General features: G+C 45.8%; 2 protein-coding genes across 3 annotated transcripts; one reads left to right on the top strand and one right to left on the bottom strand.

Moving 5' to 3' along the window:
• The first annotated feature begins 10,238 nt into the window (after nucleotides 1-10,238).
• HABP2 (hyaluronan binding protein 2) lies at nucleotides 10,239-46,618 on the top strand. 2 transcript variants are annotated; one of them, XM_082633706.1, is made up of 13 exons: nucleotides 10,239-10,380; nucleotides 22,219-22,255; nucleotides 32,565-32,675; nucleotides 34,100-34,207; nucleotides 35,449-35,565; nucleotides 36,316-36,435; nucleotides 36,932-37,103; nucleotides 38,386-38,483; nucleotides 39,893-40,148; nucleotides 40,762-40,904; nucleotides 41,617-41,751; nucleotides 43,127-43,269; nucleotides 45,911-46,618. In XM_082633706.1, exons 1-13 carry the CDS (start codon nucleotides 10,312-10,314, stop codon nucleotides 46,073-46,075), a joined length of 1,674 nt encoding a protein of 557 aa, XP_082489832.1. In that variant the 5' UTR covers nucleotides 10,239-10,311; the 3' UTR covers nucleotides 46,076-46,618. The 2 variants fall into 2 exon arrangements, with proteins under 2 accessions (XP_082489832.1, XP_082489831.1); XM_082633705.1 differs by having other exon boundaries at nucleotides 43,124-43,269; nucleotides 45,911-46,615.
• Nucleotides 46,619-46,658: 40 nt separating this feature from the next.
• Nucleotides 46,659-118,260, bottom strand: NRAP (nebulin related anchoring protein; the record flags this gene model as incomplete). Its single annotated transcript, XM_082633698.1, is given in 43 exon segments — nucleotides 46,659-46,763; nucleotides 47,310-47,441; nucleotides 48,428-48,493; nucleotides 48,497-48,739; nucleotides 50,281-50,388; nucleotides 53,740-53,844; nucleotides 55,124-55,222; nucleotides 56,038-56,142; nucleotides 62,096-62,407; nucleotides 63,253-63,360; nucleotides 63,704-63,808; nucleotides 65,951-66,049; nucleotides 67,290-67,394; nucleotides 69,103-69,300; nucleotides 70,982-71,095; nucleotides 71,618-71,725; nucleotides 73,043-73,147; nucleotides 74,825-74,923; nucleotides 77,243-77,347; nucleotides 78,697-79,008; nucleotides 80,616-80,723; nucleotides 81,871-81,975; nucleotides 83,067-83,165; nucleotides 85,585-85,689; nucleotides 86,188-86,385; nucleotides 88,006-88,107; nucleotides 88,349-88,456; nucleotides 89,758-89,862; nucleotides 91,337-91,435; nucleotides 95,523-95,627; nucleotides 96,664-96,771; nucleotides 99,093-99,197; nucleotides 101,862-101,978; nucleotides 102,929-103,033; nucleotides 106,133-106,237; nucleotides 106,526-106,633; nucleotides 107,411-107,515; nucleotides 108,231-108,335; nucleotides 109,653-109,757; nucleotides 112,431-112,535; nucleotides 117,121-117,208; nucleotides 117,778-117,872; nucleotides 118,189-118,260. Coding segments are annotated over 43 exon segments (5,190 nt in total).
• Nucleotides 118,261-124,973: the final 6,713 nt, after the last annotated feature.

The following is a 124,973-nucleotide window of genomic DNA, read 5'->3' on the forward strand; positions in this document are numbered from 1 at the left end:
GGTGGGAAAAGACTTTTCTGGCAGGGGAACCACAACTGTAAATAAATGAAGGCATCGGGCAGGCCTGTGGCTGGAGCTTAAAGTGGGTGTTGAGGATGGACGTCAGGGGAGTGGGATGATAGCTGGGAACAGAGCTGGTGGGGAGAGGAGAAAGCAAGTCACCAGAAGCCAGCTTAGGAGGGCCTCCTGAGTCACGCTAATTGGGCTGGACTTTGTCCTGTAGCCAATGAGGCACTGCTGATGAGTTCTAAGTGGGTGAGTGACACAACCGGGTTGGCATTTTATAAGATGGCTCTCTGGCACGGTGAAAGGTGGGTTTGAGGGCTGGGCTGAGAAACCGGATCCTACTGTAAAGGTGCAGGCAGGGATGTCGAGGGCGTGAGTGCAAGTGTGGAGGTGAGGGCGGAGCCGAGAGAACAGATGTGAAGGATGTTTTGCGGCGCGCACACTCAGACCAACCAACCCACGTGCATCCTTTGTAGGGACCCTGCCTGGGGGATGAACTAAGCTTGTGAGCTGGAAGAAGCACACTCCACAGACCCTGGCCGGTTGGAGGAAAAAATAAACTCTGGAGAAAGGGGACTACTCAAGACCCCCTGATAAGCACTGACCACACAGATGGCTGCAGAAATGGCTGCGGGGTGCACGGCATGGTGACAGCACAGAAATCAACATTTAACAGTTCAGGGAAGAGGGATACCAGCCCGGGCAAGAAAAGGATCAAGCCTTGCCTTGGGGAGGTTATCGTGCTTATGGAACATTCCAGCCCTTCATCACCACTAGGCAAAACTGGAAGAATGAAGGACACTTTTGCAGTTGAGAAAACTGAGGCTCAGAGAAGTTGCCGATTTGCCCAGGGTTGCCATGCTGGTATGAGAAGCACCTAGAACTCAACCCTGGTCTCTGGAGACCAAGTTTAGCTTCTGGCCACACTGTCCTGATTTCCTTTTGTCAAATTCTGTGACTCAAGTCATCTCTTCCACGTGGTCTAACACTTGACCGGTCTTTAGTTATGTCCTAAGGTAGTAATGGCTTAACATTTGAGGTCTAGGCTACATGGCAGAAGATGCTCTAAACACTCTAGATACTGTTTGACCTAAAGCCATGTGTCCATACAACAGCTGCCAGGCTCTTTGGGAAATAGCAGGGTCTCTGCTAATTAGAGGAGGGGGAGCTCCATGGCGTCCCCTCTCAACCTGCTACCTGGCAGCGTTACAGTAGTAGTCCTGCCACAAGGACCAAGAGGCTTAAAGTCACCCATGTGTGGGTAGGTCCCCACTCTCTGCCTTTTCAGGCACCCTGACACCACTTTGCAGAAAAGGGTCAGTTTGCAATCATAGCTGGATGGCAGGGTGTGCTGGTCTTCTGCTTGGACCAGGAGTCGGAGACAAGACTGAAAGGAGGTCTAGACCTGGAATTCTTCTCTGAAGGTATTGGGCGCCCAGCTTCACCAGATTCTGTTCACGCCAGGGCCGCGGTGCCCGCTCCGTCATTTCAGTCAACCATCTATCGTGAATATCGCTCATTTTATCCACAAAACTTTAATATTTAACATCCTTTATGCTAATTAACTGAGCCTTTGGTGAGGCTTTACATAGTAATATGTGAAGCCCCACCATAGACACTCTGGAGGGTGGGTCATTTAATGAATGGCCTTAGAGCACTCACCATGTTCTGGCATGATTCCAAGCACTTTGAACTTGACACGTCATAACCCATTTAATTATCTTAAGAACCCCATGAGGTACATATTAACATTGTCCTCATGTCCGAGATGAGGAAACTGAGTCACAGAGAAAAGTTAAGGAATGTTTCCCCAGATGGGGTGTGAGGACCTTGAAAGTGAGCCTATGGGGGTCTGTCCTCCAACCTCCATCCACAGAGCTACGCCCAGTGCTGGGCACACAAGAAATATATGTTGGTGATAGATAGGGGTCACCCATATGGCAACTGGCTTTACTGAGCGGCCTGAGGTTGGAGTGGGTGACTAAGTATGTGTTAGCTGAGAGCTATCCTGTAATGACTAATGGAACCCATTTTGAACCTATCATTCTTCTAGTATGCTTTCCTCCAATCTCCATGGCTCAGAATTGGCCTCTGCAAGGACCTGTTTTCCTAGATGTCTGCAGATTGGCCTATTTGGTCTTTTCTCAACAGAGACACAAGTCTCTTAGGCATCTTAGGCTGCCATAGCACCCAGCACTCAATGGAGTCTCCTAAAATGAATGAAAGAATGCATGATTCAGGAAGACAAATCACATAGTTGTATGTGTGTGTGTTGTTGTTTCCAATTCTGTCTAACTCTTTTTATAAAAACTTGCTTCATTGACGATCATGCCAATTTGGAGAAAGATGTACAGTTTCCATAATAAATTACAAATAAACCAAGAAATGGAATGGAAAAAGGGAGAAAGATAAACGAACACAAATCCAGTGCATGCTGTGTGCTAGGCACTTTCACATATATATTCTCATTTAACACAAAAAACATATTTCAGACAAGCTCAGAGAGGTTAAGCAACTTGCCCGAGCTCACACAGCAAGTAAACAGCTTTGCCACTGGCTCTTTCTGATTCCAACCCTGGCTCTTGCCACTGCACCACAGAGGCAGTGAGAAAATGTGCTTAGGAAAGATGTCAATGTCAGGCAGTGTCTAGAAAATGTACATTTTAGAGAAATGCTCAGAGGTCTGCCTTCCCCAAAAGAGAAAAGGCTTTTGAAAATTTCACTGCACCCTCTATTCAGAATACCCACAAGTCTAGACAGAAAGGGACACCTAAATCTCAAGATCCCTCCTCTCTTTCACGTTTTCTATTATATCGAAGGGAGGGGAAACTTTCCAACATGTAAAACGTATGTAGAATTTTATTCAAAAATGTTTAACAAATCAAACACACACTTAGAACAAGAAGCATCACACAACCCAGGTGATAGCTCTTTGTGAGGCTGGAGATCCAAGGGGGATCTTGTGTTTCTGTAGAACTGATGGGATGGGAGAGATTGGGGGCGGAAAATACACCCTCTGCCATAGACAACCACTGAACAGAGGAAATTCAAAATGAAAGAGGGAAGATTGAAGCTGCACTGAAGGACCAAAGAAAGGAAAGAAGCACAAATTGTCACATCAATTATTGTGTGAAGATCCTGAGGTGTTTAATTCATACTGGGCTGCGTTGTGTTTGGAGGTTACACAGTTGTTTTGCATCAGTGGTTCTTATATTTTTCCAAACTTCATAGATCACAGGAGCCAGAACTACCAATGACCGAAGACCAGGGATCACTTTGGCAAGAGGGAGACAGCTCTGAATTTGGAGTCCATGGGGAGCCCTTTTGCCGAAAGAGAGGCTTCTGGCATCTGATCAAACATGGCTGCCCAATGTCCCTTCATCCATCCATTTATCCAACCAACCAACCATCCGTTCATCCATTCAGCCAACAAATAAATACTGACACTCCATGCCAGGCCCTGGGCTAGGGGATAAGTTAGGGCAGTAAACGCGACAGACGAGGTCTCTGGTCTTACAGAGAATACTGCATAGCTGAGAAGAACCCACAATGAGACCAGATCTAACGGGATCTCAATAAGAATTTGGGATTTCATTCTAAGTGCAAAAGGAAGATATCAGAGAGTTTTAGGTTGGGGCATGACATAATATGATTAGGCTTTTCAACAATAATGCTATCATACGGTGGAGAATGGATTTAAGAGCAGGCAGGAATGGGCTTCCCTGGTGGCGTAGTGGTTGAGAGTCTGCCTGCCGATGCAGGGGACACAGGTTCGTGCCCCGGTCTGGGAAGATCCCACATGCTGCAGAGCGGCTGGGCCCATGAGCCATGGCCGCTGAGCCTGCGCGTCCGGAGCCTGTGCTCTGCAGCGGGAGAGGCCACGGCAGTGAGAGGCCCGCGTACCGCAAAAAAAAAAAAAAGAGCAGGCAGGGGTGAAAACAGGCAGAGCAGTGAAGGAGTTATTGCAAGAGATTAGGCAGGATATCATGTGGGCCTGGACTAGGGTGGAAGGTACTAGAAGGATTTGAGATGCATTCTGGAGGTGGAAACATGCTGATAATTTGGGTTTGGGGAAGGAGAGGAAGAGTCAAATGATGATTTCCAGGTTTCCAACTTGAAAAGCCATGTGTATACTGGTGCCATTTTCTAAGATGGAGAGGATTGGAAGAGGCTGTTGACTCTTCCCATCCTCCAAATGGCATTTCTTGAGCATCTACTATGTGCTAGAGACTCAACACCTGCTTCTGAGAAAAAGAAGCAAATCTATGTCATAGGTTCATCCAGACTCCTGGCTCAGCCTGAGAGACAGAGACCCTTCATAGGTGATGCTGAGGTACCACGTGGAATTCAGGATCACCAGTGTGTCCGCGAGGTTCCCCCTCCTGTTTACTCAACTCCAACTTGTGCTCATCAGATCATAAGGTGTTTAAAAAATGAAAATTGACCTGGAATTGGTCATTGGAAAAAAATCCTTATTTTTCTTATAAAATTGACTTAAATATAATGAAAATCATGCCAAACGATCAGGGTTTTCAATTTCCTCTGGCCAGCAGGGAGCTTAGCTATAAATTTGTAGCTTGGCTTGCTTAACAACTATGTAGAGTTTATGATTCCCATAATAGCATTCTGGTTTTCTCCTTGATATTGATTACCTCAACTAAACATCTGTCACTGTCTGCGCCATGGACCTGGAGCAGTCTGGCCACGTTTGTGGCTGCAGCCATCTCTGATTAGACCAAGTACTGACAAGGGATGTTCATTCAAAACTTGGCTATGCCATTCAGGTTTCCTGAATTGGATATTTGAACTAAGGGATGCGGGGTAAATTCCCAGTTAATAGCTGGAGTGGATGTTCTAGAGTGTGCCACCATATCCCCTCTTCACAAATGAAGCCCTCTTTTTCTCAGCGGCCAGGTGTTGGCTGTTAGGGGCTCTCAGCTGCGTTCCTCTCTGAGCATTCCTCTTAACCAGGGCTGCCTTGCCCAAACTCACACATCTTTCACAGGCAGAGTCCCTAACCAGTGACAAGATGGTCCCAGTACAAAGTCCCAGCCCCCCTTGGCTCATGGCAGGACAACACTGAAGGCCATCCCAGCTCCAGAACATTCCGTGAAATGGGCGTCTATTGTGACTGCCTTCCTTCCCTCCCTCCCTGATGGGTGTTGGTCCTGAGAGTACTACCCCACAAACTTCCCGCCCACAAATCTCAGCATCTCTGTTTCCCAGGAAACCCAGCCTAAAACCAGTGGCTGCGGTTGCTGGAGGACATGATCTCTGTAAACACTGGGCACATTGCCACCCCTAAGAATAAGGGATAGTAAGGAAGACGAGAACATGGAAATTGGTCAGGCAATGGGCAATCTTTGCTTTTAGACAAGTTGTTTCCTTCAATAAGTTCTTAGGTGGCTTGGGGTAAAGGGCAAAACCACCACCCCAAGACTCTCGAGTCCATGCAGTGGAGTAGGAAGAGCTTCAAACCTGGCTCTGTCTCAAGCTCTGTGACCTTGGGCAATGCACTTAACCTCTCTGAGCCTCTGAGTTTCTTTATCTGTTAAATGAGCCAAATCACCTTTCAGGGTAGTTGCAAAGACTGTATGAGCTCAGAATTGTAAAAGCACCTGGAACACAGAAGCTGCTCCATAAATGCTGGTTTCTTTTCACAAACATGGGGTGAGGGGCACCCTAGTATCTTCCAGGTCAGGGAATGGGGCGTGTGGTACAATGGATCTGAGCATACTGAACCATGCTGGTGTGTGTGTGTGAGGTAGACTGGGGAAAGGTTACTGCCCCACGCCAAGTTAACAAGGCATCTCCCCTTCCCCCCAAAAGAGGGTGCCCCTGGAAGTGAATGGATCAGGCAGAGGTCTCTGGGAACAACGGGAAGGAGCAGTGACATGTCCCTACATGATGTCATCTCTGATTAGGGATGGCTTGAACAATTTAGCCAAAGACCAGCCACATGACTCTGAGTGAGGATCGTCATGGGAAGGTAAGTCCATGAGACTGGCACCTAGTCTGTCGTCTGTATTCCCAACAGCACCGTCTGGCACATAGTAGGTGCTCAATAAATCCTTGTAGAAAGAATGACAAATGATCTTTAGTCCCACCACCACACAAAGAAGTTCTGATGATTCTGGGGTTTGGAGGGCATAGTTTCTGGATAAACTCTGAGGGCAGCAACACCATCAGCCCAGGGCCTCCTCCTGTGTTCCCCAATGTGTCTCCGTTGTTTTCCAGGGCCCCTCAAGTTGCGAGACGCTCTGGCTACATCTGCAGCTCTCTCTCCTTGAGAAGTGATCCACAAACTATGGCCCTCTTTCTGCAAATATGGTTTTATTGGAACATAGCCATGGCCACTGACATAAGTACTCTCATCCCTCGGTGTCTGGGGAGTATTGGTTCTAGGACCCTCCGCAGATACCACAATCCATGGATGCTCAAGTATCTTGTATAAAATGGTGTAGTATTTGTATAAAACCTACACCACATCCTCCTGTATACTCTAAATCATCTCTAGATTACTTATAATATCTAATACAAAGTAAATGCTATATAAATAGTTGGAAATACAATGTAAATGCTATGTAAATAGTTGCCAGCATGCAGCAGATTCAAGTTTTGCTTTTTGGAACTTTCTAGAACTTTTCAAAAAATATTTTTGATCCGTGGTTGGTTGAATCTGCGGATGCAGAAGCGTGGATATGGAGTGCCCAATGTATTAGCTGTGGCTGCTTTTGTGTTAAAATGGCAGGATTGAGGACTCAAAACATACACTGGAGGGCCAGAAAAAAACTAAACTTTTTATTACCTGGCACTTTCAGAAGTTTGTTGACCCCTGTTCTAGAGAGAACAAGTGAGACAAGGGTCCCCCCAAGAAGGCAGTCATTCCTGTTCCTGGATTGGAGATTAGACTCACCGAACACAGGTCCTTTCATCTGTGAGGATCTGGGAGCTCAGGAAATACCATCCCTGATACCAAAGCCAGCGTGTTTTGCAGAGTCTGCTCCACACCAGCAGCTGTACTTAGCCCCTTACCTTTATGCTCTCACATGCACCTTGAGGTAACGCCATGAAGTGGGAACCACAGCATCCCTATTTTGCAGATGAGGAAACCAAGACTCAGAGAGAGTAAACGATTGGCCAGCTATCCACAGCGGGCATGTGGTGGAGCCGGGGCTCACCCCAGGTCAGTTTTGAGTCTGGGCTGCTATTCCTAGGCCCTCCCCTCTGCTACCTTCCCGTACTGAAGGCCTAGCAGGAAGAAGACTGTTGTTATTGGGTTGGCCAAAAAGTTCATTCGAGTTTTTCTGTAACATGTTATAAGCAATAAACATGAAGCAGGCTGGTCCAGGCCCAACAGATGTCATGTAACCCAGTACATCAAAGGCTGGGTCTCCAGCCAGGAAATTGTGAGAGTCTTCCCTTAGGGTGGAAGAATCAGCCTCCTCTAGAACCAGAGTCCCAAGGCCTCCTGAGGAAGGACAGAGTCTCTCTCCTGCAGCATGTAACCCTACACATGAGAAAAGGTCCCCCAGAGCTCAAGAGAATAGATTGACTTGATCACATCTGAAACCCCCGCTGGGGTAAGGGCTGAAGTCTCTGTGTTTGGATTTAAAAAACAGAGATCCCAGGTAGGTTTGCTCTAACTCCCCAGATAAAACCATATCCCATGATAAACTAGTCTTTTGTCCTTCCAAATTAAAAGGATTAAGCATCTTTCAGAGAATTCTCTCTTTTCGGGCTACGTGCAGACGTTTATTCAATTGCACATTGTCATGATAATAAAACTTTAGGGACATAAGACAATATGTGGGAGACCTGTGGCTACTACACAAAGAGCACAATTGTTCACTTTTTGTTAGAGATAAAGGGAAGATTACACGCCAGGGAAATGAATCCGGATTCTAAAGGAGAACAACAAACTCACTGGGTCACTTCCTGTTCACGCAGGAAGAAAAGCTTCTGGTTTGTTTTCTGGGAATCTCTCCACAAAGTCAGACAGTCACTAGTTCACACAAGGCTTTGGAAGCTAAAAGAGATGCCTAAGTCACATGGCTGATTCAGTGATTTGACTTGCCTGGAATTTCCATTTCCACTTTTTACAGCCTGAGCCGATGCTCAGGCTCCAGCTGTGAACCTAGAAAAGAGCAACATCTTCGTGCATGCTGTCTTTGTGACCCTTGCTCTAGGACCAGGTAACCAGCAATGGTGTCAACGCCCCACCAAGGACCCACTTAGCCACTATCCCCACCTTCGCCATCTCCTAGTCTACGGAAGCCTCCCACTCACAAGGATTTCTCTTCCATCACGTTGCTTCATTCTTTTTCAGACTTATCACTAACTAAAATTAACTTCTTTCCTCTTTCATGGTCCGCCTAACTCCCCCTCGACCAGAATGCATGTTCCTTAGGAGCAAAGTTCACGTCCACCTCCTCTATCCTGGTGTTGCCAATGCCAGGCTCACAGCAGATTATCCGTGGATGATCAATTAATATTCATGTAGTGTTCCTGAATAAATTGAAGGGAGTTTACAAGTGCACAAAGACTTTAGCTTTCCATACCCAGTTTTCCTTTTCACATTGAGTTGGCTATGCTACCTAAGGCGCCCAGGTTACAAAGTATCCAACTATCACTGTAAGACAGTGGTTATTCCTTTGCTCATTCATTCATGATGTATTTATTGAACACCTATCATGAGTCAGCCATGTGCCAGGCATCCCTGCCAGGAATTCAATGGGGAGCAAAACAGAGTGCCCACCTCATGAGCTTTTGGTCCATTGGGGGCAGTGGGGAAACAAGTATTAATGGAAGAGCTATACAGGTATGCAATTACGACCCTGATAAGCGCCATGAAGGGAAAACTCATGCAGGGCTTCTGAGGAAGTAATGTTTGGGTTGAAATCCAAAAGATGGATTAACTAGGTGGCTACCTAAATGAACTTGCTAAAGAGTGATCAGGGTTAGAGTTAGGAACAGAGTTGGGGGTGGAATAAGGATAAGGGGAAGAATAGAGGAAGGTTAGAGAAGATCTTTTCCAGAAAAGTGTGCATGTATTATAGGGATCAGACGGATGTTGACCAGGAGTGAGTTGATGGCTGCCTAAATGAGGGTGGAGACAAAAAAGAAATGGAGAACAAAGGACAAATTGGGGGTAATTTAGGAGGTAAAGTGACAGGACTTGGTTTGTCCTTCAAGGGTTGTCTATCTGGTGGCTGGGGCACTGACTTTGGCCTTCTCCTGGGCTGGTACCTTTGGGGCCCTCCATGACCAGCAACCTGGCCCCCAAAGGTGGAAGCAGCCACTGAGGGGTCCAAGTACACATGCCAGGTAGGGATGGCAAATGGGTGAACAGGAGGCCCAGGTGAGCACCTGCCTCAGTCGGCAGCAGGGTTTTAGAACCTGGATTTAGGACTCAAGCGAGAGGATTCCTGGAGCCCTTGCGTAGATTCTTGTGGGCAGTGAGGTGTTTATAGGAGCTCACAGTGATGCCTATTAAAGAGATCAGTTGTATCCACGTGCACCCACGCTTCACAGGTAACTGTTGCTCTACATATTGCTACCTGTAACCAGTGCAGCTATAAAAGGAACGTAGGAAACAATTGGCCCCAAATATGAGCATCATGGGTTTTTTTCCCCCTCTTGATCAAAGAAAGACTCCAATGAAAGGAAAAAAAAAAAAACTAATTAAAAAGTTAAAACCTTATGTAATGAAATTTAAAAGAAAACTTTTGAAGCCAACAAGCAACCATGGGCAATGCTTCAAAGGGCCCAGAATCAATGTTTGTCAATAGCAGTTTTGCATCCTTTAATTTATTTTTCATGAATATAAAGCGTGATGTTATTAGGAGCCCATCCATGCCTTAATTCTGTTTGAGATTTGGTGAATCCGAACTCTATTAACATTCTGTTCAAATCAGCAATGTCAGAGGCCCGTGGCAGGAGTTTCACCCTATTAGGGCTCTCACCCTGTGGCTGGGATGCTAGTGAACCATCGGGCCTTCTGCGCTGAACACTCAGCAGCTACCCCCTCACCCCCAGCCCCAGGAGCCAGGGGCACTTTGCTGCTTTCTCTCCAGAAAACAAACCACCCCCATGGCTCAGCCCAGCCCCAAAGTTACCATTTGTTTAATCAAGATAGTTGGTTTGCAAAACATTAAACATTAAACAGTATTTGATGCCTAGTTAATAATTTGCATCCTCTTCATTTGTTCCTGAATCCTTGGAGACTGACACTTTCCCCCCTAAAGGCATAGACAACAAAAGAAATTGTTTTTAGAGCAAAACAAGAGTTCTTAAACTACAAAGATGTTTGCCAGAATGTCTGATCTCCATGTTCTGTTGTTAATGTTTCTGGCGGGAAAGACAGCCTTCGGGGTAAGTGTTCTTTTCAAATATCTGTAGTTGAGAGGCTCTGAGGTTATTAGGAGGACCAAACCAGCTGGGCCAGGAGTGAGGAGAAACTTTAGTTGTGAAAGGCTGGTGTTGTCAGGTCGAAAATGTCCTGATTTCAAGCGCTGATGCAGGCCTGTCATGTTGGTTGCTGTTAAGGGGCCAGTTCCATGAAGCCATGCAATTGACTTGAGCCCTCTTGGAGCAGCGTCTCCATGAATACCTTCCAACTAAGGAGATCAGAGCAAGAAAATCTGCTAAGGCAGTGGGTTGTGATCTGACATGGATCTCAGAGATCCCTCTGGGAAGCTGCTGAAAGCTACAAACTCTCTCTCCGTACATGCCAACGCACATACCACGTTCTCCCGCTATTTCAGGTGACACTAGGGTAAGAACCCCTGTGCTTTGGCTCTAGAGGAGAAGCCTGCGGGCAACAGGCTTACTTAGATGGATTAGATGTGGAGAGAAGCTTTGTGGGCAGCATTTTTTCTCCCATCACCCTGTAACCATGGCTGTAGTGCATGGGGCAGAAAGGAGCAGTTGCCCCAGGGAGGTCATGGTGAGAATGGAAGGAAAGGGACCTCAGGGGTTCTCACATGGGGGACTCAAGACATCCGGGAGCAGGTGAATTGTGGAGGTGTCGGCTCCTGCTGTGTGCCGCTGTGGTCCAAGAGTGTTAGCTGGGTCTCTGTGGACACGTGAGAGAGGGCCTTCACCAGACATCGCGCCTCTTGGATGGGTTGGAGGCATGAGTGTGGGCTTGGGAGCCAGGGTTTGAATCTCAGCTTTGCCGCCTTCTAGCTGCAGAACAAGTAACAAGTAACATCATCTCTGTGAGCCTCAGCTTCCTCTACTGCAAACCTAGCGATAATCTCCCCCAGATTTGGGGAGGGTCGAGACCGATTGAGTGGGGCAATGCATGTGGCTTTCAATAAATGTTAGCTCTTTTCCCTTGAGATTTCCAAAGTGAATACGAGTTCTCTATAAAAATCAGAGAATGCGCCCCTTTGTTGGAGTGGAGGGGGTTTGAATAGAGAACAAGAGAGGGGGGAGAACTGAAATAACAGTCATAACCTATTTATCTCATTAAATACCTTTGCATCTTATTTCCCATTTCACTCCATAGAGATTTTCCTGCAGGCAGCAGATTAAATTCCAGGTTTTCTGATTAGCACGCTTTAAAAACAACAGCTTCTCCTCCCCTTTTGGTAAACTGTACTCAGACATGTACCTTAGTTCCATGTTAAGCTGCCAATGACTCACCTCTGGAAGGGTTTTCTTTCCCAGTGATGACGTGTGTGCGTGTGCATGTGTGTGTGTGTGTGTGTGTGGTGTGGCTACAATGACCGGTTGTTATCAAACCCCCTACATCACTGATTGTTGTTGGATGTCTGGGGCCAAGATCCTGCAGAAATACCACAAGTCTAGAGAAAAGCGATGGAAACTATCAGAGGTTTGCAAGGGGCCCGGAGAAAGTACCAGTCAGAAAGACTTAGATCCTAAAGTTTGCAGGCAAGGAAGACAGTGGATGCAGTCTGTTTGAAATTCACCAAAAGGTAATGCTCGCCCCAAATCCCTTTTTTGCAAGCCCCAGTGAATGTTTAGGGTTAGCAATGAAAATATAAGTCAATATGGATAAAAGAGAAAATACGAGAGATAGCCTTTAGGCAATGAGATTAGTCAATTCCAAAGAGGGGATTCAGGGCTTTGGAATGTTTTCTTACTCCAGATGTGTGCCAGACAGGTGGTCGGGAGGGCAGCTTGTGACCCATAGACCAGTACACAGACATCCAGGGGAAAGTGGCCAACTCACTCAGATGTCTAGAGAGTTTGAGGCATCACCAGGAAGGAAGGGGCCCCATAGCCCGATGGACAGGGTGGCCTCTCCTGCCCCATGTAGCTAAAAATAATAACCAACTGCTACCATTTGATGAAAAATCCTGTGTGCCAGGCTCTGTGCTTTTGAGGCGTTGGTCTTTGGGTCCTCCAGAAGGACCCTAAGAAATAGGTACTGTTATTGATCTCAGTTTACAGATCAGGAGCTGGGTAAAGTGTCCTCAAGTCACAAAGCTGGGAGGTGGCAGAGCTGAGTCCTAGACTATGGCTGGTGTCCATCTGTCTGGATAAGGTCTCTTGCCTGGGGCCCTGGCTGAGGATGAGATTTCTTTGGTCCATATAGCTTCAGGGCATGGTCTTTCCTGTAGGGATTGGAGGCTCTTAGACCAGGGGCCTCTTTGCTGGGTGGAGGGTAACAGACTCCATGTGCCTCTGAAACTTTAAAGCAAAGGGTCTCTGCTTGCTGCCCATTGGAAAGATGCCTGGAGACCCTCCCACGAGTTCAGATCATGCAACAAAAATTATGAAGACTTCTCTGTAGGCTCGTCTTTAACTTAGGTTTTTATTCAGATATCCACGATCCAAAAAAGGTGCAGTCAAATATAGTTGCCATGGATTCCAGGGAATCCTTTTTAGTGCCTTCCTGGTCTGGTCTAGATTTGTTTTTCCTTACCTGTCAGTTTTGAATACCTGTCCCCAGCACAGTCTTGTATTGTTATTCCCATTTTTTGAAAGAGAAACAAGCCCAAAGATGTTGAACTAACTTCCCAGCCAGGACAGAGACCCAGCTCTGTCCAATTGCTCACCCATCACAGGAGGCCCGCTCAACGGTATTGTGCCCCGTCCCCAGGGCTTAGACATCTCTTCTTGCTGTGGTTCTTGGGGTGATCTGAGGTGCCACTGGCCTCAGCCATAATGTAATTTGACCTCTTCTAGGGTCATAAGCCAGAGGACAAACTTGTCGGGCCTGCCCTGCTTATCTCAGCCCATCCACAACAGTGGGCCTTACAATTAAAATGCATGTTTGCTCCCATTTCTAAGCTTTTTAAACCCTAGAGTTGTTTAGAGTTTAGAGTCCAAGAACTCTAGAACTCCAGAATCCTCCTAGGTAGAGAGTCACAAAAATGTCTGCATAGACCAGAGGTTGCAAATTGGCAGCTTGGGGTACATTCTGCTCACAGCCCGAGTTTTATTTGGTGGGTAGAAGTTCAGCCTGAAGAGTATTTTCGTTTCCTTTCAATTGCTTGGTGACATCTGAGAATCAGAACATTTCACATAACAATACAGATCCCCAGCTTTTCTTGAAAATCAGGCATTCTAGTAACACAGGCTCCCATTTTTGCATGGCACCAAGGGGAGAAGGAACTACTGCTTCTGATATTAGAAGCTGAAACCTCCCAGATCCCACAGGCCACAGCACTCTCTCTTTTTGACACCCTCTCTGCTTGATAGGTATACATTATCTACCTCATCCTACCCTGGAAAGAGAGAGGCAAAAAGAGAAAGAAATGGAGAGAGAGGCTGCTTGTCTGGTTATTGTTTAGAAACACTGTGGATGCTGAGGTATTAGAGCCAATTTTGGATGGTCAGGTAACAGGGCTCAGTGTCTGATTAATTCAAGCATCCAAATCTCTCTGGCCCCCAGGACCAAACAAGGCTTTGGATGGGATAACACGAACCACCTTTTTCAAAGCATCGATGCTTTGGAGTGTCAGAGTCTCTTTCAGGCCTAGGAGACATCACTTCCTCTTGCTGTAACCCATTCAGAGTCTTATGGAAAAGAGAGGGACTGAGTTGCACTGCATGTTCTTATAGATTTTTAAGAAACCTGATCCTAAGCACAAGTCCATCTCATTAGCTTTGGCAGTGTACACTGGTATTTAGGGAAATCAGGTCGCAGGAAATCACGTGTGTATGTAGGCACAGATATATTTATATTTTCAATTCATTAGAGTTTCCTAAATGCAAAAGCAATTCTTTTGTCACAGAGAAACAGCATGGCAGAATATTCGGCAGCCGGGATTTTAAATAAAACATGCTTTTTCTTCATAATTAATATAACAAGGTTTCCTGGCTTAGGACTTGGCAAAGATCCCAGGAAAAATGAGGGGAGGGGGTTGGTGTGACGTGCTTGTGACCTGATGAACAAATTCGAGGAAGAGTTTGTGCTGATTGAGCTCCCCTCAATTACTTAATAATTTGAAAAAAAAATTCAAACGCATTGACAACAGTGGCTAATTATCCTAATCATAATCATAGCAGCAAGTATTTATTAAGTTTATCAAGTCTTTACCATATGTCAGGTATTGTGTGCTTTATGTTTATTATCTCATGTAAAGCTTCCCAGCAGCCCTATGAGTTAAGGACCACTGTTATCCTCATTTTACAGATAAGAAACTAAGCTTTACAGAAATTAAGTCATCTGTGCAAATGGCCCCCCTGTGAGGTTACAGAGCTGGGATTCAAACCCAGGTCTGCCTGATGCCAGTTCCATGCTCATAACCACTGTGTTAGAGGTTGCCATGCCAGGCACTACCCCGTAACGACTGGGACTTTCAATGTGGAATGGAAGGTGTCCAGGGGGACAGGGGCCTCAGACGCCAGCTTCAGGCAGGAGGAAAAGCCACTCCCACTGGAGGCTCCTTCAACAATCCCGGAAGCGTTTCTTTCCAACACCAGAAGGATCAAGTCTTGCTAGGCAGCTAACCCATTAGCTCAGCGCTTTTAAAACTTTAGTCATGAACGAATCCATCTTCAGAACTTTTGCCAAAGCCCAGACTAGTTTCTTAATACTTTTGTTGAACAGACTCACTTTTTGTCTACCTAGATAGATATATTTTTAAAGGAAACCATCACTACTATAAATGGGAAAATCAAAGAAAATGAAACAATGCCACTGAATTCTAACTGGCTGCAGCTGTCACGCTAAAACGCAGAGCTGACGCCTGCTTTCTCCTTGTTAGGAGCAAGAGATAGAGGGGAGGGACTTACCAGTGCCACCCCAGTCTGCCTTTGTGATGTGATTGGAAGAGATGACAGTAAAACTGAGAAGGGAATGACTCTCTCACACTGTGTTTTTGATGCGATGTCTCTCCCTGGCCAGGCACCACCCAAATCAGCTTGGGTACCAGCAGCGGTTCATGTCCCACAACAGAGAAAGCACAGAAGTAAAGACAGCTTCAGGGGTGGAGTTGGTTCCCATCAATGGGGAAGTTACTTTCCTGAGAACCCCCGGGCTTTTCCTGAGACCCGACTGGCCAAGGAGGTGAATATGGGGCTTTTGCCCATGTGGTGGGCCTCAGACTCCACCCCCACCGGCCCTTCTGTTTCCTTTTTTGTACACCTGCCTTTTCAAAGGGTTCTGAAGTGCATGATCACACCCAGAAATGAGTGTTTGTTTTTATCCAGTCTCCTTATCCTGGATGGTCTCACCACCAATCCTTTAGCTCCCTCGCCACAAGTCCTGGGATGAGCCATTTGTATCAAAATTTCTCACTAAGTGCTTAGCTGAAGAGTAACCCACTGCAAATGCTGTGCTCTACCTGAGCGGACAAATCCCCCTGAATCAAACATCAGGTCGCGTAAGGGAATTCTTTCTTTTATCGCTGGGGGAACAAGGCACAAAGAGATTGAACAATTTGCACGGGAGCAAAGATAGACTCACTTATCTCCTTGTCCAGGAGCTTCAGGCCTAAGAGAGGTAAAACCGAAGTGTGGCCAATGGCAGAGTGAGCTGGGGGCTGATTGAAAATGCATGTTCTGGGCCCACTCCAGGCCCATGGAAGCACAACCTTGCAAGTGGGGCCCAGGGATCTGAATTCTTATCAAAAGCTCCCCAGATAAAAATGGAAATTCCCAGGGTCTACACACGGGACCCTCCTCTCTGCCCTGCCCCAGCCCTGCTTGCTGCACGAAGCTGCAGTCCAGTCTCCAGTTAACTGGGCAGAGGTCTGTACAGGTGGCTCTGAGGCAGCCTCACAGTGAGGCGACCCAGCCTTGAATTCCTCCCTGGCCCCATCCACTCGCGTCCTTACAGGAGCCATGTCACCCTGTTGGGCCTGAGCTTCCTCCTTTGCACATAAAGGGTCTAGGCCAGCTCCTCTTCACAGCGCCTCCTGGCCCATCGCTGTGGTCCTGTGAACAGCTTCATGCAGGCCCTCAAGAAGGAAACCACCCACAGGGACCTGGTGCCTTCTCCCTTGGCCTCCGAATTTCCCCATTAGAGCCGTCCCTCCTCACCCTGAGCTTCAGATTAAAGCAAAGCCACAGTGAAGCTGCTGATCCTGGGACAGCGTTGCACAGCTTGTGTGCTAAAGCAAGGATGAGATTCCTTGTGACTACAAAGGGCTGAGTGGCACCACCTCATACCTGTTAGGATGCCTAGAACCTTCTAAAAATGGAAAATAACAAGTATTGGTGAGGATGTGGAAAAATCAGAACCCTCATTTATTGCTGGTGGGAATGTAAAATGGTGTAGCCACTGTGGAAAACAGCATGGTGGTTTCTTAAAAAGTTAAACACAGTATTACCATATGACCCAGCAATTCTGCTTCTGGTACTGGCCCAAAAGAATGGAAACCAGGGAATCAAACAGATATCTGTACATCAATGTTCATAGCAGTCTTATTCATATAGCCAAAAGATAGAAACAACCCAAGTATCCAACAGATGAATGGATAAACAAATTGTGATATATGATGGAATACTATTTAGCCATAAAAAGGAACACATTTTTGAGATATGCTACAACATGGACAAACCTTGAAAACATTAGTCATAGTGAAATAAAGCCAGTCACAGAAGGACACATAATGTATGACCCCACTTATATGAGGTAGCTAGAACAGGCAAATTCATAGAGACAAAGTGGAATAGAGCTTACTACGGGCTTGGAAGAAGAAGGAAGAGAGTCATTGTTTAAGAGGTACAGAGTTTATGTTGGGGATGATGAAAAAGTTTTGGCTATAGACAGTGGTAATGGTTACATAACATTGTGAATGTAATTAATGCCACTGAATGATATACTTAGAAATGGTTAAAATGAAAAATATCATGTAGTATATATTTTACAATTAAAAAAAAATGACTGAGGCTTTGCACAGTTGTTCATCTCATGACACAGCTTTTTGCAGGAGGGGCCAGAGTGGGAGGATGTCATGAGGCAGCAGGTGGGATGGTGCCTGGGATACTGGCAACCCCTGTCCTCTGTCACCTCCGCCTCTCACCCTAACCTTGAGCTCTGTGTCCAGCAGTGGGGACTGGCCCTGCTGTGCTGTGCACTCCTGTCCCTGGCTTGCCTTCCAGCCCAGCAGCCTCACCCTCACCTGGCCACAGTGCAGAGTTCTCTCCTCCCCAGCTACCTTTAGGAGCAATGCAAATCTCTTCCTGGGGTGCAGTGACATCTGGTCTACCACCCGGTCATGGTAGAATAACTGCAGAGAAAGAGATGGCTGGAATTTGAGTCCCAATCTCTTACTTACCAGGTGAAAGATTTTTCTGCTATTGGTTCATTCTAAGTCAAGCTTCTAGCCCCAAAGGTCAGGTCTAGCCCCTCCCAGTCCTCTGAGAATATTTCCTATCAGTTCATTCCTGGAACCCATCAAGGCAGACTTTTAGCCTCTGCCTTTTTGTTTTGTTTTCAGGAAGGTCTAAAATTGTGAAAGGTAGAGGAAGAACCTGAGTTGAAATCATGACTAGAATAAAGATAGGACAGAAGAGATTAGACCTCAACTCCCTCCACCCTCAAGGAGATTACACTGTAAATCAGTAAGACTCCAGAAACAGGATCCTTCTCTCTGCCCCTCCCTGCCTTCCCCACCAACCACCTTGAGCCTAGAAGACACCAGATCATGAGACATGCTCCCTGTTGACTGGGCTGGAGGGTGGGATATAAACATTGCTAATAATTTGCTTCTAACTGGGGAAGGCCAAAGTCCTGAGCCACGGGTCCATTGTGAAAGCCCGATTGTAGATGGACTAGCAATTGGATCTAGAGAGGTCTCTGAATCTATTGCAAAGCAGCTACCTTTCCATGTGCAAGAAGCAGCTATTCCCAGCCCTCTAAGAGGAGCTGAGGCAGTTGTGACCACTCATCCCTGGTGAGACTGGGAATAAATATGGTGGAAGAAGCAGGCAGGGGCTTGCGTGCCTTTTGATCTGGGTGAAGATGTTTGCTGAGATGTGTTTGTCACAGTGGACTGGCTGAGGCTGCAGATGACTTTGGTCCCTTCCCCAGATGCCCATGGGACCTAGTGGCCCCTCTCTGTGTCTGCCCAGGCCTGGGCAACTCTGGACAAGATTTTCCCAAAGGTTTCCAAGAATAAGGACCCAATCTCTTCACCGGGCTCAGTGCCTTGCTTCTCTTAGGGTTAAGTAGCTCTCCCACTTCCTTCTCCATCTTTTCAACACCATGTTTGCAGGCTGTGGGTCCCTCATCCCTCACAGCAATGGCTCTGGTGTTAGACTGGCTCTTTTCTGGCCTGGCTCTATCATTTACTAGCTGAGTTATTTTGGGCAACTTAATCTCTGCAAACGTGTTTTCTCACTCTAAAATGGGCATAATTATAGTACTTCAATTATCAAGGATTCTGTGCAATAAAAGAGACAAAATGCACATAAATCATTTAGCACAGTCCTTGGCAACTGTCAGGTCTTAATAAATGTGAGCTGAGATCATAGCTGTCCCTTCCTGCGCCTCTTCCTACTTCTTTTGCATCGATGACCTTCCTCTTTAGATTTGCAAGTCCCAGGCATAGGAGTTCTTATTTCCCTATCTCTTTTGAAAACTGGAATGGAATGATGGGATGAAAGGAGGCGAATATTCTGTCTATCCATTCCCCTCAGCCCCCCGCCATCGTCCAGGTTAGTTTCAGGATCCAGGTATACGGCATAAATCACTGGCTATTGTCCTAGCCTTTCCGGTTTGGTCCCCCAGTATCCAGCCTGGTGTTTGGGCTGCCGGTGTCCACATTTCACCACAGCCTCTTTCTGAGGATGGATCCAGTGATCCACAAAATGAGTGGGTCTGCTTCGGACCCCTGGGACACCCTGACATGCAGCCCAGTCTGCACAGCTGGGCGGCAGCTGCTTCAGACCCCCTGAGAGCCTGTGGGATCTGAAGGTGCCCCCAGGCCAGGAAGGTCCTGCTTTCTTTTTGTTCGCTTTCCGTCTGAGCCCCAGCTCCAGCTCCAACTCCTGGGAAGGGCACGTCTGCCACCTGCTGGCTGTGGGCAGCGCAGCACCTGACTCTCCCTCAAGCTCCAGTTTTCCAGCTAAGATTTGGGGCTCTCGCCCTGGCTCAGGTCCTGAAGGGCTGGATGAAGACAGGTAGAGAGTGATGGGCCCTGACCTCCACACAAGCTTTATGGAGGGAGGATGAGGCAGGCAAAGGACCAGGACCAAGGCTGCGCTGACTGGCTGTGACGAGGGTGAGACTGAAGGAGATGTAACATTTGTTCTCAGGGTCCCCTCATGCCTCTTCTCTGTCACCTGCCTGCCACTCATGCCCAGAGATGTCAACGTCCGCTGCTCCCTGTTCAAGCACCCCAGGCCCAGAAACACCCTGAGACCTGAACCTGCCTTTCTTCTGCCAACCCCGCCTGCCACTACCAACCCCCACCAAACAAAATCCCCACCCCTTGTCTATTTCCTGCAGAAACAGGGCAGGGCAATAGTGATGCATTTAAGTAGGCACTGTCCAGACAACAGATGGCTTCTCTCCCTTTCTTTGCATGACTTTCTCCCCCACAACTTTTGATTTTTAATTTGTCAAACCTCCAGAAAAGTGGAAAGAATATTTCACTGATTATCATTCACCCAGAGAGATGCAACACAGAGCCTTTGCCGTAGTTGCTTTCTGCCATGATCTCTTATGCATTGGGGAAAAACCCAAACGAACTTTTTGGCCAACCCGATATATACATTTGTTTTGTTTGTTTGGTTGGTTGGTTGGTTGGTTTGCTGAATCATTTGCACCTAAATTGCAGACATCTCCCTCCCTACTTGAGCATCTTCTAAGAATAAGGACATTTTCCTACAAAACCACACTACCATTATCAATCTCAAGAAATTCAACACTAACGAAATAATACTGACATAACTCTATATTCAGATCTCCTAATTGTCCCAATAATATCTTTTAGGGCTTTTTTTTTTTTTTTTAAATCTAGGATCCAATCAAGGACCCACACTGCATTTAGTTGTCAGGCCTCTCTAGCCTCATTTAATAAAGAACAGCCTTCCCACCTTTTTTGCCTTTTATGACACTGACAATCTTGCAGAGTCGAGGCTAGTTATTTTGTACAAAGCCCACAGTTTGGGCCTGACATGTTCCTCATGAGTAGATTTAGGATAAGCATTGTTGTCCAGAATGCTACAAGTCGATGTTGTGCCCTATTGTGTGTACATCACGTCGGGATGCATTCTTTCTTTTTACTATTTTACCCAAAAATGACTGAGGGGGCTACAGTAAAACAGAAAATGAAAACTTCTGCTGAGGGTAGAGGAAGCAAATATACCGAACTGCCTAGACACGTGGGTACGAGGAAGATACATCACACTGACGGCCACTTCCTGGTCACCGAGACCCACCCAAAGGGAACCCTGTCAGGAGGTAGAACTCTTGTTTTCCAAGTCAGAGGTCAGCAAACTTGGTCTGTAAAGTACCCGATAGGAGATATTTGGGACTATACTCTCTGTGGCAACAAACGCCCCGCAGTTGCAGCACAAAGGCAGACACGGGCAGTGTGTAAGCAGGTGGGCGTGGCCATGTTCCAATCAAACTTTATTGGCAAAAACACAACAGCCGGGTTTAGCTCAAGGACGTTTGTTTGCTGACATCTGATGTAAGTGAAAGAAAATATTCCAGCTATTAAATAAGTAAAACTTTCTTTTTCTGGTAAGTACCGCATTGTAAAAAAACAAAAAACACTACCATCACCACCAAAAAACACTATTCCTATCATTATTTATTTTTTCAGCAAAAGTTTTTGAGGCATGCCGTGTGCCAAGCACCATGCTCAATGTTGGATAAATACATCAGTGATGAAACAGACAAGAGCCTCGACTTTCTTGTGAGGGCAGAGTTTGATGTGAGAGAGAGATAACATGCAAATAAACATACAAAATTACAAGCTGTAATGGGGACCATGGAGGAAATGAACGGGTGCAGAGATAAAACAATGGGGGCATGTCATACTGATAGGGGAGTCAGGGAAGATGACGTTTAAGCTGAGACCCAGTGATGGTCATTGGAGGGGTGGGGTGGAGAGCTTTCTAGGCAGAGGGAACAGCAATTGCAAATGCCCTGAGGTGGAAAGAGCTTGGCTAGTGCCATTTTGTACCTAGTAAAGAGCAGCAGGAGGGAGGGGTAGGGGAGGAGGTTTACAGGTCCTAGTTGGTGTTTGTATTTTATTCCAAGAACAATGGGAAGTAATTGGAGAGTTTAAGCATCTGTCCATCTCCAGCCTTAAGGAACTGTCACCTGAGACAATCACTAGACTTGGGCATGAATCCGAATCCTATCATGGCTGTGTGACCTCTGAGCCTCAATTTTCCCATCTGTAAACAGGCTAATAAAGCCTCTTCATAGGGCTGTTAGAAGAGTTAAATGCAGCAATGTGTAGTCGGGCAGAGGAGATGCACAGTACATGCTGATCACTGTATCTGACAAGACGGTCAGTACCTGGGCGGCCAGGTTCCAGCCTGGGAATAGGTAAGTGCAAGCACTACACATCCACCCTGGGGAGAAAGAGTGACGTTTTGGATGCTCAGCCAGCACAGGAAGAGTGGGGAACATCGTCAAATAGGCCCCACCCCCATCTCTCCAATCCACGACACCACCCCTCCAGCCGTCAGAAAGCACCCCGTGCTCCTGTGCCCTAGCTATGACTCCGAGAAGGCTCCTTTCAGCTCGCAGGAGCTCAGGAAAGCACCCAGCCTGCTTGGAAGACTCAACCTTGCTCTGCTCTGTGTCATTTTGTTTTTCAGTTCTCCCTCCTGTCTTTACTCACCGACATGGACCCAGGTGAGTGTGCGGACCCCCCTGGGACTGCCAACCCCACAGGCTGGTTCTGGGATGGAGAAAAGGGGGCCTGTACATGCGAGTGTGGATGTGACCTCAGGGTTCCAATGGTTCAGAAATGTCACGGACCGCTTTGAGGATCTTCCCAGAGAAATGCATTCCTGGGTATTTGGGTGTCCACACACACACAACACAGTGCTTTACACAATTTTGAGGTGCCTGTGGACATCCCTGATGTCCAGTCTCATGACCCCAAGGGAAGAATTGCTGAAGCCTTTAAACCCCTTCATTTTATACAGAAGGATACTGAGGCCCAGAGAGGGGAAGCATCCTGCCCGAGGTCACACAGCCCATTTGTGTCTGAAACGAGACCAAAAGGCCAAGGCAAAGTGAGGGTGTCTTGAACAATGGCTCCAGGAAGGCCAGCTCTGTGCTACCCCACTCTCTCCACCCCCTTCGGTGGGGAGCCAGCCCCTCTGTGCTGAGAGGGTGGTGCCGTGCAGGCAGCCCCCGGCTGGCCCACCGCTGCTGATGGCCTCTCACCAGCACCCCCACTGGGTTGCTCCTCCATCCGGTGTGTCTCCTCAATGTTCCTTCACACAGGCTCTTCTCTCACAGACACACCTGCCACCTCTCACCTGTCCCACTTCCTCTGCCTGGTGCCCTCAGCCGGGCCTGAGCTGAGCAGAGCTGCTCCTTCCTGTCCCATCGTCCATCTCTCGGTCTCTGTCTCTGGGTCTGAGTCTCCCTTTGCTGCTCTGAGGCCCAAGGGAGAAAACTCCACTGATTATTTCACTGGGGCAGAGGACACATCCCCTGGTAACGACCTGTGTTGGTCACCCACAGAGGACAAGAGCCAGGCACATGGAGATCGCAGTCACGTCTAAACATTGGATCAAGGGTCTCTTCGGAGCAAAGAAGGTGATAACTGGGTCAAATTCAGCTTGACAGTCAATATTCTCTGGCAGCAAAGCCCTGGATGGGCAGACAGATTTGTGCCGGCTCAAGGCAAGCGATGCTTGGACCTTGTCCTGCCCTGCATGCTCAGGGAATGTTTGTGGAATTGGATAGAAATGTACATGAGCGTGGTGTGGGGACTGGGAAAGGATCTGTGTCTTTCCCCAAAGCAAAGGAGAGTGTTGAATTCAACAACATACAATTCAATTGCTTGGAAGAATCATATTTCAGGGGGCTCCCCCAGCTGGCCAGACCAGCAGCGTACATGGAATCCAGGGAGGGTTCAAGGCCAAGAGATGGGAAGAGCTGCCCCCTCCCCAGCCTTCAGCGCGAACTTCTCAGGCACCACTGAAGGAGCTGCTTTGGTCTGGGTGCCCACGAGACAGAGGTTCGGAAATGTGGGCTTGCACAGAGGAAGAAACAGGACATCTAGCACTCAAGGGACCTCACCCTCTTCAAGTGTTTGAAAAGCAGCCCCACCCCTAGTCCACGAGGTGGGCTTTGTGGGAGTTAACAGGAGTATTTACCTCAAGAAACTTTACTGCCACCTGCCAGAAAGTTGCAAAAGACATCTACAATGACTATGAGTTTATGACACCCTGGATTGTGCAGTGAACAACACAAACAAATGTATGCAGTGGCCCTACTGAACAGACATCACAGAAAAGGGAGTGGATACATTCTTTGTGTCCATAAGGCCTTCAGCTTTAATCAAATAGATTGGAAACTATAGGGTCAGATTTGATCTGCAAACAGGAAGAACTTCCTCACCATCATAGTTGTCAAAAAGTCTGAATGGGCTTTTGGGCTCTTGGAGGGTAGTGAGTTCTCCATCACTGGTGGTATTCGAGCACAGGCTGAAAAGCCACTTAGTAAGGAGTGGAAAGTGTGGGATTTAACATGCTGAGATTCTGGGCTTTATAAGAACTCTGCCAAGGGCTTCTGATAGTTTGGTTAAGTAGATGAAGGGACCCTGGAACAGGCCACCTGCATGGTCCCGAGTCCATCTCGAGGTGTTCTGTCAGCCTCTGGCTGTGGAACAGGGTGAGATGTAGTGGCTGGGTCTTTCTGCAAAGAGCAGGTTAGGTTCTAAAAACACCCCTGTTCGTGACTGATTTAATTTCACCTGAGGGTTGTACTTTGATGGAATTTGTCAGATTCCCCGCCGGCTTTGACAACAGTGTGGCCAGGGAAACGCTGTGCTCATGTCCACGGGCAAGCTGCTACTGTAGTTGGTCTTGCTGGAGACAGTACATGGTGAGGGCCTGGCTGGAGCAGATGGGCCTGGGCCACACTCCCCAACGGGTGGCAGAGGAGGTGACCATCAAACAACACAGACTCTGCCCATCTCCCCAAAGCAGGTGACATGACAGCCCACAGGCCTGCAGAAATGCCTCTTCAAAGCCAGCTAGATTCTGCCCAGCAACACAGGCTGAGCCCATCCATCAGCTGTCCTGATGCCTGCCAGCAAGGGTCTCTTCTGGGCTTGCCCTGTCAGCCAGAATGGAAGCATCAAATGCAGGCTGACAGGGTTGGGGTTTGGGGGAGGCCCTCGGAGGAGCTGTCTGTGCCACAGTGATGGATGGTGCCAACAGGGACGGCATTCCAGGGATTTTTATTCTGTTCCACACATCTGGCAAGCTCTTTACCCCAAGCAGCTTCAAAACCCCATCCCAGGAACTCTTGAGTTTTTCTGAGAGACCCCATGTATGGACCACGATAATCCTGGTTGAGGGACCTGGAGGATGTGACAAAAGAGATTTCCCGATGGTGTTACTTCCTGGAAGCCAAAACCCATGGAGTGTCCGGAAACACAAACCCACAAGAGGCTCCAGGGCTCATAAAATAGCAAACCAGACTTGGACTTAGGTAGACCTGGGTTCTGATACCATCTCCTTCTGCCTTAGTTTTTCCTTTTCTGTAAAATGGGAATAATAATACCTATGCTATAGAGGTTTTTTAAAGTTAAATAAGGTGGTGTGCGACCACGTTTATTTTGTATAGCCACCAATATATAGAAAATACTCAGTACATAATAACCTATTATTCGGAATATTTGAGTTAACTCAGGATGTTCTTTACCATTCTTCCTGATAAATTCTAAAAACAGACTCTTATAATTAGACAAATCCACAAGGGTTTCTTTTTATACCTGATATGAAATGCTTCTGACAGCTTCCCCGTTCTTCCCTCAAAGCTTTCTCCTTCTCTATAGCCTAGAGAAAATCTCAAATAATCTGTATTGGAACCTGGAAAACTTTTTAAAAATCTACCAATGGAACCAAATTTCATGTCAGGCTGCATGCAGTCCCTGTCTCCCAAGGAAAGCCCTTGGACAAATTTCTATACTCCTATTGAGCTCATCAGGCATTTTTCTTCACCAAATATCTATGACCCAAATCAAATAGTTTTTTTCCTGAATTCCCTGTTTACTCTGCACAAGGCAGACACCATCTTCACTGACAGAGCTATGTGCCCACTGTGTACCAGCCAATCAGAAGGAAGGGAGGCTTGGCCATAGAGGGAAAGCTTGATCTGTCCAACACATATTAACAGCATATAGGGCTCTGTGCTGGGCACTGTGGTGTAGAAAGAGGAATGGACATGGCCCTTTTTCTTAAGAAACCAACTGTCTAGTTGAAGGAAAGAGATCAGATAGACCAAGTTAAATACAAAACTCAAGAGACGTGTCCTCTGAGATCCAGCCGTGAAACCTAAAATTCTGCAACCACCTGGGCCACTGAGGAATTCTAGTATCTAAAATTCGTATCCCACCAGCAACTCAATATTAAGCCATGTGTGTTCATTTGTTATTACTACATGATATGGTTGACTCTTGAACAATTCAAGGGTTGGGGGTCCTGACCTCCCCATGTAGTCAAAAATCCATTTTGACTCCCCCCAAGCTTACCTACTAAGAGTCTACTCTTGGCTGGAAGCCTTACTGATAACATAAACAGTTGACTAACACAATTTTGTATGTTATATGTATTATATGCTGTATTCTTACAAGTAAGCCAGAGAAAAGAAAATGTTAGTAAGAAAACCATAAGGAAGAGAAAATACATTTACAGTGCATGTGCGTATGTATCTACTGAAAAAAAAAATCCATATATAAGCGGACCCATGTGTGCAGTTCAAACTGTGTTGGTTGGCAATTTAGACTGGGTTCAGCTGGGCAGTTCTTCTAGCCTAGACAGGGTCAGCTGATCTTGACTAGGCTTCCTCATGTGTCTGTAGTCAGCTGGGAGATTAGCTGGGTTTTCTTACATGTTTGAGACCTTGGCTGGGGCCTAGGGCTGCCTCACATGTTACATTATCCTACTTAGAAGAGCCCAAACTTGTTCACACGGCAGTCACAGGGGTCCATGAGAGAGAGAAAGAGAAGCTTGGAGCTGGCACACAATGCTTCCACTAGAAGCTATTGGCAAAGCAAGTCCCAAGGCCAGCCCAGACGCTAGGGATGGAGAAACTGACTCCATCTTTTTCTTTTCTTTCTTCTTTTTTTTTTTTTTTTTTTTTTTCAGTATGCGGGCCTCTCACTGTTGTGGACTCTACCGTTGCGGAGCACAGGCTCTGGATGTGCAGGCTCAGCGTTCATGGTTCACAGGCCTAACCGCTCCGCGGCATGTGGGATCTTCCTGGGCTAGGGCACGAACGTGTGTGTCCCCTGCATCGGCAGGCGGACTCTCAACCACTGCGCCACCAGGGAAGCCCTCTTTTTTTGAATTTTATTTTATTTATTTTTTATACAGCAGGTTCTTATTAGCTATCTATTGTATACACATCAGTGTATACATGTCAGTCCCAATCTCCCAGTTCATCCCACCACCACCACTACCACCGCTTTCCCCCCTTGGTGTCCATATGCTTGTTCTCTACGTCTGTGTCTCAACTTCTGCCCTGTAAACCAGTTCATCTGTACCCTTTTTCTACGTTCCATACGTATGCGTTAATATACGATATTTGTTTTTCTCTTTCTGACTTACTTCAATCTGTATGACAGTCTCTAGATCCATCCACGTCTCTACAAATGACCCAATATCGTTCCTTTTTATGGCTGAGTAACATTCCATTGTATATATATACCACCTCTTCTTTATCGATTCGTCTGTCGATGGGCATTTATGCTGCTTCCATGACCTGGCTATTGTAAATAGTGCTGCAATGAACACTGGGGTGCACGTTTCTCTTTGAATTATGGTTCTCTCTGGGTATGTGCCCAGTAGTGGGATTGATGGGTCATATGGTAATTCTATTTGTAGTTTTTTAAGGAACCTCCATACCGTTCTCCATAGTGGCTGTATCAATTTACTTTCCCACCAACAGTGCAAGAGGGTTCCCTTTTCTCCACACCCTCTCCAGCATTTACTGTTTGTAGATTTTTGATGATGGCCATTCTGACTGGTGTGAGGTTATACCTCATTGTAGTTTTGATTTGCGTTTCTCTAATGATTAGTGCTGTTGATCATTCTTTAATGTGTTTGTTGGCAATCTGTATACCTTCTTTGGAGAAATGTCTATTTAGGTCTTCTGCCCATTTTTGGATTGGGTTGTTTGTTTTTATAATATTGAGCTTCATGTGCTGTTTATATATTTTGGAGATTAAACCTTTGTCCGTTGATTCGTTTGCAAATATTTTCTCCCATTCTGAGGGTTGTCTTTTCATCTTGTTTGTAGTTTCCTTTGCTTTGCAAAAGCTTTTACGTTTCATTAGGTCCCATTTGTTTATCTTTGTTTTTATTTCCATTACTCCAGGAGGTGGATCAAGAAAGATCTTGCTGTGATTTATGTCAAAGAGTGTTCTTCCTATGTTTTCCTGTAAGAGTTTTATAGTGTCCGGTCTTACATTTAGGTCTCTAATCCATTTTGAGTTTATTTTTATGTATGGTGTTAGGGAGTGTTCTAATTTCATTCTTTTACATGTAGCTGTCCAGTTTTCCCAGCACCACTTATTGAAGAGACTGTCTTTTCTCCATTGTATATCCTTGCCTCCTTTGTCATAGATTAGTTGACCATAGGTGCGTGGGTTTATCTCTGGGCTTTCTATCCTGTTCTGTTGATCTATATTTCTGTTTTTGTGCCAGTACCATATTGTCTTGATTACTGTAGCTTTTTAGTATAGTCTGAAGTCACGGAGTCTGACTCCTCCAGCTCCATTTTTTTCCCTCAAGATTGCTTTGGCTATTTGGGGTCTTTTGTGTTTCCATACAAATTGTGAAATTTTTTGTTCTAGTTTTGTGAAAAATGCCAGTGGTAGTTTGATAGGGATTGCATTGAATCTGTAGATTGCTTTGAGTAGTATAGTCATTTTCACAATATTTATTCTTCCAATTCAAGAACATGGTATATCTCTCCATCTGTTTGTATCATCTTTAATTTCATTCATCAGTGTCTTATAGTTTTCTGCATACAGGTCTTTTGTCTCCCTAGGTAGGTTTATTCCTAGGTATTTTATTCTTTTTGTTGCAGTGGTAAATGGGAGTGTTTCCTTAATTTCTCTTTCAGATTTTTCATCATTAGTGTATAGGAATGCAAGAGATTTCTGTGCATTAATTTTGTATCCTGCAACTTTACCAAATTCATTGATTAGCTCTAGTAGTTTTCTGGTAGCATCTTTAGGATTCTCTATGTATAGTATCATGTCATCTGCACACAGTGACAGTTTTACTTCTTCTTTTCCAATTTGTATTCCTTTTATTTCTTTTTCTTCTCTGATTGCCATGGCTAGAACTTCCAAAACTATGTTGAATAATAGTGGTGAGAGTGGACATCCTTGTCTTGTTCCTGATCTTAGACGAAATGCTTTCAGTTTTTCCCCATTGAGAACGATGTTGGCTGTGGGTTTGTCGTATATGGCCTTTATTGTGTTGATGTAGGTTCCCTCTATGCCCATTTTCTGGAGAGTTTTTATCATAAATGGGTGTTGAATTTTGTCAAAAGCTTTTTCTGCATCTATTGAGATGATCATATGGTTTTTATTCTTCAATTTGTTAATATGGTGTATCACATTGATTGATTTGCATATATTGAAGAATCCTTGCATCCCTGGGATAAATCCCACTTGATCATGGTGTATGAGCCTTTTAATGTGTTGTTGGATTCTGTTTGCTAGTATTTTTTTGAGGATTTTTGCATCTATATTCATCAGTGATATTGGTCTATAATTTTTTTTTTGTAATATCTTTGTCTGATTTTGGTATCAGGCTGATGGTGACCTCATAGAATGAGTTTGAGAGTGTTCCTTCCTCTGCAATTTTTGGGAAGAGTTTGAGAAGGGCGGGTGTTAGCTCTTCTGTAAATGTTTGATAGAATTCACCTGTGAAGCCATCTGGTCCTGGACTTTTGTTTTTTGGAAGATTTTAAATCACAGTTTCAATTTCATTACTTGCGATTGGTTGGTCTGTTTGTATTTTCTATTTCTTCCTGGTTCAGTCTTGGAAGGTTATACTTTTCTAAGAATTTGTCCATTTCTTCCAGGTTGTCCATTTTATTGGCATAGAGTTGCTTGTAGTAGTCTCTTAGCATGCTTTGTATTTCTGCCGTGTCTGTTGTAACTTCTCCTTTTTCATTTCTAATTTTATTGATTTGTGACTCCATCTTTTGGTGAGAGGAGCTGCAAAGGCACATTGTAATAAGCATGGCCACAGGGAGAGGTGAAGAACCAGGTCCCTTTTATTTCATCAGATTGGCTCATACCACACCAGAGTGCCAATGTGGAACTTGAGGCTATCAGCTAGACTTGGCCACGTCCAGCTCCCCTGCCTCCTCACTACCCTTTCATCTCCTTCCTTGGCTGGCTTTCTTCCCCCATCCACCCCGGATTCGAGGCTCCTTTGACTGGAGGCCACATTCTACTCTTTTTTGTATAATTCTCTTTTGTTCCCAAAGCCTTCTTGCACCTGGCATAATACTTGTCCCACTGTAGGTGCACAATACATGTTTCTTACATAGGAAATGGGATGAAGTACCAATAGAATAGAAAAGACAAAATAAGGTTTAAGATTGGAGGTAGAGAAACCCTCCCAGGTGACTCTTCTAAAAAGCATTTTCAAAACATATTGCAACCCACCCCAAATGTCAAGGATCTTGGTGCCTTCCCTTGTACAGTCTTCCAGCTGGATGGCTTCTGGAAATCTGGGGCCACTGAGCCTCTGCTGCTTCTATCCTACCTCAACCAAGGGCCCTGGACCCTGGAGAATAGCAGGGACTTAATGCCTCACTTAGCAGGAATGTAACTCAAAGTCTATGTGTTTTATTCCCTCCTTAGCTTCACTGAGAGGTGAACAGACCTTGTAAATAGGGCTGGATTCAAATCAAAACCCTCCAACAGATATTTCATCCATCCTCTGTCACCTGGAAAAACCATACCATTCCATCTTTATGAAAAACCTTCCCTCATTTCCAAATATCTGCAAAAGAAATGATTCTCAATGGTCTAACCAAGATTATCCAGTCTGACCCTCGACTTGTGGGAGTGATGGGAGAAATTACAGGAGTGATTCGAAGGCGCTTATCTATAAACACCTGTTGGAAAAACAAAAATCAATTCTCCAAAGAAAAAAGAAAGAAAGAAATGGGGCGATCATCTCATTACCAAACTCATTGTCTCTTCCAAATGTCAGTTTGAAATCTTTCATGTCAAACTCAGAAAAACATTTTTTCCCCTTACTTTCTCACCCTTTCTCTGCTTTATCATGCTAGATGGAAAGAAACTTTATTTGCTCCAGGAAGACAATGGCCTTATCTTCAACCTAGATCCTCATGCCTGGAAAGGTGGCCTCCTCTGAGAGCATTTTCATAGTGGGGAAAAGCAGCTCGGGAGAAATAATGAGGAAGCAAAGGGAGTCTTGACTTGACACTGTGATAAATGAGGTGAAACTTTGGCAAGGAACCAGAGTTGGCGTATTCAAAAAGGAAATAAAAAGATAGTTCCATTTTAATGGGAAATATAAAACAGCCATTGTGCAAACGTCGATTTTTCAAAAGCCAAAGAGATAAAGACTATAAGGGAATGACTGAGAGACGAATAAGATAATGTGGTTGATAATCTGGGCTTCGGTAAAGTGCCATCCTCCGGGCCATCGCTGGCTCCGTGGGAGTGCTTTTTCAAGTCGCTATCTGCATTTGCTTCTGCCTCATTATCATATGCATCTCTGGACAGCTTCCTTACAGCTTCAACTTGCTGACTTGCCATACTCCTGCCAGCTGGAGAGAGCAAAGTCCACCCAACTTTCTTCAAATCCCAAACTCCTCTCCATCAGCCACAGAGCTATCAGCATCTTCCAAGGCCCCAGACAACAAAGAGCTTGAGTCCAGGCTTATACACACCTGCTCTTCCTAGTGGACTGGTCTAGTGTAAGGTGTACAACCATGGGTAATGCCATGTACTGCCCTTTCTTTCAGTAGGCAAGATCCGTGAACCTTCTCAAGGCTGTCCGTGGACAATTCCTAATTAGCAGGCTGGATATGCAATGGGAAGGATAGGACCCCTTTCCCAAGGGTAACTGTGAATTATCTGAGGCAGTATGAGAGGCCTGCTGAAGCAGCTGAGAGAGTGCAATTTAAGGGATATATGAAGATAAACTGCCTTAGTTCATATGCTGTCATTTATTAGCTATGTGACCTTGGACAAGTTACTTAACCTCTTTTAGCCTCAGGTTTCTAAGCTTAAAGTAGAGATAATAATACATCTAGATTTTTATGAGAATGGAATGGGGTGGTTCATGTAAAATGCTTAGTCCAGAGCCTGGGACATAGTAAAGACTCAGTAAATATTAACAGTTACGATGATTTTATATAAATAACTCGGGAGGAGTTTGATGCTGAAGCTGAAAGAAAAGTGACACGTTTCTTTGACTTTATTCAGCTAAGTTGACTGATAAAGTCCCACTGAGAAATTTCATTCACAGAACCACCCAACAAGGCACTCAAGTGCCACTGGATCTGACCCTGGGCAGATCTCATACAGGACCTTGGAGACCTCCTGCGCCCCAGTCATCTTCCTGCTATTTACAGGTGAGACAACTGAGGCACGGAGGATACAAATGGCTTGTCCAAGGTCACGGTTAGTGAAAAGCCAGAACTTGTCGTCTTCTCCCCATTTCCAATCACGTGCTCTTGACCTTGCCAAATGCCAGTGCTGGCTCACTGGGTCATACCAGCCCCCTCAAATGAAAACTCACAATGCCTGACCCCTTCTATCTGCCCCGTCAGTGTCAGGAGCTGGAAAGACACATGAACCCTCCTTCAGGACCTAGAAATCTTTGGGAAAGGGGGTTTTCAGTGAAATAAAATGGTGACGTCTTTAGGTCTGATGATTAGGGTTTCTTCTGTCTTGTTCCCACATCTGTAGATTGGACTCTCTACCACTATGAGTACAGCGAAGAGTATTATGACCAGGAAGGGAATGCCAGCAGTGCTCTTGACCATCCCGAGAACCCTGACTGGTACTACGCAGAGGACGGTAGGTACCAAAGCTGTTTGGGGGCCCTCCTGGGAGGAGAGCAGCACACCTGGAGGGGAGTTTATGTGTGACCACATGCAAGGGCGCTCTCTTCTCTTCCTCTCTGACCAGCTTCATAAAATAGGTATTAAAAATTATTTAGACTGGCTTTTTTTTCAGTTAGAATTACATACTCTGAATACTGGGGAGGTTCTTAGGGACCATGTCTCCCACTTTCAAATGACAGGTGAAGCAAATGAGGCCAAGAGAGGAGCTGACTTAGCCAAGGTCACTCAGCAAGTTAGTGCATCATCACCCAGCTCTCCCGACACTGTGGGTTAGAGTCACGTTCAAAATCATCCCCAGAGCTTTCATGACAGGTAGTCCTAATTATGAAGAAGAGTCTGGCTTAGCATTAGGCATCAAACTGTAGCATTCACAAATTTGGCATTGTGCTGTGCTGTTTTTTTTTTTTTTCTCTTTTCACTCTTCAGAAGATTTGCACAGTTGTGTGTGTGTGTGCACGCACGCTCACACATGTGTGCTTCGGCTACTTTTTTTTTGTTTTTGTGGCTCCTTGAGACAGAAAGGAAAATGAGAAGCTGGGCCTAAGCAAAGCCATGTGACTAAATCAGTAGAAGTAATGGAAAGCACTTAGCCGCTGGAATAAAAGCTGTGTAACTGCGAAGTGGCCTGGAAGGCAGGGCCAAGATACGGGGCATCAGGGGAACATCAGAAGGGACCATCAAAACAAGAGCCAGGCCCAGGGATCCTAGTTCCTGAACCAAAGAACAATGTGTGTGAACAGAAGGATAAAGAATTCCCCAAGGGAAGATCCATTCAGACAACCATGAAAAGCCAAAGGCACAGATGAAATATGACAAAATCTAACTGAACAAGTAGTTGAAGAAAGATGAAGGCCACTGGGTCATTTCCTCCTCGCCGTCAATTCTTCTGTCCCCCTCTTGCCTTTGGTCTTCTTTCCTGATGTTCAGAAAGCTTGTGTTTCATTAGGGGTGGGATTTCGTTCCCCACTCCTGACCTCCACCCCTGGGCACTGGGAGTAGGGGAGGTCTTCAGGCTTGTGAAATGCCTTCGGCATCAGAGACAGACCCTGTGGCACTCCCAGCGAGCCTGGGAGGAGAGAGACACTGATGACGGGAAAGGGGAGTTACTCAACGAGAAAGGCCCCATCCAAAGCCAGGCTGAGGGAGACAGTCACTATTCCTTCTTGCCTCTCCTCTTACTAACCTGAATCCCTCCCTCTGGTCTTGTGATGGCAGTTTTCCTGGCTCTTTAAGGTCAGTGCATGTTTCTCCCTTTCCCCAATCACTGGCTAGGCAGTTCCTCTCTCATTTGGGGCAGGAGATGGAAATTCAATGAGCAGACAGGGGGCTTCTTGCCTGCTGTTCATTGCAACCCTGACTTCCGCCCACGTGTTTTAGATCCATGCCTGTCCAACCCCTGTGCACATGGTGGGGACTGCCTCATCAGCGGGGCCACATTCACCTGCAGCTGTCCAGCCCCTTTCTCTGGAAACAGGTGTCAGAATGGTGAGTGGACCTTCACTGGATCCAATCTTCCCTCCATGTTGAACAAGAGGCAGTTTCTCCTCCAATTCTAGCGGGTAAAGAAGTGTTCGGTAATCCCGTGAAAAGGCTGACAATCACACTGACAATCTATTATGTTGTGCATAATAGATTCCTCAGCATGGTCACAGGCAGCATCTCACTGAGTCCTCACCCTTACATGTTAGATAGGACTAGTATGTCCATTCCACAGATGAGAACATTGAGGGTAAGAGGAGATAATAGCTGGGTTCTGACCAAGATGTGTTCTAAACTCAGGACTTGTTGTTGTTGTTGTTTAGAGTGTTTAGACCAACTTCAACAGAGAAATGTTGTTCTCATATACAAGAGCAGGAAGGCTCTCAGGGCACTTAAGGCTCAACCTTGTTAGAGAAAGGGAGCCCAGAGTGTACAGGGGACTTGCTCTTGGTCACATAGCTAATTAAGAGAAGAGCAGAAATTAGAGACCTGGTGCCTGACTCCCAGCCCCATGCTCTCTCTTCCTGCCATCCTCACTCGTGGAGACTCTGATAAAAGGTGTGTCCAGTTTTAGTGACCTCTTGTGGGCATAACATGAGGCTATGTGATAAGGTATTGGGAATAGAATTCTTACGGGCTAATTGCACCCCTAGAGAGAACCTGGATTCTGTCGCATCTAGCAACCATCTAAGCGGGGTGGGGGAGGAAGTGAGGGTTTTATGGTTGACTTGTTTTCTCTGTGCCCTCTTCAGTTATTCCTACCATTTTCAATCCTACAAAGTCTTTCAGTAAATTTTTCAGGATGGTTTGGGATATCAGGCACAAACATAGTTACTGGGTTTATCCCCTCAACTTCTTGGAAGAATGACAAAATTGTAAATGAAATATAAAATCAGCTATACAATGGAGAAACTCAAATTGCAGCTCTACTTTTTTGAAGGTGTAAAAATTATCAGGGTATTTATAAAAATAGCATAATAAAGACTATGAGCCCTAGAAACTCATAAGGAACTGGGAAGCAATCATCCGTGATCCAAGGATAAGAGAGAAGCCTTGTCTAGGTGGGTAGCATGATGTTTCAGAACCATGGACAGGGGGCACATGCTCTATCAGTCACCAACACCACCTCTCCCCACGCCCCCACACTCCCCTCCCAAACATTGCACTGTACAGGTACCTCTCAAAGTAAAATGTGCCCCAAATAATGTCCTGTACTTTGTCCCTACTTCTCTATTGATCTCCTACAGTGAAAAACAAATGCAAGAACAACTCATGTGGCCGAGGAGACTGTCTCATTACTCAGACTTCTCCTTACTACCGCTGTGCCTGTAAACACCCTTACAAGGGTGCACACTGCTCCACAGGTAAGTGCCGGAGGCCTCTTCTATGCTAAGCTCTCTCTACAGTGGCTTGTGCCTGGGATGTCAATATCCTCCTGTGTGGAAGTCCAGATACATCCAATGTTTTGGTGGCACCCAAGATGGCCCTTTTAACTAGGACTTTCTAAGATTCATTATCCCTGGACAGTCCAGTGAGAATTGACTTGTCTGTGTCTCTTCCCAACAAAAAAAAATCATCTTGAAACTCATTTCATCTAGGAAGTAAGCCCTGGTCTTTTCCTAGAATGGGCCATGTATATTTATTCACTGCTATGAGTCAGGCATTGTCCCAGGAGATTTACATTCTCTCTCACATTGTCCCCCGAACACTACAAGAAACAGTTTTACAGATGAAGAAATTGAAGTTCAGAGAGGTTAGCTAACCTGCTTATGGTCACTCAGCTGTCAAGAGGCAGAGCTAAGTTTCGACCTCGCGGAGACTGGCCCCCAAAGTCCTGCTCAGTCTATGCATCTTGTGTTTCCTTACTGAGCGACCCATCTACTTATATACTCTTTTTTGCTGGCCTCCATCATATTGCTTCATCCATGTTTGCTTATGTTCTTAAGGTTTGTGTGTATGTTTTCTTGCATGTCAGTGGGTCTCTCTTTCCCCTTTGGTGACCCATTTTTGTGAAAGGATGGACACCAGAAAAGTGCCACCAATATCTCATCAGCTCAGATGTAGCTGCAACTCCTTCTAAAGAGCCTTGCTGGACCCACTTCCTGTGTTCACAGCGGTTCCTGCATGCAGGCCAAATCCCTGCCAAAATGGTGGCACATGCTCCCGGCATAGGCGGAGATCCAAGTTCACCTGTACCTGTCCTGAACAGTTCAAGGGGAAGCTCTGTGAAATAGGTATGGGTCTATACCACCACGTCATCAGAAACTCAGGGACACATGTGAGGCCTCTGGAATCCTTTGTCTGTTTGCATTTTGTTGCCAGAACAGGGTTCAAGTCAATTCCCAAGCTCTGCTATTGCTTCAGCCTTCCAACCTAAGGGCGTAGGGTATGTCTGGCTCCATGTAGAGGAAGTAATAAACTGGGATATAGTGCAGGCACGTCAAACACTCCTGGGTATCCTTGGGCCTCAACCTATCTACCACTGGTTCTTGTTTGAGCCAAAATTAAAGAACTCAGCTCTCACCCCCACCCCCATGATATTCCATGTTTTTAAGCTGGGTTGAATGTGGAGCATTCAAACCACCTTATTTCTGGGAACTCGTAGTGAAACCTCAGGATGACCAGTATTCAGGCCCAATCCTCTCACCACCTGATATACCTGCCAAGTCCTTTCCAGGCACGGCACACCAGTTGGTCTCAGTTCTCACATTCCCAACTGCTCTCTCTAAGGTTCTGATGACTGCTATGTTGGTGATGGCTACTCTTACCGAGGGAAAGTGAGTAAGACAGTCAACCAGCACTCATGCCTTTACTGGAACTCCCACCTCCTCTTGAAGGAGAATTACAACATGTTTATGGAGGATGCTGAGGCCCATGGGATTGGGGAGCACAACTTCTGCAGGTAAAACTTACCATCCTCCCTATGCTCCATCTTGGCCACTTGTCAATGTAAGGATTTGTTTGTCCCTTCCCCCGGCTCCTAGTTTTCCTGGGCCAGCTTCGAAATTTTGGAACGGAACACTGAAACTCATCAGCTTTCTTTCTAAGAAGATTTTCCAACTCAGGATATGTTAGGTTATGCTGCTGTAATGAACAACCCCCAAATCCCAGTGGCTTGAATACATAAATGTTAGTTTCTCATTAATGCTTTGTGTGTCATGTAGGTTGGGTGTGGAGGTAGGGGGTATTCTTAGCTTCACTTAGTTACTCCAATACACAGAAAGGGCAAGGAGAGACTGGAACATGAAGCATGAGAGTTTTATTACCTCAGCCTAGAAGCGACACATCATCTTAGCACGCATATTTCATTGGCCAGAAACAGTCATATAGTCCCATGTAACTTCAAGGGATAAATGGAACTTCAAAGGGATAAATGGAAAATGGAATGTTTGGTTAGCATGATGGTCTCTGACACACGGATGTGCAGGTTTTCCCAACTAAGAATAATGCCATTTCTATCCCTGGTGATGACTAGTTACCTTCTTCCCCGTCTTCTTGACCATCCTGTTGGCTTCCTCCCACAGCTCATTGTCTAACCAAGGCCAAGGACATGCATGGTCTGCATATAGAAACAGATTTTTTTGTATGGCTTTAAACTGGTTCCATTAAGCAAGAGGATTTCCCTAGCACAAGACACAAGTTTCCTTCTACTTTCACTTACCATGAGCTGTTCCCTCCATGGGACTATCTTCAGGGTGACCCCCAGCAGCCGCTCTCAGAGAATTCCCATGCACAGAATTTGAAGGTTCGGGCAGAGGAGCCCTACTCTCACCATGTTTCTGTAGTTATTTCACTTTCCTGACAAAGAAGGATCTTCAACAGGGCTCTCATTTATTTTCCTACAAACAATGTAATATGTCCCGTGGATCTGGCACAAAGCTCGTGAACTACTTCCTGGTTATTGAGATTCTCCTCTGGAAGTTAAGATTTGGCCCCCAAACTATAACCACCCTTATATGTCAAGGTTTGCTAACCTGTTGGAGGAATGGAATGGAATGTGGTCCCAGGGGGATGCAAGAGCTTGGTGCTGTCTTACTCAAAGGACTTTTAATGAGGTCCAGCGAGTTCACCAAGCCTTGACTCTGGCTTAGTTTGATTTTTTTTGTTTTTTTTTGTTTGTTTGTTTCAGTTTTTATTTTTATTTTTTTGTTTTTTTATTCTTACCCTTTGTTTTTTTATTTTAGAAACCCAGATGGAGACAAAAAGCCCTGGTGTTTCTTTAAAGTAAACAACGCAAAGGTGAAATGGGAGTACTGTGATGTCCCTGCCTGCTCAGCCCTAGGTAAGTCTGTGGCTGTCTGGAGGGCTGGGTAGTGGGGAGGTTGCAGAGCCATCGACAGATGTTCCTGGAACTCCCTCTCTGTCCTACCCCTGTCCTTCCACAACACCTGCTTTACCATGTGCCATCCCAGTGGCAACCCAACTGCCCAATCCTCCGCTCCCCTCTCGGGAGGCCGAGCAGACTTGGATACCTTTGTAAACTCAGGCTTCCTGACTCCCAATCAGTGCACTCAGTAAATATTGATCGATTGCTTGCTGGATGCCAGGCGCTATGCCAGGCCTTCAGTGTACAGTGGTGATCAAACAGTGGCTGGGTCTCCACAGCCTCTCAGGATACAGCATGGACTGAATTCCAGCCTCACAGTCTTCCTGCCTCGCTGCCTTAGCCCACCTCTCTACCCACGTCTGAAGCAATGCACCCTCCCTCTGCTCAATGGAATTACTTCCCTGGACAGTTTCATTTCTGTGCCTTTGCTCTTATGGTCACCTCTGTCTGTAAGACTCTGTCCCATACCCGCTCTTGTTCATATCCAATCATTCTTTGAGAATCAACCCAAGTAACCACTCCTCCAGGAAGTCCTCCAAGATGTACGAAGTGAAGTATTCTCTCTCCCTTCTTACAAACTGCATGGAATAGATTGGGCACCATCCATGCAACACTTGTTGCTCTCTCCTTTGCATGACAGTTATGTGTGCAAATGTCTTCTCTCCCCCACTCTACTTCATCTGAATATCTTCCCCCAGGCACCAAAAAAGCCTCCAAAATATATGTGTGCATTAACAAATAGTTAAATACATACCCAGAGATGGATTTATATATTTAGACACACATTTTTTATTGAAGTATATTTGCTGTACAATATTATGTAAGTTATAGGTGTACACTACAGTGATTCACAATTTTTAAAGGTTGTACTACATTTATAGTTATAAAATATTGGCTATATTCCCCCATTGTACAATAAATCCTTGTAGCTTATTTTATACCTAATAGTTCATACCTCTTAGTCCCTACCCGTCTTGCCCCTCCCTCCGTCTGTCTCCCCACTGCTAACCACTAATTTGTTCTCTATATCTGTGTCTGCTTCTTTTTTTTGTCATATTCACTAATCTGTTGTATTTTTTAGATTCCACGTATAAGTGATAAACATTTTTATGTGTCTGTATACATGTCAAAATAAGAAGGAAAAAGCAACATCTTCATCATTAATTCTATAGACTCGCTTTGTATTAATCAATGTATTCAACAAATGCTAACTGCACACGTGCCTATCCTATATGCACCAGTATAGTCTCTTCGCTCTGGACACTAGTTAAGCTACTGGATGCAGAGCCATGCCTCTGACAAGGTCCTTCTGAGGGTCTGGAGGGAGGGTGAGAAGTGTGATTTATTTTTCTTGTGCTTCACAGATGTTGCCAACCCAGAGGGAAGCGTCACAGAGCCCCTGACCAAACTTCCCGAGTTTGACTCCTGCGGGAAGACTGAGATAGCAGAGAGGAAGGTCAAGAGGATCTACGGCGGCTTTAAGAGCACAGCGGGCAAGCACCCATGGCAGGCGTCCCTGCAGACCTCGCTGCGACTGACCATCTCCATGCCCCAGGGCCATTTCTGTGGGGGGACACTGATCCGCCCCTGCTGGGTGCTGACTGCCGCCCACTGCACCGAGTAGGTGCCTGCTGGGAGCAGAGGTTAGGGTGGCTGCAGTCTCCAGGGCTGTTCTTCTCTCCCCATCTGAGCAGCATCTTGGCAACTCTGGCAGGACCTGGGGGTCGGATCTTGCTCCAAGGGCAAAAGGATGTTTCCTTACAACCAGATAGAAGAGAGCTCCCACGTGTAGAATGCTCACCATGTGCATTACGTGTGTTTTGACATGCAAGCCTCAAAACTAGCTACTTAAAGACAAGCAGGAGGGCCTCCCTGGTGGCGCAGTGGTTGAGAGTCCGCCTGCCGGGTTCGTGCCCCAGTCCAGGAAGATCCCACATGCCGCAGAGTGGCTGGGCCCGTGAGCCATGGCCGCTGAGCCTGCGCGTCCAGAGCCTGGGCTCCGCAACGGGAGAGGCCACAACAGTGAGAGGCCCGTGTACCGCAAAAAAAAAAAAAAAAAAGACAAGCAGGAGAGTTCTTTAGCAAGACCATGATTACAGAGGAGGTTGCTGAGGGGCGAGAAGGTCAGGTCATCTGTCAAAGGTCACACAGCTGACCAGGAACAGAGCCAGGGTGTGGCTCCAGTCTCTCAAATTCCAGGGCTAGCTCCTGATCATCTTACTTTCCCTTGTAGCTTAAAAGCCAAATATCTAAAAGTGGTGCTAGGGGACCAGGACCTGAAGAAGACAGAATTCCACGAGCAGAGCTTTGGGGTGGAGAAGATATTCAAGTACAGCCACTATGAGGAAAGAGACGACATTCCCTACAACGACATTGGCAAGTCTCTTCTATCGGGGCTCTCCCATGGGTCTTGTCCTGGGTGGATTTCTCTACTGATGGGAAGCTGAGGTTTGGTTCTAGAAGGTGCTCTTGCCTTCTTGGTCCCTCATAGACCCTGTAAGGTAGAGCATTTATTCCAGAGTTTTTTAGTTCTTAAAGGTCTGTGTTAGTGTTGCAGATAAATGTGCACAAGTTCTTAAATTGAGGGGAAGAGATGCTAAGAACATTGCATTGGGGAGAGAGCTCAGCCTTGAATTAACAGCTGGCTCACCTCTCTAAGCTTCAATTCCCTCTTCTGTAAAATGGGGACACTGACGTACAGTCTCCACTTCCTATGTGCTAAGTGACGTGATGTTCATGTATCCCCATGCACACCTGGCACCTGGTAGGCAATGAGGTACTTAATCTGCCTGCTGCTTAGTTCTGTCCCCTATTTCTCCATTCACAGACCTCTCACTCTTTCTGCTTCCTCAATATAATTTTTCCCCCTTAAAGCCTGTTTTTAAAAAAAGGATTAGAAGTAATTTAAAACTCAGCCGGAAGTGTTATTACTCCTCTGAATTGAAAGTTAAAAGAATGAAATGACCAAGGGAGAGTTCTTTTAGGTATTGGGAATGGGGCTTTGCTAGGTCCACCTTCTAATCAAGTTGAAGCTGATGCTTCTTTGACAGAGAGGATATCACTGCTCATTTCCCCTTTCTCTACCTAGCTTTGCTCAAGCTAAAGCCAGTGGATGGTCACTGTGCTCTGGAATCCAAATATGTGAAAACTGTATGTTTGCCTGATGGTCCCTTTCCCCCTGGGACTGAGTGTCACATCTCCGGCTGGGGTGTTACAGAAACAGGTGAGTCTGGCCATGCATTCTCCTGAGGCCCAGGTGAGTTACATCCACCAGACAAGAAAGGGTTACACTCAACTGCCCTCCTGAACTGGATATCAGTGTTATATTCAAAATGTATAAACAAAAGAAAGAGATTGCCCCATCTCTCAAGCTCCAGTTAAATCTCATCACCTTCAAGGAGTCTTCTCTGATCTCCATATCTGTCCTTGGCCCCAACCCTTAGATCTTTGACTTTCACCAAGCACTGATCCTGTATCCATGGAGAACTTTTTTCCTTTCCTAGGTACATTGGAAAGAGGATAAATTAGAAAGAAGATGGATTTTGGAGTCAGACAGACTTGTATTAGGTTCTTGGTTTTGTCACTTGACTTGGACAGCTGAGTTTCAGTTTCCCAATAACATCCTAGGTTTGGAATCATGATAACAGATGATAGAATTCTCCAGAGATATTCATTAAGTCAGCCCCTGGAGGGCAGGGGTCAGGTTTCATTCACCTTTGACTCTACTACAGTGCTTTGGTCAAGGCTCTCTACATAGTAGCATTCTATAAATTTTTGTTAAATCAAGCTATTGATTTATCTCTAGGATTTGGTCTGATCTTAAAAAGTAACCGAAGGGCTACTTTCCTTATAGTACTGACAAGATTACACCCTTTCACATATGAAATTCAGAAGTGTATATCAAGTCTCTCTCAAATACTCAAAATAGATTTCTCTTCCCCTAAATCTTGTTCTTAATAATGGAAAGCAAGAATCACTTTAAATAGGCCCATATTCATGAAGAAAGTGAAATGTAATATACAAATTTGTCAGAAGGCTTCTGGGAAAGAAGATTTCTGATAGGTAATTAGATTTAGGGTTAACCAGGAAACCTTTTTGTAGCTCACTTCATTGGAGTCCCTCTAAACCTTTCAGCATCATCGTGCTGACGAGAGCAGATTGAGCAGAACAGAGGTTCTTTAGGCAAGGAAATGTCTGCTCTGGGAAGCAGGTACTCTAGGTGATCAACCAGGGCACTTCATGCGTCATGAAGGCTCTACCACATGCAGCCCTCTGCCAGGCATGGGAAATTAAAAATAGGTCTAAGACCTCATCCCTGCTTGCCCAACTTCACCATCTAGCTGGGGAGACAGAGGAGGGCAGAAATGATTCTGCTCCATGGGATAAGCACAGCATTGAAGGTCTGTAGAACCATCGTGAAGGCTGAAAGCAAAGAGTCCCCAGCCCTGAAAGATGAGGCTACTCTGCCCATCTCCTGTAAACACCCTTCCTGCCGAGCTCAGGTCCGGTGGCCCTCTTCTGACTGCTGCTGGCTTCTGGTGGGGCAGGTTCCAGCCTGGTCTCTACAGTGGCAACCTCCTTTCTCCACCCATCAGGAGAAGGGTCCCACCAGCTCCTGGACGCCAAAGTCAAGCTCATCAGCAACGCTGTGTGCAACTCCCGCCAGCTATACGACTACATGATCGATGACAGTATGATTTGTGCAGGAAACCTCCAGAAGCCTGGGCAAGACACCTGCCAGGTCAGAGACTCCAAATGGTACTTGAAGAAGGAGGGGCTGGCAGGACCTTACACCGGGCACAGAGGGCCCTTAGAACCCTGGGCTGGGAGGCGGGTTCAGAGACCCACCTGCCATTAAGCTAAAGGGGACATGTCTGTCCTCTGGCAAATCTGAATCCACATCAAACCAGGACGACTCAGTGTAATAACCATAGCAGTCACTTTGCCCACATTGTCCGACTTAATTCTCACAACCGTCTGGTGAAGGGGATGTCATTATCACCGTTGTACAGATGCTTAGAGAAATCATCTTGGCCTATAGCACCTGGGCGGCAAGTGGCAGCGCAGGAGTTTGCTCCACTGTGTTTAAATGGCCGCAGCACTGGGCAGCTTGTCCGCAAATCCCAATAAGCAGGGAAGAGTTCCAAAGACCAGTGCTTGGAAGGAGAGAGATGAGACGCCAGAGAATTCACAATAATATTGACTAACCATTAGGATTTAAATGTGTGTGCATGTGTGTGAAGGGGGAGGGCGATTTAACCCTCATAAACTAATTGGCTGAGTGGCTTCTCTGTGGCCAGAGCCAATTTAGAACCTGCCTGACACCTGCCCCCATATAGGACTTTGGGGGACCAGCATGGGCACATTCACATCTGAGCTCCTCCCTACAAAGGGACCCAACAATGATCTCCCAGCCTTTTGGGAGCCCCTCTTGGGATGGGAAATCACGGTCTCTCTCACCAGGGTTTGTGGCTGTACTGTGACCCCCTGCCCCTTCCCAAGGAGCCACAGATATCCACCTACTCAAAGGAGGTGTGTGGGCAGATGGGATTGATTTCCCCTAAGTCCCCAGAAGACGAATAGGAAAACAGATTGTTCGGGGCTTCCCTGGTGGTGCAGTGGTTGAGAGTCCACCTGCCAATGCAGGACACACGGGTTCGAGCCCTGGTCTGGGAAGATCCCACATGCCACGAAGCAGCTGGCCCCCTGAGCCACAATTACTGAGCCTGCGTGTCTGGAGCCTGTGCTCCGCAACAAGAGAGGCCGCGATAGTGAGAGGCCTGTGCACCGCGATGAGGAGTGGCCCCCACTTGCCACAACTAGAGAAAGCCCTCGCACAGAAACAAAGACCCAACACAGCCATAAATAAATAAATAAAAATTAAAAAAAAAAAGAGCCAGTGACACGTACGTGCACTGAGACAGCGCAAATTGGAGAAAAAAAAAAAAACCCTCAATAGGTTACCAGAGTAATTCAAGGTAAACTACAAATAAAGGATAATTGAGACAGGGCCCAATTAAAAAAAAAAAGAAAACAGGTTGTTCAATTCCCTAGATATTTCAAAGGCTTCCCTTGTAGGCTTTAAAAGCAGATGGACATGGGTTTGAAACCTGCTTCTATCCTTTACTTTGTGACCTTTATCAATCACTGAATGGCTTAGTCCGCTCGGGCCTCTACAACAAATTACCTTAGACTTGGTGGCTGGTTTAAACAACAGACATTTATTTCTCACAGTCCTGGAGGCTGGAAGTCTGAAATCAGGTGCTGGCATGGGCGGGTTCTGGTGAGGACCCTCTTCCAGGTTGCAGACTGCTAACTTCTCATTGTGTCCTCACGTGGTGGAGAGAGAAAGCTAGTTCTCTAGGGTCTCCTCTATAAGGGCACTAATACCATGCATGAAGCCTCCACCCTCATGACCTATCACTTCTCCAAAGCCCCACCTCCTAATAACATCCCAGTGAGGATTAGGCTTCAGCATTTGAATTTGGGGGCAGGGGGACATAAACATTCAACCCACTGCACCGAAATAATTCTCCAACCTCAGGTGTTTAATCTATAAAACGGAAATAGTGTATCCATAAAATCAGCAGATTGTGGCTAAGATTGAAAGAGACAATTCATTAAAAATCCTACCAGTCGTGGTGCGTAAGCAGCAGTGTGTGTGTGTGTGTGTGTGTGAGAGAGAAAGAGAGAGAGAGAGAGAGACATCCTCATTCCTCTCCTCCTCACCATCATCATCCCCTCCACCTTAACTGGGGGTTTAATATGAACCAGGCACTGTTCTATGTGCTTTACAAACATTAGTCCTCACAAGACCCTCAGGGTGGGGCAGGGGTTCTGTTGCTATCCACTGTTTACAGTGTGAGAAACCGAGGCCCCGTTGGCCAGCAGGTAAGCCTGGTTTGGAGCCCAGCAGATCTAACTCCAGGGACCATGTTAAACAGCAAGGCCGTGCTGCCTCTGAGCCCCATCCTCCTTGCCATGTGTGTGCCCCTGTGGGCCCTGGAAGGGCTCTATCCAAACAGGGCACCTCTCAGCCTCCGCCAGATCCCTGCCGGAATGAGAAGTTGAGGGCCCCTTGTAATACCTGTATCACTAAGAGTCATGGCGGGTCAGGAAGTAGGGCTGGGCCTGGCACCGGGCCCCAGCGCCGTGGCTTCTCTGACTCAGGAAGCCCTCACTGACCCAGGACGTAGGCTGGTATTTGTTTCTCTCCCTTCAGAGCACTGCGTCACGAGGCATTGGAAGAGTCTTGTTGCTACTTTCCCCAGGGCAGGCCAGCAGTCTCACCCCTCCCCCACTGGTATCCCCTCACGGAGGGTGGGGCTGTCTCTGAATGTATTCCTATTCACAAGGCTGACTCCTGAGTCTTTTTCCCGTAGGGTGACTCTGGAGGCCCTCTGACCTGTGAGAGGAACGGTACCTACTACATCTATGGGATCGTGAGCTGGGGCCTGGAGTGTGGGAAGAAGCCAGGAGTCTACACCCAAGTGACCAAATTCCTGACTTGGATCAAAGCCACCATGGAAAGGGAGGCTAGCTTTTGAGGTGTCTTCCAAAGCTCACAGCCCATCCTCCTTAACACCCAGCCAAGGCGAGGCCTCACAGGCAGCCGTGGACAGCCTCTGACGCCTCCGAGTGTCCAGGCTCTAAGCAGAGACCACTGCTGCCCAGCCTGGGGTGCCCTGGACCAGCATGGCCGCCACTTCCTCAGGCTCCCTCCTGGGAAACCCAGAAATGAGAGAATCAACCTGAAGTATAGGATGTTTGCTTCCCTTCCAACAATTGTAGCTTCTAGAAAATCAGTGTTCATCGACTGCCTTCACTTCGGACATTTGCAAATGTGAGATTTCAGACGGCTTAGCGTCAGTGGGGGTCACCTTTACATCTTTATTCCTCATCCCAGACACTCAAGGCACGCAACAGGGCCACCCACTTCTAGGTATCTGACAGAGGACCAAAATACAACATTCTCCACCCACTTTCAGAGAGTTGTTATTTTAATAAAGGAGGGTCGGAGCATGGGCTGGGGTGCTGTTTTCACAGTTGGCCCGAACTGAAGCCATGCCTCTGGCGTGCACATTTCCTCTCCAGCTTCTCTCCCAAGAATCCCAGGTGGACGCCGCCCACTCACAACGGCAGGGCCTTCCTCCTTTTGACGTGAAGAATCTCGGTGGCATCTGGGTTCACATCCCCCCTCTGATCATCTCCGGTCTCTACAGCCTCCTGCCCTGCCTGCAGAAATCAGACACACCTCCCTGAGTTAGGATGAACCTCCTGCCCTGCCCCCATAGGACAAGCTGTCTAACATGCTCGCCCTCCCCTTCCTTTTTCCCTCCTCCATCCTCCCCAAGAAGAAGGATCCTCAAGGCAAGAAAGATAAAGAAGTAAAGCCAATCTCTCATTTAGACGTGGCATCTTTCTTCCGAACAAAGTAGGGTTCAAAACCCAGACTGCTGTAGCCAGCAAGTCCCTGACCCCTTCCATGAATGCAACGAGCAAGCAGTCAGCACAGCCTGGGCTGCCGCGGCTGCGATTGATGTAGCCCCCGCATGTTTGTCTCCGACGAACTAATGGCTGTGACTTCAGAGAAAACCCTGCAGGAAGTTTAACCCGGGTGTCCTCCTCCTGGTCACCTCAGACCCATGAAATTAGGCGCCTTGCCTGAGCTGTATTTCACACGTCTTTAGAGCCAGCTGACCTTTGGCCAAAAATAAAGTTAGAAAAGAAACAATGAGTTTGCCTTTCCCCCATGGCCTTGCAAGCCAGCCCGCTACTCACGTAAGCTCCCCGGAGACCCAGGCCCCTCGCGTTGGCCAGCTCTGCAGCCCGCCGAGCCATTTCCACTTTGTAGGAGCCAGGAGGTGTCCAGCCAATACCTCTGGTCAGGTTCAAGTCTGATTTATACTTAACCTTGGGGGAAGGAGGGAGGCAAGAGGAATAGGTCAGCAGGGTTTGGGGGGAGGCTTAAAAAGCCTGCCCTGGGGCTTCCCTGGTGGCGCAGTGGTTGAGAGTCCGCCTGCCGATGCAGGGGACACGGGTTCGTGCCCCGGTCTGGGAAGATCCCACATGCCGCGGAGCGGCTGGGCCCGTGAGCCATGGCAGCTGAGCCTGCGCGTCCGGAGCCTGTGCTCCGCAACGGGAGAGGCCACAACAGTGAGAGGCCCGCGTACCGCAAAAAAAAAAAAAAAAAAAAGCCTGCCCTGGAGAATATGCTGTTAGTGAAGCCCGGTCAAGCGGTCAAGGGAGCCAATTCAGCTTAAGCCGGAGCTCCCTGGCATTGAGGACCCTATGTGCTGGGAGCTGGGCCAGCATAACGCTGTCCTCTGCATCTTTCCATTCAAGTGATGGGGCTGTAACGGGGGTGGAGGGTCAGAGACCTGGTTCAAGGCCGAGCTCCCATCTTGACTTGCTCTGTGGCCTTACGGAAGTCATTTCCCTTTTTTGGGCTTCAGTTGCCTCCCAGAGAAAGGTCACGGTCCAGGCGACTACTAAGATCCCTTGGAAAGAGTATGGACAGCAATCAAGAGCTTGTGCTCACATCAAAACAAATGAGCTCAGATCCCAGGCCTGCCACTTATTTGCCATGTGATCTTGAGTGTGTTCCTTCACCTCTCTAAGCCTCAGGTTCCCCATCTGTAAACTGGGGCAGTGATGGTATGGTCATGAGAGCTATGTGGCACGACGCTCAGAAAGCACTTGGCACAGAGCCTGGCCCACAGGAAGGACTCAATACATTGCAATTCTTGTCATTTCTTCTGGCACTATTGAGTTAGGTCTCCTGGGTTCTATCTCAGCCCAGGTCCCCCCTGAAGGTAACATGGGACGTGGGATTCTGGCCATCTCTTATGAAGAGGTCCCAGAGGCCGGGCCTCGGCCAGGGATTGAGGGCAGCCCACGTCGCTCTGCAGCCGGTGGGCCTTCTGGGCAGGTTTCAGGCCCAGCTGCTCTGGGCCGCAGGTGGGCTAGGGCAGGGGCTGCCTGTAGCACACACTGCTGGCCAGCTGCTGGCTCCCCTTGGCTTGGAGGAAGCCAGGCTGGTCTGGGCGGCTGTGGAACTGGGACCGACTCTTAGCGAAGTCCTTCCTGTACTCATTGTCACTCTGGAGTTTGCTGACGCTGAGGAAATGCTTCATCCTTGGGTCGTCATGGATGCTGCAGTACCCAGTCTGCAGGCCCCGGTCCTGCAGGAAGGCCCCTCTGTACCAGAACTGCAGGTCAGAGAGGCAGAGGGGGGTCATGGGCACCCACCTCCCTTCTAGGACCAGTCCTCAGGATCTCAGCGGGAGGTTCAACAGTGGGTTAAGGGCACAGCTTTGGATTCAGATAGACCTGGGATCTGGATCTCCCTCTGTTGCCTACTTGCTGTGTGGCCTTGGGTCAGTTACTGAGTCTCTCTGGTTTCTTGGTTTCCCCACCTGATAAAATGGGAGAATGAACCTCCACCCCATGGGACATTGAGAGGATTCAGTGGGGGCTGAGCATCATGTCTGGCACAGGCTCACGCCCACCGAGTGTTGGCTGCTGGTATCATTGCCGCTGTGATGGTTAATAATCTAACAGCAAGAAAAATGTGTCCATTCTCAGGAGCCGCTCATGCTTTGATTCTTTCCAGCTTTCAGGGATCCAGGCCAGTGCTCCTCAAACCATCTATAGTGAAGGACAGGATTCATTTTGTTTTGCTTTTTAAAATTTCCAATCTGTCAAAGTCCAATATGTGGTCCTCCTGCCTGTGATTAGTATGTAGTGGTACCAGGTACATCTGATAACACATAAAAACTGGCCTCTACTCTGCTCAGCCAGAGGAATCCACCAGTCACAGGCTTGGAGGTCATAATGTCTAATTGCTGAGAATGTTTCTGAATGCTTGCTCTTGATTTCTATACTTATCTCACTTTGGACCAGTAATAAGCCACTCATGAATTATGACGTATCTAGTTAATGATATCTTCCTATTCAATAACGGAAGCTGCTGTGTTTTGTCATGTTCTGTGCATGACACTAGGAGCCATTTTGGTTTCATCCCTACATCAATCCTAGGAGACCAGTATTAGATGTCTATTTCATAGATGGAGATATTTGAGTTCAGAGAATTTAAGCAACTTGCCCAAGACCACAGAGCCAATTCCTAAATGACTGAGCCAGGATTTGAACTCAAGTCAATCTAGGGGGGAAACCCAATCTCTTTCTATCCCATCACGGTGCACTTCAGCTAAAAAAAAATAGTCCGTCAATTGAAGGTCAACAAATCAATCATATGTTAATTGACTTCTAGGTACTGTCCACATGTGTCAACTTTTATTTTATTTATTTACTTTTTTGCGTTACGCAGGCCTCTCACTGTTGTGGCCTCTCCCGTTGCGGAGCACAGGCTCCGGACGTGCAGGCTCAGCTGCCATGGCTCACGGGCCTAGCCGCTCCGCGGCATGTGGGATCTTCCCGGACCGGGGCACGAACCCGTGTCCCCTGCATCGGCAGGCGGACTCTCAACCACTGCGCCACCAGGGAAGCCCCACATGCGTCAATTTTTAAGAGTGTCTCTCTTAAAAGAGAGAGAGTGGGAATACAGCCCTCCCCAATTCCAAATTTCTGGCTAAGATGCTAAAAATTAAGGCCAACTTTTTTCTTTCATTTGAAATGTTTGTTCAATTTTGGTTCCCGGTAGTTTGCCTTTCAACAGATCTGGGAAAACCAAAGCAAAACCTATCAGTGAGAGAGAGAGAGAGAGGAGGGAGAGAACGTGAGGTCTTACGTCACTGGCAATCTCCCTGGATGCCCGGGCGGTCTGGAACGGGATGGCGTCCAGCCTGAAGTCATAGCCACCATCCCGGGTCTGTTCCCAAGAGTTTCTGTAGACTTTCTAGTTGGGGAAACAAAGAAATGAGTGAGCGGGGAGTGAGTAGCTCCATGTCTGCAATGTTGCTGGTTCTCAGTGGGAGTGGTTCCTCAACATGTACCCTCTGTCTTGCTGGTGCCCAGAATGGCAGAGCCCGTGGTCCCACATCCATCCTGAGGACCTCCCCAGCTCTGGCCACAAAGGGCTTCGGCTCTCAGCCCCCAGCCTGAGCATCAGGCCCTGCTCTTGTGGGTCTTGGGGTCTGTGGGTCTGGCTCATTTGCTTCATGCCACTGGTACCAGGTGCCCCTGACCCCCTTCTTTCTGTCTTTGCTTTTACTTTCAGCGTTTGCAGCTTCTAGATGCCAGAACTCAAAGTTCAAGAACCCTGTTTCTTCCCACATGCCGAAGGTTCTATTCCTTGGGTCCTGGCACCCACATGTTCACAGGCTCCACTGACGTCCTGGGGGCCCCTGGGCTACCTCTGATGCCATGTCACAGCATCCCTATGAAGCATGCTGCATCCCACATGCACCCCTGGCGCCTGCACTGAGGGGAGAGCCTTCCCCTGAATTAAATTGATTGTCAGGAACCTGCCAGAGTTCCTGACCCCCGTATTTCACATCTTCCTCTTTCATTTTTTTCCCTTTTCAAGTTGTTCTCACACACCCTCGGGGAGTCTGTAATCACATCCTCTCAGTCCTCAGGTAGACCCACATCACCGATGGAGGCATCAAAATCTCCCGTGCCTTCATGTAGCTAATATTTTTTTTTCAAGATAAGGGAATGGCTCCATGAAAGGAGTCATCTGGAGATCCCAGCGGAAGGCTGTTCTTTATTCCGCCACAGAGAAGGGAGACAGCGGGCGAGGCACATCACCAACAGATGACAAAGTGACAGCCCCAGACCGTGTCCCTCTCTCACTCATTCCCAGAGCCACGGCAGGTGAGGGGGCCCTTAAGAACCTTACTTTTGTCACTTGGAAACAGAGGTCAAGGCTGAGGCTCTGTTCTACAGGGGATTCGGGGGATTAAGCCCAGGAAAAGTGGCAGAAAAAAGCAAAGTGCCCTCACGCCACCGCACAACCGGGCCTGGAGCTAGAGGGGACCACGGAAAGCTTGAGCCAAGCGCGGTGGAGCCCATCATTCTTCGGTGCTGCTGCTCTTAGCCACCTTCACCTTCATCCCCGCCTCCAGCTCCAACATCGCAAACCAGGAGCCAGACACCTATTCTGTTCAAGCAGCGAGAAGTACAGAACCAATCATCGCTGGGGTAATCACCTTACTGATAGATCACGATCAGGGCCCAAAGGATTAGATTTCCCGGGTCACCACTGAGTTCAGCGGGCTGGACCGAGAGGTATGAGGAAGGGGAGGGGCATTCAGACAATGACGGACCAACCAGCCCCTCTAGCATTACGTTTCCTGTTCCGATGGTCCCGCAAATATTAGACCAGCAAATAGAGTCAGAACCCTTATCATTCCCTGGAAAGGGGTCTGTGGCGGTGCCTTCCTAATGAGAGCCTCCATACCAGACCTGGGCTAGGAAATGACACCGATCTATCCACAGCATCAAACTCCAACGTCACCCCACTCTGGTGTTCAATGCATCCCAGCCTCTGAGGCTCTGTAACTGAGGGTCAACTCCAGGGCACGGCCCAAATTGGGGTTCTCCCCGAGGTGCTGGATCCCCGTCTCCTGGACACTTCTCCCTGTATACTATTTGCTTGATTGTCATCACTTCCTCCCCGAGTTTTTTTTTATTCTGTTGAGGTTCTTGCCTTGCCACTGGGAGCCTTTAGATTCCGCAGGCTCTTTGATTTGGAACCCTGGGTGCTGCTCTTCTTTATCACAGTGGGCACAGCTTTGCCCTCATCCTCACACATTAGAGTCATTTGATTCTTTAGTTATTTCGGCTGCCTTACACATCTCAATGGCTTTCTTTGCCCAGGAAGGTCACCTTCCCTCCACATCATCCTCACAGAGCACTTGATCCAATTGTGCGTATCCTACACGCCCCCAAAGAAGTGCTCTTTCAAAAGAGGTCCACGAGTTCTCCATACCCGCGTGCCCTGGCGGCTAATTTCAGCTCCGGAACTCTGCAGACTGGCATCCCTCGTGGGCGGAAAGATGCTTCTGCCACCAGCCTGGGGTGGCTGTCCTCCTTAAGCTGGGCCCCAAGTGGACCGGCAGTTTTATCCCAGTTTCCAGGGCAATGGGCCTCCGGTAGTTCCTCTGATGGAGGCCTTGCCTTCCCCCATCCTTGCAGCATTAATGAGATGGATGTTTTGTCCAAGCTCCGCTGAGGGGGAGGTCCTGCTTCCCCAGATGGAGGTCAGCCCACCAGAGCTGCTGTTCTAAAATTATCCCTCGCACAGCCCTCAAAAGCATCAAATGGTCATAATAACTCATATTTACAAAGCACCATCACATTCACTGTGTGGGATCCCACAGGGCTTTACAAACGCAACAAACTAATACACACGCTAACTAGAAGGCGCCTCTCGCCAACCCCTGCGAGGCAGCCATCTCTAGGGTGAACCGCAGCAGCTGTTGATCTTCACGGAGCCCCAGGACACAATGGCCCGGCCAGGGCGGGAAGAATGGCCAGACTCTGGGAGGCCCCGCGCTGCCCCAGGCCGACACACTCAGCCTGTGTTATTCTGATCTGACAGCATCTTTTGATTCTGCCGCCTCGATACCTGTTATCCCAGGATCACAGCTTTGCTGGAAGAGCGGCCGCCTATTCTATTACAACCAGGGGCCTCCAACCCCTGCCAACAAGCCTGGGTTTAGGAAACAGCATCTTGATGATGCATGCAAAGGGCACACATCCAAGGGAAACAGACGTGTTGGGGTCTACAGCCTCACACACAAAGGAGCGGATTGTGTTTGGACCAGATGGACTACAATTGCAGCATCTTTCTAAACTGCAGAAAGCAGAGAAAACGCCACTTTGTCTCCAAACGTACACTGCTCTGAACGGCTAAGGAGAGGTGTCCAAAAAACAAACAGAGCAGGTGTCTACACCCGCGGGGCCACGGCACCGCCAACACTCCTCTGGCCATAACCCAGCACCTGACCGAGGTCTTTGGAGCCATGCCCGGCATTAGGATTTGAGAGCTAGAAGGACCACAGGCATTGGCTAGCACAGCTCCAGCCCCATTTTACAGCTGGGAAACTGAGGCCCAGCAAGGAAAGTGGCTCAAAGTCACACATGTCATTTGTCCCACTCTCAATCCACGGTTCTTTCTACTCCCAGCCCCCCTTCCTAGGACCTTCTTTTTTTTTAAAAAAAAATAATAATAATATCCTGTTTGGGCACAGATCATTTTACAGAAACAGGCACACACCACATGAACCGCTGGTTCACTTACATCGCTCAGATGCAGCGCATTGAGGCGGGCTCTGGTGAAATCGGGGTGGTCGGGGACCAGGGTGTATCTGTGCCGGGATTCGGCATCCCCTGACCTGTACAGGCGCTGCGGGGAGGAAGGCTCACAGTAAATGGGAAACCGCACTTGCTGCAGCCAAGGTGAAGAGGGGCCGATTCCCATTCCTGCCCCTCCCACTCGAGTGACCCCATACCCTCACCCCAGGGCACAGAAGCCCGTGGAGAGCATCCCTCCAGAAGCCACCCAGGAAGGGAGGGGCCCATGTGGCCAGGGTCAGGCGGTGGCGGAGTTGGTTTTAAATAAACCCTGTTTAAAATATTCATCAAGATTTGCTCCCAAAGGGTCACAAACCATCACCCTGGCTGGCTGTACCTGTGTGTTTCACAAACAGTAAAAGTGGGTGGATATTTCAGAGAATCTTTGCAACCGGGCATTGCTCAAGCTTCTTACTAGTAACAAGATGCCTCCATACCTTTGCTACTTAACACTAATAGTAATAATAAAAAGACACAACAGCTAAAAAGTCTCAAATGCCTTAATATCTGTTCAGAAGCGTGAAGTTTTCACGGTCCACCCTGTGTCCCAAGAAGACACAATTTTAAAACTCAAGCTTTATCTTAGTTGCTATTTTTAGGGCAGCGATCTAAGAATTGCAAACAATTTTAGGAAGTGGTTGAGTCTCATCCAGTTTTAGAGAGGAAATATAATATTTAATATTCCAACCCTTTCCCAAATTCAATTTGGGTTTTGCAAATGTGAACTGGTCAGTACAACATTTGGACTCTGTGAGCACGGGGCAGCTTTGTCAGTGTGCGAAATCCAATCCCTGGACAATTTCAGAGAAAAAAATATATATGTAACTTCCTATTCTTCGAAATTAATACAGGAGACAGGAAATGGGGCTAAATCACATAGAGAGTAAAAGCAGAAAGAAGCTTTTGATATAGCCGGTTTTTTTTTCTAATTGGCTTATGTTAAGCTTTTAATTCCATTATCATTTATCAACAATTAAGATGTATCTGACCTAGTGTTTGGTAAGGGATCATCAATAATACTTAGAATTATTATTGTTATGATTATGAGTCAAACTAGGGACATTTATTGAGGACTTTCTATGTTCCGATAGTTGCTAAAAGCTTCACGTACTTTTATGTATTTAACCCTCATTTAATTCACTCAATCTTATGAAATGGTTTCTATCATTATCCTCCTTTCAAATAAGGGAACCGGAGTTAGAAGACATTAGAAAACTGACCCAAGATCACCCGGGAAAGGGACAAAAGGTTTGCCCTCACATCTTAAGCACTGACCACTGCACAGCACTGCCCACTCCTGGGCCTGGGATGAGTGAAGAGAAAATACTCACCTCATTGCAATGAATGTAGCTGTTCTTGGCATGAACTAGGTCTGGAGAGTCAACCACCGTGGTGAATTTGATGGTGTCTGGTTTTTTACGGTATTTGGTCTGTAAGAGAAGGACCAAGATTCTCATGAAACAATCAAACACCATGAACTTTTCTGAGTGCAGCTTCACCCCATCTACTCAGTACCAAATGTACCAATGACAGGATTGGAAAACACGTCTCTCTTCTTGGTGGGCGCCTCACCAGCATACGGAAGAGATCCAAGCTGCCTCTGTGATAAGGAACATTTTCCAGGTATTTACGTTCTTGAAAAGAGAGGCTGCAAAATGCCATAGCTCATCACAATAAAGGAATTCAATAAAGGGAAGGATCTAGCAACAAGGTGGCCCTGCTCAGACCCTATAAAAGTAGGTTCTGTTATTAAGGAACTGAAGAAAGCAGTGGCACCCTCAACGAGCTCCCAGGGCAAGAATCTCTAGGTCATCAATATGGTGGGGAGTTCAGTGAATGTAACCATCTCTGTGCAACTTTTAACAGCCTCTGAAGTCAGGCAACCCCCAGACACTGGACTCTGTGAGTAAACTCAGGAGATGGGTGGCAAACCCTCTCCCTGCTTCCCCCAAAATAATGGGCCAGCTTAGATCACAACTGTACATTAACGCCTCTCTTGAGAATCTTCTAATGCATCACCCCTCTTTCACTGCCCGACTGGAACATGCCTTTAACTCCCCAGCAAGTGAATTCACCAGGAGGGAAATCTTGTTCTGTCTTGGGATTTGGTTGCACATGGCCCCAGAGAAATATCAGGAGTCCAGTGGCCATGGGGCCCTCTTGATATCTCCAGTCCATCTGCAGTTTCCCTCATCAGGAGGAAATAAACGCCAGGTTGCGTCTGTGGTAGTCAGATTAATGGTACCTCGCTGATGAGCTCTCCGGCTTTCTTTGCACTCTCTATCTGTGGGGAACTCAGCGCCAGCCATCCTGTCCCCTTCATGCCCATCAGGTCTGATCTGTAGTGCAACTGCAGGAAGAAAATCATTGGCTTTTATCAGGAGAGGGTCGAAGACTGTGGGGCATTTGTAAAAATGCTTCATCGCAACATTTCAACATCTTCATTCAGGTGCGTTCTGCATGTCATCGAGTCAAACTGTTTGAGTTTGTGCACTCTGTCCAGAATCAAATAACGGGTCCAGTGTACGATACAGGAAGGTCCCACCCGTAAACTGGCTGGATTTGAAGCAGAAGGTACTGACCTGCAGGGATGATCCCTAAGAACGACCTGAGATATACACCCCAGCCCACACGTAAGCCCCCATCATTTTGTTTCATTCTGGCAGTGAGGCGATTGACCGCCTGCCTAAACAGAAACGTTTTTGTACACTTTCAGTTGATCAAAGGGCTTTGAGCTCTGGATCAAACCTGCTGTGACTCGGAGCAAATCACTGTACCAAAATGTGACTCAGTTTCTCTCTGTGATACCTGGAGGTCATGACAACCCCTCTGTTCTCATGAAAACACCTGAGAGTCCTGAGGGGTAAAAGCCACTCTATGTGTTAGATTTGTTTTTTTCTTGCGGTGGTGGGGGGAGGGGAAGACGATTATAGCAGGACTCTCAAAACTGGAACAAACCTGGCTACACCTGGCGAATGGTGTGCAAGCCGTTTTAATCTTTCTGTGCCTCGGTTTACCCCTTCTCCTACTTCTACTCATGATTTGCTTATATTGCACAAATGGGCTTAAGCTTTATCCACCTTCTTCCTTTTAAGGACTCAGAAGGTCAGGAGTACAGCATCAATTCTGGGGAGAAAATAGTAAGTGCTGTTTTAAGACAATGGGTCCGTCGTAGGTACTGAACATGTAACTTGCAGCCTTTAACACCTGTTTATATAAAAGGGAAACTTAAGGCATCAAATAAACTCAGTTTTGACATTTTCAAAACAAAACAAAAGACAGTGGGTCTGATCAGGAGTCTCCTAAAATGTTAAATCTAATTACCATTCTTTGATCTGCCCCCCATTACCTACGATGAGACAGTTGCTTTTCTTCCTCTCCGTATGGAAATTAGGCATCTTTAAAGGTGGAAAAAGATTCTCTAAGGAAATCTGAAATTTGGATTTAAACGAAGTTGCTAGCCTTTCTCTAATTTAGATATAAGCTCTGCTGTAACGCAAAACACCCACTCCTGAAATCAGCCTTTTCGGCCTTTTTAGTTTTCTTTCATTTCAGGAATCACAGTGCCCCTCACAGCTGGCCTCAAAGAGGGTCCGTTTCTGATCTACTGTCTGCTGGTTAAGGCCCCTGTGCAAATTCCACTCTGCTTTCCAACTGGTGCAGGGAGACATCACTCAGGTCCCAGAGCACGTTTCAAAACCCCATGTCAGTGAGATTGCTTTTTATACCGCGATCTTTCAGTCTACACCGGCAAAGCTTTTGCCTTCCACTCTGATAAAGAACAGAGAAAATTGGATAAATTTCTAAGTTAGAGAGAATCATCCTACAGGGCCTCTTCACAGCCAGGCCTTGCTCCTTTCATAAGTGAGATGAAGCGGGGGAGCACGCTTTCAACTTGCCTTTTGTGGAGCTGAACAGTGCGAGCGCAGGTGAGTCAGAAGGCAAGATGCAGGTTCCCCAAAGATCTGACTGCGCCTTAGACTCTCTTATAAATGAATTGTCTATTGATATTTCTGCTCCCAGCCCAGCTTTGACTATTCACGCAGACCCTAAAAACAACACGCCTGCCCCAGACTTCACGATAAAACAGGGAGAGAGAGGAGGGGGGTCGAGGAGAATCGGCCCAAAGACGGTTTCAAAGAAGGATTCTAAGATAATAAGAGACCTTCTCAGGATGCCCAGCTGAATTTGGCTTCCCTACATGGCAGCCTCGCTATTTGCCCTTGTATATGAAGGCCTGGAAGCCACCTTCAGAGTCACACGTGGGGTTTCCTGGCACCCCTATCCCGGAGCACAGTGTGGCTGACGCACGAGCTGCAGCTTTCGGCCCCTGAGTTCTAACCGGAATGACATAAGCAGATGCAGCCAGGAGGTGGCCAGGGGAAGGGGTATATTTGTCATATTAATAAGAATCACCATAACCACTACCTTGCTACCTTGCATAGGGTGTGGTTTGCTTTAGACTCATTATCTCATTCAGTGCTTGCGCCATTCTCAAAGGACGAGCTCTTATTCCCATCTACAGAACAATGTCGGGGTTTAAATGTCTGTTCGGATTCTCAGAAGAGTTACCAGCTGTTGTCCTGTGGGGATGCTGCGTGGGTGGTCCTTAAGAGAACACTCAGGAACCAGGGCACCTCGGTTCCTAATCTAGCCACCAGGGGGAGCCAGAGAGCACTGAACCCAGAATCGGGAGCCCAGAGCCCCACCTTGCCTCTTACCAGACGTATGGTCTTGAGCAAGTCATTTCCCTGCCAGCTTATGACCCTAAGCAAGTTACTGAAGATTACAGGTGCCTTAGTTACTGAAACTGTAAAAATGGGAGTCATGCCAGCACTTACCTAGATTCTACATGACATGGTTTGCGCAAGATATTTAAACAAATGCCTGACCCAGGATAAGCATTCCATACTTTTAAGGTATTGTTATCGTTGTTGTTATTTGTGATGGTGGTGAAACTGAAGCTAGGAGAGCTTAAGGAGTCTCCTGAGGCCGGGTAGCCATAAAGGGCGGGGCCAGGACTGTCCCCTGGACTGTCCCTGCTTGTGCTTTGCGGGACGCCCCGCAGCCCCCGCATGAGATCGCAGAGGGGAGTGTGGACTGGCAGACTGGGAAAGACTAAGAGGTGACTGAACCAGCACTGATTCGTGGTGGAGCGTGGCCGGGGCCGAGCACACGTCTTAGATACATCCCTGAGGTTAGCCTGACTTGAGCAATCACGGCCTTGAGGAGCTTCTCCCCAGGGGTGAGCACCTAGTCCCACAGCATTCTTTCTGGCCTGGGTGGAAGAGGACAGGAGAAATGGCTGAAGGCTACTGAGGGCTACTGTTCCTACCCTAGATTCTGCTGAACTGAGTGAGCTCATATTGAGCCTTTGTCTCCTTTTCGCTATAACATAACCACATGGAATTGGATTTTCAGTGATGACTCTGAGAAGACCAAAGCCTCAGAACCATCTGTGGACACTGTGCGGGTCTAATGTTCACAGCATCTTAGAGTCCAAGACCCCCCAGTCTAACAAAGCTGAAGTTTCAAAACAATGCAGGAAGCACAACACAGTCATTTTTCAATGAGGCAATAATTTCTCAGCACACAACATTCTAATACATATCCCATTTGGTAAAATGTCACCTAACATTGCCAACTAGCGTTTCTTGGGAAGGACCCTCTGTCTTAGTTTGTTCTTCCTCTTCGGCTTTTTTTTTTTTTTTTTTTAGTGTTAAAATATCCTTTCTTGGGCTTCCCTGGTGGTCAGTGGTTGAGAGTCCGCCTGCTGATGCAGGGGACACGGGTTCGTGCCCCGGTCCGGGAAGATCCAACATGCCGCGGAGCGGCTGGGCCCGTGAACCATGGCCGCTGAGCCTGCATGTCCGGAGCCTGTGCTCCACAACAGGAGAGGCCACAACAGTGAGAGGCCTGCGTACCACAAAAAAAAAAAAAAAAAAAAAAAAAGTCCTTTCTTTTCAGAAGTAACACTGATATAAATGGTAGTCTGAGGTAGGGTTTGGTTTTTGGTATTGTTCCTTACTTAGTTAAATAGTCTGACATTATATTGATGCCAACATTTTCAAAAACATTAATCTATGAATCCTGAAATCTGAGATCACCAATTAAATGAAACCTCTTTGCTGTTCCAGTGGAGACATGGAGGCCTAGAAAGCCAGGTGGCCGCGGAAGGACTGCCAGTGAGTGACGAAGCTGGGCTTCCAGCTTGGCCCCTGACCTCTCCCCGGTGGCCTCTGTAACTTCCTCAGGACCTGTCCTGTCCCAGGAGGTTTCTCTTCTCCCCAGGAATAGGCCACCGACAAGAGGGTCCCGGGCTGGGCACCAAGTCATGCTATGAGTCCTTCTTGGACCTCAGGGTGGCCTTCTAGCAAGCGGAAGGCTTTCTAAGTGGGTCCTGGGCTGTGCTTCAGTGACCACGTGCCCTGAGTGGGGACCGATAAGCTCACCCTGCTCTACACTCTGCTGGTTGGTGCCCAACACGACACTGCAGTTCCAGCAAATCTCGAGGCATAATTAGACGATCCTGACGTTCATTAAAGCACATCATCGGCGTCACAATTAATCATCCATTAGGTGTTTACAACACTCTGCCTGTGCAATATAACTAAACTAGAAGCAGCCACTTCTCTGAAGGCCACCAGAATCGGAAGGCTTGGTGGAGAACATAGTCCGAAATGCTCACACCCACTGGCGTGTTCCTACAGACAAGGCACCACGCTCAGTGCATCATACAGACCAGCCCTCAACTCTGAGAACCGGGTCCTCAACTGGGTGCAGATTTGTCCCCCGGTGCATCTGGCAATATTTGGAGACTTTTTTTTTTTTTTTTTTTTGCGGTACGCAGGCCTCTCACTGTTGTGGCCTCTCCCGTTGCAGGGCACAGGCTCCGGACGCGCAGGCTCAGCCGCCATGGCTCACCGGCCCAGCCGCTCCGCGGCATGTGGGATCCCCCCGGACCGGGGCACAAACCCACGTCCCCTGCATCGGCAGGTGGACTCTCAACCACTGCGCCACCAGGGAAGCCTTGGAGACATTTTTAATTGTCACGCTAAGGGGGTGCTGTGAGATGTAGAGGGTAGAGGCCAGGGACACTGCAGTGCACAGGACAGGCCCCCACAACAAAGCATCCAGCCCAAAATGTCAAAAGCGCCTGAGCTGGGAAACTCAGATGTGGATGATAAGGACTGATGTGACTACAGTCCCATGAGTTCTGCTCTAACATGAGAGTGACTTCCTCCGAGGGGAGCCGCGGGGCTGGGGAGACGATGCACGGACACCCGCGTGATGCAGAACCTGCCACGTGCACGCGCCCTGTAAGTGCTGACCGTGACCACATTTTCATCACAGCCCCGGCCCAGCTGAGGGAGCCGAGGCTTGGAAGGGCCTGGGACTGACTCCAGAGCCTTCCACTACGGGGGCAGTGGCTGGCGCTACCCACCTACAGGCTTGATGACCTTGCGTGGGCCAGGACCTCCTCTCTCTGGGCCTCAGCGTCCACACCTGCATAATAGGAAGTGTGACTCCCCTGCCCCGGATGGCGGGAGGGTTGGGAGTGTGGGCTCTGGAGCCAGTCCTGCCTCGGCCCCTCCCACGTGACCTCGGCTGTGAAACAGGAGCAGCAGTGGCCCCCACCTCAAAGCGCGGTAGCCGGGGTGCCAGTACTGGCAAAGCAGTCAGTGAGTGTCAGCTCTGGGGGCAATTCTTCTCCTCACCTCACCACCATGCCTACTGCACACAGTCCAGCCCTGAGCCTCTGTCTCGGACCCCATCCCCATCCCCTGTGACATCCTCTTCACCCACCCACACACTTGCTTCACTCCAGCCTCAAATATGCTGAGGCTGATGCCACTCAGGGGCTTTGTTCAAATGTCACTTTTGCAGTGAGAACTACCCTGACCCCCATTTTAAGTTGCACACACACACTCACACCCCCCTAGCCAACTTCCCTGCTCTGTTTGTCTCCATCTGGCATACTACACATCTCACTTATACTTTATCTCCCTCCCACAGAATGGAAGCTCCATGACCCCGGGAGTTTTAAGACTCTTTTCTTGACTGTTGTATTTTCAGACTCTTTTGTTGACTGCTGTATCCCCAGGGCCTTGAGGGATGCCTGCTACATAGTAGGTGCTCAGCAAATATTTGTTGATTGATTGAATAATTCCAACCTAGATGGCACAGACCAGGCAAATCGTTTGGGGGATCCGAAAGGCTAAGGAAGAAGCAGAGATTTACACGCAGGCCTGGTGGGAGGAGGAAGGTCGGGGACTGATGTGTGATCCACGGACCCCCCCTACCTCACTCTGCAGGGCGTGAGCCTTCTTGGCCCAGGCCATCTTCAGGTCCTCGGGCAGTGCCGTGAATTCGTGGCACTGCGTCCTGTAGTCACGGTCACTGGCGAGGGCCTGGGCCTTCCTGGCGTGGACCAGGGGCACCATGTCCATGGGCAGGTGGCACTGGGCTCTGTTGCCCGCCGCCTCCTTCCTGTACTGAAGCTCACTCTGCAGCCGGCCCATCCGCTGGCAGTGCTGGAGCCGGGGGTCGTCTCTCACACTCTGGGCCCCGATCAGCCTCCCTCGCTCCTTCACAAAGTCGTGCCTGTAGAGAAACTGAAAGGGGGGGACCAGGCGGTCAGGGGCGGGCATTTGGGACGCTTACATTCCATCTGTGCGTTTTCCTTGCAGACTGTAAGAAAATCACCTGTTCTTACACTAGGAGGAGATGATTATAAGAAAAACCACAGTGAGGTTGGCCTGAGAGCATGCATCCTCCCTGGGGGAGGAACAGTAGAAACACTGCTCCCTTCCTCCCATCTAATTAAAACCAGATCCTTAGAACCAAAGTGAGGGGCCCACTCCCCTTACTTGTCCTGTGCCCAAAAGGAATTTATCAAAAAGGGTAAAAGAGAAACTTGTGCTTTATCCCCTTGCACTTGGCAAAACATCAAACCCAAAAGACAGGATCCATTTATTTGAAGTCTACATTTTCTGCGATTTGTTTGTGGGAAACAGAAAGTCACCTTCATGTCCCAAAGCTATGGATGCTATCAACAGAGTGGCTGAAACACAGCTGAAAATCCTACCGCCGATGTGGGAAACTACAGAGAGCCGAATTACAATTTCTACTGTGAGTTCTCTTTCTAATTCTGGGTGGAGTTAGAAAACAGACAGTTCACACATTACGGGAAGATCGTTGCCTAGACACCGCAATTAGAAATAAATCGTAATCTTCCTCCTGCTAGAGACTTTTGCCTGCATTTAGCTTCTGATTAACAGGGACTTTCTTTCCATCTCTCCGTCAAAGAATCTCATTCATAACTAATATATTCTGCAGGTGACATCCTGTCTCACATGGTGATAGATTTGCTTTAATTCAGGAAAATCAGCTGTAGACATTGTTTTACATGAAGTTAACAGAAATTAGGCCGGATGGAAGGTCATATCATTCAACTCACATCACTGGCTATATCTCCAGAGACCCGAGCCGCCTGGAAGGGGAGGGCGTCTATTGTCAGCCTGTAGCCTTGAACACGGAGATTCCGCCAAGACTCCTTGTATTTTGCCTACGGTAGGAACACATGTAGATCTTCTTTCAAAAAAAAAATTACATGACTCAAAGAACAAATGCTACCCCCTTTTATTTGTAGTGTGGTGTTCCAGAATCAATTCCTGACACGCAAAAGCTTTCGACTTTGCAAAGAAAATCTCATTAGCACCCTCTCGGAAGTGGGCTCTGACACGTAGGTATCAACACATCTGTGTAAGGTATATTTAACATGAGTGTCTACAAGATACATTGTCTAAAGTTTCTGTGAAAGTCACCAGGGTCACTGTTAGGTCCCATCACAGACACAGACATATGTGGCCTTGGAGCACATCTCAACCTCAGCAACGGGAAAGGCTTACATCACTCAGGTTGGCTGCGTTTGTTTTCGCGCGGACAAACTCGGGCAGGCCCAGGGTCATTGTGTATTGGTGTCTCGCGTCCTCGCCTGCTGCTTTATAGAGGCGCTGGGCAGGAAAAAAAAAAAAAAAAAAAGGCAAGAAGGTAAGTGCTGTGCATTTCTGCAGGGCTGGAGTTCCCTCCTTTGCAATTGGGAAATACGTTTGTAACAGGCCATTTGCTGTGTCACGGGTATACCTTCAGCCTGGAGAAGATGTTTTTTTTCAATAGAGATAGTCCTTCATGAGTCAAATTGAGTGCTGTGAAAGGAATGGGGAAGAAACTGCAAGTTGCTTGTGATGGGGTTCAGGACACGTTACCCCAAAATATGGTACCTTGGCGTAGTGCATATTTTAAGCTGAAGGAATTTGGAAGCAGCAGGAGATGGAAGACCTCTCTCTGACCTTCTCCCCTCCTGTGGGAGCTGCCCTCCCTCTGACACAGGGAAGGAGCAAGCTCATCTCTGACCTCGGAAGGACCGAGAGGCATTTGAACAAACAGACCTCGCTAAGTGTCCCCCAGTTTCCTGCCCTTAGCTCACCCCCTTTTGTCCTACACATTTTCCCACGACTGTCCACTCGTCATCAAACCTAGAATAAAAACGCTCAGGTTTAACTGTCCCTCCCTCCCGGTCTCCATTTCCTTGTGAAGACTCCTGCACCACTTAAAGCTTATATTACATAAATGTGTATGCTTTTCTCTTGCTAATCTATCTTTTGTTACAGAGTCCCAGCCGAGAACCTAAGATGGGTAAAAGAAAAGATATTTTTTTCCCTTCCCTATACTTTGCTCAATAATAGGCCGAGGGAAGAAAAACACCTTTAAGAATACTATCGTGGGGCTTCCCTGGTGGCACAGTGGTTGAGAGTCCGCCTGCCGATGCAGGGGACACGGGTTCGTGCCCCGGTCCAGGAAGATCCCACATGCCGTGGAGCGGCTGGGCCCGTGAGCCATGGCCGCTGAGCCTGCGCGTCTGGAGCCTGTGCTCCACAACGGGAGAGGCCGCAACAGTGAGAGGCCCGCGTACCGCAAAAAAAAAAAAAAAAAAAAAAAAAAAAGAATACTATCGTGTTTCTTCCCATTGCAGACTTTTTTTTGCTGAGGACACAGTGTAAAGACAATACTAAGATCTGGGAAATTTAGGAGAAGCTCTGCCGGTTGGAAGGGAGGTTCCCAAACCCCAGTCTGCATCCTTTACTAAAATCCCGGGATCCTCCCACGGGCAGACTCACACCAGTGCTGCGCTGCATGGCCTCCACCGTTGTGAAAACATCTGCTCTCGTGATGAGAACTGGGTCTGTGGTTGCTGAGTTCTCCAGGGCCAGAGGCCACTGCAGGAGGCACTGTTACCCCTCAGCACCCCAGTCACAAAGCAGGCAAGAAAGGTTCAGTGGGAATTTTAACTTGATCATGTCACGCTACACAGCCCTCTGGATTTTCTTATTCCAAGCTTGGAACTAATATATAAATACCCAAATCTCAACTGACTTTGAAAAGTTAGAGTCAGAAGGAGAATTTTAAAAACGAAATTTCATGCTCTGCCAAGCTCACTCGATATTTCAAACGTGTCAGAGGGCCACTAAGAAGAAGTAGGGCTGGAACGATGATTTTATGGAGTGCGATTCTTTCCCCTGGGACCCACCCCTCTGCTAGAATATTAAAGTGGTTATTGGGTAAGTGGTGAGTGAGAAGATGAGGAGGCAGAGAACCAAGAAGCCTGGCAAACATCCCACTGTATCACTGTCCCCGGACAACCACAAATCCTTCCCATCACCATCATCAGAATGACAGTGGAGCAATGATTAGCCAATATCTGCCCAGCTAGAACAGACGAATGACAGACCAGCACGTCTCCAACTTTCACGTGCAAAGGAAACCCGTGAGGATCTTGTTAAATGACCGTGTGGATTCGGTGGGTCTGGGGTCGGGCCTGAGGTTTGGTATTTCTAACAAGCTCCCAGGGGATGCTGATGCTGTTGGTCTGTGGCCACATTTGGGGGGGATGAGACGGCAGACTAAACCAAATTTCTTCCTGGGCCTTTTTTCCTTCTGGAAACTGTTGAGGCTCTGTCTAATGACATTCTTTTCTTTCCATGCAAACACCCATCCTTCCCCCGACCCCCGCCAATCCCACAAATATTCACACATTTTTTTTTAACAATCTAGCAGTTTTTTAAAAAGCCCATCCCAAAGTCATCTGAAGAGTTTACCTCGTTTGTAATCTGGTTGCTGAGTTTTGCATGAGTGAGGCTGGGAGTGTCTGTCACGGCCGTGTACTTGAGTGACTGGGGATGCTGACGATATTTACTCTGAGCTCACACGGAAGAGGCAATAAGAAGACAAGGTAAGATGCAAAAGCAGCAGAAGAACGAGCTCATTAAGCACCAGCTATAAAACCTCGTTTTGCAAAGGCTGCTAGTCTGTGGCCCAGAATCCAGTCCGTCCCCTGCTCTTGTGACCTCAGAAGCCAGTGGGATGAAGAAGCAGAGAGGAGGAGAGGACGGGTGGAATCAGATACTTATCAATGGGAAAGGGAGATCTAGTCCTTTGCTACGAATGTGAACACGACTAGAGAAATTCACGTCTTGTTTGCTGGAAACCCTGGGCTCCTCAGCTTTGGGGGCGCACCAGAAACAACCGTGCAGCTTAAAATAATCCACATGCCTGCATGCCACCCCAGGGGATGGGACTCAGTAAATCGTCAGTGGGCTCTGTACTTTTTTTAAGTTCCAAAGGGGATTCTGATGCACCATGAGGTCTAGAAACCACTCGCTTTAGAGATTTCACTGGAAAAGCAAAGCACAAAATTAAATCTCAACTCCCACAGTGAGGCCAATCCCGCTTGCTCAGAGCTTCTAATCAATGCGTAAGCCATTCTGAGGCACCCAGGCTGGATGCTGACCGCCTTTTGCTTGCAGTGCCTTCCGTTATGCCTATCTACCGTGAATGGAAATCCCAGAGCCCTCCCAGGGGTGGGTAAGATTCCTCAGGAGTTCAAAGAGCTTAGAATTCCAGACTTCTGTAATTTACCAAGAAGTTATCACCAAGCTTATAGCAACCATTTCATATACAGCCCCCAGAGAAGCACAGTGTTTAGATGAGTGCTGATCCTCCCAAAAACTAAATGAGAGAGGTCTGAGTATTCCCATTTGACTGATTAAGAGGTTGAGGCTCAGAGAGGGCAGGTGACTGGCTTGAGGTCACACAGCAAATGAGTACTGGCCTGGAATTTCAGTCACTACATGTGTCTCCAAAGCCCGCCCTCTTTTCATTGTACCACAAGCCACTCTTCAAAGGGACCCTAGGAAAGTACATCTTAGGATCCAGCAAATAATTCTTATATGTTAATATAGGAACTGGCTCGAGATCTGCAAAGCTGTCTTAAACGGCATCCAGTCTGAATGGAGAAGGGAGTAAGGAGAGAGGCTGGGTGAGTTGCCACTGCTAACAGTGTAGCATCTAACTGGCTTTAGTGAAAAACAGATTGTTGTGTAACCTCTACCATGGAATATACTTGACACCCCCAACCCGTCCTGGGTCTCTGGTTACCTCACTGATGAGTTCAGAGGCTCTCTTTCTCCCTTCAATGTCTAACGTGCCTGGAATGACACAGGCAACGCCTCGCATGAAGTTCAGGTCTGACCGGTACAAATTCTACAAGGAACAACACGAGGAATCAGAAAAGCCAAGCTCGCAGAATGAGGAAGGACCCACGACAGACAGCATCATAATTAGAACTCAAGGCCAAAGCAGTCTCTCCAGATACATCACACTCAGTAAACACACACACGCTTCTTACTTAAATGCTCATTAGGGAAACAAAAATGTAGGTCAGAAGAAAATAATTCTGCTGTCACTTGTCTCCGTAGCTGTTAGAGGGATGCTTGGTGGATTTTTATTTTAATGTGGGCTATCAAAAAATAAACGCTGGAGCGGATTGTGGTTAGAGAGTCAGTTGTCTGGGGGCAAATGTGGAAATGGTTTAATGGGTCTTCAAAACAAAACCCAGCAGCAGAAGGCGGCATTAATTAATCATGGGTTAAGAAAGAACCAATAAATGAATCCAGAATAATCTGGCAAAGGCCTGAGTCTGTGTGGGTGGAGGTGGTGTGAGTACCTGAGGGGTCTGGGTTGACAGTTTAAAGGGGGCCCCGAGTTCACTCCCCTTCGGCCACTGAGGCGCCCCCGTGCATGCTGCCTTCCGATTGCTATGGCAACGAGAGGCAGGGGAAGCCAGGGCTCTGCTCAAGTGACAAACGGGCCCCTGAGCTGAGCGAGGCTGCTCCCTCATTCCTCCACCTGCTGTCGGGTTCCTGACAGTTTATGTCACTTAGTAAACGCTGTGCACAGGCGGAAAATTCCAGTGGACAACAGTAACCCGGATCTGAGCACCGCTCAGCTCTCAGGCTCTGCCAAACCAGAAAGCGGGTTTTGGGGGGGCTGTTTTATTTTCCAGCAGAGACCCGTTACTTGCAAATCTCCCGGCATGGAAACGTGGCAAAGCTGGGAGATGAGGCGAGTACCAAAAAGGATGCTGCTGCCTGTTGGGAAGACACACTCTGTATCTCCTTGGGAGTGAGGAAATCCTCCAATGCTTTCCAATGCTCCGGGGCCTGCCTGCTTCAGAAAACAGGTGGCATGAGCTAGAAATGCCCTCATTGGGGTGGGGGTGGGGGTGGGGGCGTGAAGGCCTCCAAGACTCCTTGGGAGGACTCAGGAAGGGTCTCTGGGACCCTTATTTTCCTGCCCTCTGCCCAACACTCTCCTCTGCCTGAAGTGGGTCAGTTCCAAAGGGGCTCTGAGCAAGTCTCCCAGCAGATCTCAGGCCTCTTCTGAAGTTGGGTGGCCCGGGAACAGATGATGCACCAAGAAGAACCCCCAGCTCAAGCTGGGGCCAGAGGCAACACCGCTGGCAAGTCTTGAACATGCAAAACCATGAGCCTTGAAAGCATCTTCCTTGGACATTATCCAAGTCCCAGCACCCACTTTCTCATTTGTAGTTTTATGATCTTGCATGAGCTATTTAACTTCTTTGAGACTCACTACAGTTCCTCTGTAAAATGGGGATAAAGACTATCGACATAGGGTTATTTGGAGGATTAAATGAGATAATGCCTGAAAACACAATGCTCGGAATTCAGCAGAAGTACTCAGTCTGCTGCTGTTGCTGTTCATAGGTCTGTGCAACTGTGCTTATGAAGAGCAAGGCAGGGACAGCCAGGGCAGTGCTTTAAAAGAAAACCCAGGTACGGGATTCCTCATCTCTGGAAGCCCCACTGAGCCATCAGCAGTCTGTGGGTCGCTGCCTCACGGTCAAATCTAAGAGGAAAAGAGCCTGGAGAGAGAGGCCCGGTCCCCTTACCTCACTCTGCAACTTGTGAGCTTTCTTGGCACAGCTGAGCCTCAGGTCCTCGGCCAAGGAAGTATACTGGGGGAGTGGGTGTCGGTAGTCCTGGTCGCTGGCCAGGGTCTGAGCCTTCTTGGCATGCACCAGTGTTACCATGTCCAGTGGCAGATGGAACTGTGCCTTTGAGTGTTCAAAGTCTTTCCTGTAATTCACCTAGATGGGCAGACAGATCAATAGCAGCTATTTCAAAGCCGCCATTTGCATCAGGACCATGAGGGAGAGCAATGCGACGTGACTGTCCCAGGTGAGCCCAGGAGGCTTTCCTGGCAGGGCCAGTGCTCCTTTCTTGCAGCGACAGGCTTAACAAGCAGGGCTTGTCTCCAGGTCCTGCCATTCACCACCTCCAGCTCTTGGATGATCAAGGCCCATGGTTCCCCTACTTGGGGAAAATACAGAAGTTCAGGGGACAGATATAATGTCAGTGGTTCCCTTGCTCAGGTCCTTAGATCTTCCCATTTTCCAGAGGCAAGAAGGCACATGGCTAAGCCGCCGCCTGCTCCACACGCTTTCTCCCCATCACCCTCTCAAGCTCAGACTGAGACACCAGGGGTTCTCCTCTCATGCTAGGTAACGGAGAGCTTCTTCAAACATCAGATGACATCCCAGTAAACCTGGGAGCCAGGAGCAGTGGGCAGATGCTTGAAAAGCCAGTTCTGAGGGATGGGTATTCCCAAGAGCGCAACATGCATCCTGGGGGAGGACGGGAGAGGCCCATTTCCAGACCTCAAGCTCCGCCCCAGTCCTCGGAGGAGCGTTTGAAGGTCCACAAAGCTCACTCTGGGCTTCCTGGGGAATCAGATGCATAAGCACCGCCCCTTCCTCCACCCTTCCCACTGCCCTCCAAGCTCCAGCCACTCGTCCCTAACCTCCCACCCCCACCTCCGTGCACCCTCCCCACCCCTAGCATACAGCCAAGGACAATTCATGTCCAATCCCGCCCCAGTACCGAAAGCGGAGAGAAGTGTTAGAAACAGGGAAACTGAGGCAGAGGACAAGAGAGGCGAGAACGTGTGAAACTGTGGAAAGAGCACGCGATGGCGAGCTAGCCGCACGCTCTAGTCTGGCCCTTGCAAGCTGACCTTGGGCAAGGGATTGAGACACTCAGAGTCTAGGTTTCCTTATCAGTAACCAGGATGAACAAGTGATGCTCCTAGAAATAAGTTGATGGTTAAATGAGACACTGCATGTAAAATGTTTAGTCCTCTGTTACACGTTGGACACATATTCGATGTCATCACAGCCGTTAGCCAACTCACGTATGGGCAAGGAGATACTGTATACACACATGTGCCAGCATCCAGGGGATCAAATCAAGGGGTACAAATTCAGATGCCACCAGAGGCCAGACAGTTAGCATAAATGAGTGAAGGAGGAAGGGGGGGGAGGAGGGGTTGGCTGCATGACTAGGAGAGTACAGATCCCTTCTGAATGGGGCTCTCAGAAATCAACTTCAACAGCAGCCTTGAGGAATCCAGGTCTGGCTTCTGCACAGAAGTCTAAAACTTTTATGTAAAGTTTTCCGTTTTGCAAGGTTTGCAATTAATTCGCTCTGCAGACCCAACAGAACACCTCTGCAGTCCAAATCCAGCCCACAGGCCCCCATGTGTGGTCACTGATCAAATTCCAGCCTGGAAGGGAGCTAAGGGGTCAAGTAGTCCTATCTCTCACTTGACTGAGGAAGAACCTGAAGCCCAGAGGGGCCGAGGGACCTGACCACACCACCTAGCTAGCTAGGACAGAGTCAATACCCTCAACCGGAAGGACACAGGGCATCTGCCGGCTGTGCGTCATTAGGTGGGGGGGCCCCAGCTCCACTGCGTTCTCTCCCACTTACTTGGCTTTGCAGAGAGCTCGCGTACACTGAATGCGCAAGGCTGATATCATCTTCCAAGCTCCGGGAGCCGAGCATCTGCCCTTTCATTTTCTCAAATGCCTCTTTGTATTTGTACTAAAGGGAAAGAGAGCGGGAGAGAGTAACAGCTCGGGGACAAGGGACACGGAATGGAAGAGGTGGGTATTGGGTGAAAATGTTTTGTTCTTTTGACAGTAACTGGGTGAGTTAAAAGAAAAGGCGCGGGAGTCGTCAAAAGGCCTATTCTTTCATATGCAAGCCTCCCAATGACTAAAGAGCTGGGATATGAAATGGCAGGACATGAGAGTGCTTGGGCCGCCCACACTGGAGGACGGTGGGTACATTGTTAACAGTCCCTTCACGTGGACTTGCTTTAGGAAAGCGCTTGGTGGAGGGTGCATTTCATCTGCCGGGGGCCCATATTTACAGTCCAGCATCAGCTTTGTACCCCGGCTGGGGGATTTTTGCTGTTGTTGTAATAAGGTATGTTCTTTCTCACAGTCAGTTGGGAGAGCAGAGGACGTTATCCACAGGCAAAAGAAGGCAGGGGTTAGGGGCAAAGGGAATAAAAATTGGTGAGGATTAAACATTGTCCTAGGAAGGGAGGTGGAGGCTTACATCACTTATGATTTCACCAGAAGCCTTCGCTGCCTGGAACGGAATGGCATCCAATCTCAGTTTATAGCCACCGTCTCGAAGTTTGCTCCAGGATTCCTTGTAATGCGTCTGTCGAGAAGATGTGCACCAGTAAAGACCCTCCTGTGACCTGGTGGTTTCCTGAACTCCCATTATCAAAACGAGAATCTGGTTTCTTGTGGAGTCTTTTTCCCCCAGTGAGAGATCACTGTGGCTTAGCAAAAACCGACAAAGAGTTGGATCCTGCCTTATGTCCACCCCTGGAGGGGAGAGCCGTGGGGGTGGGTTTAAAAAGCAAGAGCTTTGGCGTCAGAACCAGATCGCTCTGAGCAGCAGTTGACGGGAAGGAGGAGGCATGAGGCTGCGTGTGCACAGCTCTTGATGGAGAATGAAGAGGAACGACTGTCTCTACTGAAGAAGAGGAAAGTGGGTGCTGATAGGGGTGATGGAAGGGAACAGTTAAGTCTCCCAAGTCTCTCTTTGGCTGGATGTCTTCATCTATATTCTGATGCTCCCATATTCCAGCCCCTCAGTACCAATGTCCTTTGCACTAAGGAAGTTCTCCTAGTCTCATCCTTATCAATGAGCTTGATTCTTCTGCAGGACCAGCGACATAATTTGCAGGGCCCAATGCAAAGGAAAACAGAAATCTTAACAAATTTCCACATGGTGATAGCAGAGCATTAAACCAAGTGGGGAAGAACAGGATGCTTCTGAGCATGGGATGCAGTACGGCTGTGCAGGTCCCTGGACCTCCAGTAATTAAAACCAGCCCCCCAATTGTGCCCATGTAAGCAGTGATGTGGTGATGTGGCCATAAACCAATGAATGCTGGTGCCACCAGAAGCCAGAAGAGCCAAGGAATTGATTCTTTCTTGGATTCTTCGGAGGAAAGTAGCTCTACGGATATCTTGATTTTAGCCCTGTTAAGACTCCTTTTGGACTTCTGACCTCTGGAACTGTATAAGAATAAATCTGTGTCGTTTTTCAGCCACTACGTTTGTGGTACTTTTCACAGCAGTAATAAGAAATAAATATGTCTGATACTGGAGGTGGGAGAAGATATAGGAATACAAATAGGAAATCTTGGGGAAGGGTGGTCAGGGATTTCTGTCACGTATACCCAGTGGCCTCAATTCTTTGCTGGGTTAGGAAGTCAGGTTATATGCTAGGCTGGTGAGGACTGGATAGGGAAGTTGAAGAGAAAGGTCTTAGAAGTAAATGGCAGAGGCTGCTGAACTAGCCAAAGAAGAGGAATTGCCTAGTGCCCTGGATTCACAGAAAGTTTCAGGTGTTGATGGCAACACCTTTGAAGTCCAGTGGCGGAGTTGTGACGTTGCTTCACAGCTCGGCGATAAAAAAAAAAAAAAAAAACCAGCCCCCCGCCCCCCCCTCCATCAGCCTCACCTCACTGATATTCATGGCATTCAGCTTGGCCAGCAGGACTTCAGGGAGATCTGCTGTCTGTGTGTAATGATGCTTTACGTTTTCTCCTTGTTCCCTGTATAACCTCTGTGGATGGAGAGAGGTTTTGCATTAAACCCAGAAGCCTCCCCCATACAGCCATCAGCCAAGTTACACTCCAGGAGACAAGGGTACTGCAGCTGCCACCTCCGCATAGAGACGAGATCTTGGGGCCCTGCCCCTCCCTGGCTCGTACGGCTAAGCGCGGTGACACGCGCTTCATTCCCTCCGGAGTTCTAGTTCCCAGCCCAGAACACGACAGGCTGAAACTTTCCTCTCAGTTAATACTCCACTGGTAGCATACTGCTGAGATGGGTGTCAAATGAGAAAATGATGGCTGGTTAACATCTAGTAATTTCGTTATTAACTATAAGCTAGGAGAGAGGACATCAAAATCCAGCAGGCACAAGAGAAAATGGCTATTCCACAGGCGAGATTTTCTCTGGACCTTCTTTCTACCCTCCTCCCCTCCTGCCATCTCAAGGAATCTTGTGCTAAGAAACGTTTCCTGGGTGGATCTGGGGCGCTATTCATCTAGAACTCTTATCTGGGCTTATGATAAGATCTATGATAAGATCTATGATAAGATCTTATGATTCTAGCAGTTAGCAATGACGCATGGAGTTGGCATCTGCCACCAGAGAAAGTTTCTAAACCTGGCTTTTCCATCCCAAATCTTATTAGATGTGTCCAAGTTTCTACGTATCACAGCAATGCCCCCTAGAGTTGGTTAGGATAAGGAAAAAAGCAGCTATTTTCTCTTTTTTTTTCCCATACAAAAGTTCTTGTTTGACCATCTATGTTTCTCAGAATTAAATTTGCTTCGGAAGGGGTGATTGTCAAGAAATTATACATTTCTAAACCCATAAGTTTGTAAATCATCCCATAACATATTCTGACAGGCACTCAAGCCATCTCAGAATGCCTGTCGAATAAGGCATAACAGGAATAATTTGTTCAACTGGGAAGCAAGGGAGACATTTTGAAACCCCTCCCCACCAAGTTTTGTCAATTTCCCTCATGGCAAGTTAAATGGTCTGAAGATATTTAAAAGGCATGTCCACCCTGCGCAATGACCTGGGGGCCCCTCTCAGTAGAATCAGCCGACCAGGGCTAATCCATGTCTTAACATGAAATTTTAGAGGACCTCATCATTCCGTCTAGTTTACAAGGAACCCTGCACTGAGAGGGCAAAAGGCCAGATCTTTGCTCCATTTTATAAAGGGAATATGGGAAATGGCTTGAAAGTTAGTCTAATGTACATAAATCAGACCCAAATCCTTTTCAAAGTCTTTGGGAGAATTCGGAAAGCAAGAATTCCTGCCGTGTGTCCCAAGAAGCCCTAAGCATTCTAATTCCTAGGTGTTATAATTACCAAGAATTTTGCCCAAAAGTCCCATTTCTGAAAACAATGCTTCAAAACAAAAGGAGAGGGGAAAAGACCTCGACCACAGACAAATCCTGGAGACATGCAAATGGGAAGGAGTGAAAGCATGGGGCAGTGGGGTGGTGGAGCCCTCCTTGGCATCCTAAGAGCAGCGGTAACATCCCATCTACATCCTGATGAGGAGGCACCGCCACTAAGGTGAGCCCTCAGCAAAGGATAAGAAGCTCCTTCATCCTTAGAACAACAGAAGGAGCAAGCCAAGAACCCCTGGGCTTCAATCGCAGGGTTGAAAGAAGAGCCCACTCTTAGAGTCATAATGTATATACATTATCGCTTACATCCACTGCTTGGGTGTAACTAATTCTGGCCTGGACCATCTCCGGAGTGTCTTTAATACTGGTAAACTTCAAAGCATCTGGATGCTGACGGTACTTCTTCTGTTGAGCAGAAAAAGATCAAAGCTGTGAATTTTGTGCTGTTCTTTCATGCCATTTGAAAGAGAAAATCATAGGTTGCTTGAGATTAGAGTGAATTTGTGAACATAATTATTATTCGGCTTCCTCCATCTTTATATCCTAGGTGCCTTCAGGTTAATATTTGTTTCAATTTAAGAATAACCTCATGTCAATTAACATTAAAGTATTTCTACCTGGTGCAAAGAAAACATCTCAAAATTAGGTTATACCAGTAAAATACTAGAGGATACACACTTAGTAAAGGATTTTTTATATAGCCTTCAAATACTGTCTTGCAGTTGTTTACATATTTTAGTTCGGGTCTCCCAAGCAAGAAAGAACACTCACAGTTACATTTATCAGTTGAAGCTTTCTATTTTCCTTCCACAAAAGAATTGGGCAGAGATTACCAGAGTCAAAACCCTTGCATTTAAGTCAGTGACTGTACATTATCTAATCACTTTAGAAACCAGTTCAGTTAACATACACAATAATTCTATAAGTGTTATAAGAAAAAGGGTGCTATTATTGAAAGGAGTCCTCATACAGTTTGAAAGAGACTGAGAAAAACGAAAAAAAGTTACAAGAAATTCAAATGCTAACAAAGTCCTAGATACCCATTTTGAAGTATTCTGAAAATTATGCTTCAATTCATTCTTTTTTTTAATTAAAGTACAGTTCCAGTAGACTGAAAACAGTTGCTATCTTAATGGAATTATGAAGTATATCTTTTCTCCAATCAAACAATTATTTTAGAAACACTTCCTTATTTATTGGGTTGGATATTTGTATACTGGGTTGTCTTAAGAAGACAGTTCAATATCCAGCTGAATTTGACCCATCAATTGTTTTTGTAAATAAAGATTTATTAGAACGCGGTTGTGCTTGTTCATTTACGTATTGTCTATGGCTGCATCATGCTACAGTGGTAGAGGTGAGCAGTTACAACAGAAGCAGTGTGGCCCACAAAACGAAAAATATTTACCACCAGGTCCTTTACAAAAAAAGGTTTGCTAACTCCTGCTTTAAATGACAGGTGTGTGTGTGTGCATTTGTGGCTCTTTCATGGTGCCTGGCTTTCTGTCTGAAAATTTAGAGGCCAATCCAATTGGACACTAAACTGGAAATGTGTCATACTGGAATGAGATGGTTGGGAAAAGTTGCTGAAAGATGTCTTGCCTTCCTGAAGTTTGAGGACTAGTATAAAGCACGGAAGATAAGCAAATCTGTTGAATAAGTTTGCAACATGTGGTAGAAGATTAAGACATCCGTGGGAAAAATGGTTCCAAAAAGGTCCCTTGGATGCCAGACTTCGATGCATGAAGGAATCATCTCGAAGTCTAAGTGATGCGTATAATGGGAAATGGTACCATTAGCATCTAGTGCATAGAGGGCAGGGATGCTGCCAAACATCCTACAAGGCCCAGGACAGCCCCACAGCACAGAATTATCAAAACATCCACAGGGCCAAGGTTGAGAAACCCTGATCGAATCTTTAAAAGATCTACTCAAGGATACTGCCCTAAAATGCGAGCAAAGGGCTCCTTTCCTAAGCCTTCGGGGCCAGCGAGGGTGGCTGCAAGTAGACAGGAGTGAGATTCAAATAGAAATGAGACCCTCCAACAAAAAAGAACCAGAACCGGGCTTCCCTGGTGGCACAGTGGTTGAGAGTCCGCCTGCCGATGCAGGGGACACGGGTTCGTGCCCCAGTCCGGGAAGATCCCACATGCGGCGGAGCGGCTGGGCCCGTGAGCCATGGCTGCTGGGCCTGCGCGTCCGGAGCCTGTGCTCCGCAACGGGAGAGGCCACAACGGTGAGAAGCCCGTGTACCGCAAAAAAAAAAAAAAAAAAAAGAACCAGAACCGTGTCACGTGTTCGACACCACATGAATATTCAAAAACTGTTTACACTGCCTGCTGCGGAAAGAAAGAGGGAGAAAATGTGCGTGAAGTCACAAAAGGGCTTTCTAGGTGCAATAAATGTATCTTTTTATCATCTGTCCCGTGTTGCTTCATTAAAAAGGTAAGTTGGTGGGTAGCAATTGAGCTCTGTTTGATTGTCATTATTATTCATAATACCATTTGTCACCCACTTTGTTTTGGCCAGGGCTCTCTGGGCCCCCACTGGGGTGTGTTTGGTATGTAGTTTCCCTCTAATTACCGGCCTTAGTCTGGGTTTTGAGGCCTTTCATGTAGCTTTTCCTTTTTCTTTGCCTTTTGAGTGGAAATTATTTTAATTTTATCCAGAAATGCCACACGCCTAATGCAGCCAGGCCTGCTGCATGCTGTCAGGGAATCTCACCTCGCTAATGAGTTCTCCTGCCTTCTTCGCCTGCTCCACATTTAATGACCCGGTGGCGACCCAGCCCGTGCCTTTCATCCACTTCACATCTGCCCTGTATTGGTTCTGACAAAGGAGAAAGGAAAGAAAAAAAAACAAGGCAGGCCATTGTTGGTGTGCGGACATTTAAAGGGCTGTTAACAGCTCCCCGATGTCGCCTTGGTGCCAGCTGAGTCGAATTAGATGCCACTTTTGTCTTATCTATTTCTGCACAGTCACAGGTAGGGCTCCAGAATGTAAATTAATTTCCCGCTTAATTGGAGCCGCCCTGCTGCCAGCGGCTTGGGCCCCGCCCGACACTATTGGGGGTGGGGCCGCAGGAGCCAAATGAGCGGCATCCCTCATTACAGGCCACGCAGACCTCCGGAAGGAGCCCGTCGTCGTTGTCTGCTTTCCCTGGTTTCTTGTTTAAAATGACATGCAGGGGAGAAGAAAATGAGAATTCACAACAGAACCCAGGTGGGGAGTTATTTGAGGGAATATCACAAGACATTCGAGGCTTCCCACGGTGCCAATTCCTTCTTAGGAAGCTCGGTGCGGGGCGGGGGGGTAGTTCTCATTTTTTCCCTTGCCACTGAAGGAGTACTTTTTTTTTTTTTTTTTTTTTTTTTTGCGGTACGTGGGCCTCTCACTGTTGTGGCCTCTCCCCTTGAGGAGCACAGGCTCGGACGCTCAGGCTCAGCGGCCATGGCTCACGGGCCCAGCCGCTCCGCGGCATGTGGGATCTTCCCGGACCGGGGCACGAACCCGTGTCCCCTGCATCGGCAGGCGGACTCTCAACCACTGCGCCACCAGGGAAGCCCTGAAGGAGTACTTTTAATGGAAAGCCATTTAAGTGGACACGTCTCTAAAACTAGCATATCACCTCTCGATCCGGAAAGAGCTCTACCTGGAAGGGTGTGTCTGCGCTGCCTCCACCCCACGCCCATGTGTGACAGTCTGGTTGCAACTGACCTGCCTGTTCAGTTCACCCACTTTCTCTTGCAAGAGTCAACCGAAGATGAAAGAATATAACGAGAAAGGGGAGAGGGTTGTTGACGATTAGCAAGGTGCCCTTTCTAAAAATGGGACTACCAACGTTAGAATGAGTACCAGGGATGCAAGAGCAGGCCACAGTTAAGAAGGTCACAAATACATGCCTCCCACCCCACCGTCGCCACCGCCCTGCAAGAAAAAGAAATACGGAAAACATATGTAGATCAGAATTCCAAGAAGAAAGGAGTAGCTGTATGATTTTTTTTTTGGTAGTATAGAATCTAAAATGGGCATAGTTTGAGTAAAAGTTAAAGCACGAGGAAGCTAAAATGTTTCCACTTAGGGATCCAGAAACAGGTATCTCAGAGAATAAATGATGTCCTGAAGGGTCTGGGAAAAACACCAGAACACACACACATAAACCCACACACAGAGCTTACATCACTCTGTAAACCATAAGCCTTCTTGGCCCATTCCACCTTCATGTCTGTGGGCAAAGCTGTAAAGTGATGGGATGCCGTCTTGTAGCCTATGTCTGTGGCTAAGTGCTGAGCCTTGCGGGCATGCACGAGGTGGATCATGTCCAGGGGGACGTGGCACTGGGATTTGGTGTCCTCGAATCCCTTCTTGTACTCCAGTTCACTCTGCAGCTTGGACATTTGCAGTGAGTGGCTCATTTGCGAATCCCCCTGGGCACCCTTAGCCCCAATGAGTTTCCCTCTGGACTTTTCATAGTTCTCCTTGTACTTCACCTAAATGAGAGGAAGAGAGCAGGGGTACATTAGCATCTCCTAAAGGAATGAAGTATCAAGCCATGCAAGAAAGTTAAAACAAAGCCATACAACAGAATCCCATCAGAATTAGTGTCATAAAAAGCTTGCCTCCTTAGAACAACTGATGTATTTCCTTTGATCAAACAGTGAAAAAAAAATATTACTACTCATTATTTCCTTTTACACCTGGACTGCCAGAAAGCTCAGAGCTCAACTGAAAGTTCAGCTATAGAACAGTCTTCTCAATTTCCTGGTGAAATTCTAGCTTGTCTCTATATTATTTGAGATTACTCTTCCTGGGTTTATTTTTAAGTGGCCTGTTGCTTTCATGAAAGCCACTTTATAATCTTTTTTGGTCACCGTGAGAATATTATAAAGAGAAAGTCATCACAAAATGAAAAAGACACGGAATATCTAAAATACAACTGCTGTTTCAGAAAGAAGCTCAAATTAAAGACAACTGAGGTACATATAAATATTTAGGAGTTATGGGGAGCAAAAGGGAGCACATTGGCCTGAAAAAGCACTAGGCCAAAAGTAGTGAGGATCCGAAAAAAGAATAAATATAGAAATGCTTTGAAAACTGTAACAGAATACTGGTGTGTGGCATCATTTCAACATCATCATTACCGTGGCCATCAGGAGACTTGGGCTCTGCTCTCAAATCTGCCAGCAAGAACAACGGTATCAATATCTGCTACAATTTATTGAACACTTACAATGAGCCAGGCATGGTATAAATCTGTGTCACTCAAAGTGCATCTGAAGACAAGTGCTGGTTTGTAAAATGTTACCAGTTGATAAGATAAGGGGCTTGTGTCATAACGGAAATCAACCACATTGCCAAGCCACTGTTTAGTTCAGCTGATATCTATATACATTTACGGATATATTTTCTGTATATATATGTATTTTATATATATATATGTATACACAATAGATGCAGAATATATATACATGTATATATATTGGGGGTGTTTTTGGAAGCAAGACTTTCTCGATGAAGGAAGCAGAGTTTGACTTACATTCTGTCCTAGGCTCCTTATCTCACATCAGACTCATAACAGACAGCACTGGACTACAGAACACTTAATATACATCAATTCATTTCATTTCCTCATAACCATTTTGCAATTACCAATTCACCCATGAGTTAACTGAGATTTTGAAAGGTTAAACAACCTGCCCCAAATCACAAGCTAGTAGGTGATGGAGTTGGGATTTTATCCCAAGTCTATCCGACACCAGAGCCTGTACTCTTAACCATCAGCAGGCCTCTACAACCTTAGAGAGTCATGGAATGTCTCTGGGCATCAGTTTATCTCTAAAGTGAGTGATTTGGATGACCACTCACACTACGACTGCTCATAATAACAGTTACGACTTACCAAAAACCAGTGGGCAGCAGGCAGTGTGCCAGACACTTCAACGATGATCTCACTGCAAGGTGGTCATATTTATCTCCATTTTACACATTAGAACCCTGAGGCTCAGAGAGACTAAAAACCTGCCAGGACACTTTCAGACTCTCCCAGATGTAAATGTCAGGATTCGTGGTGTCGGGTACAAGTTGGGGACTGGCTTACCTCACTGGCCAGGTCCCTCTTGGCTTTGGCTGCCAGGAAGGCCAAGGAGTCAAGACGCAGCTCAAACCCTTTCGCCTTCTGCTTTTCCCAGCTGCTCTTATACAGTTTCTAAGGGGATTTAGGAGAAAAGAGATCATCCTCATGTGAGAGGGCTTCTCTTAGACTCTTTAACGACCTCTCCAAGAGGGAAACACCTATTACATCCTTCCACAGAAACCCTGAGAGCCAGAGAAACCTGTAACTTGAATACAACCAGGCCTTCTTGTTCCTGCCTTAAGGCCTCTTGCCACATAGGGCTTCGGCCAAAAGAGGCAGAAATTGAACTCCAGAAGACTTGGAGAATACTAGGCGTCTTCATAGAAGTCTCAATGACTTGTCACAGGTGGAATAACACTGCATGACACACAGCAGCATTTCTGAAAATTCTGTTCTCCATCTCTGTCCACACACCCCACCGGCCCAGCAGCTGCTCCAGCTGCACCCCTTTTTCCTTCCGAGCCCAGCCTCTAGTCCGTGTGGGTCTTTTCTTTGTTCCTCCCATTTTCTGTCCTGCCCCCCGCCTCCAGATTTCAGGTTCTTTCTTCTGGAAGGCTCCCTCCATTTCTGCGTGTGAATCAGTTTACCTTCTGCTGCTTCTTCTAATTCTCTCCTCTACCCATTCCTCGGATCAGGACCCTAAAGGCCTGCGAGCCAAGCACAAGAGCCAAGAAAGGCCCCTCCTTAGAAGACAGAGAAGGAAAGTTGGAACTGTGCAAGCTTTCGTGTCTAAGGAATAACTGCCCTGTGAACACTCCTCTGAGTGTTGTGCATATATCAGCTCGCGGAAGCCTCAAGGCGACCTAACATGGAGGGACTAGGAGCCCTCTCATTTACCAGTGGGTTAGCCACGAGCAAAGAAATTGGTTAAGGTTGCACACCTAGTAAGCATTAGAAACAAGGATCAAACCCAGGCAGTTTGGAGCTAATGTCTGAGCTCTTATTTACTCCCCTCTTACGCTGTTTTAACTCCAGTCCCGGAATAACCACGTCCTCCTACCCCATCATAGAATCAGTGGTTCAAATCTCCCACCAGCTCATTCCTGCCAAAGGCTGGCCTTCCCTCCCCCTAAAATACTGGTCACGAGCTGTTTACAATGACCAGATGTATGCAGCCTCAGCTGACACAGACACACCAACTCGGCCGGTGGGTTTTGTGGACCAGGTGCCTACACGCAGGGAAGCAGAGCCCTGGGCTGCTCACTCCCTCTGGCTGTACCTCACTGAGATTGGCAGCGTTGGCTTGGGCCTGTAGGAAGAGAGGCTCGTCTTTGCTGATGCTGTACTGATGGACAGACTGCTCGTGCCCTGCCTTGTAGGCCACCTGTTGGGAGAGAGCACTGGGTCAGAAGCAGGAGGCAAGGGAGGAGGTGGCTGGCCGCTCAGCTCTCTGTGTCTTACATGGAAAGTCCATTACCAGACCAACCAGACCAGATGCTGTGGGCAGCGTGCAGGAAGCGAGGCTTAAAGCAGAAGAGGTGATGCAGGAAGGCGCAGCAGCAGTGAGGGGCTGGGAGGAGAATGGAGCCGGGGCGCCAACCTGAGACCCCCTCTAAGGTTTTCATTTTCACACCTTTCCCTTGAGGAGGCATCGACTTCCCCAAGCTGTTCCCATCCACAGCGTCCATGGCCACAAAAAATAACCCACCTGAGGGCTCAGATGAGCACAAACTCCCCAGGTGGGAAAAATAAGAAGCATCCCCTGTCACCTGCACCCCATAATCAAACCTAATGTTTCCACAGGTACTGACACCTGGAAAGTGAACAGTAACCAAAAAGGCAACATGAGTGAACATCTTCTCTATGGAAACCATGTCACTCCTGCTCTTTCTCTCTTCCGCCCTCTCCCACTCCCCAGCTTGAGTTTCCATGCAGTGGCTTTCTGCTGACTCTGAATTATGCTGATTGCATGCTTTCTGGCAGGTGTACCTGGACCTCTAGGAAGGAAAGGTAGGAAAGTCCTGGCCAGATGGTGGCAGCTACACCTGTTCGGCTGTTGACCACTAACATGTAAATAACATATGTGGTGTTTCGTTGTCCCACCTTCCACGTTTGAGCTCAAGTGGGCATGAAATGCACACATCCCACAAGCAAATGTTCTCTTCCTCTCTCCTGGCTCCAGAATTATGGAGCCTTTGATAAGAGAGAGAAGAAGGAGAAAGAAAGAAGGAACTAGGAAAGACTGAAAGCTGAAAAGGAATAATGTCAGTTGACATCTGTCCTTAACAACCAGAGGAGAAGTGTAGTGGGTGAGGCAGGGAGGCCTGGAAGCCCATAGAAAGCTGGGTCCAGCCTATTTAAAGGAAAGGCTCTTCAGTCCCTGGATCGTGCATGGGCAGCACCTGCTGTGGTCCCCAGAGGTTCCCAGGCCCATGACACAGCAGCCCGGTGGAGAAAGGGCAGCCTGAGACTCACCCCGCTCTGCAGCTCCTGGCTCTTCTTGGCGTGCTCCATCTGGGAACTGTCGGCCACACTGGTAAACTTCAGCTCGTCCACCCTCTGCCTGTAGTTTTTCTGTTTCCAAAGAAAAGGGACCCCAGAGCATTAGGATCGGGCTGTCCCCACCATCACACATGCATACACACGCATACCTTCTGTGACCCAAGCATTTCCCCGGGGGGGATGCTCCAGCTGGTCCTATAGCTTAGAGGACCATGCAGACCTGAGACTTCCAGCGCTGGTGAGCTTGTTTTAGTTGCTCCTACTGAATGGGGACTCGAATTTTCCCTTCAGTGAACCCTGTATGTTACCATGAGCCCTGGGATGGGTCCATTTTATAAACCTAGATCTGACATAGGAGAGCGAGGTGGAGGGAACTTGGACTTTACAACCACGAATCCCAAGGTCCAAATCTCCCCTCTACCTATTTTCAGCTTCACGGCCTTGGGCACATCACTGGATCATCTGAGCCCCTCGGGCTTGGACTGTACAATGTGGGAAACAATAGAAGCTGCTTCACTGAGTGTGGTGCGGAGGCTTCAGTGCCACACTTCCCACGAGTGGAGTCCTTGGGCACAGTCAGTGTTCACTGTGCTCGCCATCACTGTTATTCATGGTGCCATCAGGATGATCCAGGAAGTATCAGCTCTAACGAAGGGCAACGTCAAGAGTCACATACAGCAGGTGGGTGGCAAGGTGGCATTTGCCCTCCCAGCTCTCCGTGTTCCAGATCACTGGGCTTGTCTTCATACGTTGCCATCTCACAGCCACAATGCAACTAGCAGAATTCGAATGTGCTAATCCTGTCCCCCCACGGGGACTTCTTGTCCTTCCCGGAGGTTGGTTCCTCTGGCTCTTCCACTGGAGTCGCCAGAGTTGATGGGAAAGGAAGCTGCTGAGAATGGCTTATGGAAGCAAAAGCTTCACGTCGTGGGGAGATCAGAGATGAGCAGAGCTCCCAGTGCTGTCAGCAAGAGGGTTGTTGATACCAGTCGAACCCAAAATAGGGACTGGAATATGGAAAACTCCAAAATTTCTTCCCTTCGGAAAAAAAAAAATCTAGAAAAGATATTCCAAACAGACTTGTACTTTTTCTTTCTCATTCCAGTGTGTTGAATGGGAAAACTCCTTCACTATGTAATTGAAGGAAGTCACAGTGCCCCTCCCATGGCTGGAAATTCCCGGGCATCCCAGCCTCTGCATTGGTCAAATCATAAGTGTGTAGGGAGGAACCAAGAACCCACCCTGCCCAGGGCAGAGCAGGGACATGAAAAAGGCAAAGGAAATGATACCTTCTTGCCCCTTGAGGAGCTTGAAAATTAGTCAGTATAGGAAGTGAGACAGGAACGGGCATTCCTAAGGCAGAAGGTCCCCTTACTGCACCCCATCCAAGTCAAATGGGGTTCGGCTGGCTCCACCTGGATTTCAGTTGGTCTCAAAGAAGTTAAGTAATGAGAACCCTCCTTATTTATGCGCTCTAACTTTCAATGTGTCTGTGTCTGAGAGAAGGACGAGTACAGTTGAAAAATGAGAATAAATTACAAGACGTGCTTTGGGGATTCAATTTTGTTTAATAGTCCAGAGCTGGGGCATTGGACCAAAATACTGGGTACAGATCCCAGCTTTGCCACTTACTGAAATGCGATTTTGTCTCTCACCTTCTGCAAATGTAAAATGGGGATATTAATAGAATAATACTAGTGTCGACTCACATAGCAATAATAAATGTGAGCAACAAATGAACAATAGGTAGGTATGTAATAAACTCAGAGTCATCAATGAATGATAGCAGTGGTTACATAGTTATTATCAGTCCATAAATGGCACCTGTTATCATCACTATCATTACCATATGCAAGAGAAATGCCAACTCAGCCTTCCTGGCACCGGAATAAGAAACCCCTTTGAAGATCCCAAACAGAGCTCCCGAAATAGTCCCATTTCCAAATGAAATGTCCTTCAAAAGTCCTCCTCTGCCTGCCGCCAACGCCAGCTCTACACGGTATAAAGAGAAGCACAGGCTTGGAGCCACAGGGACTTTGTAGAGTGTCCTTTCCAACTTTCTCATTTTTAGAAGAGAGAAAGAGGATCGGAAGTGTTGAGTGACTTGCCCGAAGGCTGCAGTGAGTTTAAGGCACACGCACAATGAGAATGCTGACCTCCAAACACCAGATTCTCTGATTCAGAAGGAATCACATGCTTCTTACACAACAAACACGTTTCCTACGTGACTAATTTTATATCACAACCGTTCTGAACGAGGCTTTGGATCCCACTACTGCTTTTAGTTGGCTTCTTACAAATACCTCCCTGGGAAGCTTAAGGGTATGAAAGTTAGTTCAGGGTGTGTTATGTGTGCAAAATGAAGACGTACTCTTCTGAGGCTCACTCAAAACAAGCCTGGGGATGGGGGAGGAATCAGGGGGAAAGATGGCTCTCGGTGGTGACTTGGGCTGAGAAGGACTAGAAGCTGGGGGGCCTGGGCTCAGGTTACCTCGCTGACCAGCTGTCCAGCCTTCTTGGCCTGCTCCAGACCGAGACTGCCTTCAGTCAGCCACCCAACTCCTTTCATCCACGAGAGGTCGGCCTTGTACTGCAGCTGCAACAGAAAAACCAAGCTCTAATCAGACACATGGATGCGGATGGGGCAAAGTTAATGGGCGAGTTAGGAAAGCCCTCCATCCTGTATCTGTCTCTGTGGAAGAGGTGCTCTCCACTCTGTTATAGCCGGGCAGAACTCTGCTTGGGGGTGAAGCCACTGGCTCACCTTGTAATCAGAAGAGGCTGTTCTACCTTCACACTGAAACACCACTGCCTTACCAAAAAGAGGGCTTTTCAGACTTTTTGCCTAAGGATCTTATTTGCCAACCTGCTACACTTCCCAGATTTACTTTTTAACATTTACCAGATTTACCATTCTCAACACTTGCTTCCTCTTTGCTCATCCCATTTGGGGCCTGGCACATCTCCAGAAATTCTTCTTAGTCCTCTGAGTCACCTAACAGACTCATGCACAGGTTCTAAATCACTCTGAAACTGTCACTGTCTCCAGTTGCAAGAGATGCGTGGGGAGAACTGGCAAAGAGCCAGGGCTCACCTCACTCTGCAGCCCATAGGCTTTCTTGGCCCAGCAAGTCTTCATGTCTTCAGGCAGCACGGTGTATTCATGCATTTTTTTCCTGTAGTCCAGGTCACTGGCCAGAGCTTGAGCCTTCTTAGCATGCCTGATGTCGACCATGTCCATGGGCAGGTGAAAGTGGGTCTTACTCTTTTCGAAGCCTTTCTTGTATTCAACCTTGAATGCACCAAAACACACTGCATTACTTGAAGCCTGCCTTGGCAGGAGTGATGTGAAAACACCTGAAAGTAGGCCAGGTTTCCATGAGGAATTGGCACCCTGGACAATGGCACCTATGTGTCCAAAGGATGTGACCCAAGTCTTGGCTCTGTAAGGCAGTGGCACCTGGAAACTGAGGTATCACACTGCTTTGTCTCTGGGAGGAATGCCTCCTAACTCTTTTTCCCCAGTTGCTCCAGGAAGAGAACACTCTACCCATGGTTTCTGTAGCAACTTTAAGAGGCAAAATAACAAAGCTTGGGCTCCAGGGCCAGCCAAGCTTGAGTTCAAATCTGATCAGCCCTTTGTCAGCTAGATGACCTCTAGAAAGTCACATTACCTCTCTAATGGCTCATTTTCCTTGGAGGGCTATTGTGATAAGTAAACAAAATAATAGCTCAAACCCACTTAGCGCAGGGATGGCACATAGCAAACACTTGATAAATGTTAGCAATGAGGATGGATGGTGTGATGATGGTGGTGATGGTGTTTCTGGTGATGATGGTGATAATGATGGTGGTAGGGTGATGGTGTGATGGTGAGGAAAGGTAGTACAGTAGAAGCAGCATGGTGCCAGTAAGTAAGAGTTCTAGGGTTTAATTCTCCAGTCCTCCACCACTACCACTGACTACTATATGACTTTGGGCAAGTCCATCTTTTTTGGCCCCATTTGCTCCAACTGCAAATAGGAAATACCAATTTGTTCTCTGTCTAAACTGAAGCCAAATGCTTCATGACTATGCACATCATAGGGCTTGTTCTGTAGGCACAACCAAAATGGTGACCCAGATGCCAACACTCTTATTCTATTTCAAGCCCTGGGTCCTTAATGACTCATGAGGTAATTATATCTGACTGCATCATCAAAGCGGCATAAGCTGACCTCACAGCTTAGAGCAGGCCATCGTAAAGCAGAAACCCAATGCCCGTGCTTCCTTTTTGCCTGTTCGGCGTTGACAACGAAGTCTTAATTAGAAACCAAGTCTGACCTTCTGGCAGAACTTTCCTTCCCCAAAGGCTTCCGGTAAGTGACATTTACCAAGGTTAACCTCCAGCCATTACAGTTGTTTACAAGCAGTGTCATTTTGAATGGTTGGAGCCTGGATGCCCCAGTTGGTGGCTAAATATTTTGAATATCATGTGTGTTAGGACGAGAGGATTCATCCAGGACATCACCTCAATAAACAGGATGCTTCCTGTCTAACTCTCCCATTAGAATTAAGCTCCATTAGGGAGGAACCAGTTATGTGTTGTTTGTTCTTACAGCCCCAGTGTCTCACACAGTATCTCATGCAGAGTAGTTGTTTAGTAAACATCCACAGTGAATAGATGTGGCCGATCATCTTGTACCATGAACAGTAGATGCCGGTCACCCTTCGGGACCACATGCTTCTCATCTACTTTGAAAGAACAGTATCCTTTGCCAAAATAAAGAAAGAGAAAACACTTCTCATGTAAGCCAGGAAAGAAATTATAAGTGGAAGTGGAAAAAGTAGCAGTCTCCGGTGAAGCAGCCCAGGGAAAAACTTTCAGAGCAGCACAACTAAGTGAAGGTTTGGGGAGTAGAAAAGCGTTTACCTCACTGCTCATCTTGGCAACCTGCAGGGAGTGCAGAAGCCTCGTGTCTGTAGTTCCCAGGACTTTGCCTTTTGCTTTTTCATAATCTTCTTTGTATTTAATCTTGAGAGAAAGAGGAAAGTCGACTGTGAGAGAGAAACTTTGCCATCTAAGGGGCTGTGGTTTAACAAGTGCAAGGGGAACAAACCTAATAAAACACCTCCCAGTCTTTCTCGAACCCAGTGGAAGATTAAAGTATAGCAATGTTTACAATGTTACCAGTCATTATTTTTTTCTGTGGGACCACTGGCGTTTCACTGGCACAATTTCTTATGCATTTCTGAGTTAATGAAAGAAAACCTACGTTGCTAGCAAGCTCTCCGGAGGCTTTGGCGGCCAGCAGAGACATGGCATCCAGCTTCATCTCAAATCCCTTCCCCTTTGTCTTCTCCCAGCCTTCTTTGTACTTAACCTGACAAACAAGAATGCAGGTGAATGGGAGCAGCTATCCAGAGTTCTGCCAAAAGTTGAACAGAATTTTGTGTTTTCAATAACAAAGTCTTCTTCTGTTTACAGACCAGAATTTTGGCTGTTATCAAAGTGATAACATCAATTATTAACACAGTTGATTCCCTCACTGTAGGGTCATGCGGGGCAGTGCTAATGGGAGGGAGCAAAGAGAAGACCCATGAATTCATCCTAGCACTGTTGTTTCCTGATCAGGTGACCTTGGACAAATCACTTTACCTCTTTGGGCCTCAGTTTACCATTTGAAAACATAATATTATATTATCTGTCTCAGGGTGGCTGTGAGAATAAATTGTATACACAAAAACAGATAACCTAAGCACGTAAGGTGCAACACAGATGTAAGTTATTATTATTGCCATGGTAGTAACACCTGACTCTCTCTGTCTATCTGATACCAAAGCCCAGGCCACCAACTGTGTCTCTGTAGTAAATGCCTCCAAGGGGTTATAACAACTGAATAATTCCATATGTAAAGTGCCTATCCCAGTGCCCAGCACAGAATAAGCATATGGAAAAGGTTATTCCTTTTTATTTATTTTTTTATTGAAGTATAGTTAATTTACGATGTTGTGCCAGTTTTAAGCGTACAGAAAAGTGATTTAGATGTATATGTGTGTGTGTGTGTGTGTGTGTATGTATATATATATTCTTTTCCATTATGGGTTATTACAAGATATTGAGTATAGTTCCCTGTGCTATACAGTAGGTCCCTACTGTTTACCTATCCTATATATAGTAGTGTATATATGTTAATCCCAAACTCCTAATTGATCTCTCCCCATCCAAGGTTAGTTCCTTTTTACGTTCTCCTGCCCTACAAATCCCATCTAGAATGAAAAGCCTAATCATCGCCTAGTTGTGACTCCTGGAAGAATCTGGTGATTAAGATTGGTCTTCTTAAAACTTAGATTTTACCCACACAGCAAAGCACCAGCTAGAAGTCATCAGGATGATGATGATGATGATGATACTGATGATAAGTGTGTGTGTGTGTGTGTCCCAGCACACATCATACATGTGCATATACAGTGAGAATTCAATTGCTATGATCAATTGAGCCCCGTGAACTACCACATGTCATGAGACAGCAAAATTCAAAATTATAACCTGATGGGCGCCTCTGGTGAACCTCTCCATGGACAGAATAGCCCCTGGTCCCTGTTTTGCTGGACCATCCTTGCATCTTCATTTTCACGTCTGTGTATAACCCTCACCACGTTCTCACCCATGCTGCTCGCTTACCTCACTAAACAATTCGGCATTGGTTCTGGCCTTCACCAGCTGAGGTACATCCTGTGGCAACGTGTAATTCAACTTATTTTTCTCATAGTCAGCACGGTAATTCACCTGTTGGATTTAAAATAAACCTGCAGGGTAAGTGCCTGGTTTTTACATGGGCAGAAGGAGAACTCTGGGGAGAACACTCTCTTTTTCACTTTCTTTCTGTAGGCCCGTAGCCGAGAATGAGTTCCCAGAAAAGGCCTTTTACAAGGAAGCCTGTAATTTTAAGAGTGTTTTTTTTTTTTTTTTTTTGGCGGTACGCGAGCCTCTCACTGTTGTGGCCTCTCCCATTGCAGAGCACAGGCTCCGGACGTGCTGGCTCAGCGGCCATGGCTCACGGGCCCAGCCACTCCGTGGCATGTGGGATCTTCCCGGACCGGGGCACGAACCCATGTCCCCTGCATTGGCAGGCGGACTCTCAACCACTGCACCACCAGGGAAGCCCAAGAGTGTTTTAAATTAACAGATTGAAAACCAAATGAAAAGTCAGAAAACTCAAAGGCATGCTCAAAGTTATGAGTTTGCAAAAGATTTCCCTGTGGCTACCTCACCCACTGTTCTCTGAAGCACTTGAGGGTATGAAACTTACTTTTTTAACTTGCTGCAGTTCTGAACCTCTTGCTATGTGCAGGGCAGATACTCAAAGAGTAATTGTCAAATGCCTGCCCCGATTGGAAAAAAGCCATCTTAAATCACACACAGAAACAGCCAACCAGCCATTATATGATTCTCAATGGAAGAACACAACATCAGCTGAGAAGCAGTCTTGCCCCCAAATTAAACCTGAACCTGATCAAACCTATAGATCCAACTACTATGTTACAGGCATTTGGAGGCCAGAGGAATACATGAAGTCTACAATGGGATGCAGTCAGCAAAGCTCAGATGTGGGAAATGTTATAGGACAAAAGTTCAAGTTCTTCAACAAACAACTTGCAAGAAAAGAAAAGTGATAAAGAGGAAAACTTCAAGATGGAAAGAGTCTTGAAGACATATCAACCAGTCACAAAGTGTGGACCTTATTTGGAGCTTGATTCAGACAAACTGTAAAAAAAAAATTATAACCTTATGAGACAATTGGAATGCTGAATGCCACCTGGACGTTGGTGATGTTAAGAATTGTTGTCAGTTTTTTGGTGTGATATATTAAAATTGTACAAATACCTTTTAAATTATTTTTATCTTTTAGAGATTCATACTAAAATATTTATAGATTAAATTATACAATACTTAGGATTTTCTTCAAAATAATATGGAGGGGGGAGGCGGATGGGCATATAGAAGCAAGACTGGCCATGAGTTAATAGTAGTTGAGCTGAGTGGTGGGTACCTGGTGATTCATTATGATATTCTTTCTACTTTTGAATGTATTTGAAATTTTGTATAATAAAACATTTAAATCAAAGAGAGTCATCTCATGGTTGTAATAGGACACGTGTCACCATCAATGAAAGTCAAATCTTTGGGGAACCAGATATCCAGACCCTGCAAAACAATTACAAGTCCCCCATATCCAGCTGGGCAGGGGCAGGTCACTTACATGACTCAGTTGCTGGGCATTGATTTTGGCTTGAACAATCTGAGGGGTGTTGGTCACAGAGCTGTACTTCAGCTTGTCAATGCTTTGCCTATAGTTGACCTGGGTGCAAAGAGGCAAAGAGACACAAGAAGTCATTTGTACTTTTCTCTAAGATTTACTTAGCTCCCTCCCGCTCAGCCCTACGGAGCCATGCTTCTCAAATTAGCAGAGAAAGAATCAGATTCCAACTGGAGACCAAAAGACACTCCAAGCCAACAGATGGAAAAACAGTCCACTGAAGACTGAGTGACTTGAACAGGCAGCTCATAAAAGAGGTCAACTAAATGGCTGGTGAACGGAGGAAAATGTGTTCATCCACATCGTTAAATCAGAGAAAGGTGTTTTAAAACCTACAGGCTCCCGGCTAGGCCCTTTAGTCAACTAGGCTTTGGCTCTGTTTGCAGCAGTCAGATCACCATCAAACACCCCATGCATGGTCTTCATGACTCTGGTTAATTGTCCAAAGCCCAGGGCCTCTCCCAGTATCCCACACAGTGTGGCAGCTTCTTTAGGCCTAGCTTCTGCCTAAGACCTCCATACCCCTTCCCTGCATCCCCACTAGCTATTGCCAACTCTGTCCAGACCTCCACCTACTGCCTCTGGCCATACTCCTCTGGCAGCTGGCTCGGCCCTCACAGGGGTAGCCCTGCGGCCAGCACTGTACTTTCCTACCGTTTTCTGTCTAAACTAGACTCTGATGTCTTTGTCATTCTATCTGACTGCTGTCGCCTCCCTGGGTGACAGCCCACCTCAGTGAGTCACAGACCACTCGCTGGATGGCACTAGGCTGGCACTAGTCAGTGTTTGGCCTCACTGTTGGGGAAGTGGTAAGGAGTGGTGGGGACTGGGGCAAAGGGTGGCAGCTACCACTCAGCTCTAGGAGATGGTAATCCTGCCTCAAAGTGGGGTTCAGAGTAGACAGTCCAATGACTCCAAAGAAACCGGAAATCTGTATTATTATATAAATTCTTACACTTTTTAAATGCTGGAAAATAGTTCAATATTTTAAAACCCAGTGACCCAAGTGAAACAGACTCAAGGACCAGCTGATACTGCATCTCTTCCTTGTATTCACTCCATGCTTCCCTGTCCCAACATCAGCTAATAATAATTATGGCTAGAAAATAGCACTTACTATGTGCCTGGCACTATTTCAAGTGCTTTACACATATTGATGCATCTAATCTTCCCAACCACTCTGTGGGTGGGCACTGTTATTATCCCTACCTCACAACGTGAAAACGGAGGCACAGAGACCTGAAGTGACTTGCTCAAGGGCACCCAGCTACTGTCAGAGTTAGGTTTTAAATCCCAGCAGTTGGCCTCCCAAAGTGGCTCCCAGCCTACACACTTTAAATGTGGTTTGCCAAAGCTGGTGTGCTTGGAACTGTTACTTGTTATCTTACATATGGACCAGGTGTTCCCTATAGCCAGAGCTAACTTTGTTTAGAGAGGGAAATGTATTCTGACTGACAAATTAGAAAAAAATAAAAATAAAAAAAGACTTACAAATTAGCTTCTAGAACAAGATCTAGGAAAAGCAGAGTGTTCCAGATACTGGGCCACAGACTCTTTTGTTGGATTTGGAGAAAAAGGACAGCATTGCTTCAAGCTTTTTAGTTAATGATTCAAGGAGAAAAGTTTTTGCACATTCTGAGTTTTGGACATGGGGTATTTAAGAAAACTAGGAAATATGAAGTCATTTCAATGTTAATCATTAATGAGATTATACTACAGTAGCTTCCTAATGCATTAAGTTAGAGGGAAAATTATCATCTCATAATAGAGTCTATTAGAATTCAGAATTATGCACGATAAAAAGTCACAAAACTGTATTTTTTAAATGGCACATTCCTTCCTGATAATGTTACATTAAGTATGTTGCAGAGTACAATTACTTTCCTCTGCAGGACATAATTAACACTCTGCAAGATTAATTATATCTTTGCAACATCATGGATGCTTGGTCATTGCTTCAGTCTACTTTCTGAAAGGTCCCTTTGCTGAGGGTAGTCTCATTTTTAATACTATTAGTTTATAAAATCCATCTGAAGGGAATGCTCTCTAATTAAGGACCTGTACTTGTTTATTTAATTTCATAGCTACTTGACCGCCTTTAAGACTACCAGACAGAAACAGAGACCACAAATCTTCTTGTAAATGGATTCCCCAAACTTCCTGAATACTAAAGTCCCTTCATTAAGGGTGGTAAATTCAAATTCACACAGGAGCCAGGAAAATAAAGGAGATGAAGGTGATAAAAGCAGCTGCCACTCAGTCCCAGGCAGTTGCTGCTATGCAGGAACTAGGACCACAGTTCCTATGTGAACTCTCACAATTTCTACATATTGGTTCAAAACCAATTTTTTTTTAACACTGTGTGGCCAAACAAAATACCTCTGCAGCCTGGATCTGGCTCATGGGTTGCCAGTGTGGAACCTACTTCTGGTTCCAATTAATATTTCTAATTCAGTCTAGTTTAATTCACCTCTCCGACTTCCCCAGGAGAGCTGACTGTATTTCAGGTGCCTGGTTTGATCCACTGTCTTATACAGACAAACGTAACAGCAGGTCATGTTATAGTGGGAATACAAAATTGTAGAGCGCTCTGTTTTGTTTGTGCTATGAAGCATTTTTTCTAGAATTCTACTGTGAAAATTGGCATTCAAATTTTACAAGGTGCTCTTGATCCCTCAAGTTTCCCAGGTAATGTATGCATCCAAAAAAGAAACTTGGCTTTGGTAGCCAAGTTTAACCTTGTATTTCATTAAGGTGAAATGAATAAGTCAACTCGAGCAAACATTCTGGGAAAAGGAAAAGCAAAATGTAGGCCCTTTATATTCTTCTACTTCCCATCCCCTGCTTTATCACACGTTTGATAAGCCCCTTTCATCCATCAAACTATCATTTGCCAATGATTGGCCTTCTTTGTCCTGTAAACTGTTAGATGCTGGAGATGCCCAGCTGAACGTGACACTGCTCCTACTATGAGCAAAAGGGAAAGATGCAAAGACTGATCTACCAATAGCAAAGCCCAAGTCAACTGCTGAAGCGGTGCTGATCCCAAAGGAATGTGAAGGAAAGTAGCCCTGAGCATTCAATTAACATGTCGAATGATACATTAAATTATTGATTGATTGGAGATAACTTTCACTGACAACCATGATACCAACTCAGTTCTAAACCACCTTATGTACTTTTTAAAATAGTAGATAACATTTACCTGTTTCTTTGTACATTTCTGTACTATCTAAATTTTCTGTAATAAACATGTAGTAAAATTCTTATAATTAGAAAACAACAAATACATATTTCATTGGAGACAAGCCAAACTATAAATAAATAAAATCACTGCTGTAATAAATTAGTGATACATATTATTCCACACATATTTCCCGAGTGCTCCTGGGGAAAAACTTTAAGTCAATGTTACCGTTTCCTCTCAACTTATAGCTATTTCAGTTTACTCCCTTTGGTCCTTAAACATACCACACTCCAAAACTTAAAAAAAAAAAGATCATCATTGTTAGGGAATAATTACTTTAATGTGCCCAGCAGCAGACATAGTCCCCAAACTCTAAGAGGTGAAATGGAACCTTAGGATATTTTCAAGATGAAACCAGAGTTGTCCCCACCTTATGTTGGAAATCTAAGAGTTTCCAAACGTGTATATATGGACTTCCTATCAGAAAAGAGTTCCCCTTTCTCAGTCCCTTCCATCTCCTATGAACTGTTGTATCTTGTTTCTTTCCATCTTGCTGCCTAAGAATCACTCCACTGGGACTTCCCTGGTGGCTCGGTGGTTAGGAATCCGCCAGTGAAGGGGACACAGATTCGATCCCTGGTCCTGGAAGATCCCACATGCCGCGGAGCAACTAAGCCTGTGTGCCACAACTACTGAGCCTGCGCTCTAGAGCCCGCAAGCCACAACTACTGAAGCCCGAACGCCTAGAGCCCGTGCTCCACAACACGGGAAGCCACGGCAATGAGAAGCCCGCTCACCACAACGAAGAGTAGACCCCGCTCACTGCAACTAGAGAAAGCCCGTGCACAGCAACGAAGACCCAAAGCAGCCAAAAACAAGAATCACTATACTGGAGGGAAGTGACAGGAATAAAGCAGAAAGGACTATTGGAAAAGGACATACATCTTTCAAGGGAAGCAGTTTCATTGTTGTCTGATAGGAAGGAGTAAGGGTGGCTGGGTAGTTGTAGTCGACAGCATTATGTTTGTAATTGTCCTTGTAGGCAATCTGAAACACAAAGAAAAAAACAAGAAAGAGAAATTAGTCCCCTCTCTCTTTTGACCTTGTTTGAATGTCATAAAAGCATCTTTTAAAAATAACCAGAAACAAAATTAATTCAGTTTCATCACCTCCAAGGAAAATTAAATTATGTTCACACTTTTGTTTTTAATTAATTTGAATTCTTCTTCTTAATTAATCTAAAATTAGTTAATGTCATCTGTAGCACATTTATTTTCTCTTTCTTATTAATCATGGAGCCCCTTGTAGTTTTTTGTTAAAAAGAAGCATTTGCAGACAAGTATATAACAAAAGAGCTTCCTGGCTAACCCCCAGAAAATCAATAAAAAGTCAAGAGTCTTCAGAGTATTTAAAAAAATTTTTAAAGGTCAAATTTGACATTCTGAAGTAGAGGAAATTTGATGTTTGTATGTTTTAATAACGAAATCAGTTCCTTCTCAGTGTCCTTTACCTCTAAGATTTACAATTTGGCATTTGCAAACCCGTAAACTGAAATGACAAAGCCAAAGAGAGATTAATAGATCACATGCTATCATGAAAAGAGGGTCCTGATCTATTTTGTTATGCCAGTATTTTGAGCAGTGCCTGGATACAGGAAGTTTTCAAGGAACACTAAGATTGAATGAACCAATCAACCAACCAACCAACCAATTCTAAATAAATCGCAATGCTTTGGAACTTTGAAGCATTTCAAATGAGAATTATGCTCATCCATTTCTCTTTATCTCTCAGAAACTGAAAGTTTTTCCCACACTGGATCAATTACAATAGATCTAAGTACTCTTCAAAGCAGAGAATGTTGAGTTTAATAAATTGAAGCTTTTAAAATTTTTCAAAGATTTTTTTACCTAGCCTTGGTTGCACTGATTAACATTTACAAACTCTTTTGGGTCAATCTTTACACAACAAAACACTGATTTTTTAAAAAGGAGGTTGAAAAAGAATTGGCTGAATTCCTTGTGCCCCAACACTCTCCACACCAACAGACCCCCAGGTCCTTCAGGCCCTTCACAACAGGACTCACGTTGCTTGCCAGGCTTCCAACTTTAAGAGCATGGAGCATCCGTCTGTCCATCCCAACTCCTTCATAGTGGCCTCTCATGTGGTTCTGGTAGTTTTCTTTATATTTATTCTACATGGGAACACAAAACCTTCAACAAAAGCATTCTCTCCCCAACTCGTTGAAGATAAACTACTCATCTTAATGCACTAATCCAAAACATAAATGATTAAATAGAACCTATTTAAGTATTCAGTGTGTCTCTGAATTAAAAATAAGACAAACTTAAAAAAAAAACTTAAAATTCAAGAAGTTGGGGTGAGACAAGCACACAAGAAAACATAAGATCTGATACACCCAGACGGCACAAAACGGACCTGATTTTTTTTTTTTTAACATTTTCAGTTGTAAATATACCAGATGTTTCCAATGTGAAAACCCATCACACAGGTGTGGAGCTTTCCAAGGACAAGCACTGATCGTACAGGGGCTGCATGCAAGCCCCATGCTGGGGGCTAGTACACATCACTGCATGCTATTACCTCCAGTTCTAAATATATGAGGAATAAAACCTCAGCTTTGCCAAAATCTGTGACTTATACATGACACATTGGTCACTACCGCAACCATGTGAAATAACGATGTTATGTCCCAAATGCAGCTTACCAAACAATGAACAAAACAAGAGGACAAGAAGTCATAAATAAGAAAAGGTGGGTAGCTTCTAATGAAGCTACATTAAAATCACCTCCCCTGGGAGGCCACGGAATTTCCAGGCACTGAGAGTATTCCAACAGAATACTATTACTCTGCATCAGACACAGTTCTACTTATCTTTGTTAATCTTCACAAGCACTCTATGAGGAGGAAGGAATTATTATTATCCCCATTTTACAGATGGCAGAATGGCTCCAAGAACTTAACGTGCCCGAAGTCGGCCACTTGGCTAATTGTGGAGCCAGGTCCTTCAGCTCTAAAGCTGGTGCTCTTAACCATGACATTTATGCAGAAGACATTCCTTACTGAGCCTCATGAAGTCCCAAGTGATTTTAAATTCTACTATTATACGCAGCTAAGCAGAAGTAAAATCTAATAAGAACCTGCAGTATAAAAAAACAAACAAAAAAACCAACTAATACTAAACTTTCTTTGGGTTATTTGTATGGAAATATGTTAATATAAATGTTTCAGACGTTACATGAAATTTCTAAAAATCTTATATGTTCTGGTATAATGTTATAAGTCATAATTCTAGTTATTACTTTAAAATGTATATCTCAGAAATAACTAAATTTCCTTGTCAATTGCATTATTATGAATTTTCATCAAATCTTTAACCGTGGTCATTTTTAAGTCTTTTGTCATTTACAGACAGTTCTGGGTGTACTCCGATGTTTTCGCAAAAATGTTCCTATAAAAGGGTTTCATCTTCAAGGAATTCATGGAAAAAACTCTGACAAGTACAGGTTTCTGGTAACTGACTATACTGCTGAACTCAATGAATAAGCATTTTCAGAACTCTAATGGAAAACTGATGAATTCATAAAAGTGCTAACAAAAGATCAAGATGAAAAAAAATTAATTACATGGGACTGAGTGAACTGATGAGGGTGATTATAATTTTTGTGACTTTCTGTTTGAATAAAAAACAAAAATCCCACAAGGACTCAGAGGCAAAAAATATACAAATCAATTTTCACTGCAAAGTAAAGGAGCTGTTGCAGTGGAGGATTCCTGGACTGAATGTCAATATCATGACACAGTACGAGTGTGTTTCGTGTTCGGTAATTGCAACCACTGTTGCTTTTGTTGTGGTCATCCGTTTACAACGCTTGGTGTCAGTTTATTTATCTCTTGTAAAAATAAAATACAGTCTGTGTGTGTGAGTTGTGAAAAAAAAGCTGGAATTAGTAAAAATGAGGGCAAAAACAACAACAGCAAAAAAGAAGTAAAATCATATAAACTAGTCCTTGATGTTCTCAAGGATACATCCCCAGACTTTGAGAATTTCCAAATCTGCAAATGCCACTCCAGCATATATCTGCTCACCTGTAAGATGGGGAAGTAACACCTGGCTCCCTAGGTGACTATGCAGGTTAACTGAGATCTTGTACTAATTTAAGAAGCACAAAGTCAAGTTGAGAGGGGACGCTGCATGCTCAGCCAGGCTCCCTCGCTAGCATTCACCAGTAGGAGCCAGATACTACTATACACGAAGGATGCAAGAGGACAAGTGCAGCCCTGAGGGCTCAAGGTCAAGTGCATGCCAGGGGATTTAACACTCCATGGACCAGCCCCAGCAGGCAATCTCTATCAAAACTCATAGTATTTGTGCCTAAGACGCCATGCTTCTCCAAGACACCCAGATACATTCACGCAGACTGTCTCTTAGGAGACCTAGAAATTAAGGTCGTTAAAAAAAAAGCCCAGATGTGTAGGCATTAAAAACTCACATCACTGGTGAATTTTGAGATCTTGCTCACATTCCTGAATTGAGGTGTTTCACAGTAGTTGATACTACGACCTTTACTACTTTCCAGATCCTTCTTATACTCCACCTTGGAAACCAAAACACCAGATGCACAAGAGAGCCAAACCCGAAGTCACTCTTGAAAATGTCACCAGGACTCGACTTAGGATATTTTTAAAGAACTTTCAACCCAATATTTTAAAATACCAGGCATAGGATACTGTAGGTCAACAAAATGTGTTTTCCTTTTAAATAGTGATAAGTAAATAATCAGTTTGGTTCTGAATATTAAAAATATACAGCCCCTTTCAAGAGTAAATACTTTAAGATTTCATATAGCTCAAAAAAATGGCAAAATGGTTTTAGAAATCCAGACAGTGGATACTCTTGGGGACAGGTGTCTGGACTTCTGGTCATGTCCTGTTTCTTGATCTGGGTGCTAATTACACAGACATGTCCACTTGTGGAAATTCTTCCTGTTGTACACTTATGATATATGTACTTCTCTGTATGTATACTTAAGTAGAATTTAACCAAAAAAGTTACTTTACAAAAGAGTGTAATAAATGAGACCACTCATAGATACAAAGTGTCTTCTAATTTTAAATGGCTAGTTGAACTCCCCTGGGTAGCTAGATATAAGATGTGAGGCCATAGTTATTAAATAGACTCCAAGTCATCCCAGGTAGTTGGAGAAGGCAGCTGAAGGGTGGTTACCATTAATAGAGGCCTGGCTGGTTTGTCTTACTAGATAAACATAAGAGCAAAAAGAAATGGAAGGTTCCCTTGTGACCGCTTACCAAAGGAAATACAACTTGTTATCATATCTTATAAAACATTTGGTGGGAATATGACTTTTAAAGTATGCAAGATGCGGGCTTCCCTGGTGGCGCAGTTGAGAGTCCGCCTGCCGATTCAGGGGACACGGGTTCGTGTCCCGGTCCGGGAAGATCCCACGTGCTGTGGAGCGGCTGGGCCCGTGAGCCATGGCCGCTGAGCCTGCGCGTCCGGAGCCTGTGCTCCGCAACGGGAGAGGCCACAACAGTGAGAGGCCCACGTAACGCAAAAAAATAAAAAATAAAGTATGCAAGATGCATTGTAATGCTTACAATATGATATAAAATTTTAAAAGTACACAAAACTATATACGTTGAATTCTAATTCTACATATGTTTTTATATTCATATATTAGGTTGTGATATATTCACACAGAAAGAAGTCAAAATGGTAACAATGTTATGCCTGGATAGAACTACATTATCGGAGGTCTGGTTCTAGTTCTGCCCCTAAACGTCTATATGAACCAGAACAAGACACTTTACTTTTCCAGGCCTATGACAAAGCGGGGGCCTAAAGATTGCAAAGATCCCATCTAGATCCAACGTTCTCTGTGTCAAAAGCAAGGTTCAGCAAACTTTTTCTGTAAATGACCAGATAGAAAATATTTGCCCCTTCGCGGGACATCCCATCTTTATATCAACTCTTGTAGCTCAAAAGCAGCCATAGGTAATATGATGTGTTTCAATAAAACTTTATTTATAAAAACAGGCTGTGGGCTGGATTTGGCACTCAGGCCATCGTTTGCTGACCTCTGGCCTACAGCATCAGAATCATGTGGAATATTTGTTTAAAATGCAGGTTCCAAGGGCTCGGCACCCATCTACTACTTCAAAGTACCTGAGGTTGCTGATGAGGCCCAGGAAATGTCACCCTTGTGATTCTGAGCAATTAGAACACCACAGGTTAAGGAACACTTTGGGGTAAAAGACTGACTCTTAGGGGTTAGAGAAGAAAAGTGTTTTAGGAAATTTGCATATCCTTTTTTGAGTTTCAGATAACCTGCTAGGTGAGTCCTATGAATAGATAACTTGCTAGGTGAGTCCTATGAATAGCCTGCCAAGAGGCTGACAACTCAAATGCCTTCAGGGTCCTGATAGGCAATGCAAACAGAGAAGCTACTATGAAGAAACTCCAGGACTTAAAAAGGATATGGGGAGCTAGAGGGGAGATGTCCTTGCCAAACAGTCTTAGCAATTATAAAAATCGTAACCACTGGGTAGGCCAAACAAAACACAGTCTCTGGCAGCCAGATCAGCCTCTAAGGCAAGGGGAATTCACATGGTACACACAACTTCTCAGAAACCTGACTACAATAATATAAAAGAATGAGGGAGGTTCCACGTTCAAAACACTCCCATCTTTGATTTCCACTCTATAAGAATGACATATTGTTATAAAGCTTGTCTCCTCCAGTATTCTGGCAACTAGAAATCTATTGCTGGGAACTTTGGAATATCTATAGCCCTGTGAGAATTCTGGGAAGAAACTTTTTTTTTTTTTTGGCGGTACGCGGGCCTCTCACTGTCGTGGCCTCTCCCGCTGCGGAGCACAGGCTCCGGACGCACAGGCTCAGGCCATGGCTCACGGGCCCAGCCGCTCCGCGGCATGTGGGATCTTCCCAGACCGGGGCACGAACCCGCGTCCCCTGCATCGGCAGGTGGACTCTCAATCACTGCACCACCAGGGAAGCCCTGGGAAGAAACTTTTGAACCATCAGAGAAAGATTTAATTAGTTTGATTCTAGGCTCTCTTGTGAATTGCTTTTTACTGACTATTCGTTCTTTGGGAACTGGTAACTCATGTGTAGTTTATGTGGTGTTACACGGCACTTTTCATTCTGGGGTCGCCCACTTACTGTCTGTCGGAGATAAAGGAGGGGACAGCACACAGGTGAAAATGTCCCCATACGTACCTCACTCGCAAGCTTGTTCACGCTCTGAGCCCGCTTAAGAACCAAGTTGTCTTGGGCTGGGAGGGAATGGTAATGCGCAGCGCCCTTCATCTTATTGAAGTCCTGCCTGTATTTTATCTGGAAGAAGCATACAAAGAGCATCTGGAGTTGTTGTTTTCATGCTCCATGAGAAAAGTTACTCCACACTTACTTCACATTTAGTGTCCACATTTACTTAATAGAATTTTCTGGAGGAAAAAATAATCACATGGGTTTTTCCTCCACTAAAGTCCATAAACCACTTAGTCCCTTTTATATTAAAATTTTACTGCCCCCTTTCACATTTTTTACACTTTACATTCTAATTGTGCATGAAGAAAGGTCTCGAAATGTTCCTACCTAAAGGTATAATCCAAAACCCATTCTGCCCTTGGTTTTAACAATCATTTCTCATCCAGCCTCCAGTGATGAGTGTGTCCTTTACTTCCCCTCTCAGGGCAAAGTGCACTCTTCTGAGGAAATGGGTAATAACTGAATAGTAACAAAGTAAAGGAGAAGGGCAAAGGGGGTATGAAATGAATGCTGGGCTTCTGATTATAGACCAAGTTCAAGTTGGTGTAAGATCTGCAGTGTGCTTGTCACTTTACCAAGTTTAATTATAGCTTATCTTTCAAGGACTGCCAACTGGCTAACGTTCTGCAAATAAAAATCATTTTATCAACTGGCTTACACCGAGTTTGATAACCATACGATTTATTTTAATCAGCTATTCCTCTGAAGTGCTCAATTTCTAAGATGGGTTATTTTGCAAAGACTCTCCTAACCCCAGCTTATCTAGCTGGACCGGTATGTGCACTTGCTTCAGCTGACTTCAAGTAAGTCGTGTGGTTTGTCCATGTCAATCTCCTTTGAAGCATGAGCCAAAAATGCAGATGTCAGAAATTTGGATAGGAACTGAGGGCTAACACTCTGCTTTGACTCAGCGCTGATAAATTTAACTGTACATAGCTTTCAGTAAGCACAGCCTTCAAAGTCTCATTTCTCCTCTGCTTCTGTGACTCTGTGGGTTGTCCCAATGTGGTACTTACATCACTAACGAGTTCGTTGGCTTTCTTGGCATTCTGATAAGCCGGGGTGATCATGGCCGGGAAGCTGCCCTTTCCTCTGCGCTCGCCATATTCTCCTGAGTAATCCTGCTGGGTCAATCAAAAAGTTTAATCAGTAATGCTCCACTCCTGGAATGGGTGGGGGATTAGCGATGATCTCTCCTAGAGCCTGTTCCCATGGAGGCCCGTCCACCTTGGAAATTCCTATGGTCCCCCCTAAGAGCCGTAGCACATGGTCGTTAAGGTGGTAGACACTAGAGGTAGACCCAACACACAGTCAGCACTAAATAAATGGTAACTATTATCATTAGCATCATCATTTCCATCAGATAAATCAAGATCCTCTATGAGTCTCCTAGGCTCATGTATTTTGGAGTATTCATTTCTTAAATGACACCTGGAAAGTCCTTCTGTCTTCCAGTAGTCTCGAATGCCACCGTTCTCAGGCCCCTTAGCAGATCTATGCAAAGACACATTGATATGCCACATACTGTCTCCCTCAGTGATGGATTCATTTCATTTACCAAGAAAGAGACATTATGTAACTATTTGAATTTTTGTAATTTGCCTGAAAAGACTTCACACTGCAATAAGATGATCTCAGCTGGGACCAAATGTATATTTCAGACTAAGTATTACAATCTGAGTCTTAATTTCTTCCGTCCTCCTCCTCCCACCACCCAAGCTCTCCCACAAAGGAGAACCTTCTCTCTCACGGAACTGTCATCACGTTACTAGTGTAAAACTTCCCCAGCAACCGGAGGTACTTCAAGACCCCGTCAGATGCTACCTTCTCTCCAGGGAACTCCTCCCTCACTCCCAGCCCCACCCCAGGCAGAATCAGCTGCTTCCTCATCTGTGTTCCCACAAATCTGGAACAGCCCTTAGTGTGCCCCCTTGGGCTCATGACTCCATCTCTCTCTGGCCTCCTCCAAAGCAGGGGCCTGCCCCGCTCCAGCATCACGGTTCAGAGTCCAGCACACATACTCTCTTAAATGAAATAGTTGGGTCAAATTAGAATGTGCAGGCTTCCTTTTTATCCAATAATGACAACTGTTTAGCCTGAGTGCTCCTTTATGCTTGGCTGCCAGAATGTTCTGGGCCAAATGTAGTAAGTGAAAAAAATAATAACAACAAAGACTCTCAAATTCTTTGGTAACCTCCTTTTGCCCATTCTGCTTTACGGTTTGGAGTTGGCTTGTAGCTTCATTTTAACTTCTGTGCTTATGTGAATATATATTGTGTATGTAAATCTTTTTGAGACCCTTAATCCTATTGGGGAGTTGACAGGTTACAAATAATAGATTACATGGTATAGTCCATTAACGTAAAAAAACTACTCATTAAAAAGCAGAATGGGGACTTCCCTGGTAGCGCAGTGGTTAAGAATCCGCCTGCCAACGCAGGGGACACGGGTTCAATCCCTGGTCGTGGAAGATCCCACATGCCGCGGAGCAACTAAGCCTGTGCGCCACAACTACTGAGCCTGCGCTCTAGAGCCCGCGAGCCACAATTACTGAAGCCTGTGCGCCTACAGCCCGTGCTCCGCAACAAGAGAGGCCACCGCAACGAGAAGCCCGTGCACCGCAACGAAGAGTAGCCCCGCTCGCAATTCTAGAGAAGGCCCGCGCGCGGCAGCGAAGACCCAACGCAGCCAAAAATAAATACATAAATTTATTTAAAAAAAAGAAAAATGAATTGTTTGGGCTTTTAGGCACTACAGATATTTATAGTGTATCTGAGTGTCTGCCTGCTTCTCTATCACTCTCTCCTACTCTCGCCCTGGTGAGTCGCAGTAAATCACAGTGAAATGCCACAGGATATGGAGTCCTCTCGACTGACAGCCGCTGGCAGTGCTATCAAATGACACCCACTTTGATTCTTGTATTTGTTATTATCATGACTGGAAACTTCAATCAACATGTCCGAATCATCAGAGTTCCACTATGATACTATGAAGTTACATTTCATCACTGTGTATAGACAGGTCTGGATACACACACGAAATTATATGCGTGTGTTACAACTAGTGGCAGATAGGATAGTCTAAATTTAGAACAAAATACTTTGTGCTGAATATGGAAGCCAAATATTTTTCAAACTGACTTTTAAAAGTTGTCCTGAGCATTCTAAACAACATATTTACAACATGAAACCAATAAAAATGTACTTTCATTGAGTTTTAAGCACTGAGAGACCATTTAACGGACTTATCATGAAATTTAATAAAATGGCCTTTTCAATTCAAAACCAAACATTTTTGCTCAGATAGACATTTGCAAAAGGGTCAAAACCTATCTTCGTGTGCATTTTAAGTTTCACATGAATATATCCCCAATATAAGCAACTTGGTTTTCTGAAGAAGAGAAATAAGCTATTTGTTTCCTTTTATAAATTATGTATATTGAATGTCACATAGGTTGTAAAGTCTACCCAGTGCCAAAAAATTTAAACAACTGTCAAATTAACAAAGAAATATCACCCAAGCCCACTGAATGTACCCTTCCAGACATACGCTTGGTCTTCCAATATTCTTTACTTACAACCATGAAAAAATAATGTTCCCTTTTTCCCTTACAACACCTGTCTAGTACCAGAAAATCAGAGGGATGTGCAAATAAAATTAGCTGCAATTGTCACTCAACCTTTTTACCTCCTGCCAAGATGTAGTTCATTTAATAAGTGAAATTGAGAAAAAGGGTTACTTTCTCTGGCATATTGCTTTATCTAGCAACCTAGATAAGAAATTCATTTTCTAAGAAAATGAATCCTGCTACTCAGTGAAGTGCTCAATATTTTTCAAGACATGCATTTTGATCCCTTTTGTGCCTATGCAGTGACAGGCTAAACACAGCCAGTCTTAGTCCTTGGGACTTTTCTTCAGTGAATAGATGAGGATGCTTTATTCCTGGCAAGCCCACCATTTTGATATAGGTCCTTTATTTTTAAAAAGGGAAAGAAAAAGTGCTTAGAATCTGTTTTCCTAAGTGAGTCAAGTTGAGCCCTGTGTAATTGTTTGTTCGCTACTTTCAGGCTTGGAAATTCCACCTTCCATAAATAGGGCAAAGAAAAATCACAGCCCAACCCCTGATTAAATGGTCATAGGTTGTGTCACAGGCTAGAGGGCTGCCAAACTGAGAAATGACCATCAAAAAGGGTCTCGCAGGACGTCATTTTATCACATACCTGGCCATACGGGTCCACATATTCCTTTGTCAATGTGCCCTCAGCTCCAGCAGCTGGACCAGCCATTCCCTTCATTTCTCTTTGATATTGTTGATGGTACCTCACCTATTTGAAGGGGAAGGATATATTTAGCCTCTTATGCACAGGGGCCAGAACAGTAAAAATGAATGTCTTGTGGAATGTTCTTTTTCTGCTTGGATCTAGGGAATGTCTTAGACATAAAAGTGCCTGATCATTGTCCTGGTAAAGCTGATTGAAAACTATGTAGGAAAGCTACTTCCTGTATCCACAGTGCAAAATAACGGAGACAAGGAGACAGGAAGTTGGACTCGCCAGGTCCAGGTAAATTCCTGCTTCCTTCCCTCCCATGAAAACATTGCCCTGGACACTTACATCACTTGCCAGCTCATTGGCTCTTTTGGCTATCTGATAAGCAGGTGTGGTCATAGCAGGAAAACTGCCTTTCCCTCTCTGTTGTTCATAGTCCTCTGTGTATCTCACCTGGAAAATGAAAACAAATTTTGAATCACATGCCACAATCCCACCATCTCCCAGGCAATCTGACTGAGAAGCCCTGTTCAGGGCTCCCATAGCACTCTGCACATCTCCCATCACAGCTCTTATGCAATGTAGTTGGCTTAGAGCTTGATGGACCCTGTGTATCTTATTTACCATTTTATTCCCAATACCCAGCTCACTGCCTGATACATGGAGATGCTCAATGTAGAATTCGACACATACTTGTGAGCACCTGCTGTGTACCAGGGGGTGAGGCCAGGCAGAGCAACAAGGCTTCTGCCCTCGAGGAGCTGCCAGTCAAGTCTGGGAGATGAAAGAGGCTTCTCAACCCAAGTCAAGTGGAAGCCACTTGTTAAGCTGAACCTGGATTCGTGCTTAAACTTCCCACTCAGAGCAATACTAAGTTCCCAGTCTTAGCATGCCGTGGAGCAACTGGGCTATGAAAAGGCAAATGGAAGAAATTCTTCGGAAGTTATCTTCTACAATTTGCAGTGACAAGGAGAGACTTCTTTAAGATTAATCAGATATACCTGGTTTGTTACTAATACCGTGTAAACTTTTCCCTCTAAGGAAAAGTTTTTGCAAGGTCTGTGCTAGCTGCCAAATCTGACCTGACAATCCTTGACCTTAGAAAGTTCTTCCTGGCCCCCGCACAGGATTGAGATGCTGCCTGCATTCTCCCTGCCTCCTCCTCCACGTAAGGGAAGAATGGGGAACCTTAAATGAGAATCACTGCATCTGGCCTCCATCGTTTCTTACATCACTTTGAAGCTGTCCCGCCGCCTTGGCCCGGAGAAGCTCAGGGGTATCCACCACTGTGCTGAACCTGGAGATGTGTTCGTCATGCCCTCTCTTGTACTCCACCTGGTGAGGGGACAGCATAGAGTCAAGGTCACACCCAACAGCCTTTGTAGGACCTCTCCTTGCGGCTGTCCTGAAGCTACACCATCGGGCAACACTCAGTGCAAACATATGGCAAGTCTTTCTGGTTTGTTCTACGGGCTCCTCTCCAAAAAGCATCAGTGCTCATGTGTTAAGTCCAAGAGAGTGCCAGGAACTTCTAAACATTAATAAATATTCATTCATCTCTATAACAATCACATAAGGCAAGACTATGATTTTCCCCATTTTACAAAAGAGCAGCTGAGGAACAGGAAGGTTAAGTAATTTGCTCATGGTCCCACAGGTACTAAGTGAGAAAGCCAGGATTTAAATCCCAACATTCCAGCTCTAAAATCTGAGCTCTTAACCAGCAAGTTGTGCTACTCTTCAGGAGGTTCCACCAACCACTTAATAAAAATCAGTGTCCTTCATGCTAACACAACCACAAGAAATTATTTGGTCCAGTCTTGAGGTGAGCTACATGGTCTTCTCTCCATGTGATAGATGTGGCCCAAACAAGGCACAGAGAGTGAATGATAGGGAAAAGATAAGAACATAGTTTTCTCCATAATATCACACTAAGGGTACCTACTGCCCCAAAGCACTCTCCTTTTGGATTTTATCTGAATCAATCCCAGGGGTTCACTAATGACAAACATTAGCGCAATCAATGGTGAATAAGCACTAAGACACTCACTTGGCTGGCCAGCTGGTTGGCTATCTTGGCCCTTTGATGAGCAGGTGTGATCATGGCTGGAAAGCTGCCCTTGCCCCGCTGCTGCTCATGGTCTTCTGTGTACTCCTGCTGGTCAGACCAATGTCAGCATGAGAACCAATATGAAATCCAATGAGAACGAATAAAACTGCAATAGCAAGCATCATCAGAACCAATGCAATTGGATGTATAAGATACTTGGAAAATATTTCAGTCACCTGGAATAAATTTGAAAATGTTATTCACTTGGTGATTTAAATAACACCTTCAAGGCTGAAGAAAGCGTATTTCCCAGGTCAAAGGGTTTCTCCTTCAATGTTTATATTAAACTATGTGGAACCTGGCACAACCCAAGGGATGCCCTTTAACTCAAAGGCTTGTATGATAATGCAGCAATTATTATGCAGAAGACTTCCTGGTACTAGAGACAGTACTACAGCACTGGGAGTGAAACGTCTGCTCTTTTCTGCTCCTAACTTTTGTGTATCTCTGATGGTCTGTTTTCCACCTTAGCAATTGTGTTTCTGTTGTCTTCTTTCCATTTGCTAAAGAAAAGTCACTAAACACTAGCAATATTTTCCAGAGTGGTTTCTTCAAAGGGCAGGTGCCCTGGGTGTATGGAGAGGACTAGAGGGTACTGTGTGCAGATCACTAAGGATTTCCATAATCTGGGCTAAAACTGCCTTTTCTATGACAAAAACCTACTAAGATCTCTCTTATGGTGCTACAGGTCAGAAGTCTAAAATAGGGCATCAGGGCTGATTCCTTTTGGAGGCTCTGGTGAAGAATCCATTTCTTTGCCTTTTCCAGCTTCTGGAGGCTGCCCATGTTCCTTGGCTTATGGCCCCAAACAGTTTTGACCTCTGCTTCTGTTGTCACATCATCTTTTCTCTGACTCTGACCCTCCTGCCTCCCTCCTTATAAGGACTCTTGTTACATTTGGTCCACCCTAATAATCCAGGATAATCTTCCTATCCTTACCTTAATTAGGAGTTTGGGTTTAGCAGATACAAACTACTATATATAAAACAGATAAACAACAAGGTCCTACTGTATAGCACAGGGAACTATATTCAATATCTTGTAACAAATTATAATGGAAAAGAATCTGAAAAAGAATATATATATATACATATAAATGTATGTGTATGTATAACTGAATCACTTTGCTGTACATCAGAAACTAACACAACATTGTACATCAACTCTACTTCAATAAAAAAGAAAAATCCTTACCATAATCATATCTGTAACATCCCTTTGGCCAGGCAAAGTAGCATATACACAGGTTCCAGGGATTAGGACATGGGAATCTTTCGGGGACGGCCAGTATTCTGTCTACCACAATCTTAAAATAAAGGAATATTAAAACTAATTGCTAAAGTAACTTTCCAGGTTCCTTACCTCACCCAGTGACTTTCGAGCCTTAGCCATCCTTACAACCTCAGCATCTGGCAGAGCTTCTGGGCGCCAAGCATTCCCTTCCCCATATCCAGTCCAATAGGCTCTCTATAGAGGAAAAACACAAATGTATACAAACACATACCCCACACATTTGCCTGGTAAGATCCCCCTACCTACCCCACCCTCCCGGCAACACTCCCATACATTGTCAATATAAGATAGAAAAAGTAGACATTCTCTAAAAACTATAAACTCCTCTTGCTTTATGGTAGGTCTCACCTAACCAGAATGCTCTTTTTCAAACTAGAAAATAACCTAATATCCTAAATAACCAAACTTTCTGAGATTCACTTATATCATAGAAGAGTTCCAAATGTAACTTAACATTTCTTTGCTCATTATTGCACCAAGATGGGCAGCGGGGAGTTGCTGTGGACAGGCCATCTGAGACTAATCAGCACTATTCAGCCAAGCTTCAAAAACCTGCTACCTGTTGCGTGCCAAGCATTAGATTAAGCAGTTAACACTAGGAAGAGAAAATCAAAAAAGAAAAAAGAAATCAAAGTTTCTCATTTAAGATACTTGTGACCTATCCATGGAGATAAAACTAACATATGGGGGCTTCCCTGGTGGCGCAGTGGTTGAGAGTCCGCCTGCCGATGCGGGGGACACGGGTTCGTGCCCCGGTCTGGGAAGATCCCACATGCCGCAGAGCGGCTGGACCCGTGAGCCATGGCCACTGAGCCTGCGCGTCCGGAGCCTGTGCTCCGCAACGGGAGAGGCCACAACAGTGAGAGGCCCGCGTACCGAAAAAAAAAAAAAAAAAAAAAAAAAGAAAAAAAACTAACATATGAAACAGTGAGCTATTAGAGAACATCTGTGTGCTTAAATGTACTGTATTGAAGATAAAACACAGTGAGAGTTTTGAAAAAGCAATCTGTATATGATGGCCCCTGTTTTGGACAGGAATTTGAGCTGGTCCTCCAGGGCTAAGGTCAGTTAACAGATGATGCAAAGGGAAAAAGAAAAACATCTACTCTAGGAGGTCAGTTCCATGAAGGCAGGGATTTTTATCTGTTTTGTGCACTGATGTATTCCAGTAGCCTGGAACTATGCCTGGCATATAATACTCAATAAATATATGTTGAATAAATTCTCGGAGTGGGGACTGCCATGAATAAAAGCATGAAGGCAGTGATAGGCTTCATGTGAAAGACCATGAGGAGGTGGGTTTGATTGGAATTGGGAGTAAGGATGAGGAACCAAGTGGGCTGGAGGTGGGGCAAGTTGCACAGACCATCTTTTGGCGATCTGGAAAGACAGATAATTCACATGTGAAAATATGCTCAACTACACTCCCAATCAGGGAAGTTTAAATTCAAACAACAAAATACAGGTTGTTAAAACTTTTATCTGGTAATACCAAGTATTGGTGAGTCTGTGGGAAATGGGTATTCTCATACTCTGCCTGTGGGAATATAAAATGTACAGCCATTTTAGACAGAAATTTGACAGTTTGTCCACTAAAATTAAAAAGGCACAGACTCTTGATCTAGCAACCTCATTTTCCATTATCTATTCCAGAGAAACACTCACTGTGTCCAAAAGAGGTCTTGCACAAAGGTGTTCACTGCAAATTCATAACAGAAAAAAAATGGGAATAACCCTGCCCATCCATAAGAAAGCATGATACATCCTCTCTTAATGATTGCACCCATGATCTACCCACCTACAACAGCTTAAAAGGTTGCTGACATAGAAACATCTCCAGGGTATTTGTTGAGCGAAAAATGCAAGTTGTAAAACAATGCATATTGTTTCATGGAAAAACAAAATTATACATTCCTATAGAAATATACATCTATAATTTTCCATAAGAAATACTAGCTGATATTTGTTGTGCCGACCAGTGTTCTAAGATCACTGTTCTAAGATCATTTATATACTCTTTTAATTTTTACAATAATTCTGTGAATCAGGAACTGTTTGAAGTTCACTTAAAAATTGAACTTAAAGAAAGCCAAAGAAAAGAATGGTTAAATAACTCATTAAAGGTCCTTCAATAAGTGGCAGTAGTCATATGTAAATGTAAGTAACAAAAAAATAAATTATATAGATATTAATTTGTAAATGAGGAGGGAGAGTCTGGAAGGATATCCACAAGACTGACAACAATGGGTACCTCTACAGAAGGAACTGGGATTGGAGATAGTGGACAAAGGGTTAGCTTTGCACTGTTTGGACTGTTTTATGTGGATCATTAAAAACAAGTGGTTGGGGAATTTTGAAATGATGAGGCTGTCGATAGAGAAAGACCACAAATTCTCAGGTGACGGGAAGAGTAAATCAGAGACAAGCAGGAAGATGTGTGTGACCAACGTCACATGACAGGCTGGAGAGGGGCAAACCCAGGAGAGGGAAGGTCCTCACAAAGGTCCAGGCAGGAGATGATGGGGCTCGGAGCTGGGATAGTGAAATGGGAGGGAAGGGGTGGAGCTGAGTGAGGGGTCAGAAGAAGATAGGGCAGCCTTGGTTTCCAGCCTGGTGGCTGATCCCAGTGACAGAAACACAGTGGTTGGAAGGGAGAAGTCAGTGAGCTTGGACTGGAGCAGATTTGGCTGAGGTGATGCTGGGTCTTCTGCAGACAGCTGGAATTACAAACTGGATGAAAGAAAGTGTAACCAATGCCCTCTAGAAGTAATACTGATAATACATTTCATTTGCATAGTGTGTCATTCTTTCCTCTGTTTCCAAACCCATTTATAACTCTTCCTTCACCTCATCCACCAATGGTTGCCTGTTAGGTGCAGCCGCCCCATCCTTGGATTTCATGTCCCAGTGAAAAACCGATTTAAACCGTTTGCCATCGTCTTGGTCATCGATCTGCACAATGAAGATATTATCAGTAATGTTTCCATCAGAAAAGAGAAAGGAAACAAATAATATACAGCAAAACTGGGGCGGGGATCCTAAGCCTCAACTGCAAAGCATCTTAACTGCAGTACAAGCCACAGCTGTCAGTGTCACCAGAGCTTCATCTGTACCACCAGCCAAAGGGCACACAGAAAGCACCTGCTGTGTGCAAAGATCTATTTCGCAGTGCAATTAAAAAGGCAACATTTCTACGAGCTAATCACACAGCACCAAGTGTTCAGCTTAGAAAACACTAGACATTAGAGCAGTTGTTCTTAACTTTAGCCTGTGCAACACCCAGGGAGCTTTTTAAATGCTGGCTCCCCAAATTCATGTAGCTGTTCTCCTGTGCTTTAAATTTCACCTTTCACATCTTGATCTATAACACACCTTGAGTTAATTTTTATGTATGAGGTAGATATCAACGTTCATTTTTTTCTACGCAAGTGTCCAATCGCTCCGGTACCATTTATTTAAAGATCATTCTTGCTACATTGAAATGCAGTGGTGCCTTTGTAGTAACTCAAGTGACCACATATGTGCAGCTCTATTTCTGGATGTTGTATTGTTTTCTACTGGTCTTTCTGTCTATTCTTACACCAATACTATGCTGAGTTAATTACTACTACTTTTATAGTAAGTCTAGACATCTGGTAACCTAAGTCCATTGATTTTGTTCTTCAAGACTTCTTGGCCATTCTAGAATCATTGTATGTACATATCAATTTTAGAATCAGTTTGTCAATTTCTATGAAAAACACCAGGATTTTGGCTGGGATTGCATTGAATGTGTAGATCAATTTGAGGAGAACTGACATCTAACGATATCTTCATGACTTTGGAATAGGCAAAGATTTCTTAAGGAGAACATAAAAAGAACTAACAACAAAAGAAAAAAAATCAGGTCTTAAGTCCAAACCCAGATATCATAACGTATGAGATCCAAGATGGGGCCCAGAAACCTGCAACTTTAACAAGTTGAAGTTTAAGTCACTAATTTTACAGGTGAGGAAAGCAGCTCAGAGAAGAGAAATGAACTTATTGAAATCATTCAGTGATTTAGCAGAGCCAGGTTCACAATCCAGGAATTCTAGTTCCCTGTCAAGGGCACTTTGTCTGGGCTTGCTTAACGCTGCACTAATATGTATACTTTAAAATAGATAAACTGAGAGATCTTAACATGTTTTTCCCCTTGGATTTTGAGAAACTACCACAAACATTACACAGACTCAAGGCAAAGTTTCTTGTTGGCAGCTCCACTGATATTTGGGGCCAGTTCGTTATTTGTTGGGGGGCACTGTCCAGTGCATGGCAGTACGCTGAGCAGGATAGGTGGTCTCTATCCACCAGATGCCAATAGTATTCCTACCTTCCTAGTTCTGACCCAAAAAATAGTCCCCAGACATCACCTGGGGGGCAAAACTGCCCTCCTTGAGAGCCATTGACTTACGGAATCAGAATCACATGACCAAAATAAACAGGAAGCCGTATTTGCTGCCCCGTCTCACAGGACAAATCCATCATGGGGCAGGGGGTGGCGGTGGGGGCCGTGCCTGCCTCCCCAGAGACTTTTCACAGGACTCGTGATTATTCAGAGGAAGCAGGAAGAGAGAAAAAGCCATAAATGTTAATAGTGGGGTAAGGAAGCATTAAGGGTTAAAGTTCATTCTCCAAATAGAAGGGAACCCAGATGTTCTATTCTGCTAAAAGTTCCATTCACACCTACCAAACAGGAAATTTTGTCTTAGTAAATATTTATTTATTCATTTACTTTTTAAAGAATGACATTTTAAAAACAGAAAAATGTCAACCTGCTTCAAATGCCAACTTAAAATCTTTACTTTTCTCCTTCATCACCATTACTGAAGCATCCCTTTCTTTTCTTTCTTTTATTTTAGCATGTGCACCATGAATCTGTTTTTTATTCAATTGGCAAAGTCTCTCAGAGAAGAAAAGGGAGTAAGAAAGTAATCCACCACACTCCCTAGAATGGTTATAAGATCTGGGGCCTTGGGGACTTCCTTGGTGGTGCAGTGGTTAAGAATCCGCCTGCCAATGCAGGGGACGTGGGTTTGAGCCCTGGTCTGGGAAGATCCCACATGCCGCGGAGCAACTGAGCCCATGTGCCACAACTACTGAAGGCCTTGTGCCTAGAGTCTGTGATCCACAACAAAAGAAGCCACCGCAATGAGAAGCCCTCACACCACAATGAAGAGTAGCCCCCACTCGCTGCAACTAGAGAAAACCCGTGTGTAGCAACAAGACCCGACATGGCCAAAAATAAACAAATAAATAAATTTATTTTTTTAAAAAAAAGATCTGGGGCCTAGAACAGACATTGCTGTCCATTAGATTTTTTCCCTGGTGGGAAAGGAGGAGAAGGGGTCTCAGCAGTCAATTGTTCAGTACACACACACACACACATATGCATGTACACACCCATATGTATGTACACACCCACACACATGTGTGTACACACACGCACACATACACACGTACACACATATGCATGTACATGCACATGCATGTAAACACACATCCACCACACACACAGATCATACACACACACAACACACATGCACAAATGTGCACACAGATATGTATACACATGTACATACACACATGTGTATGCACCATGTACGCACATATGTATACACGTGTACACATATTCATACCTACACACACTCCCCACATGCACACATACATTTTTATACACATACACATATGTTTACATAGATGTGAACAAATACACACACACAGGCTTCCTGAGAAGCTCACATCACTGTCTGTAGCTGGAAACAGAACCAGCAATGATCTTGCTCCAGGTCGGGCCTGTCATACAAGTTAAAAGAAAGTGAATCCACTACCACCTCAAAAAAAGGTAAACACTGTGTGACCTGTTGTACGAGCATAAGGGGGACATGCCAGTTGACACCTCGCATAGGATGAAAGATACAGATACTATGGATTTTTCTGTAATAAATACAAATAGTACTCTGATGTATAAGTACGCCTCCTTGTGTTCAATCTGTCAAACTCTGGCCCCAGAACTGCAGAAAAATCTGGATGTTTGTAAACATAAATAAGTGCTTTTTTTTTTCCTCCTAGAGAGTTTGCCACCCCCTAGGTACATGGGAGTAGACCAATGGTGCAGTTTAGGATACAGGTCCCAGAGTGAGATAGATCTGGATTTGTGCCCATTGAACTAGCTGGGTAAAACTGGGCAAGTTACTTAATCTCTCTGAGACTCAGCCTCCCCAGCTGTAATATGATAATATTACAGAGGGTTCTTGTGAAGAAAAAGTGAGATCACACAGATAACGGGCCTCAAAGAGTTTCTGGCACTCTATCGAACTGAGAGCTAAATTCAGTATTGATTGTAATTTTGTGTACTTGCCCTTAGACAAAAAGAGATGAAAACAAACAACAACAAAAACCAAACAAACAGAGATGAAAGCAAAATCCTAAAAGAATTAGCCTTCTCAGTAATCTAGGCTTGTGAATTCTTAAGGCTTGTTAATCCTTAGAAATCAATGATATATGAACAACTCTCTGAGCCTCAGTTTCCTCACCAGTAGAATGGGAAAATAATAGTATTTACTTTATTGGATTGTAATGTATTAAATGAACTGACTGTAGAGTATATACTATATAAGCTTGTAAAAAATAATAAACTCACAATTGGTGCAAAGCATTTAGTGAAATAAGCTACTTGGCAGTCTGTGTAGAGAGCCACATGATAATAAGCTCAATCTAAACCATTTTCTTGAGGAGTAAACACGCCTGGGCAGGCCGGAGAGTCAGGATGAGGTGAGGTAACATGAGGAAGGCAGATTACTAGAGAGGCTTCCACCTCATGTGTCACTTTCTAATTTTAGAAAGCTGCTAGCTCCATCCCAAAAAACAACTTGTCGTGGAGCATGGGGGAGGGAAGTGAAATGATTCATCATTTTAATAAATGCAAGCATTTAATCAACAGTTATTTGACAAAACTCTACTGTTGGTTTTTCAAAAGAGGTTGGTTTATCAATATGGCCTCCTGGTCTATCCAAACATCAGTTCCAAATCGAAATATCTTTGACCTACCGCTACCCATAGGGAAAGAGATCTTAAACACTGCAAATAAACTGAAACACTACTGAATTAGGAGAGATTTAAGAGTACGGAACTAGAGGTTTCAATGTCTGTACCAAAACATCATGGGGAAAGGAAGGAAAGGCCTTTGTAATACTTTCCAACTATATAAACTTTGTTTTATGTATTAAGCACCTAGTGTATGCACAGCCTATTGCATCAAGGTATCCAGAGCTGGCAGACACAGAGAGATTAAAATAGATACAAGGATCTCAGATATTCAAGCTAGATTATCCTGTGTACTGGCCTCTATGTTGTGGTAGGGCAAATAGCAATATTTGTTATTTAAATATACTTTGCTTGTATATGTGGAGAAAATACAGGTTCACTTCTAGGCAGAGACACTTAAAAACCTAACAGGTGCCTGAGCTAAGAAATCTTCTTTAAAGGCTATTTTGAAATTCAAAATTAAGTAACTTACCCCACAAATGGCCTCTGGAGATTTCCTCACATTTAGATTTAATGGAGTGTGACAGACACTTGTAAAAGTGTTGTTCTTGGGGTTATGGCTACAAAAAGTAGATATAAACCAAAATTAGAACTGTACTTTATCCAAGATGATTGACTATTCTTAAAGGCGGAGTCATTTTTTAAATCAAAAATATAAAACCTAATAATTAAATTCAAGATTTTCCAGGCAATGTGTCTTAAAGAAAACAAAGGCTAATCAAATAAATTCAACCTATTTAAAGACCAAATTTAACTGGAAATGATCACTTTAAAACTTTCTGAAGAAATAGAAAAGGATTGTGAAATTATCTAAAAGAAAACGTTTTAAAGCTTCATGCATATTCATGGAAATTACACTGTTCTGCACAATATTTAATAATTTGACATGAGGTTGTAGTGGATAGATTTGATCTTTTACTTATAAGAAATCTGAAATTTTCAACTTTCTGTCCATTGCATAAAATCCCATCTTAGGTCTCTGTAATGACTGTATGGAAGTAAAAACTTTTGAGAAGGCATTTCTTGGATTTAACCCTGGAGTGTGTGATTTGAACCTCTGGTTGGCTACTTGTTAAAAAAAAGACAAACACAACTCAAGAGGTGGTGGGAAGAGGCGTCAAACACTTACGCATGACAGTATGGCTTTTTCTGGTGACTCACAAAGTTATTAATCGATAGCATCATCTTGCAAATTTCACAGTGGAAACATGCTTTGTGCCATATCTAGAAATCAAACAGAAAAGATTTAGCAAAATTACCTTTTTTTTTCAGACTCAGGATTCTTAATATATTTCAGGGTAAAAAAAAAAGAGCTTTAGTGATAAAATGGTGATAAAACACACACACACGGCTACGATACATAAATGAATAAAAAAAATTTGAGGCAATACAGGAGATGTAGCTAGAAATGGGTAGAAATGAAGAAAGGTGGGGAAAGCATCTTATTTGGGTGGTTTAAAAAAACCCACATGTCCATATGTGAGAAGATAAATTTCTCATGTTTGTTATGACTCCCAAAGGCCAAGAAAAGTCTACTGACCTGGTCTAGACAGCTGATCTTCTCAGCAGGGTATACTCCATACCCACACCTGGAGCAAGCCTGCACATTCATCTTGAAGTCCGAAGAGAGAAGACAAAGATAGGTAACAAGTAAGAAATCCAAGGAGAAGCCCCAGTCTAGTTGTTCAAGTCTCCAAAATCCCGACCCCTAGTAAATTTCTGTGGGCACCCTGACCGTTCAGAATCCAACTTCCACGTTCCTTTGCTGACCTTCTAGTTTGAAGTCAGCAGCTGGATGGTTTTTAAAGCTGCCACTTACTCAAAGGGCTATTTTGGCAACTCGCTCAGCACGCATGCGTCTGGGAAATAAGGTGGAGGTATTCCTAGCTGACATGCTTCTCTAAATAGAAAAGTGAACTCACAACAGCATCATGTTTATGTGGATGACCAAATCCTTGTGTATGATCAGGCAGCATGTAGTAGTTGAACACTAACTGTGATCATAACCCAAGAAAAGAACTCAAAGGCATACACCACACCCTCATCCAACGACCAAATGAGAAAGCTTGCTCTGTGAGGCCTGTGAGTAAAGCAGAAAGTCCAGCTCCCCCCGCAAAAGAAAATAAAACAGGATCGATTCACTCCACAGGAGGGTAAATACCATATTTGAAATTTAGCCTTGTCTATTAAAAATGTTTAATATTACTCAGCCTTAAAAAAGAAATAATGCTATTTGCAGCAACATGGATGGACCTAGAGATGATCATACTAAGTGAAATAAGACAAAGAAAAAGATAAATACCATATGATATCACTTATATGTGGAATCTAAAATACAACACAAATGAACATATCTATGAAACAAAAAAAGACTCAGACATAGAGAACAGACTTGTGGTTGCCAAGGGGAAGGGGGGTAGGAGTGGAAAAGACTGGAAGTTGGGGATTAGCAGAGGCAAACTATTATATATAGGGTGGATAAACAAGGTCCTACTGTATAGCACAGGGAACTATATTCAATATCCTGGACAAACCATAAAGGAAAAGAATAGGAAAAATATATATGTATATATATGTGTAACTGAGTCACTTTGTTGTACAGCAGAAATTAACATAACATTGTAAATCAACTATAATTCAATAAAACTTAAAAAAATAAATAAGGATATTTATAAGAGTAGGACGGCAAACTTATTAAGATATCAATTCGTGTGTAGCTTCTGCAAGAATGCAAAACTAAGAACAGATGAGAACTCTTTGAGTGCCGGCTTCTGTATGTTATCCTGGACCGTTCCAAGAAGTCCTTGCCTTCCAGGTCTTGCTCAGTCCCTTGCCTCCCAGGCTTGAAAGGGAGCAGCTTGAAGACAAGCTCTCTTCTTGGCTTTGTGAAGCCCCTCATTGCCTTCAGGGGTCTACCTAAATGTCACTTGAAACAGACCTTCCAGAAACAGCTTACAAAAGATGGCAGCACACCTGTCCCCACCCCTCAGCTCACTGCCTTCTATGACCCTCCCCCTGCTTTATGCTCTTCACAGCGGTTACCACCACCTGACCCCTTAAATCTTACTATATCTACTTTTAAAAATTATCCGTCTCCTCCATCAAAATATGAGTCCCATCAAAATCGGAGCCTTGGTCCTTGTTGTCCTTTCTGTATCCCCAGTGCCTAGAACAAGGTCTGATATGGAAAAGGTGCTCAACACGTATTTATCAAATCAAAGAAATCAACTTAATACTCACACCAAAATACCTACAGGGGACAGAGGTGAAGCCATAGGTCACATGTCCCATCTGAACCACTCCACGCCAGCAATTTGTCATGAGGCAATCAGTACCTGGCACTGCCAAATATTATGATTTTTCCAGAAAAGCCAGATATCTGCACCTGCACTTGAAATTCTCTCTTTTGTAAAACTCTGGGAATAAAACAATAAAACAGAAACATGGGCAGTACTTAGACGGCAGGCTACCAATTAGTGATCTGTGGCCTAAAGAAAAGGCTCTGAGGAAAGAAACTCTGCTGGAGGGACCCCAGGTAGGGCAGAGAGAAATCAATAGTGCTTTTGTGTTGTGTTGGGAGAACCAGGGGGAGGGGGCCACAGAGCGAGTGAAGAAAAGCAGCGTTGCCATGACACTAAGGAGAAGATGCAGTGTGAATTTTCCCACAGATGGAGAGTGGGCACAGTGCTGCCTTCCCAGCATGGGAAGGAGGCTCTACGTAGGGGCTCTAGACCCAGGAAGACTCCCAGGCTGAAATGTGATATAAGGCAGCCTGAACAAAGGGGAACAGCAAAGGCAAAGAACTAAGACCTATGTGAAAACAAGGATGACCCAAATGAAAGATGTTAAATTTGACTCCTACCATCACTTCTGCTTTTAAAAGGCACTTATTATGTATCAGAAATAGTGAGGAAAAACAACCCCGTAGAACTGGAAATGGGACAGTTTAAGGACCTAAAATGAACCCTCGCTGCTGGCAAGAGACACAGAGCCCTCATCTGCTTGATAGACCTTGTGGATGGTCTTCCCTGTGTCCAGCTGACCCCTCTCACATCCAGTACAGCCCCTCCCCCTTGTCACAGTGATTACATGAGGTCCTCCAAGCCTTAGCCAGTGGGCACACATGCTCTTCTGGCCCCCAGCATCGGTTCAGACAATGTGTGTTAGCCTGGGTTCCCCAAAAAACAGAACCTGGGGCAAAGGCTTATGTGCGAGGACTTCATTCAGAAGTATGGTCCCAGGGAGAAGAAGTAAGAAGGCAGGAAATGGGGCGGGGAGAGTCAACACGAGGGTCCTTTCCCAAAGAAGCCACCGGACACTGGATCTCTTGGTCTCTACCTTCCAAGACGCCACACAAACAACTGCTACCCAGGAACGTCTGCTAGAGGAAGGGAGCGGGAAGGAAGTATCTGTTGGCCCCTGGCTCCCGTTGGTGAACGTTTGGCCCCACTGGGTTTTAACTCCCCTACACATCCATGCTGTGTATGCACCCAGGGAGTCCCACAGCATCTTATGCCTCAATAGCAACAGGGGAAAAAAGCAAGAGCAGCAGCAGGTCAAAACTGTTGGTTATGCTCCTGTGAAGATGGCCAGGGCCCATACAGAGCTAGCTGCCACTGCCCAGGCTGGACTGGCATAAATGGGCAAAGGTCAAAACAGGTGAGGCTAAGTGGATGGAAAGTGGCTCCTGAGAGGTGTCTGATACACTGTCCAATTAGCAGAGAGCCCAGGACTCGGGCTTGGTGATGGTGAGCCAGAGTCAGACCCTGTAGAGGCTTGTTAATCCTTGATCTGGATGCTTTTGCCAACAGTGTCCCATATTGCTTTGGCTAATTTTTTTGTTTTAAGTCTTGACTCATAGGGAGATTGTGATCAATGAAAAACCCCACATTCTATTTCACATTAATGACTATCATTCAGTATACAGGCGATCGATTTCCTTTTGGAACTTAAATGTAGCACTCATTTCTCTCTTTTAAACTGCATCCTGTTGATGGCGGCCCCATTGCTTCAGCTGGTCAAGATCTTTTTGTACCTTGGTTCTGTCATCGAGCATATGAGGTAATTCTTCCCAGCTGTGAATCATTTCCAGTGCCCTCCAGGGCCATGGATGCCACATGATTTTGAAATTACAGGGAGATGACAAATGTGAAGTACCAAGAAAGCTACCAAAGCCTTCACTCTGTCATCATCACTCTGGTTAGACTGGGCTTGTTCCTCCCGTGCTGGGGGGGTGTGCCTCCCTTAGTTTAGGTTCTCCCAAAAGTGGAGCTTGGGGCTTCCCGGGTGGCGCAGTGGTTGGGAGTCCGCCTGCCGGTGCCGGGGACACGGGTTCGTGCCCCGGTCTGGGAGGATCCCACGTGCCGCGGAGCGGCTGGGCCCGTGGGCCATGGCCGCTGAGCCTGCGCGTCGGAGCCTGTGCTCCGCAGTGGGAGAGGCCACAACAGTGAGAGGCCCGCATACCGCAAAAAAAAAAAAAAAAAAAAGTGGAGCTTGAGATGAGCACCTGGCTGCAGGTACTTCTTTGGGCGGTGATCCCGCAAGGCAGGAGTGAGGGTCTGAGGTGAGTGAGCCAGAGAAAGAGTCAATAAAGGGCACGTCCTGACCTAATTACCACTGTGGGCAACTAGGGCTCAATCTTGCTAGGGACCCTCTGAGGAATCATGTAGAATGTGCCCCCAAACCGTCCCACTGAAGGACAGGAGGCTGGGACACTCATCCACCCAGTTCTCACCTCCCATCGGCTGCAAGTACTCTCAGGGGCAATAACCCCCTACACCTCTGGGGTACACCCTCAGCACAAGCTGAACAGACTTCTATGGCTTTGGAGGAAGCCCAGAAGGCAGAGGAGCAGAGGGATGCTGCTGCAGGAACTTAAGGAGGTCCTGGTGCCACGCAGGGAGCTATTGGTGAGCCGAGGGGATGTGGCATAGGGTACCCCAAGGGTCAATCACTCAAGGAAACTGATCGTGCTAAGGGTAGAGGAAAGCGTTTGTATGAGGTACACCATGAACTCCCACTGTCCTCCCTTCCAGCTGAGGGTGTCAATTCTGTCCCATCCTTCCTCTCCTCTGCACTGTGCAAGATGTGACCAGTACTTGGGGTGGAAAATTAACGAAGCAAGGGCTTGTCTCTAGCTATCATGCTTTCCCAGGTCAGAATTCCCACCCCACTCCCACCCCCATCCCTTTATGCCTGGGGGAATTTGTTGGGGGTGACCACATGGGTTTAGACGGGGCAGAAAAAAGTTCCATGGGCACCCGTTGACGACTTCAGAGTCATGTTCCTCCATGCAGTCATGAGGTCTGTGCACTAGATGGTGGTGACCATAATTAGGCAAGTATCTTTCCTCACCTTGGGGAAGCCTGAACTTCTGCTGTGGTTGCCTTTCCCTGGACCAGAGGACCACAACACACACTGTGGGTGGGGTGGAGCTTTCCCTCTGAATCAAGAAATGGATATTCCCAACTGCTGAAGGCCACAGAATCAGAAAGGAGGCAGCCCTTGGATTCAGGTTACATAAGTCTAGCTTTCTGGGTCCAGTCAGGAGAGAGAAACCACCCAGTAATCTGAACAGGGAAAGGTTGATACATCAAATGATTATAACAGGGGATTGTAATATCAAGAGTAAGAAGTAGGGCTTCCCTGGTGGCGCAGTGGTTGAGAATCTGCCTACTAATGCAGGGGACACAGGTTCAAGCCCTGGTCTGGGAGGATCCCACATGCCACGGAGCAACTAGGCCCGTGAGCCACAACTACTGAGCCTGCATGTCTGGAGCCTGTGCTCCGCAACAAGAGAGGCCGTGATAGTGAAAGGCCCGCGCACCGCGATGAAGAGCGGCCCCCACTTGCCACAACTAGAGAAAGCCCTTGCACAGAAACAAAGACCCAACACAGCAAAAATAAATAAATTAATTAATAAACTCCTACCCCCAACATCTTCTTTAAAAAAAAAAAAAAGAGAGTAAGAAAACTTAAAAAAATACAGCTATTACAGATACAGCACACTTGCAGATAACATATATATTAGTTTGCTACGGCTGCCATACAAAGTGCCACAGACTGGGTGGCTTAAACAACAGAAATTTACCTTCTCACAGTTCTGGAGGCTGGAAGTCTGAAATCAAAGTGTCGGCATGGTTGATTTCTTCTAAGGCCTCTCTCCTTGGCTTGTAGATGGTCGTCCGCCTTCACTCTGTGTGTATCTGTGTCCTAATTTCTTCTTATAAGGATATCAGTCATATTCAATTAGGGTCTACCCTAATGATCTCACTTTACCTCTTTAAAAACTCTATCTCTAAATAAAGTCACATTCCTTGGTACTGGTGGTTAGGATTTCTACATACGAATTTGCAGGCAGGAGACACAATCCACTCCATAACAACATAACATGACATAACTTGTCACTGCCCTTAGAGGGCCTAAAGAAGAGACTCCCCACCCTCTCCCCACCCCAGGGCTGTGACCCAAACCTTACTGGAGAGAGCACATTCATGGCTTACTAGATGCAGGGAAGTTATTATGGGGCTGTGCCAGTGAAACTTGCTAGAACTCTGTCCTCTAGAACTTTCTGGAAATCTACCCTCTAGGTGCCAGAGAGAGCTGTTCATGGGGAGTTGTCTCAATGGAGGCACCCTGCTACAAAACCACCTGAAGGAGGTGCCAGGGAAGTTGTTAGCTGCTGGGTGCTGCTGGCCAGCAGGCACAGCTGGGCGCTGGGGAAGCCGGGTGTGGTATAAGACCTTGAGAAGCCACCCTTCTGCATGAGCCCGATTCCTCAAAAGCATGGCAGACACACCAGAACCAGGGAGCAAAAGCTTTACAACCTGCAATCTTTCTCCAGCGCCCTCTACTGGCAAAGCTGAACATGGGGCCACATGCAAAGGGCCCACTTCCATTTTCACAGAACAGACCAGGGAGCTTAGAGGCGGTGGTTAACAGGTACAGCATCAATTCCTCCTTCCAGGGAATTCTGCCTGGACCCTGAGCTTCCCACTCAGCCCTTTCCCCCTTTGCAGAAGTCTGCTGGTGCCTCAGACAGAGTCTGGGTTTGGGCCTGTGAGTCCTAAGAGTGGCATTTCTGTTATTCAAGGGATTATCCTTCAGTGGAGTCCTGTACGAAGCCATAGCCTGGCCTGAGCTGTCCTGTGAACAGCTGGAGAAGTAATCACTGGTGGCACCCCTTGGGGGTGCAGTGCCCGCAGGGCGAGGGTGGGACTGCAGAGCTTGGCAAGATTAGCAGCAGCAGCCTGGTGACCAGAGCAGAGGGCTGGAGGCAAGGTCCAGAGAGACCAGCCCAGGAGCACCCATGAGGCCAGCCCTTGG

The sequence above is a fragment of the Mesoplodon mirus genome, assembly GCF_964341445.2.
Source record: "Mesoplodon mirus genome assembly, chromosome: 2".
Taxonomy (NCBI): Eukaryota; Metazoa; Chordata; class Mammalia; order Artiodactyla; family Ziphiidae; genus Mesoplodon; species Mesoplodon mirus.

Bases quoted from the DNA above. Each gene is read 5' to 3' on its own strand.
- HABP2 (XM_082633705.1), top strand. From the start codon at position 10,312: ATGTTTGCCAGAATGTCTGATCTCCATGTTCTGTTGTTAATGTTTCTG. The intron at 10,381-22,218 runs GTAAGTGTTCTT...TTTGTTTTTCAG, and splicing joins CGGGAAAGACAGCCTTCGGG to TTCTCCCTCCTGTCTTTACT. The intron at 41,752-43,123 runs GTGAGTCTGGCC...TCCACCCATCAG, and splicing joins CTGGGGTGTTACAGAAACAG to GAGAAGGGTCCCACCAGCTC.